General features: G+C 41.3%; 14 protein-coding genes across 24 annotated transcripts in view; 8 read left to right on the forward strand and 6 right to left on the reverse strand.

Annotated features, from left to right (window-relative positions):
• Positions 1–545: 545 nt before the first annotated feature.
• LOC147061031 (catenin delta-1-like) lies at positions 546–17,121 on the reverse strand. Of its 7 annotated transcripts, none has more exons than XM_085901469.1 (22): positions 16,960–17,091; positions 12,390–12,500; positions 10,925–11,088; positions 8,997–9,065; positions 8,769–8,888; positions 8,372–8,631; positions 7,238–7,519; positions 6,880–7,120; positions 6,584–6,806; positions 5,959–6,151; positions 5,759–5,876; positions 5,512–5,668; positions 5,337–5,354; positions 4,798–4,866; positions 4,440–4,567; positions 4,169–4,319; positions 3,888–4,080; positions 3,345–3,547; positions 3,225–3,266; positions 3,074–3,141; positions 2,808–2,907; positions 546–1,961 (listed from the first exon to the last, which is right to left on the reverse strand). In XM_085901469.1, exons 3-21 carry the CDS (start codon positions 11,081–11,083, stop codon positions 2,848–2,850), a joined length of 2,754 nt encoding a protein of 917 aa, XP_085757595.1. In that variant the 5' UTR covers positions 11,084–11,088; positions 12,390–12,500; positions 16,960–17,091; the 3' UTR covers positions 546–1,961; positions 2,808–2,847. The 7 variants fall into 7 exon arrangements, with proteins under 7 accessions (XP_085757595.1, XP_085757578.1, XP_085757586.1 ...); XM_085901452.1 differs by having other exon boundaries at positions 12,384–12,500; XM_085901460.1 differs by lacking the exon at positions 12,390–12,500 and having other exon boundaries at positions 16,960–17,097.
• A 1,607-nt stretch (positions 17,122–18,728) lies between these two features.
• Positions 18,729–24,404, reverse strand: LOC147061032 (uncharacterized). The gene is made up of 4 exons (XM_085906198.1): positions 23,968–24,404; positions 22,377–22,462; positions 22,236–22,311; positions 18,729–20,726 (listed from the first exon to the last, which is right to left on the reverse strand). The coding sequence occupies exons 1-4, from the start codon at positions 24,260–24,262 to the stop codon at positions 19,987–19,989; spliced, it is 1,197 nt and encodes a 398-aa protein (XP_085762324.1). The 5' UTR covers positions 24,263–24,404; the 3' UTR covers positions 18,729–19,986.
• A 96-nt stretch (positions 24,405–24,500) lies between these two features.
• Positions 24,501–28,192, reverse strand: smtnl1 (smoothelin-like 1). 2 transcript variants are annotated; one of them, XM_085906196.1, is made up of 6 exons: positions 28,017–28,192; positions 27,220–27,273; positions 26,001–26,539; positions 25,769–25,883; positions 25,549–25,700; positions 24,501–25,390 (listed from the first exon to the last, which is right to left on the reverse strand). In XM_085906196.1, the coding sequence occupies exons 1-6, from the start codon at positions 28,095–28,097 to the stop codon at positions 25,006–25,008; spliced, it is 1,326 nt and encodes a 441-aa protein (XP_085762322.1). In that variant the 5' UTR covers positions 28,098–28,192; the 3' UTR covers positions 24,501–25,005. The 2 variants fall into 2 exon arrangements, with proteins under 2 accessions (XP_085762322.1, XP_085762323.1); XM_085906197.1 differs by lacking the exon at positions 27,220–27,273.
• A 3,092-nt stretch (positions 28,193–31,284) lies between these two features.
• Positions 31,285–41,653, forward strand: slc43a3b (solute carrier family 43 member 3b). The gene is made up of 13 exons (XM_085905786.1): positions 31,285–31,868; positions 32,515–32,743; positions 32,823–32,952; positions 34,985–35,031; positions 35,127–35,203; positions 35,929–36,021; positions 36,708–36,847; positions 36,987–37,090; positions 38,365–38,508; positions 38,708–38,815; positions 40,054–40,240; positions 41,110–41,233; positions 41,318–41,653. Exons 2-13 carry the CDS (start codon positions 32,557–32,559, stop codon positions 41,444–41,446), a joined length of 1,470 nt encoding a protein of 489 aa, XP_085761912.1. The 5' UTR covers positions 31,285–31,868; positions 32,515–32,556; the 3' UTR covers positions 41,447–41,653.
• A 3,536-nt stretch (positions 41,654–45,189) lies between these two features.
• On the forward strand, positions 45,190–48,971 carry rtn4rl2b (reticulon 4 receptor-like 2b). The gene is made up of 4 exons (XM_085905344.1): positions 45,190–45,247; positions 46,698–46,924; positions 47,010–47,243; positions 47,578–48,971. The coding sequence occupies exons 1-4, from the start codon at positions 45,196–45,198 to the stop codon at positions 48,445–48,447; spliced, it is 1,383 nt and encodes a 460-aa protein (XP_085761470.1). The 5' UTR covers positions 45,190–45,195; the 3' UTR covers positions 48,448–48,971.
• A 4,859-nt stretch (positions 48,972–53,830) lies between these two features.
• Positions 53,831–56,103, forward strand: selenoh (selenoprotein H). The gene is made up of 5 exons (XM_085906207.1): positions 53,831–54,011; positions 54,170–54,287; positions 55,225–55,367; positions 55,535–55,654; positions 55,852–56,103. The coding sequence occupies exons 1-4, from the start codon at positions 53,858–53,860 to the stop codon at positions 55,639–55,641; spliced, it is 522 nt and encodes a 173-aa protein (XP_085762333.1). The 5' UTR covers positions 53,831–53,857; the 3' UTR covers positions 55,642–55,654; positions 55,852–56,103.
• Positions 56,104–56,459: 356 nt separating this feature from the next.
• clp1 (cleavage factor polyribonucleotide kinase subunit 1) lies at positions 56,460–60,277 on the forward strand. 2 transcript variants are annotated; one of them, XM_085906209.1, is made up of 6 exons: positions 56,460–56,572; positions 56,972–57,251; positions 57,346–57,453; positions 57,759–57,878; positions 58,317–58,454; positions 59,146–60,277. In XM_085906209.1, exons 2-6 carry the CDS (start codon positions 56,979–56,981, stop codon positions 59,830–59,832), a joined length of 1,326 nt encoding a protein of 441 aa, XP_085762335.1. In that variant the 5' UTR covers positions 56,460–56,572; positions 56,972–56,978; the 3' UTR covers positions 59,833–60,277. The 2 variants fall into 2 exon arrangements, with proteins under 2 accessions (XP_085762335.1, XP_085762334.1); XM_085906208.1 differs by lacking the exon at positions 56,460–56,572 and adding an exon at positions 56,645–56,813.
• Positions 60,278–60,915: 638 nt separating this feature from the next.
• On the forward strand, positions 60,916–73,085 carry zdhhc5b (zDHHC palmitoyltransferase 5b). The gene is made up of 12 exons (XM_085939965.1): positions 60,916–61,058; positions 63,888–65,206; positions 65,889–66,010; positions 66,095–66,252; positions 66,525–66,697; positions 66,803–66,905; positions 67,008–67,099; positions 67,227–67,359; positions 68,375–68,483; positions 68,580–68,686; positions 69,460–70,391; positions 71,564–73,085. Exons 2-12 carry the CDS (start codon positions 65,058–65,060, stop codon positions 71,667–71,669), a joined length of 2,184 nt encoding a protein of 727 aa, XP_085796091.1. The 5' UTR covers positions 60,916–61,058; positions 63,888–65,057; the 3' UTR covers positions 71,670–73,085.
• Positions 73,086–74,146: 1,061 nt separating this feature from the next.
• On the reverse strand, positions 74,147–76,771 carry tmx2a (thioredoxin-related transmembrane protein 2a). The gene is made up of 8 exons (XM_085939975.1): positions 76,518–76,771; positions 76,337–76,397; positions 75,654–75,767; positions 75,431–75,507; positions 75,230–75,336; positions 75,037–75,102; positions 74,762–74,891; positions 74,147–74,683 (listed from the first exon to the last, which is right to left on the reverse strand). Exons 1-8 carry the CDS (start codon positions 76,704–76,706, stop codon positions 74,510–74,512), a joined length of 918 nt encoding a protein of 305 aa, XP_085796101.1. The 5' UTR covers positions 76,707–76,771; the 3' UTR covers positions 74,147–74,509.
• pmf1 (polyamine modulated factor 1) lies at positions 76,729–79,649 on the forward strand. The gene is made up of 5 exons (XM_085939987.1): positions 76,729–77,097; positions 77,898–78,003; positions 78,673–78,773; positions 78,994–79,189; positions 79,503–79,649. Exons 1-5 carry the CDS (start codon positions 76,889–76,891, stop codon positions 79,575–79,577), a joined length of 687 nt encoding a protein of 228 aa, XP_085796113.1. The 5' UTR covers positions 76,729–76,888; the 3' UTR covers positions 79,578–79,649.
• Positions 79,650–79,724: 75 nt separating this feature from the next.
• Positions 79,725–82,669, forward strand: med19a (mediator complex subunit 19a). The gene is made up of 6 exons (XM_085902953.1): positions 79,725–80,089; positions 80,402–80,524; positions 80,693–80,826; positions 81,068–81,164; positions 81,246–81,343; positions 82,145–82,669. Exons 1-6 carry the CDS (start codon positions 79,870–79,872, stop codon positions 82,208–82,210), a joined length of 738 nt encoding a protein of 245 aa, XP_085759079.1. The 5' UTR covers positions 79,725–79,869; the 3' UTR covers positions 82,211–82,669.
• On the reverse strand, positions 82,644–100,153 carry slc43a1a (solute carrier family 43 member 1a). Its single transcript, XM_085902951.1, has 15 exons — positions 99,737–100,153; positions 94,657–94,817; positions 94,387–94,579; positions 93,761–93,816; positions 92,983–93,059; positions 86,924–87,016; positions 86,643–86,776; positions 86,430–86,557; positions 86,149–86,295; positions 86,033–86,068; positions 85,828–85,963; positions 85,600–85,720; positions 85,450–85,523; positions 85,121–85,244; positions 82,644–84,752 (listed from the first exon to the last, which is right to left on the reverse strand). The coding sequence occupies exons 2-15, from the start codon at positions 94,808–94,810 to the stop codon at positions 84,555–84,557; spliced, it is 1,671 nt and encodes a 556-aa protein (XP_085759077.1). The 5' UTR covers positions 94,811–94,817; positions 99,737–100,153; the 3' UTR covers positions 82,644–84,554.
• An 18,519-nt stretch (positions 100,154–118,672) lies between these two features.
• Positions 118,673–129,079, reverse strand: clcf1 (cardiotrophin-like cytokine factor 1). Of its 2 annotated transcripts, none has more exons than XM_085906412.1 (3): positions 129,064–129,079; positions 120,724–120,878; positions 118,673–119,779 (listed from the first exon to the last, which is right to left on the reverse strand). In XM_085906412.1, the coding sequence occupies exons 1-3, from the start codon at positions 129,077–129,079 to the stop codon at positions 118,673–118,675; spliced, it is 1,278 nt and encodes a 425-aa protein (XP_085762538.1). The 2 variants fall into 2 exon arrangements, with proteins under 2 accessions (XP_085762538.1, XP_085762537.1); XM_085906411.1 differs by lacking the exon at positions 129,064–129,079 and adding an exon at positions 123,247–123,271.
• Positions 129,080–131,086: 2,007 nt separating this feature from the next.
• The window catches only part of ssrp1a (structure specific recognition protein 1a), a 9,698-nt gene continuing 1,710 nt past the window's right edge, over positions 131,087–139,074 (forward strand). The window contains exons 1-16 of one of the 2 annotated variants that reach the window (XM_085906118.1): positions 131,087–131,180; positions 131,797–131,870; positions 132,475–132,660; positions 134,869–134,974; positions 135,094–135,287; positions 135,369–135,469; positions 135,654–135,783; positions 135,898–136,001; positions 136,271–136,399; positions 136,514–136,735; positions 137,093–137,165; positions 137,796–137,928; positions 138,150–138,195; positions 138,276–138,411; positions 138,508–138,675; positions 139,045–139,074. The exon at positions 139,045–139,074 is cut by the window's right edge and continues 68 nt beyond it. In XM_085906118.1, the coding sequence (XP_085762244.1) occupies positions 131,817–131,870; positions 132,475–132,660; positions 134,869–134,974; positions 135,094–135,287; positions 135,369–135,469; positions 135,654–135,783; positions 135,898–136,001; positions 136,271–136,399; positions 136,514–136,735; positions 137,093–137,165; positions 137,796–137,928; positions 138,150–138,195; positions 138,276–138,411; positions 138,508–138,675; positions 139,045–139,074 (1,812 nt within the window). In that variant the 5' untranslated portion in view covers positions 131,087–131,180; positions 131,797–131,816. Of the gene's footprint in view, positions 131,242–131,796; positions 131,871–132,474; positions 132,661–134,868; positions 134,975–135,093; positions 135,288–135,368; positions 135,470–135,653; positions 135,784–135,897; positions 136,002–136,270; positions 136,400–136,513; positions 136,736–137,092; positions 137,166–137,795; positions 137,929–138,149; positions 138,196–138,275; positions 138,412–138,507; positions 138,676–139,044 lie in introns of both variants that reach the window. The other variant, XM_085906116.1, reaches the window with a different exon arrangement.

Genomic DNA, 139,074 nt, shown 5'->3' on the forward strand with positions numbered 1-139,074 from the left:
TATTTTACAACCACTGTACAGTGGCTTGTCAGTGTGGAACAAGAGATCATTAAATTATCCAATTTCATTTCAGTGGTCCAAATTTATTATTTATTTCCTACAAATTATATATCTTACAAATGATCTAACTTTTTTCCACCAAGGGTAGTATTTACCAATTCCCTATTTGTTCTTGCTGTTTTGTTTTGTTTTGAAATAGATGTGAATTAGCTGAAGCCCTGCCTCATTAATATATTCCTTTGCCACCATTTTGCAGCATCTTGGGGGCAGTTGAAGTGAGAAAAGGAGCTAAAAGGAAAGTACTGCTTTTCGACTAGGGGCAAAAGGCAGAGTAGACCCTGAACTGGTCACCAACCAGTCGCAGGGCACACACACAGAGACAAACAACCATCCACACCACAGTTTTGAAAGCAACTCAGGTAGCTCAAAAATTCCATTTACCCCATAATGCTCCTTGCTATCCCCAAGTAACTTGACAAAGTGTCACCGTGCAATCTGAATGGCTGACACATTGAAAATCTACAGCAACTAAACATACGCAAGTATTGTCTAAGAAAAGATCTTTATTTATCAAAACATCAGTATAACCAGTTACATACGTTATTGGGGAAAAAAAAAAAGATCAACATGTCAGAGCCAACCAAGGCAGGTATGAATGGTATATAATAATTTTACATGAATAGGCAACATAACAAATATACTGTGTGGAGAAATGGATGAAAAGTGGGAGGGGAGGGAAGAGTGATCTCAAATAACGCTGTAAAATAAATTGCATAAGGATCTCATCCACCCACTGCAAAAAGAGTGAATGAATCGCAAATAGAGAAAAAAGTAGGAGTACAAAATAGAAACAAATGGATGACTTAAAGAAAATACACATCACACATTAAAATGCAACTCACAAACTGAACAGGCTTGAGTCTCCTCTAAGCAAATACATCTTGGATGTTTCCCTCTTTTTCAAAAAAAAAACACCCAACATGTGAGAGTAACTGCAGGGCAAGTCCAAGCATTTAGTCAATGAAAGACAAAATGGAATCTTAAATTGCAATAATTAAGTATTAGTGGTTTAGCGGTGTTGGTGACCAGTTTCATATCCCACAATCATTAAGTCAAATCTTGGATTAAAAGCAGACAAGAACTGTTGTTTTCTTCCAAAAAAGACAAAAATGTCTGGTAATGCACAAGAAACTCAAGGGAAAGAAAAGAGCAAGTTATCTAAGCTGACACAAGAACAAATGTATTGTTCTGGATCAGGCCGTACAAAAACACACTTGGGAAAAACAAAAAAGGTCCATCAGCGTTTGTCCCCTCCCATACGCACAATCAGAAACGCACTTGTACTGTATGACAGATAAACGCGCACCTTCTCTCTTGTCCACCGAGTGCCCACCGCACCGAGAGGAAGTCATTATAGACAAAAACAACTCGGTTACAAACGATGACGTCCTGACCTCCAAGTGATCCCCATGAAGGGACCATTTAAATAAACCAGCCAACATGAATGCTGTCATCTAATTTTCTCTCTCTATATACAGTATATATCCTACAACGAAGTCTACGCACGAGGCCCTCGTTAGGATGCAGGCATTGGCAGCAAAATAACTTGGACAACAACGTCGATATTAAGAAAACATACAAAAGCAGGACAGTAATGTAATCAAATGATTGTCAACAAAGATGATTGCCTTTACAAATGTATAACTTAACACAAACTAAAATTCTGTTGCTACGGTCAATTGCGAATCATTAAAAGAGGTTTGTATATATTGATGCTGTGACATCTTCGCCTGCAAAACAAACCGTGTTCTTTGGATGCCAGACAGTCTCCCAATCGTATTGGTCCGGTGGGAGAAGGGAGAGAAGACAACAGACAACAAAATCCCTCCCTTCCCGCTCTCCTCAGTAGCAGTGATCAGGCAGGGTCGGCCCAGTCTGGGTAATGCACACGATCAGTTTTTCTGCAACAACAATGAGAATTCAAATTGAATTGGAAAATAATTTGAGGGAACTTTTAAATGTCATATGGTTTCCCTCGTAGCACATAATATTTGCAATTTGGTAATCATAGCTTCCGTTATTCACCCCCAAAACTGCATGGACGCATGTGAACGAAGGTCCTGAGTGTTTATCTTTACAGATTTTTTTCTCTCCCTTGACATGTGTGGTTGTCTCTCACGTTGTGAAATTATAAGACAGGGGGGGGGGGTTAAGTGTTGGTGTCTATATTGATTAATTGAGACTTTTTATTCTCAACCTATTCACCATTATTTGCTGAAAAGTGCTGCTTTGGCACCAGCTTTTGTTGAAGAGCTACTACAGTTGATCAAGGCAGTTGCTCCACCAAAAAGGACAAAAGTAGTCAGATGGAGAGCTCATAAAAGACTGCTTTGTTCAAGTCGCTGAAATAATGTGCCCGGAAAAGCTGCAGGGCTTCAAAATCGTCAGTGCCATTCTCAATATAACATATTTGACCACTCTTAATTAATTTTTCTAACACAAATGTTATACACCTAATTTCTAGTAGGTGGCCCAACCCTTCCTATCTGTTTATGTATGTGACCCTCATTGAAAAAAAATTGGGACACCCCTGCTCTATAGCAACACCACCACACAAAACAGGTAGGGCGTTGAATTTGTGGGGTTAGCTGAGGTCATAAGTGTAAGCAACCCAACAACAGAGAACATAGTGTATACCATGAGGAACATCTCAAGCAGGCTTTTGTTCTGCCAGTAAAGACATCAGAAGAGACCACAGGAACACTAATCAAGAGTTGCATGCAGGATAAGAAGTCAGGAAGACATACCATGCTGTTACATGCAGAGGGATTGGGTGGGATGAGGGGGCTAACCATCATAGGAGTCCAAGAGAGGCAGGGAGCCCTTTCTTCCCCCATATACCCCTCTCTGAGAGACAACCAGAGAAAGTGAAAGAGAGAGAAGGGAGGGAAGCTAGTGTTAGAAAAGGAAGAGTTAATTGTGAGGATGTAAAAAGTGAATGTCAGGCACAGCCAGGGATTCGTGTTGTTGAGTGAGCAGTCCAACAAGTGCATGGTTAGTGTTTCAAAAGTACCGGAAAAGTGTCTGTGGTGTCGTCGAGGGTGTGTCTCCTCTCCCTCTGGTCCAGTGTCGAGTAAGCCTCTGAGAGCCGAAGACAAGCGTGACATTTCATTTTATACACACCTAATATGAATCTTAAAATAAAAACAAAGAACAATTCTTACCGGAGCCGAGATCATTTAATGGAATCATGTTTCGCTTTTCCCCTGTGGGTGGAGAAAACAACACGAAACTCAAATATTGATTCTGAGCAGTTACACACAACGCTCAAGACAAATACACACCTCTGTCCAGCAGTGGTGTGGTACTGTCCCCATAGGTGCCATTGGCCCGAGTGCTCGGGCCGTTGGTGGTGCCGGGGTTCGTGTTGACCTGGAAGTCAGTTTTCTTCCAACCGTCTTTCTCAAGAGGTCGACGCAACTCCTTGTGGGCCCACACGAGCTGCAGCACCTGGCCTGCCCCTCGAACCTCACGGTCGGACCGCTTGCTGCATGACAGACAATCGAATATGTCTAAAACTTTAACTGCCTTGTACTTGAGCCAAACAACTAGTCTGTAATCCAACAGTGCATTTCAGCTTCTGCCAGGTTTTCTGCCAGTACTTAATGTGAGACGAACCATGACTTTAAAAGCAAGTCATGCACTGTAAAAAAAAAAAAAAATATTTACCATGATTTTTGGCATACAGTTACTACCTAGCAATTACGTCTGTGCTTTCAGTTATAACCAACCCCCTGAGAGCAATCACAGCTACAACATGGCCCGCGATGAAAACAAGTTTTACACCCTAGTCATAAATCTAAAAAGTGTCTCTGCTTCTTCCTTACCCGTCTTTGTTTATGAGAACAAGCCTCTCGATGCCCTGCGAAGCTCGAAGGGTCTTAGCTGCCTCCAAACTGTTGCCGAGAACCTCTGTAAGCGTGCTCAGCACGGACACCACCGTCTCCTCCGACAAGGCACGCCCCGACTGGCTCTGGCCACCAGGCAGGTTCGCTACAAGATGGGGCACTGCATGCAAACCTGCAGGGGAAAAAAATGCAAGTCAGCTTGTCACACGCACGCATAGTAGATGGAAAATATCTAGTAAAGGAACATCTTGCAATCTTACCAAGAAGTTCACAGTTTCTGGTGTCAATGGCGAGGTTTCTTAGAGCACCAGACATCGCCCGCACAACGCGGTCGTTGCCGTGAGCGAGCAGCTCCGCCATCATGGGAAGACCCTTCTCCAGACGTACTGTGGCCCGGATGTAACGACCAAACTGATGGGAAACACATTAAAAAAAAAAAAAAAAAGTTTAGAGTAACTGTGTTTCACTTAAGTTATTATACAGGAAAATTCAAAAGCGACAAGCAATTGATGTGTTTGTAGAAGGACTTACAATCCATCGACCTGCGCACAGGTTCTGGATGGCCCCGGCAGCGGCTTCCAACACAGAAGGGTTCTTGCTCTCTCTCAGCAGCGATGTGTAAATTCGAACCACCTCTGGTTGGAACAATAGCTCGTAACCTGTCGCACATTTTTTCCCCAGTTAACTTTATGCGTTAAAACACATTTAACTACCGACTGACGACCTTAAAACTTAGCCAGACTGCCTTGAAACTTAGCAAAGACTGTTTTCTATTTTGTAGGACAATACGTATTAAACAGAAGCATATAATTCACAAGGCTTGAAGCAGGACGTGAGGGAAAAGCTCTTTTTTTTTTCCCGCAAGGCTCAATTTGATCAATAAACACACCTTTAGCAGGCACTGTTCTCTTTGGAATGTCAACTTGATCTGCACTTCCATCATCTCCATCTTTCTTTCCTGTAGTCGCAAAAAAACAAAAGGGTGAAGACAGAACAAGCGAGAAACAAACATGCTTGCTTCACAAAGAAAGAAAGAAAAAAAAGAGCATTAGGTTTCCTTCCTGTGGTGTGAATGTGATCATGCAACGGGCGAGACAAGCACAGTGAGCATGCAGTGGGGTTTGCAAAGCAGTGTTGGAATTTGTTTCTTAGGCCGGACTTACACTGACATAATTCCTATTCTTATATTTTTTGCTCTCAAGTGGCACAATTCGGGAGATATTCATCATGGCAGCATTTAGACGGGAAAAAGGGAATTGTATTCCTTCAGGTCAGCAACATTTAATCAAATTTTAATACACTCAAATAAATTGGACACGTGTGAAAAAGGCACATTTGAACCCACAGTGTAAAACCAGCCTTGTATCGCCAATGAACAGCATTCTGTTAGTTATGATCACATCATCATAACACCAAGGAAAATCTTACCTTTGGAAAACCACTCATCTATCAGGACAGGAGGAAAGCAAGGAGAGCAGAGAGGGAGGGATGGAGGAAGGGAGAAGAAAGAAGACAGGAGAGTAAAAAAGTGCAACAGGGTAACCGCCACCAACAAGCCGGACACACCCCCTTTTACTGGGACATGGGGTGATTTCAGGCTTACCTTTGCCCTTTCGAGAGCCAAAGCAGCCACCCTTGTTGGAGCCATGTGCAGGGCCCTGGTTGATGGGTGCGGGTTCTGAATAGCGTTCACAGCTGGGGATCTCACGATGGACCTGGTAGGACAGATTCCTCAAGAGGCACATGCAGTTCTCGACCAACTGCAGGAAAGACAAAAGTATTTCCATGAAAAGATTTTGTTTAATGGGCCAGTTAAAATGACGCGGCATATTTCTGAACTTGCTAATGACCTTGTTGTCCACATCTTTGCGGTTGATCTGCGACTGCACGACGTACATCACCGAATCCACTAATCCTGTGCACTCTCTCAGCTTCCGCCGTGCCTCGCTGCGCTCTGAACTGACATTTCTGTCGTGCAGAGGAGACACATTTTGAACATATAATTACGTTGGTCTAAATATGTCCCTCGGTTGCGCTTCTGGTTTCATACCGTAGGCAGCCAGCAGTGTTGGTCAAGGCCGTCTCCCACTCCAGATGTCGCGGTTTGCAGCTTTCCTCTCCGCCGTTGCTCACTCGCTCCCAACCCGAGTGGGGCACTATCACTTCGTCTGCCAGAGCGTGCAGGGCGTGGTCCACTATCTCCATCTTGACCGAATCGTGGGATGAGAGGTTCCACAGTGTGCCTGTTGTGAGAGAAACATTCCATTAAACAAACTGTTATCCATGCTTATTCTTCAATGACCAATTACAACTACTATGGTAGAGTAGCTGTATTTGATTATAAATTATACTATACATTCAAGTTATATACCACTTGTATGGACATATACACCCTCGTACGGCATCTGACCCTACAGACAATAAAGTCTTGGGTTTGTAAAGCTATGTTTAGGGAACCCAACCTCAGAAGTGAGACCGGTGTGCGAACCGGTAAACCAATATTCCACCATCATCATTTCAACCACACCATAACCGTAAATATTTTCCAGCAGCTGGCCCAATAAACTGATGTCATCAATCTTGCCTATCATTATTATGGGAATGTTTCTACACATTAATCTATCGAGTACAGTTCCATCTATCGAGAATGGTTCCTTGGGAAAAAAAAAAAATACCTGTGATGGTGTCAGTGAGGTCCTGATCGTGGGTCTTCCTCAATAATCGGATCAGTGCTGGCACTCCATCACAGTTCTTAATTGCAATCTTGTTGTCTGGGTCTCGTCCATATGAAATATTTTTGAGCGCGCCACAGGCTGAGTGGTGCACGTCTTTGCTGGGGTGGTCCAGCAGTGACACTAAGGCCGGGATACCCTTCAGGCGCCGCACCTCCGACTTAACCTGCAAAAACCCAAATTAAATGAGCGAAACAAAACAGAAGATTCAGGATGAAATGACTTCAACTCAGTTTTACCTTGTCGTTTTTGAATGTGAGATGCTGGAGGAAGGCCGCTGCGTTGGTTTTGACGGGATCCAGGCGGTAGTTGAGCATGGCGATCACTTCTGGTAGCTCAGGTTGTCTCCATGAGGCGGGAGGACCTTTTCTCAGTGTGCTTTCTAATGAAGCCATGCTTCCTCGCTCCAGAGACATGGGAACGCCCCAGGCATACGGATCAACTCCTCCCATATCACCATCCAGAGTATCTTCACAACTCCTGCATGGTGCGCAAAGAGGTAAATGCTGTCATACTTCAAGCGATTTGCAAAAGTGAGCGAGCTGCATTGAGAGCCAAAGCTGGGTCAAACTTGTGCATGTGTCTGTTCTGCTTTACCTGAGTCTTCGCCTGTCCATTCCACCAGGGCCAGGACCTAGCCGTGGCATGGTGCCGTAACCTCCGGGGTGCATGGGTGGAGGCCCCATGCCGTACTCGTCATAGCCCACGCTCCGCTGGTCATCTTCCAGACCATAGTGTCCGTGTCCGTATCGCATGTCCATCGCTGAGCCCAGGGCCCTCATTCCTCTGCCCACCTGGGGCTGTGCTGCATAGGGGTCCATCTGCTGGCGGCTTGGGGCCCGATAACCAGAATCCAAAGTTCTGTATCCGTCAACTGGCCTGCAGAAAGAGACAATAACTTCAACATTTTGAAATCCAAGCGCTCGTTTGGACACATTTTTCCCCTCTGTGTTGCAAGAAATTTTCACTTACAAGCGTGCTTCAGATATCTGTGGTAAAAAAACAACAGTAGAGCCACAGTCGCTGTTGCACTTTCAGCTGTTTACTAACTGGGACAAACAGCTAAATACCGCAAAATATAATTATCCAATGAAATACTTCCAAAAACCAACAGTAAGATAAAACTCACACCGAGGCGCTCCTACGCAGACTGAACAGCCAAGGTGGGCTAACCTGGCTACTGATGTCTCTTAATAGGCCACGCCCCTTAAAGGCACACATTCAACACGATAGTGATAACTTTTGCAATATACAGTCAATTAGCAGCGCTTGGACCAAAATCTCTGCAAGCCAAGCTCAAATCGATTCGCATCCTGCCCTTTAGAAAAAACCCGAGTTGATTCTAATTTAAAACAGTTCTATTTGTCTATTAAAAAGTAACGAGAGAGCATCAGAGCGCTTTTTACACACCTGACTATTGACTTGGATGGGTAGGGATATTATTTCTACTACAGCCTTACCCTGTTAAAAACAACATTTACGGTGATGTCCCTTGGTAACTCAAGTTTCCATTAAAGTGGGGGTGAGGGAATATTGACTTCCCATATTTCGTGAGTGACAGATTAAATCTTACATTGACATTAGTGTGCGTCATTGTGACGCAATTGTGACACACATTGACAGAAAAGCAGAACAATGCCCCCCCACACACACACACACACACACACAAATAGTACGCATGTAATAGAATTATTATTAGGGACAAGGAGTGTGCACACGAGGGTCCTGTACCTGTAGCGATCATCCATGTGCGAGCCTCTGCTCAAACTTGTGTATGCCTCTGATGGCGGTCCTCCCCTGTAGTCATCATAAACTCCTACAGGCCCATAGTGGTAGTTTCTGGGCACTGTGGCAGTAGGGTAGTCCCCTCCGACCTGTCTGTACGGACGGTCCAGTGTGGCACTGTAGCCACTCATACCAGACACGGACATGCTGCCGTTGATGGACATGGAGTCATTCGGCAGGACTTGGCGTGACATGGGTTTTTTCATCTGTGACATTTGAGACAATTCGGTTTGAAGATTCTTTTAGACTCAGAAATATTTTATTTATCCCCTTGGAGCAATGTATGCTAGTAAGCGACCAAATTTGATCAACTGTCTTATCTACGTTACATTGTATAACTCACCCCATTGTGGAGCCGTCGTGTGGTTCCTTCTTCAGAAAAGACAGAGTGTGCTTCATGAGAGTCATCCTCTGGTGTGTAGCTGTCATCTAGAGCGCCGTGTGCTGGGTCCACCATTCTGTACTGTAACAAACCAACTCTTAATTATAACCACTAAATACTCGAAAACCTCTTAATTAAACATGCACCCATAAACCAACCAAGGTTTTATACATTTATACCATACTGTACCTGTGTGCCGTTTAAGTAGGAGTCTGTTAATTTCAGTCGCTCAATGTCTGCATCCCCTAAACGCCCGTTCTGGAATTTGACACAAAGAGAATTAAAGATGTGCACAACCACAGACAACTCTACTGAGGCAGCAATAAATGTGAGGCAAAGGCATTTTCCCCCTAGTGTCGTCGCTTATGAAACGCACAACCGTGATAAGGTCCTTCAGCCATGCCTGTGTGTTTATGGTCTGTGAATCACTGCAAGACATGCAGGAGGACATTCTGGAATGCAGCCATTTCTCCTTACACCCTACTTCCTCCTGCAATCAGTTACATAATCGATGTCTGTCATCTTGTATATACCAGAGCCTTTACTAAGGCCAAGTGACCCTCGGTTTCACGTAACACAATTGTCTCCAATACTGTAAGAGCAGATGAATCACCTTGAGATGAGTACAACGGGGATTAAATAGATTCTGTGGCATTTCCTACAGGTTGTGATTATTTCAAAGCATTTCCGATAGAAATGCTTACAGTTGTACTTTAAGTGATGGCAATATCTTTTTCTTAAAATGGAAAGTGGGATTTCATGAGAAGGGTTAACTTCCTCGAAACATAGTGCTTCCCATAATTATCATCTGCTGTACACTGAATTTAAAGTAAAACAATTGTTATTCTCACAGGCAGTTAAATACAGTCAACATGAAGCTACATCCCCCATCGCTACCGTCTTGGCCTTTATCTTTAGGGCCCCCCATCTAATCAAACATGTCCAAGGATTGGCAGAGTCAAAACAGTCTAATGAATGTCAGCGAGTCCAAAGGAAGAATAATATTTACAGATAGAATTTGAACTTTTTGTCCCCACTGCCTCAGATGCCTGCGCTGTCTCTCAGAGCACAGCACAACGTGACCCCAAAGTACAATGACACAAAGTTCAGCACTAGTTGATAACACAGCTCAACAGCAGATTTTGATCAGACATGGCTGTATGGGTCCCTAAACGAAACCAATTTAAAATAGACCATATTTACTTTTTTTTAACCACATCAGTTTTTTGCGATTTTCATCTTTTTTTTTTTGGGGTTATTGAGTTAGCAGTAAAACTTGTGCAGTACAGATTTTACCACTTATAATAATTTATAGTTTCACAAGAACTTTAGCTGTTGCTGAACTTAACCCCTTGATTCATAACGATTGGTAAATAGGATACACATTTTTTTGTTTACATAAGGAAAACATGATGTTTGAGAGAAGAAAAAAAGACAGTTGGAAGTTTACGGTTGTAAAGCGTTGCCCAGTGTAATTCTAAAATATTTGGGTGAAATCTATATAGGAGCATTTATACAACAGCAGAGGCCTTTACAGACCAAATTGGGCACATACAAGGAATTGGAGTAGCCAGCACAAAGAAGGATTTCAAAACAAAATCTATTTGAAATATTCCATTATTGCCGTGGCAAATTTTGTTTTGATTAAAAAAGTTAAGAGATTAAAAAGATGACAAAAATGAAGGTCTGCGTGCATGCGACAGAGATGACAGATGGCTGCATTCCATGCATGGCATGCCGTGACAGGAAGAAGAAAATAACTGAGATTCCATATGAGGGGGTTGACAAAAGGTATGAGTCTGGTGTGTGACAGCAAAGGCATGCTGCAAGTGTGAAATGATGATGATAACATTAGATGCCCTCCTCCTTTTTAAGTTGGATGAGACGTGCGGAATGCATCGTAAATGCAGACTGACGTGACGGCACAATCACAGAGTACAGCACTGGTAAAGGGATGGGAGGATGTTTACTGGATGACTGAGATCAGGAGAAACTGATGCATTAATTATGATTCTAGGAATGGGATGATACTGGTATTCAAATGAGTGTATTAATGTGGTAACATGGAGGTAAAAGGCATCCACACGAGGCTCTAGACTTTTTTTTGTTTTTTTTACCTGTGTGTGAGGGAGGGGGAGACCCAGTGCCGAAGGGCTGGTGGCAGAGAGGCCCACTCTCCTCCTCTCCTCTTCCAACGCCCTGGTCAGCTGTTCAAACTCCACCTCCTGCTCCCTGACCGACTCCAGCAGAGCTGCTGCGCTCTCACACTGCTCCATACACACTACACCACCCCGAAGGGAGAGAGGGGGCGTTACACGTTATATATAAAATCCCAAGGATCCAGGGAATTATTAAGGAGCTAAAATGGTGATTGTATTTCTTTTTTTTGTGTGGGTGTGATGGGGGTGGGGTCATCTTGTCAACAGTTAATATAGGAAAGCAAACAGCTCATATTTGTGTTGAATCAAAATAAAAACATTTGCATTTACTTTTGAAAAGAATGAGCAGCATTTTTGATTATTTTCCAAAATTTTACAGAATTATTTCCAATTGTTAGTCCAGGAAAAATACATTACTGTCCTGTTTCGGGATAAAGGAATGGAAATTTAAACATTTTTTTTTCAGACTCATCAATGAATCAACAAAATAATCAACAGATTAATCAATTATTCAAAGACTCATGAGTAAAGTCCTAGAAAATGCTAAATTACAACTTCAATCATTTGTTGCTGGCATAACTAGATAAAAAATACTTGGGCTGCAGCCATTAAATATCATTTTCATTCAGTTATTCTACAAGTGATTCCATTATCTACTTCATCAGAAAATGTAATTTTGTATTTATTAAACAACAAAATGTGCATGCAGGGTATTATTTTTGTGCCCATTTGGGGTCGCTATCTTCAAGTTCCACACTTTAATATATAGTATGTGATTTTGAGTGTGTGTGGCTTTAAATTGCGGGGAATGACATGATGAGTGAAGCAGCAGTCAGCAAATGAGCTCACTTTAGCAGTCGGGTGTTGACTGGCGAACTGGCTGTTGAGTAAGCAGTCTGCGTGTCAAGTGACTCTGTTTCAATTTTGACCACAGCAGCTCAATCCTCATATTACATGTTTAAGTCATTGTCAAATGCAGGGGTTTTACAGTAGACTTTAACTTGCGGTGATACGTAGCTATACAATAGAAATACTACAAAATTAGCTACCATGGATACTTTGTGTTGGCAATTGCAGACATACTGTTGTGGTATGACTGCACTTTATCTTCTTTTTTGATATGTGAAATGATTCCAAAATTTGGCCATTCTATTTTTTACAAACTCTTTCTGGTTTGCCACCATTGCGGCGACTACACGTAGTGGTACCTGAAGCTACAAAATTATTCTATTTATCCTTTCAGCCCTATAAGATACATTTGTAGCAAATAAATGCATTCAGAACAATTCACTCGAATTGCACAAATTCCCGCAGAGCCCCTGATGCTTTCTCATAGCACACTACTTTGGAATCACTAATACTGCTTCCATAGAAAGGTCAGGTTTTATACTGAGAGTCAGCAAACAGAAATACACACCTTCACCTGTGAACGTGGTTTGACAGAAGAGGTGAGAAATCACACCAAGGCCAGAGTTGAAGCTCTAGTTGGTCATTGGTAGTACTACAATGAAGGCCCAAGCCCAGAAACAGAGAACTGCTCAGAGAGACAGAAAACAAAGAGAGAAGTGTTTCAGTGAAGGATGGGTCCATCAGAAAACGGCAACATAGTGAGAATGCCAAATTATGCGTCAGCGGGGATGTGTTTGCTCTCAAGCAAAGCGTCCTTAGTGTTCAACATCCATCCACCTCGCCCCGCTGTTATCTTGGTTGAGCCCTCACAGAAACAGACACTTTGTTATATAAACGAGCCCAACAAGTGGCCACTCACATTCTCTTATCAGGGAGGGGTACACCCTCAGGTGTCTGGTCAGCTGGCTCCCACAAGGTGAATAAACAACCAGTGCTTAGCAAACACCTGCATGACCGGTTCTCCGGGGTAGAAAGAGTGCGTGTGGAGGGGGGGGGGGGGATTCTTTTCAATAGGTCTGTGTGTAGCCAACATGCACAGAAACATGGGTACTGTAAATGTAAACCATGTGGGCAACAACAAGACAATTACATTTAGGCTGCATATCTCGGCGACTGAGTGTTCAAATAGAATTCTGAGGAGAGGTGACAAATCAGGTTACTGTTACTGACGTAGGATTACGACAGCTTTTTATCTTTTAAGATGAAGCAAACTGAGTGTCTGTTCCTGTATGTCTGTCTGATGGATGGATGACTCAACACATCACACAGACACAGCCGTACTTGAAGGCTGTGCTCAGAGTACGGAAAGCCAGCAAGGTAGGACGGCCTGATGAGAAAACAAGGAGTGTCTAGAGGGTATTTCACAACTCTACAAGGAAATTTGTCAGAACCAAAACCGCTATTTGCGTGTAAAGGTATCGCCGCGGAAAAGTCCTCCCACCTGTTGTGGGGGGAAGAGAAAAGGGGAAAAAAAAAAAAAAAAGACTATCCAGTGCCACACATGCCCATATATGGACACAACTAGGCCTGGGCTGTTTTATACCCTGCAGACAGACAGAGCTGCAAACAAATCAAACGAGAAGCAAGATGGGATGTGGAAAAAGACATGAGAAAGAGCAAGAGCAAACAAGGAGGTGGGTGCGGTGCAAGATAAGTAAAGTTAAAGTTAATTAAAGATAAAAGCTAATCTTGCATTCCTAACATTGTCTTCTGTCAAGTCAGCACAGCAGCCCACCCACTCGTCAACAGGCAAATGACCTTGGCGCGACCAGTGTTCATCACACTCCACCTAACTGCTCGTTTACCAGCCCTGCTCATACACACACAAACGCACACACACATACACACATCTACTCCTGTGGCGCTTGTAAATATGGATGCCAGCGCCGTCCATATCTCAACACGAACCAGAGTAAATAATCATCATTTGCAATGCATGTTACACACTATCTCCCCTTCAGTAATGAGCATAGCTGTCACTCATACAAGATGAATTATAAACTATGATATTTCCTGGCAAGCCCAGTTAGAGTTGTTATTTTGTGTCAAACACGGGACTTGCAGCTGTCCGTCTGAGGAGGGGCCTGCAGAACAACGACAAGTTTGTGTGCAAATACGCCAAGATCGAGACGGGCACAGAGCTGCGGCCATTCTAAACTGTATCCGAGTTGTGTCCGCCGCTCATCCCTCCCATTTGCAGCTGTTTCTTTTGGCCTTGGACGGTAGCGAGTGTAAGTGAACAATGAAAACAATTGCCTCTGTTCTACAGTCACTCCCCCGCTTTTCCCCTTTAACCCACTTCCTGACAAACAGGATGTTGTGGATTCAACATCAGAGGTGAGCGCACAAGAGATGCGAGAGCTGCCGCGACAAGCCAAGAATCGCTCTTCCGTTCCGCGCAGATAGGAATTCCAAGCAGCAGAGCGCATAGCATGAACCCTTCAATGGGAAAGCTCACCCTGTCCATCTACACGCAACGCTATTGTCCTCGTCAAATGCAACCAGTCGGGTGCCAGTTTGTGTCAAAAAAGGATTCACACTTCATTTTACAGAGTGAAAATAAGAAAGCGTGGAAATGTGAGAATGAAAACAAAAATGTCAAGCATGAGCGCTTGCTAGTCGAACATCTGATCACATCACGAGTGTCGGTTTCACCTGACTCTCAACTATCAGTCAGCATGACTCAGTTGGCCCTGCCAGACATTTGCGACCCTACGTACATAGGCAACAATGTGGCATTTGTCGACTTCATGAAACTCAGCAGCAAACGCAGTTGAAAAGGAACTATGCTGAATTTCATCAAAGTGATGCTACTGGCACGAGTTGGAGGAGACTGTGGCTTGTGATGGGATGGGATTGAAGCTTTAGTCCACTAATCCACTTAGCTCCTCACATACATACATATTTACAGACATGCACAGACATGAAGCCCCTTGAGATTAACCTGCACACCGCAAGAGACCACACAATACCAGGCATCAACAATTATAACAAATGCATGTCAAACGTTTCGGCTATCTATTCAAATTTACCATAAAAATAGTCATTACATTTTTACTGGTGGCCATATAAATGCATTTTCCAGTCAGTAATACATTGATCACCATTTTTTTAATGCAAACAACTTATCTTTAGTTGGACCCTTACTGTACCTTGCATCGAGCAGATTAATTTAGGATCTGCTCTATCAATTTCTGCCGCTGCCAATAGCAATCCAGACCTTTCTCTGCATCATCTTGAGAAGTTCACCAACTTGGGTTCTCCACCATCAACGGCACAAGTTGCCTCGACTGCTGATTGTTGGACAGCTTCTAAAATTCTCCTTCACACTGCTGTTCATTGTCAAAATGGTCCGCTATATGCTAGTGGCCAATGAGGATGTAAAGGTGAAGGTTGGGGGAAATCATCTTTGAAGAGACCTTTCCTTCATTCGCGTGATAGCACCAACATTTTTTTTTTTTTAATTCAGTTTAGGTAAAACGCTGAATTTTTAGCATTTCTCAACATATCCCCTCAACCCTTTTGTTTGTCTACTACTTGGGGAACCCCTTCTTGGATGGACAAACAAGTTTTTGTTAAAAAAAAAAAAAGAATCCAAAATATGCTCATATGGGGGCAAATTCCAAGGGGGTTCTGCAAGTCGTGTCAAAACAAATTTCATTAATAAATACAATGACAATGCTTTAATAAAGCATTTTATATTCACAATTTTGTGCTTGATCCACTAAAATTGAGCAACAATAATCTTTTTTTTTTACACATCTTTCTGGGTGAAATGCTTTAGAAATTATAAATAGCTTGAATATTATATAAAGCCCAAAATAGGTATGATGTTAAATATTTCAATTTTTAAAAAATATACATTTTATACTACAAAAACAACCCATAACGTATGTCGATAAATAGGAAATTATCCTCGTATTACGTCATGATCGGACAGTGCGGTTCTGGCAGGGCCTCCACCCGATAATGCGTTCTTGCCTTGCAATGGTATGCGATCTGGACTGGGTATCGGAAGTTACTCAAAATAGAGTTAGACTCGTACACAAAAACACGGGCGCAAAATAAAATTATCAGGACATCCTCATACTTTAAAAAAAAGTTTATGTATTTACTCAGTGAAAAACTGTAACTAAAACAAGTTGTAATTGACAGTTATCCCCAACCAGTATTGCGACCAAAACAAGTTTGCTCAGGACCCACCCAACAGGTTCGCAAACTCAACAGCCCGAAGATGAAAGAGGCCCATCACCCCACAAAAAAAAAAAAAAAAACGGACACCGATGAAGACTTTACAGTTACCTCGCAATGCATCCAGGGTGCTCTTTTATTACCAACGTTGTCGTTGTGATTCAATCGTTTGCTTCCAACGCCGAGATGTGCAAGCGAAGCAAACACGCACGAGATAAAATATCTAGGTCAATGCGCATAAACACACACCACTGTAAAAGGGAACAGAACCCAACTCAGCTGTTAAACTAACAGTCATGTGAGTACCGATTCGCCATTTAAAAAAACCATGTCTGTTCAGCAGTGCATAAAAGAGAAAATAACTGTCAACAGTTTGGCAAAATGCATGAATCATAACAATGAAAAAAAAGACTTTATGAATTACAAACAAAAGGAAGCGCCAGAGATAAACGGCGCTGCTACCGCGATGATAACTGACAAGGTTGGACATCAAATCAGGCCCACTCGGCTCGTTGTAGCCGTGTGACCTGCTTCTGCTGTCGCGCACCGTTAGCATCACAATAACCCACGACGGGGACTCGAGCTAACGTTAGCCTAGCAAGCGCTCGCTATTAACGGTCGATTCGCTCCCTCGCCGTTATGTTTACACGCGCAGTCGTCAATGAAGAAGGGTGTTCGTGTGGCTTTTATGCGGTTAAAACGTAGCGTGTGTACGACAGAAAAGAGGAAAACAGACGCTTGGACGGACGGACGTATTGGTTGCGCGAGGCGTATCGGTGGTCTCTAGATGAACGTGACCACTCCTTTTACAAACGCTGCAGCGCCTCCGTTATTTTGGCGACAAAAACGCCGCTATATTATTTATTTCGCAGCCTTAAAACACATGCGCTTACCTGATCGTGGCAATGTGCTTGGATCCCTTCCAGACTACTCCGTGCAGTGTGTGTTTTGTCTGCTCTCCTTCTCCCCTCCTTTCCTGGCTTCTGGGTCAAGCTTGTTAACAACCAGGGGACATCAGAGAGTTTCTATCAAAGAGGGGGGCGGGGTCAATGTGGCACTTTTACCGTAACTGTAGAAAACACTGCGCATGTAAAATTTGTAATTGCGCGCTGTTTGCTAATAACGGCAAGTTGTTTTAAGCATTCACTGTATCATACAAGTAGTGCACTGTACAAAGAAAGAAAATTTGCTAGTTTTCGTTGTAAAAGGCCCTTTCGAATAAATGCTCCAACAGCTAGCCATAAAGCTCTTTTATGTTTTCAATATCAACAATATCCACATAAAGGTCTGTGTATTCTTGTTGTACATGGCCCTTGGAAATAAATGCTCCAACAAATGCTCCAAATACTTTTTTGATCTTCCTAGTACAGAGTTGTCTATACCTACTCCTCGAGGGCTATTGTCCTTTATGATTCCGATATTTCCCTGCTTCAATACAGAATGCAAATAATTAGGTTCATTATCAGGCTCTTTCAGAATTTACAGATGAGCTGCTCATTTGTTAGAAGGGGTGAAACATCCAAACCATGCAGGATAGTGGCCCTCCAGAACCACAGCTACATGTTGCTTGTAACACAACTGTGCACTTGGCAAATGTGTGCATACATTTATTCATTCTTTCATCTCCCGAACCTCTTTCTTCTTTCCCAGCAGTTTACGGACAGCAGGCGGGCTACACCCTGAATTGGTCGTCAGCCAATCGCAGAGCACACACGGATGAACAACACTTCACACTTACAATCACATCCAGAAAAATTTGGAGTGGTCAATTGGCCTATCATGCATGTTTTGGAATGTGGGAGGAAACCGAAGCACCCGAAAGGAAACCCAGGCTGGCATGGGGAGAACATGCAAACTTCACAGAGGAAGGGATCAAACTCAGAATCAAACTCACAACCTCCGAACTGTGAGGCGGACGTGCATAACAGTCTGCAACCGTGCTGCCTATGTGCATGCTAGTGAGGACACGGAGAAAGAGCGTACCAAATTGTGAACCTAAAGTAAGGCCATGGAAAATCTACTCAAGCGGCTTTCCGTAGTAGCCATGAACAGCATCTTGTTATTCCTCGGATTTTGAATGAGTAATTTGGGATTTAAAGGCTGTCTCAGCAGGAAAAAAGAAAAGAGGGCCGCCTCCCTTCTCTCCTCCCACTTCTCGTCCACATGAACTCATACTGATGTCATTTCAGTGATTGCCCAAGAACAATAGCCTGGGAGGAAGCACGACGCTTGTGGAAATACACGCATGACATTCCACAGCCACGAAAACAGAAAAAAAGTGCCACAAACTTCAACAATACAAGAGCCATCTGCTGTGGTACAATCAAGAGAAATAATCTGCTGCTCATCACAAACCAGTGTGATCATTACAATGAAATTTAATTAGAGTTAATGGTTTGTGTTTGGATTTTTCAGGATTTAAGTTGGTTTTTTTTTTCTTCAAAGATAACGCCCCCACTACTAGAAAGAAAAAAATTCACAGGTTGGAAAGAGGAACACCATGCAAGGAATTTCCCTGTTTCAGGAAGTACTGTACATTGCATCAGTGTGGGCAAACGTTTGGATGAATGACCACGTTTCAATAAAAAAAAAAAAAAAAAAAAAAAAGGGCAGATGGGCCAAGTCTTTGCCCATCATGGAGTTTCAACCACAATATTCTAGATAAGGCTGAAAAGTGTTTATTTATGTTAAACCAGAAGAGCTACAATATGACTACAGAAAAAAAACAGTACAAAAGTACAAAAAGTTCAACAACAGCGGAGGTAGTTAAAACACATAAATAACTCCATGAAACAAACCCCCAATGCTCTTTGTCACCTGTGCCACAAACTGGTCAAACAATTGAACTTTCTTGCTTAAAATTAAAGTTGATAGCATTGATACATTTTAAAACTGCAAAACCAGACTGAACAGAAAGCAAATGTTTCATTCAAATCTTAATTGAGTGTAACAAAATGTATTAAAATGCCATGCAAATGAAAACAAATTACAAAGTAATGGACAATCTAAACAAAGTGCAGAGGTAACAATGACGTTGGAGTGTTTCTGAATTGGACAATTGAGCAATTTAATAATAAACTGTTACTGTGTATTTACACGTTTTCACTTGTGCACAATATTGTAGCAATACAAGATTCAATCATGGTAAGGTAAGTACAGTAGCATCAAAAGGTTGATGCAATCATAAGTTATTGGTTATAAATTAATCATAATATTATTGGCTGTTTTTTGGGGTAATTATCCAGCATAAAAACCTGTTCCTCTGTCGTACATCAGGTTTGTGGTTTATTTGGTAATACTGGTGTTATCATGTCATATTTGGTCTCAGTTCTAATCCACATTTCAAACAAAAGTTACTTTTACAAAACACGAAGTGGAACACAGTGCCGTATTAAAGTACAGTGCCATAAAAAAGCATTAGCGCCTGCTAATTATTTTTTATTTTTTGCATAGATTCTCCATTTTGATGTTTAACCTCATTAAACAAATGTATAGATCGGACAAAGATAACCTTTTAAATGCACTTTGCAGGAGTGGCCGGCTAACTGAAAGTACCTGTAGAGCACAATGATGACTCATCTAGGGGGTCACAAAGTTACCCAAGACAATGTCGAAGGAATTGCTGTACTGCTTTGCTTTGCCTCAGTTAACAAAAGAGTCCATGACTCAACAATAACGAAAAGATGGTGCAAAAAAAACACCAGCCATCGTACAAAAACGTCAATTTTTGAATAGCTTTTAGACAAAAAAGGCCTAATCAAAGTCCAGACTAGAAGTTTTGTATTTTTTTTCTTCCATCATAATTAACAATCACTATTTCGAATCAAATTTTAATTTCAGTGGGTTATCTTTGTGGAAATTAGGAAGGAATCAAATCCTTTTTCACTGCGCTCTAAATAATCATTTTCCACAAATCAAGGTCAGGGCAGTCCGTTCGCGTTGTGTGTCGTCATGTGCCTCCGGAGGTTGCTGGGATTGTTGAAGCTGGCCGTGCAATGCGAGCAGGTGTACGGCTTCTCCCCGGAGTGTGTCCTCAAGTGGATCTTCAAGCTGCCGTTCTGGGTGAAGCGCTTCCCGCAAAGCGTGCAGGCGTACGGCTTCTCTCCGGTGTGTATCCGCATGTGGATGGTCAGCGTGGTCTTGTTGGCGAAGGACTTGCCGCACGTGATGCAGGAAATGTGAGTGGCCCGGTGCGCCATCAGGTCTTTGCGAGCGGGGAAGGACATGCCACACAAGTTGCAATCAAAAGATTTGCCGACTGTGTGAGATGGGAATACGGGATTCATCTGCTGGGGGAACTGGTCCATGTAACTGGGATGTCCTCCGTCACTGTCTGCTGTTCTTAATATGGTCATCTGAGAGGAGAGGATTCTGTCCACCTGGCTATTTCTCAAAGGGGCTCTGTTGTCACTGGCACTTGGGACCACATTCCGGAAACCATCATGGCCGACTGTAAGGTCCTGAGAATGAAAAGCTTGCTGATCAGTGGCAGCAAAGAGGCTTTCAATCTCATCCTGGAGAGGCCCTTCTCCTCGTCCGTGAACGCTAAGGATTCTCAGCTCCTTGTTGCTGCCTGTCAGGGAAGATCCCGAGGGCTCTGTGTTTTGTGCACCGGTGGCAACCTCATTCTGTGCAGAGGGATTTAAGAAGACGTCCTGACCTGAAAATGCAAAATACGTCACGAAACAAGCACAGCCATCCATCGTAGACAAACAAAATATAGGAATTCACTAATATTGTGGAAAAAATGCTAACCCATAAACAGACGTGGGAGAGGAGAAGCGCTTTGACAATAATGAAAATGCGACTAAAATATGGCATGTAAATCGACAATACAAAACACAACCACAATGGCTACCAAGAAGTGTCTGAGTTGTTACCTACATGAACAGGCGGTTATGATGTGACTCACCACCACCACAAAATCTTGCTTTGTCATCCAGTGAAGTGACAATAAAATATCAGAGAGATGGACAGACACGAGGATTTTCCTTAAGTTTCACTTAAGTGTCAACTTGACACCAAATAAGCGATGAATTCAGGGTGTGAGGATTCATTAGAGCCCCCAAACGATGCCTTACTGCTATCTTGTGGCAGCTACAAGAAACCATTAACCACTGGAGGGGAGGGGGGGGTCACTTAGATTTTCCGTTCTTTGCAGCAGATGCAGGCTAAATTTTGACTGACGAGACAACAAACTGCAAATGTTTTCTCCTCTAACCGTAATGTATTAGTCTTATGTTCTGCTACTAATGCACGGCGCCAGCCCATCTTGCATACGAGAGTCAACCGTTCCATTAAGCTCCAATGCATTACTTGCTCACTTGCCAAGCAGACTAAGTTTGTTTGCACTCTGCAATTGAATAGTGGCTGAAACTGCATTTACCCACTGATGAGCATCTTTTTTTTTTTGCCCGATTTAAAATGCAGTACAGCTTGGCAGTATGTCCTCGGTATGGGACCTCTAACACAAGAAGAACTCTTGAGGATTATCAGCATGCAATTTTGTAACTATTTATTCAAATCTTGCAACATATATCTTAGAATGTGTTTTTTTTTAATCTGCATACATTATATAAAATTGAACTACAAAAAAAAGTCAGTTCTATGATGCTGCTGGTTGCCTCTAAATTGCCCTATATTATATGATTTACTAGCATTCCACTCTGTTTTAACAGAGCTTGCAGAGCGATACTGTCACCTAGTGGCATAGGTATTGCTGGCGTGTCTGTCTGTCGACTAAAACTGTGTGCAGATTCATTTTTGCCTATATAAACAGGTGTAGTAAGCTCATTTGTTGGGTGTTGTATCGCTCATGATGTGTGTTGCACAGTACATATTGTGAGTTTGTTAGAGAAAAATAGACAACAGGTCCTTTAAAACACTTCAACATATTTGTGAACAAATAAAACACAAATGTATTCAGTATTAATGGTAAGAAACCCGTAAGGACACCTGCACGTCTCCTGTCTATTATACCTACAGGGAGTGAAAATTAAACAGAGTTGAGAGTGAAAACTGGTACTGTAATTGTAAAAACGTTGAAAGCCTAGATTCATGGTCTAGCCAATCATTGCCAAGTATTTTGTTTATTAAGTGCCGTGTCCCAATACATATCGTAATAAATATGGCTTTGAGCAACGTATGCTTCCACGGACATCCGACTTACTTTCACTTGACTCGCATCCTCCAGCCTCCTCTTCATCTTTAATCAGGATGACATCTGGGATCTCTTGAACTGCATGCTAGCAATAAAGCAAATGCATGTTGAAAACAAAACATTGCATTTGTTGCTAGAAAGAAAATATACCTCTTTTGCATCAGGAGGGGACGTTTCAGTCGCCAGGGGCACAGAGATGGAAGACGTTTGTTGGCTTGCTGGAGGCTTTAGGACAACTACAAATGCAATGCAAAACTGTGTGTGAAATGTAACAGTATGATCAACGTGATGAAATTAAACTATGGAAATATAGACTAAGAAGATATATCTCTGTTACAATAAATGGATTAGGGATATCACAAACAAATCTTGTCAGAAACCATTAGCTTATCGTTTATTCCATTCCATTATTCGAGTAATCGGATGGAATAATTGAGTCATGTCATTATCACGGCATATAAACTATATATAAAACACATTTACTCCAATATTAAATGTGTTACTTGAGAGATCAGTGAAGCAAATCATGTCTGCTATGTTTCCAGTGATTGCACTTACTCGAGTCAGTGAACCAAATCATCCGAGTAAGCCAATTTAAGTCAGTGAACCAAATCACGAGTCCACGGTGTTTTCGATGAGTCCGCTAACTTGAGACCGTGAAGCACAACATCTGAGTCTGCTAACTCGCCTTGTGCATTGTTAGTTAGCCAGAGGACTCACAGGGTCGGGGAAATCATTAACCTGGCTGACTCAGGCACCTAAAAGTTACAGCCAAACACCTTTAGGCAGCATGAACCAACCCAAAACAAGAGTTCAGAACATTGAGCTGAAATAGCACGCAATCCATAAGGACGGACAGAGAGACAGAAGGACAGACTGTCCCGCTGCTTAAGCCAGTACATGTCCAGGCCCGTCTGAAGTTGGACATTCCATATGATATTCTCCCAATCCTCTTTGGATCACCCAAATGCTCTCTCGCAAACTTCAGATGGGCCTGGACATGTACTGGCTTAAGCAGGGGGACACATCTGGCACTCCAGGATTTGAGTCTCTGGCAATGTAGTGTGTTACTGATGGTAGTCTTTGTTACTTTGGTCTCAGCTCTCTGCAGGTCATTCACTAGGTAGCCCCGTGTGGTTTGGAATTTTTGTTCACCGTTCTTGTGATCATTTCGACCCCACGGGGTAAGATCTTGCGTGGAGCCCCAGATCGAGGCCATGATTGACCAAATACTTATTTTCCATTGTAATTTGCAAATAAATTCTTTAAAAATCAGGCAATGTGATTTTCTGGATTTTATTTTGTCTCTCAGAGTTGATGAAAATTACAGTCATCTCTCATCTTGTAAATGGGAGAACTTGCACAATTGGTGGCTGATTAAATACTTTTTTTTTGTCCCACTGTACATGCAATAAATTATTTTACAGAAAATTGTATTTCTTTTATGAGCGATGTACAGTGGCAGAGAACTCAGTTCAACTTACTCCAAACAACATTGGCATTTCCTAGGAAGGGTGTACAAGTGATCATTTGAAAATGAAAACGTTTGCTAAGATTTATAGAAATAAACTACACTGATATTTATGTTTCCATAACCTTTGTAAACTCTGTCACAGAAAAGCGTTGTTAAAAGATCTGTCTAATAATGTTGGTTTCATGTTACCGCACATTAATTTTACAATATTATATTAAATTTAACACACCTACATTATGAGAGTGAAACTTTTTGTGGCTTGCTTACCTGGTGTTTTGCATCGGGCTTTGGTCAGATTTGCTCTGAAAGTTGAGAAGCGGCTGGACGGCCGATTGTTCCTGGTCTGCAAGCGGAGGGAGAAGATCTCGCTCCTCATCGCCTTCATCCTCATCCTCAGGCTCTCATTGTCCCTCAAGCTCTGGTTGAGATGGAGCCGCAGTGACGCTGAGCTCTCCGAGAATAGCTGGCTTATTTCCAGCACAGCCGCTTTCACCAGCACGTCCATGATGGATAAAAGCTGCGACTCGAGATTCAAATTCTCCGTCGGCATGTTTGTTGACATGAGTCAGGTCGCTGCCAGTAGAAAAACAGTCCGAGGGGGGAAAACGTAACGCTACGGCTGTTAGTTAGATTAGCCGTGCTAAAAACAATAGCGCTTCCGGTATGTGACGCTCTTTACCGTAATGCTTTGGATCCAGCCGCCACTTTTTCTTTTTCTTTGTCATTTAACGGCGGACGCGGACTATAGTGCATTACCGCCATCCTTTGGATGCCAATGATCTCTACATATCAGGGGCCGTTATGGACATAATTCATAAGTGAAATCTTAATACAAAACAAATAAATAAATACGCATAATGTACAAATTCTTTGACCTCTAAATTCTATTATTTCAATTTCTAGATTTTAAAAATGCAAATATATATTTTACGCCTCTGTGATGTGATGACATAACATATTTTTCAGAAAAAACCTAAGAATCAAATATTACTCTAAAATATCTTCAATACTTCATTCACACAACTGTGATTATATTCATTCTTCCTTGCCCATCACAGTGTTGTTCATCCATTCCTTCAAGCTCCAACTCTTTGCATCATTAGCATTTAAAAAGATTGATTTTTGGATTTAATTTCTTAGAATACACAATGATTATAATTTAAAGGCGGCTACTTCATGTGCACAGGAATAAAGCATCAACTCATACAAAAATACACACAAGATAGCTTGTATAAGTGTCAAACCAACAACAATCTAAGACTGACAATTTCCTTGAAGAGAAATATTTTTGGTGTTATTTCTTTTCTAGGACTCTGCCTCCAAAAACACCGCTCCATCTCCCTTTGTCTCACAGCTTTTTGGTGCCTCTTCTTCATCTCCAGTTGTTTCTGAACTATTTCTACTTGTCTCCTGGCCACTCCTCAGTGTCCCGTTCTCAGCATGCTTTTTAGCGTCATCCTCTCCCTTCTCATCCTTTCCTTCATCTGCGTTGACTTTCTCCTCTTTCTCTTTCTCTTTCTCCTCTTTCTCCTCTTTCTCTTTCTCCTCTTTCTCTTTCTTCTCTTTCTCTATTTTGGAGAGGCTTTGACACAGGGCCTGGACATAAGTGAACACACACATCGGGTCCGGGTGGTTGCCCATCATGAGCATATCAGACACTTCCAGCAGTGGCCAGCAGTCTGCCAGTGACCTGTGGGTCACATGAAGAGAGAAGGCGTGAGAGAAATCAGTCATGGATGGTTGGGTGGACAGATAGACACAGACAGACAGATGGATGGATAGATGCATGATGGATTGACGGACAGACAGAGTGACCGAAAACTAGACTGAATTTTTGCAGATGCATACTCTGCAGTCTTGAACGCCAGAGTGAAATTCTTTTCTCTTTCGGTGGGTTTCAAGGCATTGTAGTCGAACGCGTCGGGAAAGTAGCGATGGATCAACGCACAGAAAGCCATCCCGTCACACCAAGACGAGGAGAAGTTTTCTATGTTGACACCCTGAAACACGGACACAAGCCTTGTGTGAATAATAAATATTGCATAGCTGTCATTTGACCCGATAGTACCTGATAGTGTTGCGTTTTGCTGCGGCACCACTGCAACATTCTCTGTTTGATGGAACTCCCCGTGGCCGAAGCTGTGGATGACTTCTGAATTTTGAAGTTGGGTGGTATCGGCGTCCTAGACAATCCATAAACAGATACGCGCTGAAGTATATCAAACGTAGCAAAGTGCATCACTAGTGGACGGACGGACAGACAGACAGACAGACAGACTGACAGATCTTTAATGACTCACTCAGGTGCGCCCTGTTGGAACTTAGCGATGATGTCATTCTTTTTGGAAGCTCGACCAGAGCGAGCCGTGGCTCTCGGGCGGGACAGAGCATGAGGTGTTTCTTTTTGGTTTCTTTTGGCCTTTGCTTGTTTTTCTGAATCTTTTAGCCCTTCTTTGGCTTTTGCTTGATCTTCCTTGACATGTTTTTTCTTCTCATCAGCCTTTACTGTTTTTTTAGCAACGCTTTTGTCTTTACTTATATTTTCTTCAACTTTGTCTTTGCTCTCGACCTTCTCTTCGGCTGCATCTCTATTTTTGACCTCCTCTCTATCTTTGCTCTCCTTTTTCTCTTCAGGGTCTTTCTGATCTTCTTGTCCGATGTCCTCAGTGTCACCTTCAACCGATTCTGAAGCAGTTGTCTGCAGTGAGTGTTTGTCCGCAGCCTCCTCAGCCACTTGTGTGGAATCCTCCCTCGCCGCTGCCATTAACCCTTGACCTTCCACAGCGCCCCGCTCCGGAGAGCCGCCTCCTGGGTCGTTGTTTGGCTCTGGTTCATCTGTCTGCAGGGCAAACGGCACAGAGGTTGAGAGTGGTCAGGGCCCTGTTTTTGTTTTTGCTGTCTACATGTGTTTCTTGTGTTTATTTCCAAAGATTAGGTTGTTTAGAAATCATTAAGTATAGCACTGTTGATTCTAGTTTCCTTGGCAGGTCTACAGTTTTTTGTGCGCTAAAATTGAGCTAGCAGACTTTCATGAGGCAAAGCAAAGTTATGTGGTTTGGTTGTATACACAAAGTCTGATTCTCAATGTTTTCTATTTAGTTTCACAGTAAACCTCATCAGAAAGTGGCAATAATCAACGTGAAGCAAGCACGACCTTTTTTTTTTTTTTGAATAATAGTTCCCTATCTGCCAAACTGCTGCTGCTCTGAGCTTTGCCGCTGCCATCTAGTACTCATTTCACAAATCTCTGCTCGTAAATCAAAGGCTAAAGTCACTTGGCTCACACAAAAAAACATTCATAAGTAAAGAAACAAATCTTCATTTGATGCCTAGATAATGTAAGGAAGATGAATTGAGATAGTTATGTTGGCATTTGAGACTCAAGTTTGTCGTAAGTGCAGCTAATATTAGTCAGGACTCTCCTCGGGAGATATGGCAACCCTCAGCAAACAGTCGTGCAACGTGAGATAGGAAAGACCACTCTGGGATTTGTGGAGCATCTCGATTTAGATAGTTTACATGCATCAAGACAGTCAGCGCTTCTTCTGAAGGGGGTGTTGCCTCTGGAACATTCCGAAATTCAAATAAGCACACAGGAATGAGCTCTAAAATTGTAGATTAAATATATACATCTAATTTAGCTTCTTTTTTTGGAGCTCACCTGTTCTTCTTCTTTGTAATCTTTCAAACAACACTGATATGACTTGATCAAACTTAATGTCACAGTAGGAGTGGTAAATCATAAATTACAAAAAATCTAAAATTGAGCATTGACACTTTGCCATACAACTACAGCTGTTGTACTTTATAATATTGAGCAAAGGTTCCCAAATGTTTACATTAAGGGCCACCTAATAAATATCTAGCTGTCCGAGTCCCACTATCATGATCAAAATAAAAAAATAAAATGAAAAAACAAACAAACGCACAAAACACACAAATACAATAGGCGCAGTATTCACCATTCATTCCCAAAACAAAATTTCTTGCAACATTTCCCACATTCATTTAACTTGCAAGGTAAATACAACTGAATTTGTGTTGTGTGGTTCTTTCATGCACCACTAGAGGGCGTACCACGCTAACAAATCGGGAGCTTATTGGTAATTCATACTAGGGCTGGATAATTGAAATGAAAAGTAGCATCTTTGTTTCTTGGTACATGATGAATTTTCATGCAGTTTGAGCACATAGCAAAAAGTGATTGACATATTTTATCCAGTGGCAAATGCCAAAGTTCTTTTCATGCAGTCTTGTCAGCAAGGATGAAGACAACAAGGCTTTTCAAATGTCCGATAGTCCAGAATCACCCATACCTGCTTGTTGTCACTTGAGTCAGCCGGACTAGTCCCCTCCAAAATCTCGGGCGTCTCCTTGTCGACTGCGTCTCCATCCATTACAAGAGAAGTTCAATGGGGTTTCCTGACAAGGTTGTTCAGTCCACTTCAGCGCTGGCTCTCCCACTCTTGCCCACTGTTGTCTGTGAGCTCCATTCACCCGACACCCTCTCCCTCCACTTTGCAAGGATGCCTTTGCTTCTTTATCTGACCTTTTGAACAACACATGTCCCAAAAATAGCATCTTAGTGACATAGGCGAGGTCCAACGTAGCCCGACAGCTGCATCTGCTGTGGAAACTGCGGCAATACACGCATGCACCTGTGCGTGTGTAAACACACACACACACACACATCCCTTTTAACTGTAGGGTGAGGAAGTGTGAATTTGGTGGCTGAAAATAGATATTCAACCTGAAATATGTGTGATGTGTTTTGACAGCCTTGTCTCCAAAGATGAAAATTGAGTTGTTGGTACGTGGGAAAAGATCCAATTTTAAGGAATACAACAATCCATGATTCATGTAAACCTGATCATAATTGAGATTAAGATTATTTGAAATATACTCTAGTAAACCTAACTACACAAGTTTTCAAATGTTAAGTACTAAAATAAAAAAAATAAAAATAAAAAAGTCTAATCACAAGGACAAAATTGCTTCACTGATCAATTTGCAGTGGAATTGTGTTGAGATGCAATTCTTCAGCACTGCAAAAAGACAGACAAGGGGTAGAGGAAGGAGAACAGGATAAACAATGTCTCAACTGTAACGATAGGACCGTTTTGTTTTTTTAATGAGCATTGTGTTAAAAGGGAATCACGTTTGAGTGTGACGTAGTCTGTTAGAAAAAGGTCACCGGGCTGTAACCTGTAACATGGTGAGAGAGGAATAAATAAAGATGTTCAGGTAAGCAAGAACAACTGTTTTAATCTTCTATGATGTACAGTCGGGAACAGAATATAATGGAACATCAACGATGCACTTTTTAATTGCTTTTCTCACTGTGATAGCGTCCACCATAACTGATGTAGCAAGTCCGCCCACAAACAAAAGAAAAAGAAAAGGAACAACTCTCATTCTCCCAAACAGGCTACAAATACACATATATTTGGGAAACAGATCACTGAACACGATATGTAGTTTTAAATTCTGATTATTACTCATTTCTGCAGCATATTACAGTATTTATTATAAGAGTGATGCAAACAAATATTGGTATCTGCAAACATTCTTGCAAATGTGAAAAACACGTTAAAAATCTATTCTAGATCATAATAACTTGAATATCTTGTACTTTAATACATTTATGAATAGCTTTTCGAACACATTTCTGCTTTTGTTGAAATTATGAGTTTACAGCGGCATTATCGTAGAGGTAAGGGATTGACTAGTGTTTCGAAACTACCCGCTTTACTGCAATGGCTCCAGGGATTAAAGGTAATGGCCAAGAATGACCACACGAGGGGGCTATCACACGGTGCAAACGATTGCGCTCCAGCTTCATCCTCCGATGCTTGACGAATGAATGAAACCCATGGAAGGTCATTTGATCTTTTGTAAAACATGTCTTGTACTTGTGGAACATGTCCACACAATCACATTTATTTTTATATTTTTTTGATTTACTAATCAGTGCTCACGCAAACTTTTAAATGTTCAGTTTCCAGCTAGATTGTCTTGTGTCTATTCAATTCGAGTTTTTCCTTCATTGGTTTGACTCATTTCTTGAAACAAAAATGACACTCTCAAAATTACATGGACAAATCCTCAAACCATCTCGCAATTGTTCACCACAGAATGGCATATTTCATTGATTTCATCAACTTGCAAATATGTCTTACCACGCCAAGTGTCTCAGTGCATCTTTGATTATGGTTATGAACAAAAAGCTACAGTTAGTACAATGAGCCCAGATTTAGCATATTTTCCAAAGAGACAGATCTTGCTGGTCTTAATTTTCGTTTCAAGAAATGAGCCAAACCAACAGAGGTAAACACAGTAAGCAAGCAGTAAGAACAATTTTAATGCAGGAATATTTATTTCTTCTTGTTTTTGCCTAAAGTGGTATTTACATTTTTTTAACTATCAGATAGATAGATAGATAGATAGATAGATAGATAGATAGATAGATAGATAGATAGATAGATAGATAGATAGATAGATAGATAGATAGATAGATAGATAGATAGATAGTCTTAAGCAACAAAATTACAATATTTTTTATCCACTGTCATCATTTTCTATACAACATTCTATGAAAAAGGAAGTAATGATTGTGAAAGAGAACCTCGTGTTCGTCTCTATTTTGGCTCTTTTTTCCATCGTATCTTAAGTTCAATAAAATTAGATCATAAGTTGCTGCAACCGTTTGCTGATGTCGGCATTGTTCATGTTTGAGGTTCCTCAATTTCAGATTTGTGCGTGCCAACCCGTACTAAATTGCATTTGATGTGTTGTGATAGGTGGTTGAACTGTGATCATTTGATAAAACATGTTTGAGCAGATGCCTGCAGAGAAACAAACTAGTGTGGGACAAATTCCTAGGCCTGCATAATTTGTTCCTATGGAGAAAGACTGAACCTGTCTTCCTAAGAAATGGGCACTGCCAAATTTGATTCATAAACAATGGCAAATTTCATGATGTAAAAAATGCACAAATTTAAGAAGAGGCATTTAAAATCATGAACAAAATCAAACCATGCAGAATGTTGGCGTGCCTTCTGAATGTGCTCAAATCACGCTTCACCTACTTATCAACTGTCAATCAAATTCCACTTCTTCCACCTGGAAAAAAAATCAATCTTTCACACATTTTGGGCCAAATAACTGGTCATGCAAACAAAGATGCTCATGCCCTTGTTTAGCCGTGCCTCCCCTAAAAGTCAGGAAAATCGCAATTGTGAAAAACACTTTGATATACCGCCACAATTACTGCATCATTTTTAGTCTTTTGTTTTTTTTAATAATAGTAGCGACCAAACTTTTTATTGTTACTAATCTGTTGTTATTGTTGGCAGTCAGACCTCTGCTTGATGTTGAACTTGTGTCAAGAGTGTTAATGTAGATGTTATGGCTAGCTAATTCTTTAACCAGAGAATCAAGCAACACAGTAATCGAAGTTTAAAAAAATAATAAAACTGGGAAGTCCCTCCCATCCATTATCTGTACCGCTTGTCCCGACGGAGGTCATGGGCGTGCTGGATCCTAATCGCAGCAGTCATCGGCCAGTAGGCGGGGGACATCCTGAACTGGTTGCCAGCAAATCGCACGGCACACATCCACACTCACACCTAGGGGCAATTTGGAGTGCTCAATCGGCCTACCTGGCATGTTTTGGGGATTTGGGGGGAAACCGGAGGACTCTGAGAAAGCCCACGCAGGCACGGGGAGAAAATGCAAACTCCACACAGGGAGGTGGAATCGAACCCGTACACTCCTAACTGTGAGGCGGACGTGCTAACCATTTTTTTCTGGTGTGAACTGCAGCAGTGTTGAATGCTCAGAAGAATGCCTTTGTGTCTGTTTCCAATCAGCCTTCAACTTTTGTTTTCAGTCGTTGCGCTCACATGACCTTTAGACTGTCGCAACACGTGTCAATTGCAGCACTTTCATCATCGCTGTAGGAGGACTGTGGACACTTTTCTGTTGTTTCTTTTTTTACAACGACCAAGGTGGCGAGGGTCTTTTATGGCACCAAAAGGAGGGTTTGAGAAAGGAGGAATGAGGAAACCTGAAGGCAAGAGGAAGGAGGAGCTGGCCTATTTAAAACAGAGAGAATGAGTCAGAGATGTGTTGTGAGATCTATCGAGGCACAAGAGAGAGCATTACAGGTCAGTATTTCTTATGTTTTCCATGTATTTTTATCAATACAATGACTTGAAAAGTCAAGTGGATAAATGAACCTTTTGTAGAAGACTCTTGATGTTATATAGAAAACTTTCTCATGTGTGTTTGGCTATGGTGTCTTCTTCAGCACTTTGAATTGAATTTACTCCCACGAGCAGTCATAAAATACAAGGCTCTACTCTGTAGAGTGCCAAATGTCTTGTGAAATATGGTCTGCAGCAGAGATGTTCAGAGAAGCAGCAATGTGCAATGATTGTTGCTGTTTATTGTGAGGTCAGAGCAGTGATGGAGGAAAAATCAGTTCCATCTGGTTCTAATGGACTGAGAGCTCCTGCCAGAGGGCAACGGGTCAAAGTGGTGTTGAACTGAGTGGGTGCTTGTTAATGTGACTGCCAGTCAGTTCTCACATTTTGATATCCTTCAAGTAGGGGAGGGGGAGCCCATGATGCTCCGCACCAACCCTAACCCTAACCCTAACCCTAACCCTAACCCTAACACCTCAATGTAGTGGGTGAAAAAAGATGACGAGGTCAATGAAGTGCAGATAACTGAAAAATCGACATGGGCGCATAAGCAAATTTGTCCTTCATCACTTAATTGCCACCACTGATATTTTGTTATTTTGGGCAGGTGTGAACAAAAGCGTATGTGCGAGTGGCAGAAGCTGGGACCATGCCGGACTGTTGGAATCGCTCGAAGGTGCGACGAGGTCTCACCTTCATCACGGGCCTGGTGGAGTGTCTTTGTTTTGCCGGCATCATATTTGGGTGGGCCTCGCTTGTTTTCGTCCTCAAGAAGGATGGTTACTTCGACTATCTGTGCGTTAACAGCACAGGGATCAATGGCTCGCAGGCCTTAGGTCAGTTTACGCTTCATTTGATCTGGGGCAGAAAAAAAATGTGCAACATCAACATTTTGTTTTACTTGGACTTTTTCAGATTGCAGTGGACAGGACGAGCAGTTATCCCTGGTCTTCACCATTGCATCCTTCATGAATAATCTTGTCACCGTTGCAAGTGGTTTCATTTTCGACCACTTTGGCACGACGGTGGCTCGGCTCTTGGGAATGTGAGTGCATCTTGATATGATGGAGTTCAGTCAGTTTGAGTGTCAATAAATGCAACATCTAATATGCCGTTCAATATGGTAGGGAACAGTTGAATTGACTGAAAAGCCTCACCTGCAGAACAAAGATTTGGGTTATCTTTTGGGATAAATGTTTACAGCTCAAACAAAGACACTTTTGTAAGCGTCTTGACAAAGTAACATCCATATTTTGGCTGAGCTCAGTGGACACGCCCACAGCTTTTGAGATTACAGCTTCATTTTTTTTGCAATTTTCAAGGCTCTTTTTTTTTTGTCGTTCAAGTTTTCAAAGATTGTTTACAATACTATTTGGGGTGCACTGAAAAAATGTGTTGAGCTTACAAAATTTTAAAATATATCTGGATCCAGAGTTTTGCAACCAATTGGCAAAATAAAAAAAAGTGTGTCTAATTTATAAAACATTTATTTTCACTTGACAGGGACTTTAATAGAAAATATATATATATATGATTTCGAAACTTCAAACAAAAGGTGTGTCTAATTTATAAAACATTTATTTTCACTTGACAGGGACTTTAATAGAAAATAAATATGATTTTGAAACTTCAAACAAAAAGTTCCATATCATGGACAATTTAGTTGCACAGTAAACTAGGAGCACGAATGAGCACAGGCTAAAACTAACACTTGGTTGAAGCACCTTTTAATATAAGTCAAAGTCAAAGTCCGCTTTATTGTCAATTTCTTCACGTTAAGACACACAAAGAGATCGAAATTACGTTTCCCACCGTCCCACGGTGACTAGACACAGTACACAACACTTACGATCAAATAGCACAAAGAGTAAAAACGAACAGACAAGAGCAACGAATAAGTAATAAGCAAATAACCCAAATAAATAAACAATAAAGAAATAAATAGACAAATAAGAGCAGCAAAATGGAGCAAGCGTGCCAATAGCAGACAGCCAGATCATAACGCGAAAGAACAGGATGTTATGCAGATGTTAAAAGAAACATTGGGTGTTTGGGGGGGGCGGAGCTATCATTGTTGCATACAGTTGGATTTTAGCTCAGCTCTCAAGCAGATGCATTGAGGTTAGGGCTTGAAATGAAGCCCTTCCATAAACTTGGAAGTGTCATGCTGCCAAAAAACACATGACGTTCATCTGGCGATGCTGTTGGAGTTCGAAGACCTAGTGTGTGTTTTTGTTTTTTTGCGTGTTCACTTTGTATATTCATTTTATCAAGACAAAGGATGGAGGAAGGATGTCAGAGGAGCTTTAATAAGGAATGCTAATGTGTTCACACACCGAACAGAGAATCCAAGGAGCACTGAAAAGGAATTTTTCTTTCTTGTTGTTTTGGTTATCAAGAAATCAAAGCAGTAAAAGAAAATACCTGACCTAAGAATGAAAAATAGGAGAAAAAAGTTTTTGGCTGATAGTGAGTGGGAACTATTTTGTTGCTATGTGAAGCCCTTTGAGACTGCTTGTGATTTAGGGCTATACAAATAAACTTGACTTGACTTGACTTGCGCAAACACAGAGCTGTGGCTCCAGTATGACTCCAACAACCAAAATATACTGGCACACGGAACGTCCATGTGGTTCCACTGAAACAGGGCGGAAAAAAATACACGGGGTCTAGGAATGCAAATAGCTTCTTCCAGTGCTACTGTTTTTGGGGTGCTACAAGAAATTAAAGAAAAACAAAAGCCCCAGGTCATGAGGCAGGTAATTAAATCCAAGTCCAAGTGTCTAGACAACAACATCTTTTTTGGGCGGGGTGACCTCTTTTATCAAAAGTGAAGGTACACTTACTTACATGATTTATGCATGTGTTTATTTTCAATCTGTTGTGGTGTATAAAGGCCAAATCTTGAAATAGTCATTCTTCAAATACTTCTGCAGAAACGGAATGTGCAAATTATTTTCTCATTGTCTGCCAATCTACAGTGTATTATTTCTTTTATGTATTTTGGTGATACTTATCCAAAGTCTTGATTATGGTGTTGGATTGCAAAAAAAATGAATGTATTGTTCTTTTTCCAGAGCTTTTCACACTATCGGTACCTTGATGGTGGCCTTCTCAAATTCTGGTAAAATGAAACACTTTTGTGTCTTTACTTTGAATCCTGGAAGCATGAAAGTGAGGATTCCGGTTTATTTGTCTTTTTTTTTTCATCCCCATCAGCTCTTTCTGTCCTGCTTTTCCCAGCCCTCTCCTTCATAGCTGTTGGTGGCATCATGTTGCTCATGACTAACATGCAGGTAGGTAGTAAGTATTTTCGGCAACCAAGTATTAACCTAGAGGGTTTGATTAAGGCGACAGGCAAATATCTGACATTAGAAAAAATGCCACATAAATCCCACCTGAAATAATGATAAATGATTTTCATTTTACCCTGGGTGGAGAATCATCACACGTGAACAAAATGTGACCTCTTCATTTGACCCCACATTCGTCCCATCACAGTATTAGTTAAGGACAGCAAAAACATTGTCATTGGCAGGAGCGGAGTCAGAACATTCACGTGCACACGTGCTAGTGTATGCATAAATTTGTTCACATTCATACAACTCAAATTGCTTCCGAATGAAGCGACTCGTTTTGTTTCCGGTTTAACTTCACAAACCTGTCTTTCCTGTTGTGTTTTTCAACAAAATTTGCTCCCACATCACATTTTCCCACAGCAAACTATAATTAATTTCTCCCTGGAGCTTATGAGCTCATGGAGGTCCACATAATCACATAATATACTCCTACTGTTGACTTTATGATTGAAAAATCTAAAAAAATAACATTTCTAAGATACCCTCACATACATATGAAGGAGAATTGGGGCCTATGAAACAAAAAAAAACGTATGTAAATGTAGCATGTTGATACCATTTATGTCTGCTTACATTATACCCATGTATATGTTCAAAAATGAAGATAATAAATTGTTAATCTGTAATTTCATGGTGATCAACATATATTTCAAATTCCCAAGGTGGGAAATCTTTTTGGCACCCGTCGTTCAACCATCATCACGCTCTACAACGGGGCCTTTGACTCTTCCTCAGCACTCTTCTTACTTATCAAGGTAAGTCTCAGTGGGGACTTCAAGCTATGTTATTTATCTAAGCAGACCTGGGCAAAAATATGGATCCATTGTCCATCACAACCTCCATGGAGGCAATGTAAAACGTGCCAGACTTATTTTAAAAGATGTGACGTTTTTCTGATCCCAGAATCTATTTTTTTTATAACAAGAGACTGGCAAATGACAAAAGTGGTCCTAAGTTGAGCAACATTTCATAACCTCTATTTATTGGGTGTACGATATCGCCATCACACTGTCAATAATATTACTTCCCACTTATGGTATCTCGCATGATTTAGCAAGTCCTGACCAGAGACAGCTAATGAGTTGGCCATTGGTATAAAAAATTGTTCGAGGTTTGAAAGTTTGAAAATATAATTTTGACAACCATTTATAGTTTTGGTTAGAAAGTGTGTTTCTTGATTAGGACCATTTTATCCAATTTTATTGATTTATTATTTTTATTTATTTTTCTCGTGTACCGTAAAACTAATATGAAACAAAGATGAGGTTATGACCTGTTGGCTTGATCTTCGGCAGGCAAGTGTTCCAGTTTCTCATGTGGCCCCTTTGGAAAATTAATTTTCGAATGCAAAACAAGACCGCTGTCACCTACAAAGTCAAAGTCTGCTTTATTGTCAATTTCTTCAATAGAGTTCCATTAAGGTTGTCTTTTTCCGGTACAGTTGGTATACGAGTCTGGTATCTCTCTCCGTGCCTGTTTCCTGTTCCTGTCCATCTGCAGCGTCCTTCACGTGCTCAGAACTTTCTTCCTGTTTCCCAGAACATTCATTCCATATCCACTACCTGATAACTACACATATGGGTATGAACAGGAATGACTTGTCTGTGTATGCATAAGTGTATGCTTATTTATTCTTACAAGTGTAAATACAGAATATTCATACTATGAATAAGTCATCCAAAAAAAAAAAATTCTATCTCACGTTGTTTTGTGATCTCAGGCTATCCTGCAGCAACCTAAATATTGCCAAGCGTTCTATAAATGTGAGCTCAAGGCAGACCACAGAGTCAGAGGAGTTTTCTGGCAAGGCAGCAGCAAAACCAGGTCAGAGTGCAACTGCAGGTTTACACTTAGGTAACACAGTGACATGCATGTGCAGAATGCAAATTTAACTTTAGCCAAAAAAAAGTTTGAACATTATCATCTTGCACAATGCAGTTATTGTTCAAGCAATATGACTTTCATCCAGTCACCCACAGTTCACGATTGGTTTTCTTTAGTCCATTGTGGCCTTGTTTTTTGTGTTTATAGTTTAATGATGTCTTTTGTTTGCTTAATGTAAATCCCATTCCCTTAAGGCGTTTTTTTTTTTTTTTTGAAAGACTTTGGTTACAGACGTTGACTCCGGTTTCCTCCTATTTGTTCCTCATTGGTTTTGCTGTGGATTTCCTCTTTTTCAAAACATTGATTTAGGTTTTTTGTCTGAATGATGCTCGTCTTTCACAACCTACTCATGTTGTTTTGTACTCGGTCCAGATATGTTGACGCATCTGACTGTGAACAACCAACATCTTATGTAGATGATTTACTTTCTTTAAGATGGAAAATATACCGGATGATTACGTCATTAGTTTGTTAGGAGTGAGGGATTTTACTTTTTTTTTTCTTTCTGATTGGTCTAAAAATGGGACTGTTGCTACTATATTTTTTCCTTCATTTATTTTTGTGCTTCTTTCGTGTTTTCTTACATCCAGAAAGTTGCCATTTAAAATGATTGCATTATTTTTGCCAGAAATTGTTGTCATTTTCAAAACATCTATATCTAAGATATTGTAGAAATCTTATTTCATTTGGCTCATGAGGGAATTATACCACTGAAGTAAATCCTATGATATGTCGGTAACTACATACTATTTGTGAAGCATGTAAAATATGAAGGTATGTCAAGTTGCTTGTTACCCAGTGCGCTTGTTGTAGCCATTAGCTGACAATTTTACAATTGACAATTTTAACCACAATGACTTTAACGAGCAGAAAAAAATAGCATCATTCCAGGAATCAAGCTCCAGGCAAATTTCTTAGTGATAACTAATATTTGTGAATGGTGCTGCTTAGGGTATTGGGTTTTATGGTTTATCCATACAAATGATTTTTAATAATTAGTATGTAAATCCAGCCGACATATTTGGTGATCAAGATCATGTTGTAACTTGTTCCACTGAAATCGGAGGAATGTTTCACCAATGAATTATGAAATACTACCAAGTGAACGACCCGATCTGAATGACATTTGTGTTACAGCTTTGAATAATTGTCCAGTTTAAGTCTGGTGGTGAACTAATGATTTTCAAATCTCTCCAATTTCTTGTCTCTCCCAGAGAAAACTTTACGTGAATGTGTTCTGTCCAGATTATTCATATGGCATGTAATCTGGTTGTCTGTGATCCAATTGAGACATTATCTGTTCATTGGCACCCTTAACCCAACATTGCAGACTCTAACTGATGGAGAGCCTTCACTTGGTAAGATCACACTCACCTTCTTCATTGTGTCGCTTGCAAACACTGCAGTGAAATGCAATTCAAACATGCCGCACCATACCAATTTATACATTTTTTAGTTCATTATCCCAGAAAGACACATAGCCTATGACAAACAGGTACTGTGAAGGTGGCGATAATCACCATCCTAATTTAGCAACTTTCTTCTTTGTGTTGGTAGTCAGCCAGTATATTAACGCATTTGCCTTCACCCAACTGTGTGGAGTCCTGTGTGCACCCTGGAACGGCCTCATCATGGACAGAAACAAACACAAACCCCGGGCGGAAGGTAATGAACCACAGCCACAGTTGACTTTATCAAGAACAGGAAAAAAATTAACAGATGGAAGCATCAGTAAACACCAGACACAGTGACAAATTCATTGTGGGTACAAAGTAGAACCCAGTGAACAAACAAACTGTTAGGCCAAAAAAGAAGTGACATGGGTTGAACTTGGGATTGAATATTAGTAATGCAGTGATTCATTCATTGATTTGAGACCAACTGGATGAACTATTCTAGGAGATATCATCCAAGGTGTTTAAAAGTGTTGACCTGCATTAAAGGAGAAAAACAATAAGGGACCCCTGACAATAATTTCATCTACTCTATTCTGTTCAAAGCAATTGTCCATCCACCATTATATCAGGTGCGAATGGCAATGTTGTCATGTCATGACAGAAATTGATGACAGCAGATTGAAAAGATGGTAAAACCTTGCTTTGTTTGGGGTCACGCTGACAGATACACCACAGAAGGTTTAGCGTTTGTTTTGTTTTTCCTTCTTACTCAGTGACATATTAGTAGCGACAAAGTAAAAAGGTTGGTCATATTTGACAGGGGTCAGTCCTATTTAACTTAAAGCAAAAACCCAGCCTGTATTGAAATAATTGTATTTTTAGGATGATACTGACCATCAGTCCAAATGCACTTCACATACAAACTGTTCAGAAAAAGCTAAAACTATTTGCGCATCTCTAGATATTGAACGGATTTTTTTTTTTTGGTCAATGACACACCACTGACGCCCCTGACAATTTTGTGACAGAAAGTAGATAAGAATTTAGACCATCTAAAAGTAGGTCTAAATTGCGCCGCAGTTCTTTAAATCGATTTGGGACAATCGCTCTCAATCATTATAGAATTCATCAATTTATTGGGCAAATTAGCGTGATTATTATTTTAAAAATATTTATATAGCATCTTCCCTAGTGGTTTGTCAAAATGCAACCACAAAGTTTAATGCACATATTCCTCCATGGGCTTTTTGTCTACCAAATGAAAGAAGCAAACATACAACGTTTAGGTGGACTTTTCAAATTAAGATATCCATTCCTGACAACAAAATTCCCTTTCCGAAAATCATCTATAAATCGGAGGTTCAAGGAATCAGGTGGTTTGGCGTGGGCAGAAATTACGTACTTGTAAAAACCTGACATTGAAGGAGCTGCTGATGTGATAAACGTCAAATTGTACTCAAAACGCTAATTCTTATTTTGTGTGCGTGCGTGTGTGTGTGTGTGTAGGTATGAGTGAACAAGAGGCAGACCTGAATTCCTCAGTTCTATCTCTCTTTCTGACATCATTGATGGCGTTGGTGTTCTCAATTTGTGCTGCCACACCAGTCCTATCACTTCAGTACTTTACCTTCATCATCCAAGTGCTCAATCGCTCCTTCCTATATGGTGGCAACGCAGCGTTCCTCAGTGTGGCGTGAGTAAAACTGCACACAAAGATTTTTTCACTCTCCCTTAATACTTGCACTAAGCAAGAGAATCGTACATATTGTTTTCATCGCTGTTTATATGTTGAGCAGACTTGAGCAGACATTAAATGATCTGTTTCTCTTTTTTTTTTTTTTCATAGGCTATACTTCCCCAATGCAGGCTCGATCTTACTCATTCCCAGTGTTGCAAAAGTTCCTTTTCTACACAAACTAGTTCAAACAAAGTTTATGGTTCCAAAAATGAAAAGTTGATAGTTCTTTTCTTCCCCCAATCAAAAATTCTGATAACTTATCGCTGCTGTTTGACCGGACGGGGCGAGTGAGGTTGTTCGTCGCATAACGTAGGAATTTAGGTAGACTGAAGCGTCATGGCACTTTCTTTGCTCATCCAAGCTCACCTCCCATTTTGATGACATACACCATACGACTGTTTTTGGCCAGTCTCATCAAAAATAAATCAGTTTTCCCCCCGCCTTGTTTACGTTGTGTTTAGCAGGGTTTTATTTTGTAGTCTAAGATGAGAAAACCTGCCGAAAATAAACTGTCCTTTAACACCGTTCATTGGCCCCAGAATGAGCGCGTTCACAAAAGCAAAAATGCACTCTATTAACGCTCCTACCTCGCTGAGCTGCTTCATCTCTACGCTTCTGGCCGAGGCCATTGATAACATTATCCACCGCTTGGCACAATGTGATCTATTTCAAAAGCATAGAAAAATACGGCTTTTCACACTTGCACTTCTAGTATATTTTCTTCTGTATTCATTGTAAATGTCCCTCCCTAGTAGTTTTTCCATTACTCATTGAAATGATAACTTTTGTTTTGTGTTGTGATTTTTTGTTTTTGGTGCGTTCAGTTTCCCATCATGCCACTTTGGGAAGCTGTATGGCCTCATCATGGCTATTTCGGCCATCTTCTCTTTACTGCAGTATGCTTGCTTTGCTCTGGTGAAGTCGGTTCTGCACGGAGATCCTTTATATGTGAGTATAGAATCAGTTGAAAATGCCAAATCTTCAATAAAAGTGCCAATTCCTTCCGACACTTTCATTTCCGTGCGTCTGCAGGTAAACATCGCTCTGACGCTGATTATACTGCTGGCCTTCGTCCACCCTCTGTTTGTCTTTTTGCACTGTCGAAGTCTTGCATCACAGCGAGCCGATAAGCAGCTTACAAGTTCGAGTCAACTTCTCTGACTCTGTGACTGCAACATCAATACTGTACTGTTGGTGCTCATTTGATTTTGAAATGATTCACATGGTTATAATTGTGTTTTGGATGAATGTTTTGTGTGCTGTCAGAAGCACCATAGTTGCTGTGTGTACTAACCTTTTTTTTTTATTTTTTTATAAATGCATATATTACATAAAAAAGAAAAGATGAATACATACGTATATCACATACTGGCAATGTCGTCTCACCTTATATGTCCAGACACTGTAACTGAAAGAAATATAGAAGGCTTCCACCGAATTCTTGACATTTTATGGAGCTGCCAAAAATGTGAACTCCAATTTTTAAGCATAAGCCCAGTCGCGCTCAACAGAGCCATTTATGACTCAGCTCTGCCCCCTACTGCTCACGGTAGTCTATCAAGTCTACAGACCTCATGGTAGACAAAGAAATGACAGCCTATGGAGTTTTATCTACTTCAAGACCTTTGACACGATGAGGGATGAACATCAGGGTGACGTGGTGAATGAAGTTCATAACTAGTGAGGCAAAACTCCTGTGGAGTCCCAGATATCAAAATATGGACCCAAAACTGAAGATTAATTCAATTTGGAGCTTCATTGAAACATGTTACAAATAAGATCCTTTTTTTTTTCCCAGATCTTGCTTTTAGATGATTATTAAAACGAATATTTAGCCTTTCCTTTACAAAAAAATATATATATATCTCTATTCTACTCTACTTTAGAGTGCACTGTGGCACCCACTACTGTCCAGCGTAGCATTTGTGTGGTTTCCCTTTAATTCACCAAAAAATAAAGTTCTCAGATTTTGTGGCTTGCTCTCTTGCACTGACACTTCTAATTCCATCGCTTCAAACCTCATTTGCAAAAAAAAAAAAAAAGAGAGAGAGAGAGACCCATTTATAGATCCAACCATTTTCAACATCGCCTCTACAGTTCAGCGTTGCTTGCTGCACCCTGAGCTTGTTATTGCGTTGCACACATTGAGACAGCTAGGCAACCCTTCGCACTCACTTTCACAGCATCACTGAGAGGGTACTAAATTGTGTCTGCTTCCAGAAACAACACAGACAACTCCACTTACCAAGTCTCTCACTGTGCCCCCGCTGTGCAACATGTCCATTCCGTCACTTGGACTGTAAATGTGTGCACATCTCCCGGAGTAGCCGATTACAGATGGAAACTTGCACAACATAGATGACAGAAATAGAAACAAAGGTAGGCGGAAATGAGAATAGAAATGACACCCTATCACCATATGGTTGCTGCTAGAAACACAAACCTACAAATATGAATGGAACACTCAACATGTTGGCAGGTCCATACCACACGTGAGATGGTCGTTCTTAAAATGGTGATACCAAGTATGACATTCAAAAATATTCTGCCAGGCGGAAGTGCAATGGTACAACCACAACAAATTGACATGTGTCAAATGTAAAGTTATAGTAAAAAAGTAACAAAGGATCTGGTTACTTTTCAAAATATATATATATTTAACCCTCACTTAAATAAATAAATAAATAAATAAATAAATAAATAAATAAACCTTTCATTCGTGTGGTTCACCACGGCGAATTCCATATTTGAAAGCTTTCGCATTCCTCCACTTTGTCATTTGAAGTATGACGCAAGCAATGACTCAACATTTCAAAGTCTGGATGGAGTTTGCAACCAAACCCATATTTGATCAGTTTTATGTATTTCTGCACGACTTCACTCTGCTGCTAAAATTTTCTAACTCAAGACGACATTGTTTATAAAAAAACAAAAACAAGTCCCATACACAAGAGCGGTCCTTTCAAGTTTCCAAAGAAAAGTCAAGTGCAACAACTTCTGTTGGTTTGTCTCCTCACTGGCCTGATATACACTGTGGGCAGAAGTGCACACACTGACCACATACTGCAGAAGGTCTTCAGCTGTGAGATGATTTTGCACGTGTTAGATGTAGCCAAAGACAGAGTCAGTGACACATTAATAGAATCAAGACAGATCTTAAGAACATGCTGTGTTTACACCAGTTCAAATGCCAGTGTGCCTGTGAATCACATTGACACAAGCAGGCGAGTGAGAGAATGCATCATTATGGGAGGAGCGGCTAGTGTGTAGATGCACGTTGCATCCACATGACATGCACATACGGTGAACTCACACACTTCCTCCTCCTCCATGGAATCTGCTCCCTTTACCCCGGGGCCAAGAATATTGTATAAAGTCATTTCACATTGACACTTTCAAAGCTGTTCCACAATCCCTACTTGGGTAACTACTTGCTAAAGTCTGTATGGTGAGATGTACACTATGCATCCTCCAATCACCAAAGCCAAGAGACGTCCCCATTGTGAGCATCCTTTTGACATGAAATTTTCATTTACTAAATGTAATTGCTTGGGAACAGATGGAGTGTGTCATGGCAATGCTCACCTTGACCCATGCGGTGGATGAAGAATCGATTTATGAGTAAACGCCCCAAGCCTTGTTATGGAAACCCACGTCCAGACTGCCCTGTTTTCTAGAAAAATGCAAGTGTTAAAGGTAAAACACTATTGAATTAGTCAACTGCTTTTTTTTTTTTTTTACTTTAATAAATAAACACTAGTATTATTTTTTTAAACAAATGATGTTCATAGGGCTTCCACTTGATCTTCATTTGCTGCTCCTTCTGCTTACTCATCCCCAAACCAATCTTTAATTCACATAAACTGTATTCAAAATAGAGCGTTGTTCCATCACATCCCACACATATGCACACACCCGTGTTCCATTGATGCTTATGAATCTGGTCCTTTGTCATTTTACATTGTTTGAGCATACTTGCAAATATTTTTCAACATATTTGCAAATACGAGTTTGCCTGTCAAAAATATTTACACCACATTGGCAGCTCCACGGTTCTGTACACAGCTGCTGTTACGTCATAAAATATATAATATAGTAAAACATGTATGTCGCAACCACTCGCAGTGTCTCCTTGCATTCATTAGTCGATTTGCAACCTGCTGTTTAAATGCATTCCACCATTTCAAGGCAATTGCGTTTGTCATCTGTTGAATTAATTAATTAATTAATTAATTAATTAATGCTAAATGTGTAATTTATTTATTTATTTATTTATTTATTTATTTATTTATTTATTCGTTTGTTTATTTATTTACTTGTTTGTTTGTTTGTTTGTTTGTTTGCTTACACTCTTATTTCCCTACATTGATGGTCAATTAAACTTCTTATTTCGGGTGTACTGAATACAAATCCTGTTGTGAATCTCCGTGGTAAGGAGTAAAAGTAAAAAATAAAAAAATAAAAAATTGAAAAATACGGGACTTACTTCCCACCACTTTGACCTCCTCAGTGATGCTCTATTGTTTTGTAACGTTGTCCGCGTCTGCTGCTCCCTTTCTTGGTTCTTCCTTCTGCGAGTGCCATCCCTCCCTCCCTCCCTCCCACCTAGGATGCCGACGTAGGATGGCATCCATCCATCCATCCATCCATCCATCCATCCATCCATCCATCCATCCATCCATCCATCCATCCATCCATCCATCCATCCATCCATCCATCCATCACCCCGCCCACGCTACCTGGTGGGCGACGGAACCGCCGCCAAGTATAAAGAAGCAGCGGGGACTCCCGAGTCTCACTCGTTTGTGAAGGCACAGCGACTCAGTCCCCGGAGCCGAACGTCAGCAGAGATAGCAGCAAGCAGGCAGTTCCTCGCCGCGCAGGCTAACTCGCTTTCGGTTTTACTCGCCATGGAGACTCGCTGGACCGTGAGGAGCTCCAGAACAGCCCACAACTTCAAGGGTGAGTTGCCTTGCACTCAACATTTTTGGAATGCTTTCTACCTTTACTTCACTGAAATTAATTCAGATGAAAAATGATAAGTGCTTTGATTTCCAATGATTATTATTTTTTGTACTTGGTCATTTTAAAGATTGGAAACTTTCCATAATAAGTAACAAATTACTAAAACTGAAAGTTGATTCTCTGGGAACTCATACATAGTGGGAAAATACATTATAGCATAATTCTGACTAAACATTTCATCATGGTTTTTTTTTTATATACGCAATATAGAAAATATAATAGATAAATATAAAAAATAAAATTAAAAAGCAGAACCCAGGCTGGAGAGGAGATGCTTGGTGGTGCATTTCAGGGTGCATTTTGTTCGAGTGTGTCTTTTTCTATTAACATCTCAGGGAAATTTATAAGATTTGCCATAATATTTATACAGTGTCATCATACACATTTATTCTTACGTTCCTATCATGGTCACGCTTTATTACAAGAGCTAATTAAAACAATGTACTGAAGAAATAAGGTCTTTTATATTAGCGACCCAAAACTTCTGAGAACTAGTGTATTAGGTTGATGTAGTACATGAGGTGGCAGAAAGGTTTTGTATTGGATCTGATTATGTTATGAAAGTTATTGTCAGTGAGTTCTCTGCAAAATAGTCAAATTCATCTATACCTCCTTACATACTGGTTGTTCATGCAATCATGATAGTGAGCTTAATTTGCCATGCAGTAAATAAGACTAACCAAGATTTCAGATCAGTGTCTTATTCCTCTTGAAATCCCAGTCTCGTGTTCTCCTGAAGGTCTAGCATAGATAACGGTTCAACTTGTTGAGAGGTCAAGGGGTGAGCCACTGGAAAATCTTGCGTACAACAGATGAAAGGGTTGTTCATCATTATTTAATGACTCTTTTTTTTACCACTGTCGTCTTTTTGTTTGTGTGTGCCGTCATTCGAGCTGTGCCGAGACACAGGGAAGTAATTGAAGCCGGAGTGAAATTGATCTGGGTTCAGTTACTTCTTTTTGTGTGCCCTCTGCATGGCAAACTCCCCAACGGAAAGTTTTTTTTTCTAGGACATCCGGATTGTAAGTCCCACTTTTCTAGGACATCGGGATCCATTAACATTTTTATGAATTCATACGTATGTGTTTATATTCCTTAAAAAAAAAAAAAAAAAAAGATTGCTTCGTCTACACATCTCAGAGTTATGTAACTCTGACACTGTAGCCAGGACACCCTTAGTATGTTAAGTGATCCAATTGATATGAACGGTTGAATGATTTCTACCATATCAATTATGCACAAGGCTCAGAGAACAAATCACAAATGAATGCACCAAAAAAGAATCGGTGGCTACAAAAGGCAGCATAGAAAACAGTAGAATGAGGCCAAAAGTTGAAATCAATGCCCCGCTCAACATCTCATGTTTTTATTTTCAATTCTGTCATAGGTGGACTGACTCTGTGGCTGATCTTGTGGCTGGTGGTGGTGAAGCCCAGCAGTGTGGCTGCATGCCCCAGGCTTTGTGTGTGTTACCCAACGCCCATGACAGTCAGCTGCCAGTCTCAGAACCTCACCGCCGTTCCGGTCGGCGTGCCTTATGATTCACAACGGGTGTTCCTGCAAAACAATCGCATCACAGAGCTCCGTGCAGATTCTTTTGGCTTTGAAACGCAGGTAAAAATGTCGGACCGGTGTGTAGTTTCATTGCGCTGTTTGAAGGATACATTTCCAATTTTCTCTCTTCTTCATCCAACACAAGGTGCTTTGGCTCTATGGCAATAACATCACATGGATTGAGGCCGGAGCCTTTAGTAACCTCAGAGTGCTGGAGGAGCTGGACCTGGGCGACAACCCCACACTGAGGCGCCTAGAAGGCGGAGCTTTCAGAGGCTTGGAGAAGCTGCAGAGTCTGCACATGCACCGATGCAAGCTTGCCATGCTACCCCATGACCTCTTTCACAAATTGTACAGTCTGCAGTTTCTCTACTTGCAGGTGAAGATTAGAATCATACATATTGTAGCTATACATTTTAAACACGCAATGAAGGTGTAGGCTAAGGGGGTGCGCTATTAGAAGATATTTGATCAAAATCACATATGTACAGTAGACGCTAATTGTTAGCCTGTGTTGCTATGGAGTTTCCCCATTGCATGTTAGCATTAGTTGTTTTAAATGTACTTGTAATCCTCTTGTTTATATCGAGTTGACACTTCAAATCTCTTTTTGGAAGAATATTTGCTCAGTCCAAGCAAAATCTCTACTCTGAATCAATGATCTAAATCTCAATGACTTATTTTCCTCATTTGATGTTTTAACGTTGTTCCAGGAGAATCAACTCCACTTTCTGCAGGACGAGCTGTTCTCAGATCTGGTCAACCTCACCCACTTATTCCTCCATGGCAACCGCATCCGTGCCCTTTCTGAGAATGTGTTCCGAGGTTTGGTCAATCTGGACCGCCTCCTTCTTCACGACAATCGAATCAGGCAGGTCAACCGTCGCGCTTTTCGCGACCTGGGCCGCCTCTCCATTCTTTACCTGTTCAACAACTCCCTTGCTGAGCTCCCAGGCCAAGCTATGAAAGACACCCTGGGCATTAACTTTCTCCGTCTCAATGACAACCCTTGGTCCTGTGGTTGTGAGGCTCGTACCTTGTGGGAGTGGTTCCGCATGGTCCGCATTGCCTCTTCTGAACTGATATGCTCGTCGCCATCGCATCGTCGCGGGCAAGATCTCCGATTCCTCCGGGAGCTGGACTTTGCCCTCTGCCCAATGCCTGACCCAGGCTCCATGGCCGGAAGCACCACGACCACCTTTAGCACCAAAACCCGCTGGTGGTTCTCCAAGCACAAGCCCGTGTCCTCCTCCAAGTTTCACAGCCGTAAGACCACAGAGGCAGTAAAGGCGCCCCCGGTAGGAAAGTCACATTATTTCCCCAAAACCCAACTCGAGTCGTTTCCTCCCAAGTATGAACTATCAGATGACGAAGTGGCTCTCCCTAAGCTCGACCCGGAAGAGGACTGGGACAACTACGTCAACGAAGATTCTGCTATCCGCTGCTTTGAATCCGATTGCCCAACAGGCTACGGCGATCCGTCTTTTTCTTCCCCGTTCTCATCTTTTGCCACCAATCCAGCTCTCCTCCATCCCCTTTCTTTCTGCATACTTGCTTTCTCCCTTCATTTACTTTTTGGCTGAATCTACCATTCCCTCAACCTTTCCTTCTTCTCTCATTCCTCCGTCCTGCTCTTTCCTACTCACAACAAAAAGCCTGGGCTCTTGATCTCTACTTGCTGCTTGAGCTGAAAGTAGGTGGCGGTACACAACGGCAGGAAACAGGCGAGGGAGTCAAAATCTGCTTTCAAAGCAGATATCAATGTAGGCAATATACGGCTAATCATTATTGTTGATTTGGCTGCTGCTTACTAACACATGAGGCCTTGACAATAACGGTGATCATATGTTGAAGGCTGATCGGTGGAAGGTTAATAGACTACACAACACAATAACTAGGAGTGGCATGCGTTTGGTTTTGCTTCTGCGGCAGCAATCGATGCAGCAATTACATCTCGAGGTTTTTTCTACATGAACAACGAGCAACATCAGTTCTGCTGCTTTTCTTTACCTCACCAATGAGGACCCAATGGCTTGAGCACATGGTCCTGACTTTTGCAAGAAATACATGAAGAAAGATGATAGTTTGCGATACGATTGATGCTGGTATCTGGACACTCAGCAATTATAGAAACCGTCAACAAAAAACGAATGTAACAGCACACAGGTGTGCCACGAAGATCAACTTGATTGAATCAAAATAAATATTGATCTAATAACGTGACAACATTGAAATGAAATACATCATCATACCAGAGATAGTGATTATTAAATGTATTTATGTTTGCACGTCGTTCTAGATGTGTTCTCCTTGTTGAACTTGTCTTGCTCTGACCAACCAATCAGATGGTAGAAAAATGCTTACGTCAAAAAAGGTACGTGGTCGTTGGTCAAGATTGATTCCGAAGGCCGGGGGCAGATTAAGATGTTAAATATGGCGGCACATACCGTAGAAGCTGAAATGTGATTGGACAAAAAAATAAAATAAAAGATGTATTCTGGAAAAAATGCATCAAGAAAATAGACTGCTTGGAATAATTGTCAAATAAAAACAAAAAGCATACAAGCAGATCTGCTGAAAGAAAATGAGGGGCCAGGCACAGGATTTGGAACTATGAGTGACTCTTTCCTCAGAGATTGCTAGTCTTGTGCCATCCCGGAGGTGCCAGCAGCACAGCCGCCCACGCTTGTACATGAAACTTGAAACAACTCGAGGAACTTGAAACACCCATCAGAGGACATAGGCCACGTCAAATATCACACCATTCTCTGCACTGCTGTTGCCTAGTTTTACTTTTCCCTGTTCAGCATTCAATAATGGACTTGAAAACTACATTCAAACAGATGAAATGAATTTTGTTTTTGCATTAGATGATTAGCGATGGCTTTGATTATGATGAGGGTAATTATATGTTGATGCATTTGTTTGGTATCAATACAGTTGGAGCTTTATTGAATTAGACAACTGTGAAGAACAACGCTCATCGAAGCCGTTTGTATACTCAATTTTTATCAAACTGCTTTTGCATTTGATCTGAGAAGTCATCTCATTCTGTGTTTTCCAACAGCCAAGTAATTTTCTTTCTTTTATTTCAAATAAAGAAATTATTAGACATATGTGAGTGGGAGTTCCTTTGTTTCGCTGACTCAAGTAGCCGAGACTGCTCCATAGGTGTTCAATGAACTAAAAAAAAAAACATAACATCATCAACATGCACCAAATACCAACATTAAAATTCATATCAATATTAAAGTCACTTGTGCGAGAGGGACACTGCAAGATTCCAGTCGTGAAGTGAGTCACTGTCCATCGTGTTTGTTGTGCGGGAGTTCATGAATTACGAGCCATTTGTGTGACAGTGTGTTTGTATAAATAACAATACTATTCTCTCTTCACACGTACAGATTGGAACAAATATCATGTGATCCAAAATGTGTGTGCGTGGAAGGGGGGCAGGGGGGAATAGTGTATGTCATATATGTACTTGTAGATGAGATGAGAACTTGTCCGGGAGTTCACACACCCCCTCAACACAATCCTAACTGTTATATTGCTGATTCAAATGTGACAGTGATACATCCACACAAAAGCAAAATGCTGTACATGAACAACCAGCCTTTCACTGGAATGACATTTTGTGGAATTTCTAAAGTTGACTGGCACAAAATTCTGAAATCCAAATAAAAAAGTGACAGTGCAGATGCAAATCTTGACTCGTGCAATCTAAAATTGCACGAACGAGAATGTTCTGGCTGCTTAGTACAAGACTGGGCTAAAGACATAGCCAAATATAAATTGGAACTGCGCAGTACTCGAAGAGATATTTTAAGGATGTACGACAAATACACTATAACTTCTACAAGTGATCTCAATTTGACCTTTAAACTTTTGAATGCATGTGTGCATCGGTTCAACGCCTCACTATTTTCTGCCCAACTTGCTGTTTTCTAGCAATGAGCTGAACAGCAAAATTCAAAACAATACGCTTACAAGGATTTTCTCGTTAACAGCTTTCTGTGACTCTTCCATTTTCTCTGTTGCACCCTGCTAATGACACAGGCTCAGTTTATTGGCCACTTCCCACCAAGAACATCCTGCGATGGTGAGATTCTGTTGATAGGCGTCATCCTGTTCTCATGATTTCAAAACAGGAACAGCATGATGAAAAGGACCGTTTAAATGCCAATTCTTTTTTTTTTTTTTTGCCAAATCTTTCTCGCTCCGTTTATGGATCTTGAGAATTTGGCCCTCAGCTGTGGAAAAAGCACAGAAACATTTTACAGCAAAGTCAAATACTTGGTGATTGTCACCATATGATGAACATGAGCACAAGCATTGGTAAATAACCATGGAAGTCTTTCCATAGCTTGAATTTGTGATTATCCATCATATGGTGTATTTCTCTGATCCCATTTCAGAACACTGTAAGTCATTGCATCGTAACCCTCGCAAAGCTTCCTGTGTGCATCCATTTTTTTTCCATTGTTGTGTGTAGTTTTTGAATGTAAACGCCATTAGCGGAGAGGAAGTCACCTCACTCTGATTATGTGCATGCCCAGCGCCTACTCATTGTCTTCCAAATTGTTTGTGTGCTATTTTCCCACTGGCTTTCCGATCTGGCTCCCTTGTGCGTGCGTTGTATGCTATCAATCATTCTTTTGTCTGGACACCAATTTTCTCTTGCTGTCGCTGTCTCTCGCTTACGCACATGCAGATGCTTCAAACGTGCGTCGGCCTTTATGAGTTGGTGTGTCATTGACGTATTTTGGTGACGTTCACTTTTGCACATGTCATATTTGGATTAGACAAACTGACACGTTTGTACATAGGTGTTTACGGCTCAGTAGAATAGAATAGAATAGAATAGAATAGAATAGAATAGAATAGAATGGAACAGCCAGAGACCAACTTTTATAAGTGCTCAACGACAGCCTGTATTGACCAGTTCTTTTTGTCAGGCTCATAGTAACCTGAGTCTTTGAGTCAGTAACTGATGCTGGGTGTCAATCCACCAACAGCGTGGAGAGTAAAATAATGAGGTTGTCCAATGAGACCCGATATCAGAGCTACTGTGTATCAGAAACAGTCATAACACAGTCAAATTAAGAGAGAGAGAGAGAGAGAGAGAGAGAGAGAGAGAGAGACTGAGAGAGAGCGAGAACGACAGAGAAAGTGAGGTGGATAGAGAGACAAACAGACAAATAGACAGACAAACAGGCAGACAGACAGACAGACAGACAGACAGATTTACTCACTCATTAATACCAATTAATGGCCACAAGAGGACACCAGCGACTGCTATCGATGCTTGGTATCGGCAACCTTTGTGAGACCTCAATACCTTGAAATACGTACCTGAAATACATCCCTGTATCTGCCCGATACCAAAACCTGGTATCAGGATCCATTATCCAAAACCCTAATCAGTGTTATAAATTGTGTCCCAACTTTGAAAGCCTAATCTTAGACTAGACACCTAATTTGAAATAAATAGATAGACAGATATAAAGATAACAAATGGCATAAGTAATGAGTGACATTTGTGCAGTGATGTCACTGGGTGACAGCTAGGAGCACCATCACCTGGCTTGGACTTGAGGAAACATGACTACATAAACTCATAACAACTGCCATGCAAAAAAAACTTGACACTGAGCCAAGAGTAAAAGTGTGAATGTGGAATTGTTTGTCAAGAAAATATAAAAGATGAACATCATGAGCACGCATGAGTCACACACGGCCTCACACTAGGCGATTTGACAGCCTTTGTTTTTTGGCACGGTCACGCCTTCTGATGTCGTCAAACATATATATGTACACAGTTTCTATAAATGTCAACTGCGATTATTTTGGTCACCCCCATATGGTAGTGGTTTTGGATTTGACGAACAGCACATAATTGAGCACATCCGATCTGCTACTTGGCTGATTTTCTTGCATATTCATCTGCCGTTTGGATATCATACTTCAGCTGTTAAACACAATAGAAGATTTAGGGATGACTAAAAGTAACAAAAAGACACCAGCCTTGTGTTCATCTGTGCTACGGCTATTTTCATGCACAGATTTTCAGATGCAAGTGACAGAATGGTGACTTAGCAGAATGACACAACTTAAATCAGAGCTATTGTGATATCATATCGAAATGATCACCAAAATATTAAATGAAATGGTGAGCAAATAGAATGAGGTGGTGGAGCCCCATTGTCACAATTTGTTTTAGAACAATTCAAACAATAGTTGATTTTCTTTTTTCTATTTGGAGCCTGAACTAATACAATTGTGGCACATTTGAATTTTTTAATGCATGAAGATGGTGTTTTTTTTTAGCAGGAGCTGTGAAATAAATCCAAGTCCAGAAAGCTAAAACAGTGCTTCTGAAGAAGAAGCAAAATCTTGGGAGCTCGTTTAATTGCCGCCCTCAGGTTTTTTAGATGCTTGATTGGATTTAAGTCTGGGCTCTGACTGGGCCACTCAAGAACCTTTCTTTCTTTCTTTCTTTCTTTCTTTCTTTCTTTCTTTCTTTCTTTCTTTCTTTCTTTCTTTCTTTCTTTCTTTCTTTCTTTCTTTCTTTCTTTCTTTCTTTCTTTCTTTCTTTCTTTCTTTCTTTCTTTCTTTCTTTCTTCCTTCCTTCCTTCCTTCCTTCCTTCCTTCCTTCCTTCCTTCCTTCCTTCCTTCCTTCCTTCCTTCCTTCCTTCCTTCCTTCCTTCCTTATTTATTTATTTATTTATTTATTTATTGTAGAATGAATGTATTTGATTTTGGGATTAGGCAGTAACAACAAATTGTACTATAGGTGAAACGTTGTGAATACTTTAAGGACGCACTCTCGTTCCAAAACTGCATTTCTGCTTTATGCAACAGCTGCAGTGAACAATAAAGTTTTCAGGCCAGATTTCAATGTATGGCAATAAAAAGAGATCCTTGGAAAAGTGTGTCTCCCAATTTCCCTTTTTTAACTGTCATAAACGTTGACAATCTGTGGTGTACAGTATGAATTCGATAGATTTTTTTCTTCTCAGCTCGGGTGCTGCGTTCGTTCTCAAAAGCTTTCGTATTGGTTTCATCCACACCCCCATCACCTTATATGTTCGTACAGTCCGCTTAACCCGCCAAAGTTTCATAACAACAATGGCGTCTGGAGCAGGTTGGTCACATGTATTTTGTTTGTTTCAAACAACCCTACTCTAGTCTATGTCATTACAAATACCTTTTTATTATTTCAGAATTTTCATTTACCAAACCACAAATCGCTGGTTTCAGCAGTACTATCTACGTTTTGTTGTATGTTATTCAATTATCCAGGCCGCCGTGGGAGTAAGCGCAAAATAGAGGACGAGGAAAAGAAGGAAAAACCTGCCAAGACGCCAAAGGAAGAAGTACCTGAGCTCCAAGACCAAAGAAGAGTGGTCATTGAACACTGGTAAACATACAATAAAATCCCACCCACATCGGTTGGAGGGGCTGATTGGAGGCGGCATGGTTCAGTGGTAGTCTCTCCCACCTCAGAGGATGATGGTTCGTTTCCCAGCCATTTGTGGCCATATGGAAGTGTCCTTAAGCAAGACACTGAACCCCCATTTGCTCCTGATGGTATGTAGGTGGATGAGGAAGCAGTGTGAAGCTCTTTGATTACCCAAGGTTAGAAAAGCACTGTACAAGTGACCACCTATGATGAATCAGATGTTAGCATATGTACCTTTCCGAGCAGCTCCAACTCTACAATAAGAGATGCCTTAATATGGTCACCATGGTAACCCTTAATGGTGCATCAGTCAACAGATGATAACTAATATAAAGTGCATGAGTGGTACAGGCAGCATAGGCCAACATTAGGCACCACAGAACAAAATACAAGTTCATGAAAATGTAACTACACAACAATAAATTACTGCTCGCTTGATGAATATTGTGAAGAGCTGGCTATGTGCATGGTCTGTGTTTTGCTCATTTATTGCTTGTGCATGGGTAACCTGAGTTAATCGAATTGCTGTAGCATGTTGACATGTATCAAACGTATGTCGTACACTCATGATATAGAGAGAGATCCTTTCTGGCCCGGTGGTTCTAGACCTCTGGTTGAAGATATGTCGAAGTGCACACAATGAAACTGCCAAATTGTGACTTGAAAGTGTTAGATTTGAATGAAATCTAATCCATGTTCAAGAATGGTTGTTCGTTTTTGAACATTTATTTGAAATGAAACAAAATTTCATCATAATTACAAGACACGATGGCATTATCACATACTTGGTATTGGCAAGTCCTCAAATTTAAGTATTTGTACTCAAACTCTTACCAACTTGCTGAGCAGACCTAACATTTAATATCCTTGCGATGATCTGTTAATTTTTTTGCAGTAAGAGCTGACGAGTGTATGGGCGTAATGCCGAGGGGATAAAAGCTGCCCTTTTGGCTGCACGCCCTGAACTGACTGTGGTCCTCAACCCTGAGAAGCCTCGCAGGAACAGCTTTGAGGTCACGCTCATAGATGGAGACAAAGGTGAGCTGAAGGAACGGGCTTAATTGTGCTATATAGTTTTATACTTGCATTAAAATATTGCTTGTTTTTTCAATTATTTATTTGGGATAGGAATTACTTTATCAACATTACGTTTCCTTTTGTAAAGTTGGTTTGAGATGAGAACATCTTTCCTTTGTGTCTCATAGAAACATCTCTATGGACCGGAATAAAAAAGGGGCCACCTCGTAAGCTCAAATTTCCAGAGCCTGATGTTGTAGTTTCTGCTTTACAGGAGGCTGCCATTACTGACTAGATGCAAAGTGAAGGTTTGTCATTTTCATTTCATTACTGTCAATCTAAGCGTAAAACGAAGATAATTTTATGTGCTTTTGTAAAAATATCATCACTTTGATTGCAACATCTAGAGCAGTGACGTTTTTAGGGCTGTTGTTGGAAAACACAGACTTTCAGTTCCCTATGATAATACTGTCATCCTCAAAGACCCCTCTTTTCTTTTGTACAGGTAATTGTTCATGAATGTGTCTTGTGGAAACAGAATGACGGGGAAGTGACCAAACTGGATGCTCAGTCTCTCTTTCCTCTGATGAACCAGGTTTTTACAATTCACAAACGTATATGAACACTTGGCGACATCTACTGGAGCTTTTTAGAGCAAATGCTTCTGTTACAAAACACTGTTGCGCAATTTGTCTGTTCAAGTTCGACATTTGTGGTATTTTGATGTTTTTGAAATAAAAATTTAATTGTGTGTGTGTATTTTCATGGGATTATTTGTTTTCTGTACTTGTTACGAGGCAGTGTATGGGACGAACCCAAGGTAGTCACAAGACTATTTTACTATATTACTGTAATTCTCTATACATCATTAAAAGTGAAGAAAAGCGCCGTGGTATATCGGGCCACCGATTGTATCTATAAAATTCACACAAATGTGCAGAGCTTACAAAGCACAACAGAGTAGAAAGGTTATCCCAAAACCCCCAAAACCAATATATTTTGATAAAAAAAAAAAAAGAAAAGTAAACAATAGATGTAGGAAAACTGAAGAGAAATATTTTGAGTGCAATTTAAAATAGCAGTCAGGACGTACAGTCACGAAAACAACAAAAAAACACTTCTACCCTCTCCTCCTATTGGTTGCTAATAGTGACATCATAAGGACGCGACTTTAACACTGCTACGCAAAAATTGTTAGACGCCAGAAAACATTCACAAATACACATGTAAGTATGGTATAAATGTATATAAGTGGCTTTATTCTAATCTTTAAATTTTTGTTGACGTATAGGGTTGAAATAATGGGCAAAATCTGTTGTTTAGTGTCCTTTATATTTGGGTTTCGCTTAACAATTGCTTGTTAACAACTGCTTAGGACTTACATTTAATTACAAACTCCGTACGAGAACAAATAATATTTTAACTGACTTCAACGGAAATCATGCAAGGAAACTTATCAATGCAAAGGTTCTATTCCATATCTGTATTGTTCTTCAGTCAATAACGTTTGGTCAGGCTCGCCATCTTTTATAATACATTTTTCAAGTAGAATTCAAATCCAAACAATGTGTGTAAGTAAATGGTCTGTATGGCTATGTTAACACGTATTTTCCTTTTGATACAAGCATCATCATGGCAACAGAAGGGGTAGAAAAGCCAAGTGATGATCCATTGCAACCAGGTAAAGTTGGCACCAGATTTGACCTGGAGAAGGAGACTGAACTTCGTTTTGAGGTGGAGGCCGGGGAGGCTGCAGAGCAGGTTGAGTTGGAACTCCTCACAGGAATGGCAGAAGTGTTTGGCTCGGAATTGAACCGGAACAAGAAGTACACTTTTGGAGCTGGTGCCAAGATCGCAGTATTCACGTGGCAAGGCTGCAGTGTGAACCTATACGGGAAGCCAGAGGTCAGTCACCACGGTGCTTGTCCTGCTTGGCATTTAATGCTTGTGTAGCCTTTCATCATGCTCAGTAATCAGCTTCTTTCCCTCACTACCCCAGGTGGCTTACATTTCCAAAGATACTCCAATGCTGCTCTACCTGAACACTCATGCCGCGCTGGAACAGATGAGAAAACAGGCAGAGCGGGACAATGAAAGAGGGCCAAGGGTACGTTTGCATGTCATACCAAGAACACAGCCGTAGGAGTGCTTTGTATTATAAAATATGGAATACATTGATGACTTGCGTCACAAGTGATTCCACTTGTGAATATTTTACGATACTAGCCGTTGCTCCAGCATTGTGTTTAACTCTTTTTTTTATGAAGTACGACATGTTTTTGTTAAATACGTCTTAATTTCAATATAGAGTGCTATTTACATATTAAATAGCACTTTTTTTAGGTGCCTTGGAGGGATTATTGTTATATAGATTAATATCAATGGGGTAAATGATTGTTTCTTTTTTCATAGGTGATGGTGGTTGGACCTACGGACGTGGGCAAGTCGACGGTGTGTCGACTCTTACTGAGCTACGCTGTGAGAGTGGGCAGGAGGCCCACGCTGGTGGAACTGGATGTCGGCCAGAGCGGGGTATGATGAATAAGCATGCACAATACTGTAATTACTTGAAACATGATATGTTTAAACTGTTGCACCTTCCGCACACACCCGTCATGCATGAAAGGAAGAAGCACTGTTTATTTTTAAATTTCAGATTCATTGGCTATAAAAAAAAAATAAAAAAAAACAATACAGTGGACCCTCCAAGTCAAATACATCTTGTTCTTGGATCGTTGTCAATATTTGTGATGCTAATTTTCTATTGAAAATAGCTTGAAATTGAAATAATTTGTTCATGATATAATAATTATATCATCTGCCGGACTTTTTGAGGAGGACTAATATACATAAATAGTGACATCCCTAGTGAGTGGGTTCAGAAAATGGATGGGTTGAACATCTCCCCGGTGAAATATATTTGGTATTCATGAAATGTCTTTGATTTGAAGTACTTCACTTTTTCTCAAGGTGTCAGTCCCAGGGACAGTGTCGGCTCTGTGCATCGAGCGTCCGGCAGATGTGGAGGAAGGCTTCTCAGTCCAGGCTCCCTTGGTCTACCACTTTGGCTCAACTTCTCCAGGGACCAACATCAAACTTTACAATAAGGTGACAACCAGACCAAACATTGGAATGTTAAATGAAAGCAAAATTCACATTTGCTGTAGCTAGCGTGGTTATCAAAAGTCTGCAAACCTCATTTCAAATGCCACTTTGGAGAATGACATGCAAAATGATAAATTATTTCTGAACTTTAGCCACCATGAATGTAACCTGTACAACTCACTTGACTTTTTAAAATCATTTTGAGGGAAGTAAAAATCAATAACTCGGATAATGTTGTTGCACAAGTGTTCACATCTGCCTATAAGTGAGATGTGGCTGCAATCAGATTAACCAGTTAGATTAAGATTTATATTAGATGTGAGCCAACGCACACCTATTAGCACTTAGAGTGCCTCTGATTAACCATATCTACATTTCAAATGTTTTCATAGGCTTTTCTTGATTTTTATTTTTATTTTTTGCTTCCCAACGGAAGCCGGAAAGTTTTGAGCCAACACAAGATTATGTGCACGTTTATGGAACTCCATCAAAATCACTTTTATGTAATCTTTCAAAATATTTAAGAAAATAAAATGTATCAACTTGTACTGTTCGTAATGTTAAAAAACGTTTTTAAATATATCTTGGTATCTTCATATCATAAAAAGCTGGAACAGGGAGGTGTCAACATTTTTATTTCCAGTGTACATATTTGATGACCCCAATGACCTGAAATATTTTTGTGTCCCACAAGCTGACATCCTGCCTAGCTGAGGTGTTTTTGCAGCGCTGTGAAGTGAACAGGAAGGCCAGCGTGGGTGGCTGTATCATCAACACATGTGGCTGGGTGAAGGGTTCTGGATACCAGGCTTTGGTCCACTGTGCCTCCGCCTTCGAGGTAGACGTGGTGCTGGTGCTGGACCACGAGAGGCTGTACAACGAACTAAAACGAGATCTTCCGCACTTTGTTTGCGTCGTGCTCCTGCCCAAATCGGGGGGAGTGGTGGAGCGCTCCAAAGAGTGTCGACGCGACGTTCGGGATGAAAAAATCCGGGAATACTTCTACGGCTTCCGCGGAGTGTCCTTCTACCCTTTCTCTTACGAAGTGCGTTTTTCTGATGTCCGCATCTATAAAATTGGGGCACCTTCCATACCGGACTCATGCCTGCCCCTGGGAATGTCTCAGGATGACACTCAACTGAAGCTGGTTCCTGTGACACCAGGAAGAGATCTCACCTATCACGTGCTGAGTGTGAGCAGTGCAGAAGATGGAGAGGAGGGGGTAAAAAAGGGAATTGTGGAGAGTCCTGTGTGTGGCTTTATTGTCGTAACCAATGTAGACACACAAGCGCAGGTGATGAAAGTGTTGTCCCCGGCACCCAGACCACTGCCCAGGCACACACTTCTCATCATGGACATACGTTTCATGGACACCAAATAAGATGACGTGACTTTGTTTATTTTGCTTTGTTGGTCTTGATGACCCCCAAATAATGGCATACTTAAAGAATTGACTCTGTAGTGTCTCTTTTATAAGCCAGATTGTATTGTGCTATTTTTGATCAGGAATATTTTATAGATTGTCGTCAGTTGTTTTTTATTGTCTCATTACAAATACAAACCTTATCTGTCTTGTCAAAAATATATTCGGCAAGAATAAAAACGGGTATCAGGCATCAGTGTATTTTTTTGGAAGAAGCGGTGCACACCCTGGATGAGTTGCCAGTCATGTTTCTGAAATGTGGGAGAAAGTCAAGATAACCTGAAGAAGACGTACACGAGCACAGGCAAATTCCGCAGAAGAACTTCAAATGTGCAAGGGAGATTGATTCAGATTGTTATGAGAATGTCATTAAAAATAACTTGTTTGTTTTCAGACTAAATAAAGGCACAATAAAATACAAATAATACGCCTGATGATTTTTGTACGTAAAAACGTTGGAAAGTATAGTCTGAACTCATGACAGCTCATTTGTTTGTTCAGCACTTGACACCTTACTTTGCAAGTCATATTTAACATTCTTGACTTTTCCCCTTCATGTTTCACCCTGTACATTAAAAATGGGTTTCCAAGTGTTTTCTTTTCTATAGTATTTTTTGCTATAATAACCTAGGCTCTATGATGGCCGTTTTTGTCCACCTCACTTCCTGTGTTTTAACTAGCTGTATTCAACGTAAATATAATTGAACTTCATGAAGTTCTTCTTCTCATTATTATTATTATATGCTCAATCCTGCTCTGTTTTATGTATACTTTTTTTATGTATTGCATGCAATGAGGGCCAGAGTGGGGTTGGTATTGTTGTTTGTTTAGAACCACTACCTTTTGAGATACTTTTGTCTATGTTGAATATCAATTTCTGTTAGCATTATGATGATGTAGAAGTCATAAAAATCTAAATAAAAAGTAGATGAATTGTTTCGATATTTAAATTTCGACGTCAATAAAAAAAAAGTGCACAATGATGTTTCCGAACAGTTTCGTAAGACCACGCCCCCGGCTTCTGGTTGGCTACTCGCCCCACCTGGAGGACCAGCATACAATGCTCTTTTTCCGGGATTCCGTTGTCGGCCTAGGCGAGCTAAGCGATATGCTATCGGCTAACTGAGGTTGGACCGAAACTACTCTCATCAGTAAGCAAGACCACTCACCATTTGGTTGTTTAGGTACGTGTGGCTTTCTTTTCTCAATACCAGCAATAAAAGCTGTTAAATATTTGATGAACGGTGGCAGCCAAAGAGGCGTTGTCGAGAGTGTGAAGGTTTCATTGCTCGTCGGCTAACTCCGTTAGCGTTTGCTCTCGCCAAAACTTTCGAGGCAAGGTAAAACGCAACGAATCATTGAGCGGGGGACTGCGTGTAAAAGCCGTTGTTTTTGTCATTTGGGATCACACATCAAGTCGTTGGATATTGCGGTAATTTGATGTGGTTATTTGCGTTGCTTGATGATGATGATGATGCCGAACACTGCCCTGGCCTGTTCAACACCAGCTCTCTATTAGGACAGATCATTGAATCATGGCGCTAGTTATGATCTATCAAATAGTGTATATTTATGTCGGACTGATCACAGCACAGGGTTGTTTGGCAATCTTTAAGCATGAAACCGATTGCATTTTACATGACGAGACGCCTGGTGACGTGACTGTTAGCTTCAGCTGTGAATTGTTGCGGTAACATGACGGGCGACGCGGAGATTTTAGGATTAACATCCATTATAGTGCAGGGATGGTGGGATTTGGTGTGGGGCAGATGAGATGATTAACAACAGACAGACACCGTGTCACAGTGTCAGTACGACAGCTCCGCGTTTGTCCCAACTCGGTTGTTTGGAAGAGGGGCGTGTCCAAGCGATCAGATTACGCTTGCTCCTCTCCAGATCCGTTTTCATTGGGTTTTTTTCACACCGCACGAACGAGTTTTTCATCTTGCGACCGTGGGGACGTCCACACAAACGACGACATTCCTAATGAGGGTAACATTTAAAGCCAATACCGGAAAAGGATTGATGGAAGGACAAACGGTTGACAAGCGATCCCATTCACTAACACTGATTTTTTGTTTTAACATGAAGGGATTGTGGATCAAAAAGTTAATGCATCTTGAATGGCAGTAACTAGGGGATCTTAATGCATAGTACTTGTGCGGGGTAAAAAAAAAAAAAGGGTTAGTACTAGTGTATTTCTTTGACTGTGTCTTAACATTTTAATAACGACTCAATGTGGTAAGGAAGTGATGGTGAAATCGATAGTGACTCATCTTTCCGAAGTTAATCTTCCTGTGAAGTGCTTGTCAAAGTTTTGCTTCGTTAGGTGTCGCAAAGTGAATGGATTACATGTAATGTGATACGTAATTTGCCGTTGAGTACTGTAGAATGTGTTTGTAGTGTGTATGACTTATCAAGGAAGTTGTCTGCAGCGAAATGTGGTCGAACATCCAATGTCAAAAGTATTTGTGTTTCCGTGAGGCTGGTTGACTTCCAAAACTATTCACCAGACAGGTACATCAAATGTTGTATTGATTTAGCTAGAATGAATTACACTGCACTTATGTTGGCAACTGCTTGGTAGAATTCATTTGTGTGGATACATTGGTAATGCTTAGACTGTATCTACCAGCCAGTTCGTTTTCCTGTCACAATAAGGTCAAGTTCTGGGTCTATCATTTTCATCACACTTAGCTTTGTCAGCACTGTATTTTTGTTTGGTGGCATCATAAATAAAACACAACAAAGCCAAATAAGAAGCCACACACTTGCTACGGTCTGTCTTTCAGATCAGACCTGGGCAAAGTAACCCCCCCCCCCCCCCCCCCACACACACACACACACACACACACACTCTGCCCAACTCCCAATGTATGACGTTCCCTCACAGTGACCCTGAAGTCCAAGTAGAATGTATACTAATAGAAGCCGTGCTTTTATTTTGAAAGTTGTGTTTATTTGCACACATGTACAAGCAAGGTCGCAAGTAAGGGCAATGAAATGTTTTGACCTACTACTATAATGTTAGCACCACACTTATTTACTGCATGGCGAATGGAAGGGGGCCAAGCACATTTGGCCTGATAATACTGTAAAAGTGTGAATCTCCAATTTCATGTAGTGTACATTTTGGCTGTATTATTAGTAATCATTGTATCATTACACATCACTGTCAATAATATGATACTCTACCTCCCACATGACTATATACAGTATTTTGAAGTCCTGACAGGGAACGGCTTGTATGGGTTGGAGCTTGGTGCACGGAATTGTTAGATTTTTTTAAATGGTAAATATTTAACTTCAATGCCAGCTTGTAATTTTGTCTGAAATATGTATTTCCTAATTTATACCTTTGCATACCATATCTACATGCATAGCAATTTATTAAAACAAGACCGTATGATTTTTCTAAACACTATGAAATTTGTCAGTAATGCATGGAATGTAATTTGATTGACACTGACATCTAAAAGCACCACCTTGACTGTACAATGATTGTTCACATGTGGAAACACAAGCACATAGGGAACCATGACCACAGGTCATCTGCGCTATGGCGTTTCTCACATAGTGAAGATGAGTTTATATGCTATAGTAAAATGGGTTTATGGATTTGATCAAACCGGTTCTAAGAAAAACAATCCAATTTCAATCCTTTTGGTCTTGATCAGACTTGTATTTTAGCATTGGCACCAAGTTGTGAGCCCTGCGATATTTGCAACTTGTCTGTGACTCACTTTTGGATCCAGACTCACGAGTTGACAATTAGTTTTACCCAGTGAGAGGAATCACAATTTTAGCTGACATTATGAATGGTGATGATGGTTTGAACACCCAAATTTCCTTTGACTTGTGTTGTTTTTCCGGGAAATTGTATTAACTACATTCTAGTAAAAGCACAAGTCTTTAAAGGCCTCTTTTGTTTAACCGACATCATGTTACTGTGCAAGACAAACATCGAGATAAATAACCATTCATATTCACAGTGACTTTTTCTTTTTAAACAGCGACTTCCTTCAATCTGCCATCACAAGGTGTGGAGGAATAACATCACGAGGACAATCTATAAGGACAAACATGCATTAGACTATGTAGCTGCCATGTTGCAGATGGCCGTGTTTCAAAGCTGCACAATGGGAGAGATGGTCAACGTGCAGAGAACGTGGAGGTGGGAGAGGTTTCTACATCCAGGCCTGGTTTCTACATCCAGTGACGCTCCAGTGACGTGCTCAGGGCCTCTTTTTGGAAAGAGTTGATTTCTTTGTGGTTTTTTTTTTGTGTGTTTTTTTGGTGTGTTTCTTCTTCTTTTGCCACATTGACACACACAAACTGACGGCAGTGCTCTCAAAGAATCCGGCATGGACTTGGCTGGAACTTAGACTACAATAGCATTTTAGCAACTTTCCAAAGTCACCTTTGGACTTGGATTTTGACTTTTCTTCAATTCTATATCGCTGCTGACAGTTGGACAGTGTGGAACTGTCCCGCCTGCAACCCTCAGCCATCCTCAGCTTCCCCCTCCCAACCAGTGCCTAAATAAGCCCCCTCGGGACAATCACACAAGTCATCAGCAGCTACTGTGCTCAATACTTTGCCTGTTTTCCTCCATGTGCATCTGCTCTCCGCCTGCTGGCCCTTCATCCGCTAAATCTTTAATTTTCTGTTCCCTTACTTTGAGAATCTCTTTTTCATTCCCCCCCCCCCAAGCCAGATAATCAGAATTCGAGCACAACGATTGCAATTCATTTGAAAACGTCTAAGTCTGTGCTTTTCTACGCACAAGCAACTAAGACTTAATTACCTTCTTCACCCATTGAAGCCATACAAAAATATTTATGAATTTCCTATACATATTTTTGTATCACATTGCTCCTGCTTTTTTATGCCTAAATTATAGTCCTGCATAGAAACATTTATATTTACAAACTATCTACATGTAAGTGGAACTGTGTATTGCTGTATGATTTAAAAGCATCTATATTTGAGCCAGTGTTATAGTGCTGTGAAGTGTTGCTGACTGTTTTCCGTTCATTTATGCTGCTTTGCTTAGGGTCAACCCATGGCCTCTCCCAAACAAACGCCATATTTGTCATATTAACTAGTAGAGCCGCCTTTCAAATAGGTAGACTGTAGAAATCTACCTCTCACCTGGTCTTCCTCCCATTGCTCCATCTCTGATGCCGGGCTTCAGCAGTGGGGGTGTCGGGGGAGGAGTGGCTGGCCAGGTTTCCGCTCCTCCCCGCCCCTTTAGACCCAGCCGATATGTCCCGGTGTCTGCAGCCACCACCTTCCTGGTCGGATCCACCACCCTCTTCTTCTGCTTCACGTGAGTCTCTTGCTGTCCACATACTGTAAATTAGACTATACACGGTGCGATGTATCCCAGGGCTGCTCGATTATGGGTCGAAATCATAATCACGATTATTCTGTTTAATGTAAAAATTATGATTATTTACACAATGATGTTTTTGAAATTGGAAAAGCATTTATGGTACATGTTTGGAACAGTATTTATTGAACATATTGAGTTGCGCAGGCACGTCTCAGAATGGAAACCTCAAATAATCGTTTGTCCTCCATCATTTGAATTTTGCGTTGTGTTTGTATTCTGTTTGCAGCATGTTGTGCACAGTCTTTCATATTTGGAGCCACAAATTGTTGGTAGAACTGTTTAACCTTTTATGGATTCAAATCCCTTTCGCTGCAAGCTGTGTACAGACAGAAAGGAAAAATGGGTTTTGGGAGTGTTATCTCAGTCTGTCTGTCTGTCGAGAGAGGTTCCGCATTTTGAATCTCACTTCAGGCCCCTGTCGTCCTCTCAAGACTCACCCCCCCCCCCCCCCCGTGTACTTGAGTGGGTTTTATGTGGGTAGAGAAGTCTAGGAAGTCCACAAATCAAGAATTTAAATTCTTTCCAAATCCTTATGGACCTGTGTGGAGATAGATGACTGATACATTGTGCTATTTAGTTAAAGTGACAATGTGTTTTTCCTGCTCTTACCTCGTAGCTGTCCATGGTTGTACGACTATTTCTCCGCCGTCATTCCTGTTTATATTGCCGTGATCTTCCTCTTCACGCTGGCCAACTTCTGCATGGCTACGTTCATGGATCCGGGAGTCTTTCCTCGAGGTGAACCCAAATTGCATTTTTTTTTCAGATGTGTATAAGGAATAGTTGTAAACATCTTAGCTTTTGTCATCACCCCCTCTGTAGCGGAGGAAGATGAGGACAAAGAGGATGATTTCCGCGCTCCGCTCTACAAGACAGTGGAAATCAAAGGCATCCAAGTGCGCATGAAGTGGTGCTCCACCTGTCGCTTCTACCGACCCCCGCGATGCTCCCATTGTTCGGTCTGCGACAATTGTGTAGAGGTATGTGCACAACACAAGACTCACATTGGATCACTTGCTTATTCTAAAAGTCCACCTAATTTGTATGTTGCTCATATTTGCCGTTTGGAGTGCATCAAAAACGGAGTGCTAGTGCCCACACTTGGTCGCGTTAACGACGAGGGATAATTGTGATAAGGCATTTATTTTCATCTTTAATATGAACCACTCAATGTACATTTAGATAAGGTTGACTTGTGGATGGACCATATCCTGGAGTCCTGGTTCTATTAAATTCTCCTCTGCTCCATCAGGACTTTGACCACCACTGTCCATGGGTGAACAACTGTATCGGTCGGCGCAACTATCGCTACTTCTTCCTCTTCCTGCTGTCACTCACCACCCACATTGTGGATGTTTTTGGCTTTGGCCTCGTTTATGTGCTGCACCACCGCCAGCAACTCGACACACCACATGCCGCAGTCACGTATCCTTAACTTTGTGTCCAAAATGTAAATGACAGCACTCTTTTCTCGTGTTTGCTTTTGTTGGGGTTCAGTTTGATACGTCTCCTTAGCTTCTGCCCCACCAGTATGGCTGTGATGTGTGTTGCTGGTCTGTTTTTTGTCCCAGTTGCTGGCCTGACTGGGTTTCATATTGTGCTTGTGGCTAGAGGTCGGACCACAAATGAGCAGGTATGTACGAGTTGGCACGATTTATCTGTCATTTTAAGAATTGCGGATATAACACCTAATGAATGTTACATTATTCCTCCTCCCATCTCCCGCGCTCTTTAGGTGACAGGAAAGTTTCGTGGAGGTGTTAACCCCTTCACCAACGGCTGTGTTAGGAATATTTCACATGTGCTTTGCAGCTCACTGGCACCCAGGTCAGTCTTACTTTTGAAATTCTCTGGATTGTCCCTCTTTTTCTTTCCTTCCTCTCTCATTTTTCGATTGAGTTGAAATTGGAATAAATGACGAGTGTCATCTGGCATTGGCGTTTCTTTTGTTCAGATATACGGGTCGTTCCCGCAAGCCTCAGACAGTCGAACTACAGCCCCCTTTCCTCAGGCCGTCTCTCACGGAAGCACAGCTCGAAGCCAAGGTCCTGGACAATGGTATCCAGAATGATCGACACAGCACAAGAGTGAGTACGGTGAACACCCGCAGACTATTCTATACATCAAAAATATGCAATGGTCTGGTCTTAGGACTTGAGTTTTTCCAAGATACGAGCGGTCGCTTGGCAGATTTATTCTACTGTGACTTGTGAACAAAAGTGATATGGCCAAACATCTGTTTGACAATCAGTTTCCTCCAAGTCTTGAAAAAGTAGCCAAATGGTTGCAGCCTGTTTGTTAAACACAATGCCACTATTCTCTTCTATCAATAGCAGAAGGTGGAGATACAAATAAATTTTAACTTCTGTCATTTAGTGGAAGAGCATTGTTTGTCTCTCACTATACATCGCCAGCGTGATCAGATTTTGTAGTAGATGAAAAAGTTTGAGATGTCTGTTTTTGTTTTTACTTGGTTTATTTGATTGGGACCGATACAAAAACGGGCAAATTGTATCATTGGAGTGTATTGTGTGAATTGTATTGTTGCTAATAGCAAAAGTTAATTGGCAGTGCTCGTTTTTTTGTTGGCGCTCCTTGAATGAAATTTGTGTATAGTTAAAAACAATTTAAAAAAATTGAATAATTAAATGTCATGAGGTAAGTTCTATACCGTCATACCATGTGTGTGAAGTGTAAGTGTGTGCCCCAGTGCGTAAAGGCATGTTATTTAGGTCAGTTGCTAGCTAACGTGATTGGTGAGCAAATGCAATTTGTCTCTGTCAAATAATTGCCATTTATATAACATTGGTTCTTGATTGTATACATGCTAGATGCGTAGAGGTGATGATTTATGATCCTTTTATGATCCTCTTTATATGGTATTAAGTGATTTGCCGCTCTGCTCTGGCATCTATACGCAGTTACAAACCCATGTCGGAATGGTGGGCACAATCATTTTGCTATTTGGAGCAGGGCTCGGTCCCTATCACATGCCCAAGAGCCGTGGTTCAATGTTTTTTATGCAATCAGGAAATAGGTCAAATACGGTTTTGGGTGAGTACCTCCAGTTTAATTTCCAACATGGTTGTTGGCCCCTTTCAGTCAAAGAGCAGTTTGGATCAAATGGAGAGCCAGTCGGCAGACACGGAGCCTCCACCTCCCCCGAAGCCAGAGCTTCGTTACCCCGGGCTGCCTCGTGGTGACGCTGAGGGTAAGACGCGCTTGCACGCACACACCTAGATATCGTAAACCAAGTCGAGATCGTTTTCTTTCCTAATGACACACTCTCCGTGTTTCTCAATTGTAGAAAGCAGCTTGTTGACAGAAGGTGTGCCCACACAGCCCATGTACAAGTATCGACCTGCGTACAACAGCCCAGGAAGGAACCACAGTGCCCACACACATACCGGCAAGGTACTCTTTTAAGAGTAAACTAGGGCTACTGTGAAGTTTTAAATACCAACATAAGCTCTAAAAGTGTTCAATCGGAGCCTGGGATTTAGCTTAGACAAGAAGTTAAAGCTGAACTGGGGGAAAAAAAAAACCCTCTCTCATTAGGACTCGCATTCCTTTGCATTTATCTTCTACTTAGGATGTATTCCCAAATGCTTTGGAAACTATGACTCCCTCCTCTCGCTGATGTCCTTTGTGGTTAACACCAAGCCCCTCTTTTTTGTTGTTGTGTTTACTTGAAATTGATCATTCAGTGGCCATCGGTTGATCAGTAAGTCCTCAGCAAGTGTCATGTGTGTTTTCCCCTTTGCCAGTCTGTGTGTTGAAGTGGATCTTGCCCTTCCCCCTAAAGTGCATCGACTGGAATGTGTAGTCAACGTACTGTGTATTTCCATCGCTGTCTTTGACATGCAACGTCAGTGCCTGTTCGAACCAGTCAATGTTTCCAATGCAGTAGTGTGATGATGATGGAGTAGAGCACAGATTAAGCATCCAACCAACCACCCACCCCCCTCCTTTGTCCACCACCACTCTTTTCTTCCTGTTGGAATCTGTCGGATGAACTGTGTTTCTATGCTGCCTCTGCAAATTTTCCTGTGGTAACGTGGGGATTTGGTCTTTCTTCATCCTCTCCTCACTCATCGTCCTCATCACGTTCCCTCCCCCTCCCTCTCTCCTGTGTACACCTTCCCCTACTGTCTGTATATCTGTCTCTCCTTCTCTGCTCTCCTCAGGTGATCCGCGGGGAGAGTCTCGACTCTCCGTCTCCCTCTATCCTTCACTCCAGCCGCCACCCCAGTTATCGTTCGGAACCGAGCAGCCTGGACGGGACCACGGTGGTGGTGGGTGGTGCGGGAGGGTTCAGAGGGGGAGGGGACAGGGGTGAGCGCCCCGGAGGATTAGGCAGGACTGTCGGTGGCGTGTCGGGGGGTATGTCAGGTTATTCCCTGACCGGGCGCTCTCACACGTCATACCCATCCTCTCTGGTTCTGTCCACTGGGGGCTCCCACTCCTCCAGCCTGCGCTCAGCGCACATGGCACACAATCCTCTGGCCACCCTCCAGTCAGAAGGCACTACAGACACCAGCTACAAAAGTCTGGCGAACCAGACCCCTCGAAATGGCAGTCTGTCCTACGACAGCCTGCTCACTCCCTCCGATAGCCCTGAGTTTGAGTCTGCCGCCCACGAGCTGTCGCCGCAGAAGCCCCGTGCTCTGTTCCCTTCCTCGACGGGGGCTGCGGTCAGAGGCCAGCCGGAAGCTCTGCCCCCGAGTTCTCAGCTGCAGGGCTATACGTCACCTTTCCTCTCAGCTCAGCTCAGCCAGCAGAGGGAGGGCCATCTGCTGCAGGGCTCCGCCACTTTCTCCTCCCCTCACAGAGCCTACCTGCGTGCCGTCAGCCCGCCCCCTTTCTCCGGGCCTCCCGAGACGCTGCACCTGCTACAGCATAACCACGACTCCTCCTCTTCCAGAGTTCCCCGTAACAGTGTGTCCTCCTCCTCCTCCCCGGGGGCTCGCTCGCCAGAGCCTCCCATCTCCCCGCCGCCTCGTGGCCTCTCCCTGGGCAAGTCCCAGTCTTACACTGGAGAGGCAGGGCCTCAGCACAAGCTTCGGGCCACCGTGGCGCTGGGAGGGGGAGGAGTCGGAGGAGGGCATCAGGCTCCACAGTGAGTAACGCTACGTCGTCTTCGCCACGCTTAGCCTGCTCCTCTTCCTTTTCCCTTTCTTCCTAATCTTCCTCTTCTTCCTCCCTACTTTGTGTCAGCCATCCTCTTCCTCCCTGATCTGTGTGAGTCTTCCTTAACCTCCTTTTAGTTTTCAGACAGACAGTGTAAGGAGCATGCCGGCATGCGGACGTTTTCAACCAGTAGCTATTTTCTTTTGTTGTCCCATTCAAACCCTGTAGGTTTTTGAAGTTTAATAGGAGAGAGACCTTAAGCTGTGTTCGGAATCACTCTGTGTCTACTATATGTGGTTCTCCTCAAACATTTTGCACCACGTTCGACCTCCAAAAACACCAAATGCTTCAGGTACCACCAACATTGAAATTCAGGCCAAAATCTAGATGACAAAAAAACAACGGTGGTGTTTTGTGAAGTTTAAATAGAACTGATCTGCGTTGAGCAAAAATATTGGAGTTGCCCAAAAACCGAAGCCAACTACTTCAACGCATAGTTTGAATGTTTAAGTCTGTATTTCTTCGTGTATCATATTTTGAAAATTACTGCACGGTTTAGTGTTGTGTAAATCAAGTCCACCATTTTGTAGTGCTATTTGAGGTGCCTGCCAAGTAAATCCATTGTATCTTGACAAATACTAAAAAAACAAAACAAAACAATGGTAACCAGAAAAGTAAAATACAGTAGAAAAAAACATCTGCCGCCAACGAACGAGGGCAGTTATCATGCAAATATTGTGTAAAGTGCGTCATTTGTATTAATTTAGTTGATTATACTCAACTTAAAACTAATGCTATTGTAATTTCTCAATTTGTGTCAAATTATTTATGGAAGATCCACTAGTATTTATGTCACATATGTAATTATTCTTCATTTGGCTTTAACTATATTGTCTGTGATACAGAGACCCCCATATAGTGTGTATGGAAATGAGTAAGGAATGAGTGAATGATTCCGAACGCAGCCTTGTTTTTTTTTTTTTTTATATATATATATATATATATATATATATATATATATATATATATATATATATATATATATATATATATATATATATATATATATATATATATATATATACACACACACATACACACACTTGATGCTAGCACCTCTCACCTTCATTTGTCTTCCTTTCCCAATTGCTTTCCAATCAGATTGTCCTCTCGCACAATCTTGGCCAATCACACCACATCTAAACCAGGGGGCGGAGTGAAGAAGGTGACCGGCGTCGGAGGGACCACTTACGAGATATCGGTTTGAGTGACATGCACTCTTATTCCACTGAGGAGGAGAAAAAGATAAGTCACTGGACAAGTTCCACTTGTCTCTTTTCTGAGCTGGATGTTCTTGTCACGACTGCAGAGCCAAAAGCACCGTTGCGTGCGCAGCCGTCTGCCCGCTATCGACCGGCCTTTCCTTTTCAATCTGAACAAAGAGCGTTTGGAGGCCGTTTCCTCAAGGACAGAACTGGCACAGATACGGTTTGACGTGGTAACATTAGGACACGGTATTTTTGACCCCCCGAGAGTGTCCCACTGAATTCTAAGATGGATTTACGAGTGTTGACCAATGAGGACTGTCTTGCTTATGGACCACACATCCTGTCGAGTAAAAAGCCTTGAGAGCATCCAACCTATAAAACACACAGTATCATTTTAGTTTTATAAGTCTTTGTTTTTAAATATGCTTTTGTATAAACATGTAAGATCTTACAGATTATTCATGGGTCCCGTCATCAGGTGGTGAAGGTGACTTATCGACGAGGGTGGCAAATGTATGTGTCTAATTGTTTATTTTGAATTACAAATGTGTTGCCTGTTTATAATTGACGGCTGCATCAGCCACTCGTGAGCTCTTGCCGGAATTGTCGTGATCCAAAGAGTCGACTTGGGGACGTGGCAAACAATTGAGCTTTATTTTCAAAAGCCACTGAAAAAATGTGGAGTGCAACGCATCTTCGTTGAATGTACCTGTGTAATGTTTTTGTGCTTGAGGCGTTATGCAAAATCCGTTTTGTAGCTTTAAGATCCTCGTCTGTCTTGTTTCCGATGCTAGCCGAACTGTTTTAGTCTTATCCATGGATGACCAGCCAGTTAGGGGCAGTGAGGGGGTGGGTTTATTTATTTCACCAAACAGGAAAAACAAAACGTAGTTGTAAGCAAAACATGTCAAACCAGTCGCTTTGAGTTGTTTTCAAGGCTTGGATACGTTTTAAAGAACGAAATGTACTAGGGATGCACTGAAAATGTGTTGAAAACGGCCCAAAAATAAAGCTGATTTTAGATTTTGGTCCAAAAAAAAAACAAAACATTGCAGACATGGTATCGCTCCTAGTGTTCGTACAAGATTTGCTTTTGCGCTTACATTCTCTTGTTGTGTCTGAGTGCTATTTTCTCTCAGTCCATTTTGGTTCAGCGTAGTAAATTGCCTGAGTTAATTTGATTTAGGAATAAGGTGATGTGGGGGGTGGACACACAAAGTTAGCAGTGCGACACATTGCCTTGGTCTGCCACCAAGGACTGCCTCTGGTGGCCATGTGTGCATGGCTCTGAATTTCTGAATTCAGTTTCCAGTTGAGAGTTTCCTCATATTCAGTTTCGGCCACAAATTTACATTTCGGTGCATCACTAGAATATACAGTACAGGACTGGTTTGGATTTTTTTTTTTTTTTTTTTCTTCCTTTAGAACATTTATAGGGAAGTAAAGCACATTTTTTATTTCTTTATTTTTATTTTTAACCTTTTCCTGACATTGTGTATAGCCGGTCTGATTATTATTATTATTTTTAAATATATATATAATAATTCACACTCAGGCGTTGTCTACTAGGTACAAGTGACTTGAAAACCCACAGCTAGAGGTGTTGTATAATTTGAAATTGTCCAATTCCTACTATTTAAGCCTCTGAACAGTCACTATTCTGATTTCTGCAGTGGTTATTCATTCATTCATCCTCACAGGGTTTTGGTTAATCAAAATAAGACATTTGTTTTTAAATTTGGAAAACAATGATCGAACCAGGAACTGAATCAGTTTTTAAAAAATGTGGTCAATACTTCAATCCCACTCGTTTGATTTTGCTTAATTGTTTAGTTTTTACCAAACAATTCAAAATAAACAAATGGTAGTAAACTGGGGGAAAAAAACCACACACACTTTGATGCAAAAATTAAAATGTATCCAATTAAATGATGGAATAATTGACTATTGATTAAAAAAATATTTGACTGTCACAGCTGACTGAGGAAAAAAGATTTGCTCAAATTGGGCATTACAATCAATAATTTTTTTTTGTTTTACCCAATCAAGGACTTGGTTGAATTCAGCATGTGCACTTTTTTCAACCCAAAAGGAGACTTTGAATTGTGGCAGGCTGTCTTTTCATCATGCACGTGATTCTTGTTCATGCCGATTGTTTCCCTGGCGCGCAAACGTAACTTCTTTTGTAGCCCTCCCCAGTTCACAATTGAGTCAACATTAATGGCACAAGTTGCTAAAAAATAATTTAGCGAAGCTAAATGACTTTCCTTCCGCTCTGGCCAAGGATGACGCCCGCTGAACAATTCAAATTTGTGCAAGTATGTTGACAAGACTTATTGTGAGAGTAAATCGCTCATGTGGGATTGGAACGAGCTTCTCAACTATCTAATACGTTTAAGACTTTTCCAAAATGGCCTTATCCAGATTTTTTTGAAGATGTCTTCTGAGAATAAAAAGGTCAAATTGATGAAACACATTGTGTGATGAAACTTAACTATGAATATTTTAATGTTTTTAAAAGATGGGACATTAGTAAACACAAGTTGCACAACTGTACACAGTAGCGAGATGTTACGCAGCCAACAAACATTAAATACAAAACAAAAAGGTTATTTAAATAAGTTGACAAAATTTCCCTTGATCATTTCATCACATCTTGCATGTTCACAATTAGGCTATCCACGTCAAAAACAGACCAGTGCACGGACGCACTCTTTTCACAATTTCTAAAGCGGTCTACATTATTAGCGCTTTTTCCCGTTTAAAAAAATACTGGAAGGCAGGTCATCATTAGAAAAACAAAACGTACAGTAGATTGGTGAACCACACTTCTCAGTGTTCACTTGTCTTTCTTGCTCTCTGAGCTTTTCTCCTTTTCTCCAGTTACTAAATCAGGCTCGGCCCCCTCTTGTTGGGAGTTACGCTGATCTTCTTCCTTCAAACCACGACTCTTGTTCAGCTTCTTGGACTTCTGGAAGCGCTCATTGAGATCAAACTCTCTGATGATGTTCTCCTAACAATTGAGAGAAGAATATTAGTGGGGGCAGATTTATGAGTTGCGATACTATCGTGGATCTCAAGGCACCCAAACCTCATTGAAAGTCCACGAAATAGCTCTGCCTTTACTGTCCACTGCTGGACGCCTCATAACTTCTTGGCCACCTTGGAATAGCACAAGTGAAGGTAGCTGCTTGGACAGAGGGGATGTGCTCACTTTGTACCTGGTCAAGAGGTAGTTGCGTTATGAATGCATTTCAATGAAAGATCCATGGATGGGATGGTAAAAGCGTGCTTTACATTCGATGTGAACAAAATTATTCGGACATTAGATCAAAAAGATGTGAAAATAGAGTAGCTAAAAATTACCTTTGTGAAACCTCTCCGTAACGCCCAATATCCACCTTTCCAAACCTCAGCCCAGTGCAGTTGTACCTGAAGATATAGCAGACCACACAAACCCCTCAAAGCAGATTCAAGTCAAGCGTGCATTAAGTTGTGCAGCACGGAAATCAGTTTTGTTTTCTAATTCGGATTAAAAGAGTGAAAACGCATCTCTTACTTGAGCGAAAGGTCGGCATAGACCGGAGCAAAGGACTGGCAGTCAGAAGACCAGTTGGCGTAGAATTCAACAATCCAGGTGACACGAGTGTCTTTCTGTAGCTCATCCTGCAAGTGGGTGAGGACATTCATACTCTCAACAAATTGAAGTGATCCATAACATTCCCAGAACTCTTCATGTGACTCATCCAAATAAACTCACATCAATGGTCTTGTCACTGAAGTACTTGATGTACTCGGGGCCCACGTATAGAGGTGGCTTGCATGTCATGACAAATGCTGGGAAGACATGCAGGGAGACAGACTGACTTTTTTTTTTTTTTTACCTATTAGGTTTATAGTTGTAGTAAATACATTTTTGTGCTTCCTGATTGACAATGATGAATGGAGAATATTCCCGAGATGATTGTGATGATGCTACTGACCGACACACAGCGCGAGGTAGAGGATGCCAAGGCGAATGTCTAGCCGGAAAAAGAGGATTGTGTTGGCCACTTTGCTGAACAGGAACAAGTTTCCAATGTGCTGCTCCAAGGTAACTACAAGACAGAAGGAAAAAAAAAAAAAACAGTCGATACAAGGTCAAAAGAGAACCTTCAAGGGTAATGTTTACACAACAATGGGCGGGCTTGTTTGTAGTGGAGCACGTCCTGCATGTGGGAAGGTGACAACTGAAACGCTCACACATTAAATCACACATTGGTTAAAGAGTTACAAAAATAGGCCACAATTGACCTGTGTGAGAGTCTACAGTTTAGCATGCAATTGTTCCATTTGGGTAAATTCTGGTGCAAATATGACCTTTAAGGAATACATAAAATAGCTCATTAAGAGTTTAAAAAGAAACATTAATTTATTCACTAATTGTATTTATTTTTTATCTGTGGTTTCAGTGCTCAATAAATACAGTTGAGCTATAGCTTCCAAAATATTAGATACTATACTGATCAGTTGTTGCACTGTTTAGAATACTTTGGCATGTATAACCAATTATTTCCTCATGCATTCACTTTTATTCATGACATGTACCTAATGAATTGTCTGGTGGGGGTTGACAAACCAGTGTGTGTGTGTGTGTGTGTGTGGGGGGGGGGGGGGCTACACTTACTTGCTCGTCTGTTTTTCATCATCACTATGGCACTGAGGAACATGAGAATCTCCACTTCCCTCTATTTATAAAAAAAAAAAAGGGACAAACGAGAATGTACGCTGTAACAAGACTCCTCTATATTTATTCTCTGCTTGCCTGCGTTATACGACCCGACCCGGCCTGGCCCTTCGGTGCTCACCCAGTCAAAGTCGCAGGAGTTGCCGTCCTCACGCTGCGTCGCCAGGTGCTCGCACAAACCAGGAGCCTTTCGAACAACCAAGAATGCAATCGTCATGAAGAAGGAGGTGATGTAATACGGTTTCAGCAGCCATTTGTAAATCTGGGGCAGGTGGTACAAGAAAGCGCAGACTCCAGTGATTAAACCCATTTCGGCCGAAGGGAGCTATCCAGCTGATCAAAGTCAGTCAACTGGAGGAAGTGACGCACCATTGCTTCCGCATTGGCCCGCATGCGCACAGCAAAGCAAACTCGCATATTTTGGGGCTCGTGGCGTCCCGTAGTTTGGGCGCGGAATGCAAAATGTAAACAGAAAAAACCCGACGACACAAAATGGACAACGAGGAACAAGCGGAAAAAGTTTCAAATAACAATTCTGCAACCGAACATCGCACTGATGAATCCACGGAGGTTTCATTGCAGGCTGTAAAAGCAGAAGCAGCTTGTGATCCATCCCAAAATTATGAACCTCAAGGCATCAGGCTGAAGTTGTACAACAAAGTCATTGAGAAAAGCCTCGAAAAATTCATGCACTTCGCTGGGTGAGCTACTATTATGTGATTTGGATTAATACAACGCTTTGCATTCGGATTTTGTGTTATTGTCCAATTCGTGTCAATTAACGTCGAGTGCAAATAAACACTATAGACTCTGCTGGTCTAAACTAAATTTCCGACATGGTATCCAGAATCTGTGGCCGATGCGATTCAACTCATTAAGACTGCTTCTTTAACCAATAACCAGTCATTTTTCACATGACATGCCAGAGCGCTCAACCCGCCAACTTCAACTTGCAAACTCATTCCACACATTAATGCATAGGTGTCCATAGGTGATCTTGGGAGCCCAAGATCAGGGGATGCTTTGAGAATAATTGTCAATTGATTGTCTATGTGAAGCCCTTTGAGACTGCTTGTGATTTAGGGCTATACAAATAAACTTGACTTGACTTGACTTGTGTCAAACTTGAGGCCCGGAGGCCAGATACGGCCCGCCAAGACAAATTGTGCATCGACTTCATGGGTCAATACTAAAACTTCAGATTGTCCTCACTATATAAAAAAAGTAAAATTGCTCAAAATTGTTATTAGCATTCATTTTTTTAAAATATTTAAAGTTTTTACTACTCAGATTTTAAAGCTGATTATTCATCAGTTTGATGTGTAGCCTATACTGTTTACAATATAAGGTTTTGACAGTCATAATGGCCCTCTGAAGGAAACTATGACGATGATGTAATATTATGAATAATACGTAACTTGCTGGAATTATAACAAGCAATCCACATCATCGTTCACCATAAAAAGACTATTTTAACACTTAATTTTTTTTTTTTACACAGCTCCGACCGGTTTTCCATCATGTTCCAACAGTTCTATAAGATGAACCATCAGAAGATGGAAAAAATTTACAAGCAGTTTGTTGATGAGTTGCAGAGAACTATAAAGGTCAGTGTAAATATGTCACATTCATTACACAGTCTTTATTTTTATTGCACTTTCACAATAGTTGTTGCCGCATCAAAGCGCTTTACAAAAACAAAATAACAACACATCACATAAAACATTGGCAATACAAACATAACTATCACTCCATATGCCTTGTAATTTGAAGCGGTTATATATGAGGAGAGGAGAAGAGAAATTCAGTGATTATGTACACAAATACAAACCCTCACTGTCACAAAAAAAATAGGACCGAATAATATTGTACTTTATAAAGTCATGGAGCATTAGGATATTTATAGAGATTGCAAAGAATTAGTTTGCGCATCATGATTTAATGTGGCAATCTAATTCATTGTGCTTCTCTTTCTGGAGTGCCTGTCTTGGCACTATAATACCGCACAGTCTTGCAGATGCAAACAAAGAAGAATAAACTCTTCTTCTACTAATACAACAATTGTGTTTTGATGTTGGTCATGATGGTGGTATTTGAGCACTAAGTATTTTTGGGGGTGGTAGTTGGGGTTAAAAAAAAAAAAAATTAGAACCACTGTTTTACAAAAAGATATCGTATTGGTGAATTTCCAAATGGCGATCTGCAAATCTGTGAAGGACTAATTATGGTGTATTGTTTGGACACATAATTATTTGAGTGTTTCTTTCCATGTAAAGGATGATATCAGCAGACTGAACGAAGAAGCGAGACTTGAATCCAAACTCAATGAGCTGGACAAACTGGAAAGTGCCGCTAAAACTAACCCAGACCCTGCATGGTTGGTACACAAATACAGAGACTCGTTTTTCTCTTGTTTGTTGGAATTGTCTTGTGGTTTGTTTTTTTTCCAGGCAGAAAGGAGACTTTCTTCAACATTTGTTGCCCACTTATTACTTTTTCTTGGTTCAATGTAGTACGTCGTTTACCATAGACTGTTGCCTAACAATGTTGTAAAAATTCAAATCATTCTGTACAACACTATCCACCTATCCTCTTAGGCGCCCGTCGGGGGTTCCGGAACAAGACTTCAGCAGCTTTATAATTCCCTTGTATCAGAAGCAGGAGGCTTATTTGCAACGGGAGCTCCAAAAGATCCAAGCTGAGAATGCTGCCCTTGCACAAAAGGTTCAGGCTGGCAGGGAGAGAATTGCTCAGACTGAACATCTGATTTCAACATCTGTTGCAGAGTGGGAGGTGAGAATGAAAAGTGGCAAATGTTTCTTACGGGATCACCTGCGATCAATTGCACAAGCTTGCTCTGCACTTTTCACACTTGCAGCTTGTCAACATTTCACAAGTGGCCAAGCGTTCTAATAATAATATATATAATAATATTTTTAGAGGCGTAAGTGGGCATAAGAGATGTCTATATACATTTTGCATGTCTTTATACATTTGTTTTCTAACATTAAGTGAAGTTGTACTTTTTTTTTAATGACTTTTGTTTACATTAAGCATTTCAGATTGTTTTATTCCCCAACCTTTCTGTGTATTTCTGTATTGACAGGCATCAGCCACCGAAATTGGAAGCCTGGCATCTTCATTATGCCCTGCGGATGTGTTTGATCTTCATAATAGTTAGAGTTAACTGATATAACAGTATATATTTTTTCCATGATGTTTTTTTTTTTGCTCATTGAAATAAAATTGGTGAAATGCATGCGCTATGTGTAATTTCTGAATCCGTAATTGTATAACGGCATGCGCACACTGACCAGGTATTACGGTATCTTGCCACTTTACTCATGGCATTACGTGAGAACGTCACCAAGAAATAGTATTCAATGGGGAAGCATCACATCACAGTATTCTTTAAACACATACTTGCGTAACCCGTTTACGTCTAGATATTTACAATTGTAACAGTGGCAAGTATGACGGAAATGTTCTCAACTTTATTTGGACAAAATGAAACTCAGGGACCACCCGGTTCGTCTACCCTCGGATTCGGACCTGGGAAACCTCCGCCGCCTCTCCCGCAAAATCAAGTCTCTGTAGCAGGGCAGATGGCACCACAGCTCGGGGATGAGGGGCCTCCTCTTCGGAAGTCTGGTGCCATGAATGAACCATTCTATTTATTACGAGAACTACCCGGTACTGTATCGTTGTACGAGCTTTTCTTGATTTGAATTGTGTTCTGCGTTTGTGGACGTCATGGAAATACTCGACACATTATCGGAAGTAGTTTGTAAACAATGCTAACGCAGCTAACGTCAGTCATGCTGATCGCTTCTTGGGAGCAACTTTCACATTTACGCCACGACTTTCGCTGCAACACATTTAAAGCTTCATTTCTCATGTGTGCATTTATGTTTTAACATAGCTGCTTGTGTCGCCGAACGCTAATAGTGATATAATGTAAAATAAACTATGTATGTATGGTAATGTGGCCAACTTTATGTTTAGTTGGGAACGAGTTAACTGGGAACACCAACCTCATCACGCACTACAACCTGGAACACGCCTACAATAAGTTCTGCGGGAAGAAGGTCAAGGAGAAGCTCAGCAACTTTCTCCCAGAGTTACCAGGTGAGTCATGGACGTGTGATACAAATACTATTTCAAAGATTGTTATATTCAGCTTTCATCCCTTCTTAGGGTTTGTTGCCACCTCGTCTATTTAGATCCAAAGTGTCCGTTTTTTGTGGCAACCCTGTTGAATGCTCGCTCAGCCGTCTGTCTTCCTATTTGTCGCAGGTATGATCGACTGTCCCGGGAATCAAGATGGGAGCTCATTGAGATCCCTGATCGATAAGCCACCAGTGTCTGGAAACTCCTTCAGTCCGCTCACCGGCGCTTTGCTAACAGGCTTCAGACTACACACTGGGCCGGTAAAGACCTACCCTATCCATTTTCCTCTATGTTCACCCTGAGTCTCTGTTTTTTTCAGGTTTTCTCCAAAGACTGGCTTTTTCCTACATTCTTAACAACATGCCTGTTAGTTAGGCTCGTTGAAAATTTAAAATCACCCATAGAATTGAATTGTTAGTATGAGAGATTGGCTAGTTATGAGTATGTGTGTCTTAATGCTTTAAAAATGACTGCACATGTTAATTTGTGTTTGTTTTTCAGCTCCCAGAGCAGTACCGGCTGATGCACATACAGCCACCAAAGAAGAAGAGTAAGCACAAGCACAAACACCATCGCCCGCAAGACCCATTACCACAAGGTAGGACGTCCACCTAACAGACAAACTCACACACATCAGCGTTTGCAAAATGCCCTCTCACCCGCATCCTTTTCAACGCAGCGGAAACACCGTCAGATACCGACCCTAAAAAGAAGAAGAAAAAGAGGGATGATGATCCAGATCGCAAGAAAAAGAAGAAAGATAAGAAAAAGAAGAAGGTAAGGGACATGATTGGAAACATTAAGAAGACACTTGTAATACATATGCAAGATGACCCATGGAGTGGTTTGTCATTGCATTTGAGTTACTTGAAATCCTACAAAGCTTTTCCCTTATTACATTTTTTCTTTATTATTATTTTTATTGCATTGTTTTGGTTTTGTTATTATTATATTTATTATTTTTATTATGCAATTTTTGCAATAGCTGTTTTTTCAAAAACTTTTCATTCAAGTTTCTTATACAAAATAGAAAAAAAAAGCAAAGCAAAAGGCACTTTCCAGATACTCACGGGGGGGGGGTTTAGACACTCGCCATTAGCACTAGTTTGTGGGGTTGGGAGCAAGGTTGCATTTAATGGCATGTAAAATAATAATAATAATAATATTTTTTGGTTGACATCAGTTCCTTTTTTGTTTTAACCTCATATTTCTCTAATGTTTACTTCAAATAAAGTTCTTTGGCCATTAGACTCAGTTAATTTATTAGATGTAAAAAAAAAACAGGTAAGGTGTTATTTCATTCAAGCATGAGTTTATACAATAAAGCCCCCCCCCCCCCACATGAAAAAAACAACACCACACAATCATTTTTTTCTTAGTCATGTCACTTTAAGAAAATACCATAACGTCAAACATAACCAAGCATACACTTGAAAAACTGAAGTTACTGCATCCCAGTCATTGTTTGATGGCATTAAACCTTCAAATCATATCTTTGTTGCTCCCACAAACCTCGAGTGTTTTCAATGATATTAGCGATATTAATAGAGTTGGTTCTCTGTTCCCGTATTTCTGCAGAACCGCCACAGCCCTGATCATACTGGCCTGCCTGGCTCGCAACCCAACAGCAACAGCCTCAGATAGGCTCTAGTCCGTGTGTATGCGTGCGTGCGTGCGTATGTGTGTGTCACCCGTACTATTCAAAGTATGCGATTGTGAAAGAGCAGATTGGCTCGCTGGAAACTAGAAATGTTTGTGTGGTGCGTTCAGGAGCAGTGGGCACAACAACACTTTGGACTCTTTTTGACGGCAAGCTGTGTCCCTTTTTGACATTATTGTGATAATGTTTCACCCTATTTCCAACACAAACGTTTGTTACAATGTTTAATGCTTGCTTCGGGATATGCCTCATCGCTTAGATTTCTCAACCGTACGGCCAGGCACATATAGTTAGGTTCGCAAGGATTCATAATCAAGATGAATTCACTTGAATGCGGAATTTGGTCAGGGTATGTTTTTGCGCATACCTGTGCATATGGTTGACGTTGCTGTGAATTTCTAGGCTTAAATCCATTGTAAATAAATGCTCTTTTACACAAAGTCTTACTTCATCCATGTATTTATTTATCAAATTCACAAGCTGGTTAAAATGATTCTTGTATCTAGTATTAATTACTTCAAGCAGGATTACATTAGCCGATGTGCGTGATTGATGATATACAAAGTAAAGAAAAATATCAGAGGTGTTGATCAGAAAAGCAAAAGCAGCCCTTCTTGACTTAGCAGATAAAAACAAGCTTTGTAATCCTCTCAGTTATGCTGGTGATATCTATTTTGACTTTCTGAAAGTTCACAGGAATGATCCATCAACACCACTGACACTTTCAAAGTTACGACATGCACATGTGTATTTTACTTCTTGGTTGTCGTCCAGTCTTTCCGCATACAGTTGCTGCAACTTTTGACGATGCAGCTTACGGTCCCAAATACATTGGATTTAGTTTGGCACAAGTTTTTGTTTTCAAGTCAGCGTTGCCATGGAGCCAAATGTCAGGGAAAGGCACCCAAGTCTAGACAAACTTGCATAAAGGAAAGAAAATGCGTACAGTAAATGCATCACATCTAAAAGCAGCCGTCAAACCAACATGTAAGGACACTGAAATGCATCATCAAAACAAATTATCTTTTACAAAGTGATTGCATAAGCCCAAACTCTACCGTTGCATAGTACAATGACTTGCAGACTTGAGTGCCCCCTCATCGATCTGAACATTACACAAAACTTAATTGAAGCACAGCAAGCATCTTCTGGCCAAGTCACTGCAACACATATTGGACACATATATGGTAAAGAAAGTAGAATATGTCATTTAGTCAAACACTCAAAACTATGTACAGAAAGTTCATTGTTTTGGCCGGATTGTTACTCGCGAATCAACACGTCATGACGAGAAAAGCTACATGGAGCAAAGCGTATGCAGGCAATCAGCTTGGCAGGCTACAAAACATTTGCTGGTCAAACAAATGCTTCCCTTTTGAATTCTACTGCATCTATAGTATGAAAATACACTGAATACATATTTTATACACACACCGTCTCATTTCTGTGCATAAAGCAGTACAAAGTGCCGAAACAAAACAACATGAACACACAATGCGTACTTGAATTGAATAATCAGTCTAGGATTCCTAGGGTTAAATCAGCTCCACTTGGAGTTATATGAAAGGAGACAACTTCACTGATTAAATGATTCTGTTTTGGGGAATTCATATTTTCTACTGATGGATAAAAACAAAAAGTTGGTAGACAGATGGTGCAGTCGGCTGCAGAGAGACAGTGAAACGGAGGAGGTAGATATGACGTCTCTACAAGCTTCGCTGCAGTCTTTCAAGATTGATCACGTTTCCTACCTGTGGGACATTTATCAATTGAATCTCTGGAGACAGCAATGATCATTAATAAGAACAATAAGAATAATAATTCACTAAAAACTTACTTCAGCACATTCCTTGAACAATACTGACAAATACGACTGTTTTCCAAGCTGCTCTTTGGTGTTAGTGAGGATTGCGATGATTTGTCTGAAAATTTGATTCAAGTGTTCAAGTACCAGAATGTCCGCAGCGTAACGCGGAGGCCACACCGGGGCGGACGTGTGCGTTGCTGAGTAGAGTAGATGTATGGCTTTGGATTGCACTCATTTGGCTCTGTGACAACATGAACCCCGATAAATAACACCAACAAATGTCGGTGGCGCAGTTCGCGGTCACGTGGCGCCACAGCGTGGACGAGGCTTACACTGTCATCAGTCAATGCGAAGCGGGAAGGGGGGGCGTGCGAGCCAAGGGAGCCGGGGGGTGGGGCGGTGGTTTCCTATGTCAATCTATACGGTTTTCAGACCCAAAAAAAACATTGGACATATTGCTGCTTATTTTGCAGGCACATACAAAAATAAATCCTATAATTCCTCAAATCCTCGCTCCTGTTTTAAGCCTCGACAGCCGCTTGGCCGTTGCTCTGGTGCTTGTAACCGTTGGCCTCCGCCATGTTGAGCGCTTGCATCTCCTGGCCGGTGGCCCTCTTGTCTCGGGCTTCTTTCTCCCTGATCAGGGATCTGCGATGGAAAAACAGGTACCCGGGCAACAGGAAGCCGGCCAATGAGAGGATCAGGAGGCCCACGTTGATCTGATTGGATCACGGAAATGTTTCTGTTAGCGCACTGATTCGCAACCTTTATTGAGCCACCATTGGAAAAACAAATTCCCACAGCAGATGTAAAAAAAAAAAAAAAATGTGCAAGTTTGCAATGAAACCTCTGACTGTCACTATACATTGCTAGCATAGATAGAATGAAGACAGATCAAAGTCAATTTAGAATTGGCGTATTGACTTTTTAACGCCACAAGGAACTGCGTTTTGTCAGTTCAACAGAAATAACTAACTAACTTTTTTTTTTTTTAGATCTTTCACACCCTTGGATGTGCTGAAATGTGCTCAAATATGCTATGAATGCTTATTGGTTCTAAATGATGTGAAATGGTGGCTGTCCTCACCCAATGGGGGTTTCCTTCAAGGGGCCCAACCATGGCGATGAAGAGTGGCTGCTGGAGCAGGGCGACCACAGCGCTGATCATAGACTGGAGGCCAGTCAGTGTGCCGAAGTGGTTGGATGGGTAGCTATGATGGGAGAAACAGTGGATGGTTACCGAAAGCTGAAAACAAAAGGAAGTATGGTATGAGGACTTGGATTGGATCATTTCAAGCTATGGCAACATTTCTGCCTTCACCAAGAGAAAAAGGAAATCGTAGCTTTATCGTCACAATGCCAGATTTGTTTTGACCCATTCATTTACACAATCCTGGCTGGAGAAAGTACACTCACACTGCAGCATAGAGACCTCCGCAGCAGGAATGGATGAAGCCTCGGACCATTGTGTGAAGGATGAAGGTCAGGATCTAACAGACGGACGAACAAAGACGTGAACATTGACGGCTGACTCCCGACATGCAACTTGTATTTATTTCCAGCCACCTGTAGCGGCAGGCAGTCGATGAGGGAGCAGCAGCCGAAAATGATGAGCAGCAGGTTGGTGAGGATGAAGGCCCTCATGACGTTGGTCAGCTTCTGGATAGTGCGGTCTCGCTTGGGCCCGCTGGGGGACATGGGGCAGGCGTTTCATGACAGTCGATCCATTTGGCACTTTTTTTGACCTACTTATACTCTCGTTTTTTTGTAAGTGTAAGGCTGAAGATCCACTACCTCTTTTCACTTCCCGGTGCGAGGGGTTTGTCCTCTTCGCATTCCTTCATCTTCCAGTCCATGATGTAACCAATCAGAGGACACGTGACGAGGCACAGCAGCTGCAGGGTGCCGAAGATGGATGAGTAGAAGCTGACTGAAAGAGAGCGTAGGGTCAAAACCAGGCATATTTATGTGGCGTGGCTGAAATCGAGCCACTGCTCACCTTTCTCTGCACTCTCAATCACCAAATCTTCGGATGCTGTAACGTGGGGGGGAAAAAAAAAGCCCACTCATGTTAACTTGTCTTCTGGGACTGCGAGGAAGCAAGGTGACACTCACGGTGTTCTTCGCCACGTGTCACCATGAACTCTAGCATCTTGTTCATGGCGCCCATGAAGAAGATGATTCTCAGTTGGGACATCCCCATTGTGACCAGACTCCACAGGAAGATGGGTGAGAAAACAGAGCGACGGAATGGAACGGTACCTTGAGAGAGGAGATGGACACTTTTTCATTGAAAGAGCAAATCAAGTTCATTCTTATTGAACAATCAAATGAGATCCAAAACACAGATGTGGAATTTCTCCACGGCGAATTCGGAGAGCGTGTTTTTGACCTACTGGGCCCAACGTTGCCTCCATTGGGAAGTTTCTCCGCTGAGTGTTGGATTTCACCATTTTTTTCTCTCAGTCTCTCTTCAACAACCTTCTGGTCAGTTGACGGTGACACTCGCAGTGTGAGGATCTTACTGTGGCCCACCAAAACAATAGAAAAGAATGTTGAGATCAAGTCATATTTGGAACTTGACATCATGTAAGACACCTCACACTAACCTGTAATCGACTTCTTCTGGCGTCGGGAAACCTTCCGTGGGCCAGTTGAGGAAGCAGTTAACAAAGACAAACCCGGCGAGGCCAGCCCAGGACCACATGATCACCTTAAAGGACACGCCTGCATCATAAATGAGCTGGAGGGCAGAGAAAAAAATATTGAAATCATCACAATCAGTCGAAATTATTCCTTCAAAAAAAAATCTTGGTTTCTCAAAACATGAACTTTCCCTTAAAGACTCTTTGATACTATTGCATTTAATGTCAGTATATTAGAAACTTACCTTGACTCCAGGGAAGGTAACGGCAGATGAGGCATACGAGCCAATCATAAGCGACATGATGGTGGAGCTCAGGGCACCAAACATATTTGGCAGCTGGTAACGCAAGCAAGAAAAAGGACAAATCAACCAAATGTTGGGTCCTGTATATTATAAATCAATGTCGTGTATATTATAACCCCAAAACAGACCCCCCCCCTCTCTCTCTCTCTCTGTCTCTCATTTCGGCCAGCAGGGGGCAGGCATCTTCTGTTCGGCCAACATCTTTGGGTGTCTGAGAGCCAGACAGTACAATCCCTTTCCATGTGCACTCAATGACACAGTGACGATGTCACTCATTTTCACACGAGTGCATTCGCAAGCAGCAGACTTCTGACCCGACTGGGTGTCGACCTCGTACTCGAACAGACTCAGTTCATTTTGCACTTTCTAAAGGCTGGCACCAGGCACGAAGACATCACACATCAGGTTGACCCGTTTACAGTAATAAGCAGCTTAGCCCGCGACACAATGCTCCTATTGTGCCACTGGCACACTCAGTGTACTTTAATTACAAGTTTTCAGTGGGCCAATGACGATTATGAGATCACATGTGGCGGATTGAAACTATGCTGCCCTACAAGCTCAATTTTCTCTCCAACTAATTACCTCCATGAAAAACCAAACTGGCTGGGTTTTCCCTATTCTTGATTTCATCAGAGTCTCTGTCTTCGAAAACTGGGGTCTCGCAGTGTTAATTATGATTTAAAAGAGTCGCTTTACAATACTATTCTCCGCAATCGTGCATCCAGTTGAAGCACGAATACTCACGAGGATCATGGGTGAGCTAGAGCCATCGTGCCAGTTTTTTTGGGCATTGGTTTTATGAGCAGATGCCTTTCTTGATAGAGTCCCAACTTTTTATTCATGCAGTGTTGGTACTGATACAATGTTCTGCTATTCTACCAGCTTGCTCCAACAAAGCAAGAAGCATTTCCTAGCAGTCTCCCATTTAAGTATGAAACAAGCCTGACCCTAACTTAGTTTCAACTAGCAATGCAGCGATACCATTTTGAGACTCGATAATGTTATCAGCATTCGCTCCTTCCTCCGATCCAAGAAAACGATTGATTCTCACTGGCAAAACATCTGACTCTTCACTTTTTCATTTAGTAGTTGTTTAACTTTACAAAAAAGACAAAAATTGGCAGATTTTTTTTTGCTGATCTAAAAAAATGTTTGAATGTCTTATAATGTGTGAATGTGGGGGGGAGACAGATTTTTACCGATCTGAAAAGGTCTAATATTACAGTCAGGCCCTACTTAATACCGATCAGAGCAAAAGCATATACGGAGAGTCACAAAACCTTCCAGGAACTTAACGGTGCTAAAAAGCCTACAGATGTGAAAATGTCAACGTTTATGTTCTTGGCTGCTGTCCGACGATGACCTTTAGGGCAAGAGTTAGAGCTGACACAATGATGCTGATGGTGGTGGGTAAACAGGAAATTTAAAGCTTTCCTGAGGATGTCGGAAGGGCACAAAACACCCGTCCCAATTCATGGCTTCTGGGAATGGACATAGTTCAAGGCCATACGCACTTTTGATTTATCGACGGTAGGCGAGAGGGCCCACAGCACACAGGGGAGTTTGTGTCTTTTCCTGATGTTCAAGCAAAGTTATTCCAGACATGTGAGCTTTAACAGCCTACTGATGTCTGCAGCAAGACAAAATGTGTCTTCACGCTTCCAATAAATTCGTGTCGGGCGATGTTAAGTGACACACTGAGGCCCCCGGGGAAGAGAAGTCAGACAAAGATGGCTGCTCATTTGTCACCTCCAATCATTTCAGGCTCTGCTCCCGTTGGCTCAATCACCTGAGGCATGTACGCCCCTTACTGTGACTTTAATCGCCACTAATCACTCCACAGAGTGGGCCAAACTTCAGGTTTGATTATGCAACACTGGATTCTAAGGGGAAGTAGAGTTCAGTGGAAAAAAAAGGGTTCTTAAATTAGTAATCATGAAGGATGAAAGGAGTGTAATTGAGTCAGGACCATAAAGCAGAGGCTCCCCTTAAGGCTAAAGAATTGTCATTTGGATTAAAAATGATTGTAGATGTGGATCGAAAGCTTTTTGTTCATGTCGATTTGGCATAGAGTAATCCTAGATTAAGAATTTGACAGATTGTGCTGCAACCAGGAGAGATGCTGTTGATTGATGCACGACGTTAAGTGCAGCAGTGAGCTTCATTTTAAATTGGGCAATGTTTCGCGAACTTTGTCTCTCCTTACATACCTCATGTAAAATTTTCCGACACTTTTAATATAATCTCCAATTTTTCACAGTCAGACTGGTGTATTTAATGTTTGTGTTACATATTTAGTTTCATTCGTAACACTGCAGATTAAGAATAAAAATGCAATGTTTCTACTGCTTCCTTCTCATCCAGTGTACTGTTTCATCTTCTACTGTACATGTGCAGACTTGAATCAGGATAACTGTACGGATAGGATAACGTGGTGGCGCAGTTAGGAGCAAATTATAGTATTCGTCCATTAATTCTGAAATTTCGCATCTAAGTCAAAACACGGAAGAAGACCAAAGTTGATTAAAAATCTGCTTCAAAAATCTCCAAAATACTCGTTTACTCATTTTTAATACCAGGCTTCTAATTAAATGGCAGATATGTAGAAAGAAATAAAAAATGGCCCAAAAAAAAAAGTGGAACAAAAATCCGTATCTTAATCAGTTTCTCGGCTAAAAATAAAGTACCGTAGTGTGAATTGTTTTGATTTGATAGCTGCAGCCCTTCTCCCAGAGCTCCTGGGGGAACACCAAACGACAGCTGAATAATTCTGACCATACAGGAAAACTATCACTGGTACCTCGCCCTCCTCCAGCTTCTCCACACGTGTCCAAAAAAGCTGAGTTGCTTTCTCATAACAACATGAGTGCTTTTAACTTCCTTTGGAGTTGACCCTGAGTGACTTTACAGAGGCTCCTCCATGCTTCCCTGCAGTGTTTTGTTTTTCATATTTGCTGAGCGCCACGCTGGGAATAGTGACAGCTCTCGTAATACATTGAAAGAACATGATTTTTTTTTTTCCACTGTTGTGTGATCCAACAGGCCCCTGGAGGGAATTCCACGGCTATTAAGATTGCGCATGAGAAGCCTGCCTTCATTCCAGCCGTGTCGATGAGAAGCATAAAAGCCAAACCAAAAGTGCGATGATTGTTAAAGAAGGGGAGGCACACCTGAAAGGTATGCTCAAAGGTGTGTGTGCGCTTGTGGGAATGGTTTGGCGGGAAGGTGACGTCTCTCAGTGACGTGAGCCCTGACCTTGTTTGAACTTTTACAAAGAAGTCTGTGGGCACTTAACAAATATTTGATTTACTTCTTTAACTTATTAGACAGAAGTACAAGGTCATGTTTAAAATAGATATGAGAATGTTCCATTAACAAAATTGAAACAATGCCTCTTTTAGGCAATATTACCCATGCACCTAAGAAAGGATGATTTGTTGATTTTATTGATTAATTCAAATGTCAGGATTTGTTTATTTTGAATATTTTTTTTGTTGCTCGTAAAGTTCTAAGTGCATTCCACCCACTGCTTAAAAAAAAAAAAAAAATTGCAAACAGTCAGCGTTGCCAAGTTAGTGTGATTATTTTTAGCAATTTTTCCAACTGTTCTAGAGACTAATTTAATTTAATTATTGCTAAGTTGATTATGGAAAAACAGGTTTTTGGTTTCCGAAGAATTGAAGCCAATACCAGAGGGAAAAATAATAAAGAGTAAAAATGTATTTCATTAACACTGACCTTTTCATTTTGCGATGGGGAGAAATTTGATTAAAATAGGAAATCAAGTTTTTGTAAAAAAACCAAAAAAAAAAGGATATTTTATTATACCCTTTTTTTTCTTCGCGTAATCTGTATTTTAGCACCACCAATATCAAAGCGGTACAGTGACTATAATCATTAGTAATTCATTTCATTTTGTTGAAAATATGTCCAACAAAGGAATTACAATCGATTTTAAGATAAATTATTTTTATTCTCAACAATTAGAGATCTTATATAGAGCAGGGCAATATTATATCGAATGGGGGGGGTATCGGGGTGTACATTTGGAATATTTGAACTTCACTGCTAATATTAGTCACTTGTGATACCTGCAACAACATTTTAACATTTTATACAGTGACACAATGAAGCTGATAGCAAAAGCGAACCAAAGAAACAGTTTGTTGACAGCAGTGAGAAGGAACTTCCCTGCCAACGGGAACTGAAAGGTCTCGTTCAAGTCAAGCAAACATTTGCGCGAGATGCCTCTAATTAGGATGTGACGTGAGCCTCCAACTTCTCCAAACAACAATAACAGCACTGTGGATGTCATTCAGTTCCAGACAGTGGGGAGGGGAAGACTCAATCAAAGATGGAACATGGACAACTCTTTACCGTATGTGTGCGTGGTCCAAATGACAATCATTTCGACAGAAATCAAACCACATGTCTTTAGTCTAGTACGGTGACGGGGAAATTCGGTTGCTTTTGCCCGAACTCATTTACTTGGTCAGCCTGCGTTTGCGGCATTGGCGTTAGTCTGTCATGTAAATGGAATGGAATGAACTTTCAGTCAAGCCTCCACGATAAAGATTGTAGTCAACCGTCTGGTATGCGTTCTATAGATAACCTTTATTTCAAGACATAATTATCATTTGGCATGACTGTTATAACTATTAATTAGCAACTCATTAAATTTTGTTCACTACGCCGCCTCTCGCCCAAAGTCTAGGATAGCTTCTAGCTCACCCGTAATCTTAATGAGGACAAGTGCAGTAGAAAATGGGTGGACATGCAATTCCAGTGCCTGTGCTCACCACAATTGATTTGTATGAAATAAAGTGTCTTCATTGTAAATAGTTCCCGACTCGAGTAGCCAGATGTCCGTTGAAGTCTAATGTCATCTCCGCTTTGAATCTCTTAATTTGTTTAGCATCCATTTTATGTGTACCAAATCACGTGGACACATTAAACATCCACATGTGTGAAGACACAATTGATTTGTTGCACATAACAGAGAGAAAAAGGGGGAAGGGTAGAAGTCACGGGGCTAAGAGCGGAGAAAGTGTGGCCTTGACTGTTTGAAATAGAGGTGAGTGGGCCGAGAGCTGGCGGACAGAGGGTGTGTGGCTGAGCGAGGGCTCCTATTGGTGGAGCCGGGGGGATGGAAACGTACGCTGCTGCGGGGACAGGACGAACCAAAATACTTGCCAGGCGCAGCGACAATAAAATGTGCTTGAGGACTGTCCTTAGCAGCTGACACATCACACGCTAAAACACGTGTTTGATGTAAATGTAAACACAACACAGAGTGTTGCCTCAGCTGAGGCAAACAGAGGCTGTGGCCACGCTAGCTACCAAAAACTTATCTGATAAAAGAACACCAGGCCACTTTCCTCAGTGCGGCTCTTATACAACGTAGACACTTGAGGATCTGGCGGATTGAACGCAAGCAGCTGACAAAAAGTTGATTCTGACCCTACTTCAGCCTCACGAGGAAAATCGGCATGAGCTTGACTCGGATCACGCGCCATTGAAAGCACAACATGATTCTTATTTGTATTATGTTTGCGGCCTTCCCCTTTAGGACACTTGACTTGTACTGTGACACCTCTAAACATAACACGATTTAGAATGCAGTGTATGCGGGCCACTGAGGAAGCAACAGTTGGAGCAGCTATCACAAAAAGGGCAAATATATTTTGTTGACAGGTGAAAGATTGTTTATCATTCACCAATGTGACCTCAAACCTGGGCAAGTTCATTGAAAGCTCGACGCTAACTATTGCCATCATAAAACTGCGATCAACTCTAAAGACAGTGCTTATCAATATTGTGGTCAACTGGATGTTTTATTTGCCCGGTGACAAAGTTTGTAACTGAATTTATTTGTATCTCAAATAAGTTTTCCGCATTGAAATTAATTGAAAAGATATTCATCCGTTCCAGACCCTCAAAAATAGTTGTTTGCCTATTTAATTTTTTTCTGTTGATTTGTGGGCTCTGTATCTTACCGTGAGTGAGGTGAAGGTCAAGCAGATGCCCCCAAAGCCGTTCATGGACAGAGCCAGAAAGATGAGTGCCGAAAGCGCTGCAAGTTAAGAGTTAAAGGCCAAAACTGTCATTGCGTTTGTTACCAGATGCCGCTGGGATGACCACAGAAGTCTCCCATTTCACTGTGTGTAGTATGCGTGTAATTACGTGCAACTCGAGTCGCACACTTTTATGCCAAAATACATGTAACACCATGACTAGTCTCATAGTAAGCTGCTTTCCATGCAGAGGGGGAATACTGCGGATTCAAAAACGTCACCCCCCCGCATCATGTCATAGTTTCAAAAAGATACCAAATATGTGTGGTTTTAGTTCGCACCAAGATGTTTTCCTATTATGGGTGAGGCAAACAATTCCAAACAGTAATTATTTATCTTTGTGATGACCAAGTTTCTGATACAACTCTTTTGGTTAGGTCTCAATAGAATCGGCAGTGTCCGGGTAAGTTTTGTTCTTGTTCCAAGGTCGGTATATTTAAAAGCAGCTGCGGCCGATGGTGGTGACAACTTTGGCTAGCTTGTGATGACATTGCGCGCATCTTTTTGTTATGTTCTCGCCAGGCGTCACATTAGTGATCAGCATGTGATCACTTTATGTTCCGTTTGGTACTTTTGCACCCTTTGAATCCCGACACATTTGTGACAGCAGCGTGTGACCGAGCTGAACGTTTCCACAGCTGATGTCTTCATATCTACTGTGTGTGTGTTTGTTTGGGTAGTTGCGTGTTGGTGTACTCACTAGGTGGGTCGTAGGCAGATATGGCCATCATGATGCAAGACAAACCGAAACACGAGCTGTAACCAGAGAAAGTACATTGAAACCTCCAACACGTGACATCATCTCATTTCCAAATGCGTGCCAGAGACATCTTACCAGGCTATGCTGGCTCACACAAATGATGAAACTTGGCCAGCACACACGTGAATAATACGGGAACGTGGAAGATAGTTGGAGTTGTTTTTGTTTGGCTTGACGTTTAATAATGGCATTTGCAAGTCATTTTTTTTCCATTTGATTTCTCTAGTTTTCCGATTCTGTTTGAATTTCCTCATTCATTTGTCTCTCTTAAGCATTCCACCCAAGTCTTGACACACTGCCCCACCTATATTCACTGAATCACAAAAGACTAAAGTCCCTCCTCCCACTTTGGGAATGCCATCGGTCTGCTTTTTACGACTGCAGTAAGGTGTGAAGAAACAGGACTTTTACTTGGTGTTTCATTCATCCCACTTTCTGCTGATTCAGGGATGAAACATGCAGAAATATTTCAATGATTGTATCAATGTGACCCAAGATTCTGCAGAAATAGTTGGGGCAGTTTTTTGGGGCAATTCCACCTAAAGTGATGACTTTTAGTGCATTACCTGCCCGTCAGGCGAATGGGGCGCGGTCCAAACTTGTCCATCAGGATCCCGAGGGGCAATGTGGTGGCACTGAGCAGGAAAGAGCCAATGGTGAAGCCCAGATTCAACATCTCTTCTTGGTCCACACAGCTGAGCCACTGTTCCACCTCACCATCGGATGAGTTGCCCAAAGACACCACCAACGAATCGTTCTCTGTGAATTGAAACGCACGTTCACAAATGACAACAACATGTAGAGCCCCCACTGTACAGTATACATACGATGCCCACCTGAGCAAAGGTGTGAGTAGAAGCCCTCTCGCTTCAACATAATGAGCAGTGAGCCCCAGCCCAATAACACGGCCGAGCACAGTAGATTCTCCATCACCGCTGTCACTGCCATCCACCAGCGCCTCCTGTAGGCCTGGAGGAGAGAGGGTGCCATTGTTGCTCTGCGAAAGAAGACCAAAAAAAAAACAATTTAAACTTAAACATGAAACATGGGATTTTCGACAAAAGGCAGTCACACAGAGTAACATTTCTTTTGTTTACATTTTCACAATGACCAAGGCATGCTGCAACGCCAGCCGCCAGCCAACAGTTAACTTGCCCACTAATATACATGGGCCTTGTAATAATAACGAAGTAACTTGCAATTTCAATTCATACTGATTTTAGAAACAAATCTCTGATAACAGGTTCTTTAAATGTTTTTCCTATTCCGTCATTTAACTACAAGAGAGAATGGCTTGAGGAATGAAGAGGAGCAGTTTTGTTTTCCTTTATTTCTAAAAACAAGTTATTCACATTATAAAAGCTGAGAATTTCCAGATGCTTATATAAAGCATGAGTCACTCATTCTTGTCTTATAAGTGCTTATTAAACCTTTTGGTGTATGTTATTCACATATTTCTTTTTGTCATATTCATTTAGTTTTAAATTGACCGGTTGGTGAAAAATCATGGCATTTACCTTTCACAGAATTGTGTATCTGATATTAACATGTTAACAGTTTGACATTGCAATGTTTTTATATGCCATATAATGTCATGGATTTAGCATGAAATGTTCCATTACAAATGAAAAATGCCATCATTTATTATTCCACCAGTACTTTATGAAGAATGGCATTTTCTTTCTCTTTCTCTTTTCTTAATGAGGCCCCCCACGTGGTTTGACACCCGCTTACAATGCAGGGAAATCAAAAGTGTGACGTTTGGATGTGACAGCGCCTCAGCGAAGACAAGTGACGTCTATCTGGTATCACCTTACCGCACCACGAGGTGGGCCAGAATTGAGAGGTGTTGAACATGGACACACATAAATATAAACACGCACCCTGTGACAGATGACGTCACGGAGCAAACAATATCAGGTGGCTGGAGAGAACACGCACATTTCAGGTCAATCCAACCTGGAACATGACTGAGCAATACAGTCATGACCACCCTGACATACAGACTTTCACTCTGTCATTGACACAAGGGTGGAAAACATTTCAAGAGGAAACACCAGTCCAAATATAACCGTCTGTTTCATTTGGTTTTGAAAACATGGATGAAAAACACAGAGAAGGAATTTTTGGAATGCAAGAGATTGTGATTTTCTTAGGAACCATACTCCAGCACTCTCTGTTACGTCACCATGTTTAAAGCAATCATTGCTTATAAGTACACAGTGATTCTTAAACTTGCAAGAGCCCTGATTTAAGAGTTTAGGAACCGGATTGTGTCTCGGGTCATTGATTCCCTGGCAAACGCTAATAGTACGGATTGGCCTGCGTGTGCCACCAATGACCAAATATGTGATCATGAGGCGAGCGTGTAATGTGATTACTCACAGTCCAGCAGGCTGTGATTGTCCTGAAAAGAGGGGAAGCTTTGGTCAATGACACCCCCATCCTCCGACTGTGACCCCCACCCACATACATTCAGTTAATCTGTAGACATGAATGGCCGATTATGAGATAATGCAGGTGTGACTAAGAAGTCATTGAGGCAAATCCCAGATTAAGAATTGATTCATAGAGAATCACTCCTCTTTTCATCACTGTGTCCCCCACACTTTGTCACACTCAAACACTCCTTATTTAAGATGTCCTTTAATGACAACAGTTAAGGTTATTGATGAATTATTGACTAATTGATGTGGTGTCCCTCTGATTCTTCTGATTGTGATGATCAATAATGAGTCATCACCGATGCACACAAAAATACATAAATATACACAGTTTTGTTCATATAGGTGTCACGAGGTTCTAAGGTGTGTGTTGATGTGGGGGTGAAATTTTGCCGGTCTGTCATTTGTCCTGGGCACCCTTGCGTTATCGTCAGTTCGCCCTTATTTATTAAACGATAATGGGCCGTCATCGCTTCTGTCCGTCATTCCATCACGCCGTCATCGCTTCTGTCAGTCATTCCGTCACGCCGTCCAAAAAAAAGCTCATCAGCATTACTGTCGATAATAATAGATTCCTGTTTTGCAGATCTTTATAAGATGAACATCAACATCACAGCATTCCGCCCAAGTCAAGAACCATACCGGAGGCTTGCACGTTGATAACACAGTGCACGAGCCAAAGTAACAAGCAAGGAAGGAGAACACCGAGTCAAGCCACAGTTATTTAAAGGTACTGCGAAATTCACGGGCAGCTGCGCGCGTCTCGATGCTCCTGAAGTTGGCAGGACTTGAGAGATAACAAGAATAAAGCAGCTGCGGTTGCTATGTCGTCCATTGTTGCTTAGGAAATCAAGAAAGTGGTCTTTTTACCGTCTTTAAAATAGTGGCACACCACGCCACTTATTTCACAGCTCGGGTAAACGCGACTGGCTGGGCAAGTTTAGTCAGTGAAATAACTCTGTTAGTGACAGACTGAGGAGTTATCCTCTTCCGCCCGTCCTTTTTTTTTTTTTTTTTTACTTTCTCATCTCTCGTCCTTTGTCCACAAAATGGGCGTCCATCGATGATGGACATTGGGACAGGATGCCCACTTCTGCATATCAAGATGCTGATTAGACAGCATGATTGTTACACGTGTGCTCCATGATAAAAGCCCACTCTACAATGAGGAGGTTGAGGGAAAAATTGTGAGCAGCTTTTGCAAAAGAAGTTGTTGCATTGTCTGGGGAAAATGGTGACCACATCAGATATTGACTAGTTTTCTGAGCTTCCCCCCACATCCCGCTACAGTAAGAAATGCTCACTAACACAAATGTAAACAGATTTGTGAAGAGCATTGCTAGACATTCAATCTTAGTGCTTTAAGTTCAACTCAGTGAAAATAGCTGCAACAACAAAACTGTTGCATTTATGTAACTTTCATTGTAATATGTTGTGTATCAATTGGGCTGACATTATCCATACATTTGGATTGGAGCTGTACTGGGAAGAAGCATATGAACATGTGATGCGTTTAGGATCAACACAGCTCAAAACAGCAAAAGGTTGACAAATAGTTGACACAGCACTGTGAAGTGAGCGCGAGCGGAGGGAACACGCCATATTAGGAAACAGCTTCCTGAAATACAGGAGCTGAATGATGATGCAATGTTACATGGATACGTGCATCCTCTTCCAATAGGAAAATGAATAACTTTTTCAAAATATTTTTAAATCACTTTTAATATTTGAAAAATATAAATTCATTACCCCAGTGGGGACAAAGCGGTTCAGAAAATGGATGGATGGATGGATGGAAATTCATTAGGTTATAACAATTTATTTTCTTTAGGTACACGTTAATCGTACCTAAAAAAAAAAAAGTCTAATGATAATGTAAAGAATATTGCTTGACATAAAGACAATTTGTTCAATCATTTTGCATTTAGAGACATACGTATAATGAACTAATAACTGCTGTGGGGTAGAAACTCACAAAAACACATTTTGATCCCCTTGTGCTGTTACCAGTAGTGCGTCTGCGGCATATATGTTGGCGATTGATAATAGAAGATGGATTCACACGCAACTGATCGCAGTCGTCGTTAATCCTGCCCGGGTTCATGGTCCGCCATTTTGCTGCTGTCCATAATTATTTTTCCATCCCATAAGACCAAGGGATCTGAATCAATCAAAACAGGTTATAGGTGTCCCTGCCACCCATCCAAAAAAATATTGACAATAATTATAATTTGCCACAAGATAGCGGCAACACTACATTTGTCTGAATGCAGCCCTTCAACTCACTTCAACATAGTTCCCTACTGAGCATCATGATGTTGGTACAAACTTTTTGAAGTGCTTCTTAGTGTAAAAGGTTTTATTTACTATTACTGTTATTTACGTACTATTCTTCCATCATTACGCAATAATAACACATGTCATTCTCGGGACCTTTGAAGTCCTTTCGTTGATGCTCCCATTCGGATTTCTCGACGGGGACGTTTCTGACCTCGACCACTCATGTTTGTGTACCACTGCGGGAGACCCAAAACTGCAGAGACAACTCTGGATCCTCGCGAGTTTCCGAGAAAATAAACGTAGCCCGACGGGCGTTCTAAGTCTCGGACACGACGGATCCCCGATGCTGAACAGACAGCTGTTTCTCCTCGGGTCCGATTACCGAGTGTTGCGAAGCCGCCCTAGGTCTGCTGCCACGTTCACGTGCCGGCCCCTGGTTCGTAATTTATACGAAACGCGAAACAACCCTGGCAGTGTTCACTTTCTTGTTTCCTCCCAAAATACACACGAAAACCACTCGTCATGAGTTAATTCAAGAAGAAAGCATCAAATGTAAACTGCAAAGTTAATTCAGTTCGGTACTTGGCACGAATAAGGAAATGAATGCGTCTGGCACATTTACATGGATTTAAAGGAGATCAAGATTAAGTTTGTGGAGCATCATGGACAGTTCACGTTTAGCCAGTTCGTAGAACGTTGTTCCCCAATCTTCATTTCAGAATACCACATTTGCGCAGAGTCAGTGAAGGCAACATTTTCTTATCTCCGAGACAAACGCGTCTGCGACCACCTTTTTGGTCATAAGGTTGTTACTTAGAGATATTCATCAAGAAACCAATATGCGTGGAAGCTACAACAAGTGTTTAGTAGTAATGTTTACAATTTGTTACCACAACGAATGCAGATGTTGAAAATACTACATACAGTGAATGGAGTTTTGTATCCCCCTTCCCTCATGGTCACTTCCTAAACAAGCAACTTGATCCTTTTTTGGTTTTCTTTCCTTTTCTCAAACTCAAGTTAGATCAGACCCCTCTCTATAATAAGTATGATGTATTTAACAATTGAAAGATAGAACAAAAGTGCTGGAATAAACGCCACGTGTGGTGAAATGCAGCCGGTTGGTCCACTTGCGTTCATGGCGGCACTGTGCCATCTCAAAAGAGGAAAAAAAATTAAAAGAAATACTTACTGTTGGTTTGTGGATTGCCCCTCAGGAAAAAGTTGGAGAAGGGTTAGAATAAAACTATAAAACTTTTATTACTTCCTTTAAATAATTAAATAATACACGTATTTATAAAGTATGCTGGACGTTTACAGCAAGTAATAAAAAAAAAGTTAAATTAAAAAAAAAATCCTCCTTCTCTGCCCCTTTCCTTTTTCTGTTTTAATTCCAGTGAGTCCACGTTTCTTTTGTCTGGTTGTTTTAATTTCAAGCGCCCCCTCTTTTGCCTAATTTGACTTGTAATCCCCTCCCTCTCTCCGAGGTTTCACGGCTGTAGCGCTGTTGAAGGGGTGGAGAGAAGTCACCACCCTTCAGCCGTCATTCCACTTTTTTCCTTTCCTTTTTTTTTTTACAGTCCTCGAGGCAAATGTCAGCAAAGTGAGCTGAAAAGCAGCCATTCATCTAAGACACCAGGCTGACTGTTCAGTCTAGTTGTGGATCGAACGCTTTATGACAACAATGATCAGTCCACGCTCAAGTCATGGATACAGAACTGTGGTTTCATGAAACTTCAAATGATCCATTTTTAGGTTAACTGGCCATGCCAAAATGAACTTTATTTTATTCCTAACTACTTTGAGTGTCTCAGTTTCATGTTTTTTTTTAAACCAACAAAAAGGTCAAAGCGACATGCAAAACGAGGTGTGCATTTGAGGTGTGGGATTTATTCACTCAAGTTTATAACACACCAGGCGACTACTTGAGAATTGTTTATAACATGTTTTGTGTAGCTCCACTTTTATTAAAAATGCTTGCAGAATGATGAGCTAAAAACCTCTTTGAAAAAGCTAAACGATCCCTCTTCCTTCACCTCCTTTAATAATAATAATAATAATAATAATAATAATAATAATGGATTTTTTTTATAACGCACTTTACATTTGAAGGCAAAGCCTATCCTTCAGTATAATGCGGTTTATTTATTTATTTATTTATTTATTTATTTATTTATTTATTTATTTGTTTGTTTGTTTGTTTGTTTATTTATTTATTTATTTATTTATTTATTTATTTTTGTTAATGATATTTTATATTGGACAGTTTACATTACACAGATGCGTAACACGTGAAATGTAACTCAATTGAAAAGTCTTTCCATTGGAACTGCACCCTCTAGATTTCTCTTCACTACTGTATCGTAACTCCAAATAAATAGTATGCGTTTTCTCACCCCACAGAGAACCTTGTTAGAATTCTCTTGTGGGGTCAAGTTAGCCAATTTAGATGGCAGTCCTAGTAAAAATTGCCCAAGATCTTTACAACTTCATTTTATTACTCGGTTATGTTGCGACACATGACCATTTAATACAGACTTATTGGAATCCATTTGGCTCAAGATTTAAAGTGTTGTTAGTGTAGGTGGTGTGGTTTAGTGGTGATCTCCCAACCCAGCGGTTGGGGGTTTGGATCCTCTGGCATTGTGACCATGTTGAAGAATGCTTGAGCAAGATGCTGAATCCCCAGTAGATGCTGTTGCTACGTCATCAGTAGGTGAATAAGGAAGCAGTGTGAAGTGAAGAACAGGTGGAAGCACTCTCTTTGAATCTATTATTTAAAAAAGTGGATTGAACAGATTACAGTCCTTATCATACTCAGCTAGAACATTTCCTCACTAACATTATTTCGATTTGGAGAGTTCCAACTGAGAATGTTATCAGAAAATTATGAAATCAGACCCTTCTTTTTAATCGAATGAATAATAGATTACTACAAAGATCTGACAAGCAACCTATGTGTCATTGATGCACAACAAACGCCCAGTTGCAGCCCCACCTTTAGTCACATATTCTGTCGAAGTCCCGTTTCACACTTTTCATTGAACCGATGCTACTTTGTGTGTCACTGTGTTTTATTTTCAGCGCTTAACTTATTCAGTTCCTGAGTAATACCCACACAAACATTTTGGGTGAATTTGACTTCATTGTCATCGCCAGGATGTGTACATTTATTTAGTACATGATTCAATAATTATGCCGATTTGTCATGTCGTAAATGATTCATGTTTCTCCAGTATCCCTGATATTTTAGGCCTTTTTAACTGTCACGAAACATCACCCAGGGTCAGAGAGGTTATGGCTTTGAAAGTGCGCTCCATCAGCTCCTCCGTTACTTTAATCACATGCTATTACTGTCCTGGACTCACCGCTGAGATGGAAGCCTAATTCTCATGAAATCTTCTTAGCAATTCCTGCTTTGGAACTCGGAACCTTGCTGGGCTCTGCTGGGAAGTGTCCACGCTGCAATTTTTCAACGTATAGTCATTTGCCCAAGTTCGAGTCATGTCATGTTTTTTCTAGTTCTAGGGTCGACATAGGAACTCAGGGGCCCCAAATTCTTAATGAAATAATCCCGTTGGAATTTGTGTGAGCCCTCTCCAGCTGTGGACACCTGAAAATATCCCTTTTGACCCCACCTGCATTTTACAGCCTCCAATTGAGTCAGGACAAGTCGACACAGTTTACACTCAAGCTGTCTATGAAAGTAAATGGGTCAGTCACACACATGCTGAAAACCAAAGTTTTCAGTGGGTACTTGTAAAGCAACTAAGCAATAACTATTTGTGATGATCATGATTTTAGTGTTTACCAACCTTTTTGATACTGAGAATTTGCACAAATGAACTTTTATTTTGGTTTGAATTTTTCATATGTGAACACATTGATCATTGTATAATTTATGACAATAATCATCCAAGATTATTTAACAAGTCATAAAACAGCAACAGTATGCAATTTCTTGCCCCTATAAAACTCAAAGTGTTTACATTCTCAGATGGGATTCAGTGGTCCCATCACTAGTGAGTGATCTTTAGAACAGGCCTGAGTGCTACTCATGGTCTTTGGGGACCTTTGCAATAATGCTTAAATCTCAACATGTCTTACACTCTCACATTTAGGTAAACCTCACCTAGTGAGCATTCATTTAGTATGCCTTGACAGGTGACATCTGTTTTTTGGTCCGTTTTAATGCTTCTTGTTCCCCATACCCAACTGGGGCCTGAGGCGACCACCTCCCTAGAGTTGTCCTCCTATAACGCTACATTTCACTGAATGGACTCTCATGCTCATAACCAAAATCAGAATTATTTGTCATCAACTGACATTATATCATTCCATTATCTAATAAACATTACCCACTTGGCATCCATTTTATTTGTCCTCAAATAAAAATGGGGATTTTTTCTTAGCACAATAAATATATCTACGGAAGGAAAGTTGGAATTCAAACATAACATTCATGTATTCAATACTACATACAAAAATATCAATTGGCTAAACTAAATTGTACTTAAAATGGTTGGGCCAGCATGAGTAAAAATGCAATGAAAATGTCAAAAAAAGAAGAAACAAATAATCATAGAAGTTCAATAATAATATTACATAGAAGTATCCATCTATCTATCTTGAACACTTCTTCCTTTTCAGAGTCATGGTAGGTGATGGAGCCTATTCCCAGCTGACATCAGGCGAAAGACATTCACCCTGGACTGGTCACCAGCCAGTCACAGGGCACATAAGGAGACAAACAACCAATCGATCCCACACTGCCCACACACAAGTCAGGCGTGTGTGCCCCTATACCATCCATCCATCCATGCATGCATCCATGCATCCATGCATGCATCCATGCATCCATGCATGCATCCATGCATCCATGCATGCATCCATCCATCCATCCATCCATCCATCCATCCATCCATCCATCCATCCATCCATCCATCCATCCATCCATCCATCCATCCATCCGTTTTATTTATTTATTTATTTATTTATTTATTTATTTATTTATTTATTTGTTTATTTATTTATTGCGTGTGATTTGTCATGCTGACAATCATTTGGGTGGAGTTTGCAGCACGTTCTAAGTTGCAAGCTGCCGTCCTGTGGCGTCATCTGCTGCCAAAAAAGCTACAGTGCACCGTTGGGCACTTGGCTGAAACACAATACTGTCGCTCTGGGGTTGTTAGCTTTTGCCATGAGCCCAGAGAGAAACTTTTTCCACCTTTTAACTAGAAAAACAAAAATATCACATGCAGTATTTCATACAAATAGCTAGAAATGTCACGACTTGTCCCCCGTTGCTTTATTGTGTCTGTGTTACCATGGTTTCTGTTGGCGTTGCCCCTCCCCTCCTCAATGAATGTAATCACAGTCACCTGCCTCTTGTTACCTGTCTCCTATTTAAGTCCTGTCTGCGTGTCATTCTGTCGGATCGTTAATGTTGTTTTTGTCTCACGTCTTTGTCGGTCTGTTCCGTTTCTGTTATCCAGTCTGTCGGTCAGTCCTGTTGTTGGTTTAGTTAGGAAGTTATGTTAGTTTGCCGGTTCTGTTGGTTTGTCTGCTCATCCTCCCTTCCAATTCGCTTTTCCATCAATTAACCCTGGTCCAAGCTGCATTTGGTCGCCCTGCTCCATTCCGATCCTGACACGCTAATTCTGTAAAAATTGGTGTTCTGCTCTTAAGCAGAAATGCCCACCTCCCTCAAAATCTCTGTTCCAGTTCACCCTCATGGTGTGACGTGGGCTTGATCACTTTCACCCCAAACTCATCCCACCATTTTGATGGACTTTCCTTTTTCCATCCGGGCATGGTCACGCTAGAACCGAAAAGGGCATTTACCCAAAAAGCAGTTAGCAAATTTACAAATAACATTTGCAAGCGAATGGAGTTCATTTACTCACAGCATGTGTTCACTCTTCTCTGAGAACATGCCGTGAGTGATCTCAGTGGGTGTGCTTGTTCTATAACAACAGATTGATTGTAAACACTTGGGCTGGATTTTATTGTGCAGAGTTGTTTCCTGTTTTGGTTGCTACCTATCATCACAAACACCCTGCGGCTAATAGAGTCAGCAGATGTTCTTACTGGCTTATGATGGAGCACATTGTTCCATTAATGTATAGCTCCTGCCTATGACGCTCGGGAGAGCTATTTAATGTAACATTAATCATTGTGGTTGTAGTTAGCAATGCTGTCCAACTGTTAGAAGGGTTGAGGATGGTAAGTGTGAGATAGCTTTGTAAATTAGTTTTTCAAGATGTCTTCCACTATACTGTACATTAAGGCCTTAGATGCTTTTTGGCATCCTCTGTGACATTCATCATTCTATTTGTTGAGCTGTCTTGGAATGGTGCCAAATCCTTCATCCTTCATCTTCTCAATGGAGGCTTCGGAATCCTGATTGAAACCTGCACAGGCACAGATGATGAAACAGTTGTTGGGATTTGTGGACTTTGCTCACGAAGCTCTTTGGCACGGTGTAAGCTCAGTTGGAAGATTCAGAGCGGTCACGATTCAAAGCTTTTGCATGTGAATGGACAGGCTTGAGCGAAATCTCTGACCTTGGCTGCGTGTCCAGACTGACAGGCGGCAACTCTGTCCCTCCGGAGGAAAGCGGGGATTGATCAGAACATGACGTATAGTCCATCTCTGTCAGATGTGTGAGGTCTGGTCCCAATTACCCCATAAGGCTTCCAACTTCCTAATTCACCATGTTACGCTGTGCTTCTACACGGCCCACAGCAACTCCCATTTCAAGTCACACATGTTGTCACTTGTCGTTATTTCAACAAATTGTCTCATAAATTCTGAGGGGAATTTGAACCACACCCAACAAATGTGATAAAAAAAACACTTGTGACCTCTCCTTATTTTGTTTATTTTTAACACAAAGTAGTGCGTGTAACCAGTCACTGCTAGTCCAAAGAAATGTGACTCGTGTCAAGTTAAAAATGTCGCATTAGTACCATACACAAAATTCTCTTGATATTCTTTAACGTTATCATTTGTGGAACTTCATTTGAGTGATTGTAATGCTGCCATCTCTCATCGTCCCTTTACACCCAATGTGGCGCAGCAGATAACTTTGCGGCCCATGGCATAAAGAATAAATAAATAAAAAACACACACACACGCGCGCGCGCATGTGTGTTTTCAATTGACCTGAATCCCCTTCAGCAGCAACTCTGCAATGCTGCCGTTTGACACAGTTCAAGAAATTCCATCTTAATAGACGCAATTATCATTCTTGAATCTGTTTCGACTTAAACGAGATCCAATCAGTGCGCACGCACACGCGTGCGCACGCACGCACGCAAGAACAAAAAGCCAAAGCCAATGTGGTCTTCATTTTCCACGTTGTGCGGCGTGGCAGGGGACTGGACGAGTCTCAGGGTACCTGAACCATACAAACATAATATCTATTCACATAAGCAGAAGATAAACAAGCACATCATTCTTTCCATTGTAAAAACTACACACAAGTGTTTTAAAAGGAGTCCGTGAAAATCAGTTGCCACTTTTCACCACAGCAAGGCAGTAGAGGCCCATAAAAGTTGATTCCTTTTCCCAGCAAAGTTTTCTTCTTTAAGTAACAGATGTGTGAGGTGAAATAGAACAGCCTCCACTGGTGTGATTCAGCCCATGGAAAGATACCTAATGTTCCTGATGTGCAAAAGTCTGTCTCTTTTCACTGCGTCCCTTTCGTTCCAGTTTGTTGTTAAATACCATTGCGTTTCGCTCGCATTAACTTTTACTTGGAATATTCGCTACGACAAAGTCAGCCAAGACAGAAGTTGCCAACACCCCTCGGCCCCCATTTTATTTTTTTACAGGGCAAATAATAGTAAAATTTTATAGGCTACTGAACCGGCATAATAATAATAATAATAATAATAATAATAATAATAATAATAATAATAAAGTGAACATGAGTGGTGATATAACAAATATGAGCCCAGTAACAGAAATATTTTTTCCCCCAATGCTTTCTTTTTCTCTCCCGTTGAGATTGTAAAAACTATGATTATGTGCACACATTCTCACCGTCTGTTGCAAAATCTTTTGCACAACAAGGACCAAGTGACACATGTGGTCGCCATTTTTCTTTATCGTTATAATTGTTCTACAACAAAGTGTTGACAAGCGGTCCAGGCCTCCCTGAGACTTTCTTTTTAAGAAGCACTGAGTTCATAGACACAGCTTTTGTTTGCCTCATCCATCAGTCTGTGTGGATTCTTATTTGCTGCTGGAATCCTTTGCATTTAACTTTGAGATTGACTTTTAATCAAATGCAGCTCAAGTACAAACCCCAGTGGAGGGTGCAGCGCACCATGTGATCTATGAACGGTATCCATCATTTCTGTCTCGTGCATTTGTCTCTCTCATAGAAATAAGCCTGTAAACCAAAGCTTTTTGAAAGCTGTACTCAAATGGATATCCACAGTAGCAAACGACACTTGCAGGCAGCTTTCGGAAAATGTTATATTTAGTCATCAGTTTATGAATGGGCTTGTAGTTTTCAATCGTGTTAATGAAAATGATTTTTTTTTTTTTAAATGAATGCCTGATTGCTGTGATCAGAGGCAGACTTGTCATGAGAAAAACACCTTCAATTGCCTAATTAACTATCACTGAAAGCCCAAAGTTCATTTTTCTTTATGAAACAATTATGGTTGAAGTTCCATCTACAGTATATTGTACATTCAGACTTGATCAGGAACAAACTTGTTGGCTGATTGTTAGGAAAGCAAAATGGAGTCATCTGAAGCTTTTCACCGAATGCGCGTAACGGACTACTGCAAGAGCCAGACGCTTTTGCCAATTGCAGCAGCAATGCCGTCACTGTCAGCAGAGGACGACGCAATGGCTACGAAGTGATACGACAGATGCTATTCACTGCATAAATGTGAGAAGAAATAAAGTGGGCAAAATTAATCAAATAATCAATCATGTTATCAATTTTTGTTAAAGAGTTTATTCACTTGTCAGATCATCCTCAAGAAGGAGGGACTTTTTAGTTCATGAAGGCCATTAATATTGAAAATCTCAACATGGATGACTGGGTTTGCTTTTAGGTCCCTAGATGATGAAATGAGACCAAGCTCTTGGCGAATTTCATCCGGTTGGACAGTTGTAGCTGGGAATTTTCCCCCTTTATTCTTATGCATATGATTCCAATAGGGACCCAAACCACAAATCTTAAGTCACAGTTACAGGGGCACACCTAGATTTTATTGTGATGTCTTTAAAGTCACAACATGGCTTGGTGTGGTGTAATCCAACAACGGGCCGGAAAAAGATTGAGAAATATGTGTGTGTGTGTGTGTGTGTGTGTGTGTATGGGGGGGGCAGCAACAGCAAAAAAAATCCCTACCATGTTAATCTATTTTCATAACCTGCATTGAAGCCATCTGTGGTCAGAGTTTCATTAAAGTATGCTTTTAACTTCATGCACGATCTTATCACGCATCTTCCTTTTCGTCTCTTGTTTGCCCTCCTAATCTTCTTTCCACTGTATCCCACAGTCTTTCACGCTCACCTTTTTGCCTCGCTCCACAATGTGACGCAACACCATAAAAGGCAGAAAAAAGGAGTGGGGGGGGGGTCAGAGCACCTGTTCAGGCCTCCATGGCCGCTAGGGGGCGGTAACAGTCACTAGACCCGAGCAAGGGTTACCAACGTGATGCCCTCAAGCATTTTCCAAAAATAGCTCGCGTTTTTTCCAAGAAAGTTATATAAGTGAACATTCAAAAAGGTAATAAATGGAAGTGGCTTATAGAAATAAAATGTTGCATGTTGGTATTTGTCTGTTTTTGAATTATTGTGCAAAATCATTCGCATGATTGTTTTCACATAATGAATATTACTGATTATTAATAACTGGGGCTAACACTAACGAAGCCTATGGATTGTCCCATCAATTACTCAGGTAATCGCCCCACACCCAGTTTCGATACAGAAATTTGTATCAACCAATTTTTTGTGATCAATCAGCCAAGTTAGATGATTATCTCCCCAAAAGAATAGAAGGAAAAAAGAAAGAAAAAAATGGAACCAAAATGTTTCGATTAGGGTAGTTTAGTTTGAGAAGATACACATTTTTAAATTGATACATAATTTGAGGACCTAATTATTAAAGTTTTTTAATCTGTTCAGTTACATCCTTATGCAAGTATTTTTTTTTAATCTGTTTAGACTTACACAAGTATTTATTATATATGTTTTGTGTTTTATTCGCCTTACAGTACGCGACTTAAGATATTGAAATCCTTATGCTACTAATCCATGCTCCTTATGCTTCTTACCCAAGGGCCCCCAAATTTTATTTTCGACGGAGACCTGGGCCTGCTCTGGGAAAGGTCCAGTACCGGAGGCCTGAGACATGTGGTGTTCCCGCCACCGCCTCCTTCCATTCATCTTTTGTTTGCCCTTCCACTCCCAAGCCTCCATCCACAGTTTGTGTTACAGCGGTATCTCGGCCCCTTTGTCTTTACCCGGCTCATCCATCATGTCCTGTCGCCGCCGGTTGTCACCCAGTCTTGTAATTATCTCATATTTATCCAAAATATGCTTTTCCTATTCTCAATGGACTCCGAGGCGACTCGTGAGCCTCAATGTCATAATTCAAGCCAGCGCGCCCACCCTCATTGTGGGATGTCATTGATTCTACTTTGTCAAAGTTCTTGTCAAACTTCAGAATAGAATATGCTGATTACTCACTTGCTCTCATGAACCGCAGTGCAAACATACAATTTCAGTTTGAAGGAGTCGCAGCGGGAGTCAAACCGGTGACCGCAACTCGGCCGGTGCCGTCGCTGCAGAGCCGACCGGGATCGTGCAGAGGAGCGGTAGGCGTGCTAATCACTCAGTGCCCTGAAGGTCCAAATGGGCCTTGAAAGCATAACTCAGGCCACATTAAACTGCACTCTCACATCTTCTTTCAATTGCGACTGAAATACATCCCGGCACATCATCCCTGCTGGCATGCCTGCAGGCCGCTGAATCCAAAGCAAATCATGTGAAAGCAACTTTACTTGAAATTTGATTTGAAATTCTTTGACCTTTTAGCATAGCACTGAGGTACAGTCTGAATTTACAGAATGATGCGTCACCAGTCACAGCGATATGATTCGACATGTACAGAACGAAATGTTTCATACCTGCTGCATCAAATTTGGCATTAAAGAGAATTGTCATTGGTTGGCTTGGTGTTGGCTTGGAAGGGAAACAAGAAAGTGTCAAAAGGAGTTGTTCTAGGAGATATACTATTCATAAAAAAAATATTCCATTTTTTTTTATACCTTGATATTTGTGTTATTTTCAATAGCTGATTCCAAATTTGTCTGAATGGATGGATGGAACAAATCATTGACCCGAGCTCCTGGATCCGTGGACTTGTCAACTATCATCTGGTGTGGTTGTCATTTGTTGCCGAAAAATAAATGAGGACATTTTGCTACTTTCTTTTACGTCATTAAGGTGCCTTTAGACTTTAAATGATATACTCGATGTCTTCTAAATTTAACACATCACCGAGAACAGTGTTGCTGCTAAATTAAAATGAAAAAAATGTCATTCAATACACAAAATATAGCTTCAAAATTGTGAGAAATTGTGCCGATCCCTCCACTCTTAAATGCTGTGGGCATATCCACTGAAATCACACCCTGCTCAAATGTCACTCAAACGGCACTTCAATAACCTGGAAAATTCATGCTACTTTGTTTAGCATCTTCCTTATGCTGTTTGAGTAAATATATTTCAGTCTCTGGTGACTGAAATACATCCATTTAAGTCCTAGTAGGGCTTTTCCACGACAATAAGGCGCTCTAAAGCTGCCAAACCAACTGTAAGGCCCGGTCCACACGATGGCTGTCAAATCAGATGTAAAAAAAAAAAAAAGATTAAAAAAACAAAACAAAAACACACCCTCTTTATTTTCAGTCTTTGTCTGCGCGACATGTGCACATTCACAGGGAATGGGAAAAAAAAAGTTTGAATTTTGAAGCGGAAAATAAATAAACAGCCTTTCGTGGCTTATGCTCTCAGATGATTAAAGTCGTGACATTAACACAATATACATGCACTCACTGAAAACAATCTGTTTTCTTTTAGCCCCTGTTTAGCTGTGTGCGCTGCTCATGTGTTCCAGTTTACAATGTTCCTGAGCAATCAACAAATGAAACAAATAAGCTTCAAATGAGATCCTGCGGTGACATTGAAGAAAGCGTCTCCATCTCCCTGGAACTTCCCCATTCCTTCCTTCTGTGTGCCTAAACCACAATAGTTGTGGGAAATCACTGCCAGCTGTCTTTGCTTTTGATTTGATTCGAGAATGTGTCAATCAAGTCGGGGCACGTAACAGCAAATCACATTCCCGTCAATTTTTATTATCTCGCCTTTCCGACTCTTTGATGAGGATTCGTGTTGACTGTCATGCGCACACGAGCAGGGCGGCAAAGTGACCTGTGCATGTCATCTCTGCTCTGTCGACCAAACTACATGGAACATTGTGACATTTATTGAAAACAACTTGTGCTGGTACAGCTTGAACATTCCTGCTTGTTCTTTTGATAAGTGCAGAGGAATAGGAATAAACCTTTTATTTGGGTAGTGAGGGGCTGCTTTTAGTTTAGGATTGAGCCCGCTACAGAATCTTGTCAACAGATACATTTTTGTGGGAACCAGACTCAAGGAATATGTTCCCACGATAATTAAGAACAAATTGTACCAAAAAATCGCAGCACTACACTGTTTGAATTGGACTATTTTCCGCAAAAGGAGCAAGAAGAGTATAATAATAATAATAATAATAATAATAATAATAATAATAATACCTGACGTATAAGGAAGGTCTTTAAAGTCTGAATTGAATGTGTTTACGCTACCGTTCACAAGTTTGGGGTCACTTAGAAATGTCCGTATTTTTAAAATAATATCACTATAACATAACATATAACATCAAACTAACCAGGAATACACTCCATACATTGTTGATGTGGTAAATGACTATTCTAGCTCCAAACGTCTAGTTTTTAATGCAATATTTACATACTAGATGTATAAATGCCCATTTCCAGCAACCATCCCTCCTGTGGTCCATTGTGTTTGCTAATTGTGTTAGAAGGCGAATGGAGGATTTGAAAACCCTTGAAAATCCTTGTGTTATTTTCATGGAAAACACAAAATTGTCTGGATGACCCCTAACTTTTGAACAGTAGTGTATGTGTCCAAGCGTGCTGGTTCAACTACAACAATTCAATCGGTGTTTCTAGAGGCCGACCAAACAAGTGTGTGTGGCCACCGTAAATGTCGGTGTCTGCTTCGTCTATCTTCTCCAGTATTTGTGTGTCACATAGACAGTTTAAAAGCTTTTTATTTACCTTTCGCACCATTCTTCCTGTGTGTATGCAGCGTGAAGGAGAGACCGCAATGTATGTCATGTTGGCGCAGCTCGACAGCTGGCCCGCAACAAGCTTTTTTTTTTCAACACTGACAAAGCGTGAAGCGTCAAACGTGTACCGTCGACCACGTATTAAACGCTCCATTGACTCAGTGGAAGCCTCGAGGGAAGACACCATTAATCATACACAAATAAGTGTGGTGGAGGAATAGGTATAATTGCAGTAAAACGATCAAAACAAATTTGTAGAGCAATTTATTACACGACAACTTCTATGATGTAAGGCTGTTTTGTAAAAGGTGTTGAAGTGACTGCAAATTTGGGAGCATATCAGGATGTTGTTTTTTTCTCCTTTAGTGGACGTCTCTGCTTTTTATGTTTGCTTGTCATTCATCAGCGCAATCACATTTAATCAAACCCGTACGTACGGCCATCTTCCAAGTGTCAGCCGGCCCAGTTCACTTGCAGTTTCCTGTTTTCAAAACAGTTTTTTCTTGTCTCTTTTCATCTTGTCTTCCACAAAAGCAGAGGCACACGAGCAAGAGGAAGGTGACAGCAAAGCACAATAAAGTGCATTGAACACGTCAAATAATTTCTAAAAAGTAAAAGTACATGTGAAGGAGAGAGAATTATGAGGTCAGATTTACTGTACTGTATTTTGGAGCCACTAGAGTGATTTTAGAACTGAAAGAGTTTGGATGATTCATGTTTTTGTGGTAGACGTTAGAAATATTGAACAAGTTTAACATCGATTTTGTAGCTGTTCAGCTCCCGAACACATCAAAACTTTGGTTAAATTTGTGTTCGCCAACCTTAACCCTAAATGAACCCAAACTCCTCAACCCCAACAAAAGCCATAACCCCAAGAACCACATATACCTTATTATAGTCTTTTTTCCAGCTATGTGCAGAAATTTGAGCTGCAAGCACTAAATGATGGCAGAGAACTGCATTAGCATTTCCAGATGAATTGCACTTTGTGATTTCCCCAACTCACATAAGTTGGGCATAAAGTTCACGAACTTAATTTGAACACACAATTCAAATTAAATACAAAGGCTAACAAAATTGGCATCAACGTTATGGTTGTCACTTTTCTCGGAATTCAACCTGTTCGAAATGACATAATTGTTGTCTTGTCTGGAAGTGAGGCTGGTGTCTCGCAATGTGATGCAAGATGAAGTGACCAAATACAGTAGTTAGGTGTGTGGAGTAGGTTAAAAGTTGAAAGTATTGTTGCTGCTTCTCAGCATCAGATAAGGCTTCTCTTGTCATGGCTTGAGAGTCCTTCGTCTTTCAGTTTCACACACAACGCCATTCAAGTGTCAGATGAAGCAATCCCCCCCCCCCCCTAATTGCCTTTGAAAACATGTTCAAAGAGCAACCAGGAGTAACGACAGGTTGTCTTCGTGTTTAGTGCACTGGAGGTCTCAGACTGTGACATGAAAGGTTTAGCTTCCCCAACACCCAGCGAACAATGGATGGACGCGTAAATCAACTTGATCCCAGCCCCCCTGAGCCCGGGAGCGGCAGGCACCCCTCCCTCTAAAAATGCACCCCCTAAACCTCGGTGAGAAGCTTCAGCCCAACCCTGCGCCCTCCAGTGAAGAAAGCGTAGGCGGGATGTTCCAGCTCGTGGCAGCTGGAGGGAGAGGCCAGGTGGGGCAGGTACGGTGGCTCGGGTGAGGTCACCAAACTGACAGCTCGCAGGATTAGTGCGTGTTAAAATAAAGACCGAGACGGATGGAAGGAGGTGGGGGAAAAAAAAAAAAAAGCTCAGATGGGGGATATAAATGCGCTAAAAAGACAAAGAAGATGTGCTGGATCACGAGCTGTGTAGTGCTGCCAAAGCCCGAGAAAAAAAGGGGGAGACAGACACACAGAGACAGCATGGAGGAATGCGGTAAATCCCCGAGCGACCCGACAATCCTCTGGAGAAGGAAAAGAGGAATTTTTATGTGCTGCAGGTGAGCAGAACAGATAGGGAGAGAAAGGACAAGAAAGAGAGAAGGCGCCGGACAGATGGAAAAAGAGGGAGAAACACGGGGGTGGCCGAGGGAATTGAAAGGAAGCGTGAAAAGCTTTTTTGATTGTAGCAGACCATAAGGGGACACGTGGGGTGAAAACGGAGGGGGAGAAAAAAAAAATGACACCAAATGAGACAAAATGGGGAATTATTCAGTTTGATGGGATGCTACGGGGGACATGGGGGAAGGAAGACACACACATGGAAAAACATTTGCCAGCAGACCTTCAAAAGCGTATCGAAAGAAGGAAGCACTCTGCAGCGTTTTGCTGTTTTCTTATTCACCGTTTGCCTTTGTTCGACCACTTTGATTTGGATGTACTGTACATTGAGGGTTGCATCAGACAATTCCGATTAGGTGCTCTCATTTCGAACAGGATGAGATATTCTCCAACAAGAATTGGGCGACATTAAGGGAATATGAACTAGATGGCAATATGGCGTAATTGAACGGATCAGAAAATACCATGAATATGAAGTATTTTTGTCATCTCGAACTGGCACCTCAGTTCAATTGGAAAGAATTAGAAACAGTTCCAAATAGCAGTCTGTATTGGCCGAAACCTTCTGGCTTTTGCTAGAAAACCCAAAAAATGTAAGGAAAAGCTTAGTAACACATATGAACTGTATTCGGAGTTAACCAGAGGCACTTTAAATGGTGGCAGGTGTGTGCTGGCTCCAATTTAGGAGGGATTTTTTTTTTTTCGTGTATGTGAGAGATTGTTCGAGGTTTATTTGTTGAGTGGGAGAGTTTTTTTTTTTTTACGTCAGAGATGTTTTGATGCTTTTGCCTATGAGATTTTGGGTGCATGTGAGAAGTAACATTTAGAGTATGGGTAAATGCGTGAGGTTGCTGTGTTTGTGAGGATTTTTTATTTTGTGTGCATCTGAGCGATAACTGTATTTTGGTTGTTATTGTTATTTAATGGTACTGCATACTCATTCATCGTGGTGAGGCAATTAAAAGCCAGTAGGCTTTGCATGAAGGAGCTCAGAAGTATAACTAATGATTCACACACATGCTCACGCACACATAGACAGGAGCGTACAAAGCTGTCTTTGTGACTCGTGGCAGCCGCTCATTCATTGTTAACTCAATGTAAAAAACACGCAGCGTATGTCTTGAACGTGTTTTCATGTACGTGTCATGTCCCAGTCAGCCTGCCCCCCCACATCCCCAACTTTCACTCATGAGTAATGCGTGATAATGTGTCAGCGGTGACACCATGCATAGAAGTCACTTCCTGCTCAGCTAATACTGCCTTGACACGTTTCCGTTGTCTTGTGGAAATGTTTCCTGAAACAGTCCTCTGTGTGAGTTCAGAATTTGACATTCATAAATGATGTGCTACCCTGATAAAGATTTTTGTTACATTTTCTCAATTTTATTTAGTCAAGTAGTAATTAAATCATTTGGATTGAGATGCATTTTCAAAATAGGCTACATGAATCTGGATCCAAATCATTTTATTATTTCAACACATAGTGGTTTGGTAAATGTGATCGTCACGCTCATAAATGGATAAACAATATTTATGTGTTCTGCGTTCACTGTGTGTCACCGGCATACTGTAGATAGATGAACTAAGATAGATATAATTGTAATTTGCAGTTCATCATTTTTGTACAAATGCACCCTATTTTGCAATCACAGCTATGTCATTGTCATATTAAAAGATTCATGGCTAAAAATGACAATAAACTTTCTCTATCCAACTAATCAGAGGATGAAAAAAATGCTGATACAAATTAGCTGATCGTATAAGAAATTTGAAATCTGATTTGTGACACAAACGGTCGCATTGGGAGCAGTACTGACTCTGAAGGTCTTGGTCAGATTAGATTAAGAAGGACTGAAAACTGATTGTACAAAAAAAATAAAAAAAACATCCAAAAGCATGTACTAGAAGCAGTAGTACTGCATAAAGAAACACAATTAAATATATTTTTTTACGCCAAGTAAAATCAGGACCCTCCTTCTTCTGACTGATATATGTAATGCTCCATGATTTTCCCACGGGACACTTTCAAAGAAACGAGTGGAGGTGTTACTGTGCGATGGAAAAGCAGCACTGGGGTCCACGCACACACATTTCACTGTGTGTGTCGGGGATGGCGTGCAGTTGTTTTGCAGGTGTGAACCTTGGAGGTGATAGTTGGGATATCCTCATTGATCCCTTCATATCCAGCCTGGGGCAAAGGGGAAGGAGCCAGCGAGAACATGGGAAAAATGCTCAGGTAAGAGCAATAAAAGTAACAAAAGAGCCAAAGGAGGAGGGGAAGCAAGGCAAGTGAGAAAAAAGCCCGAACAAAACTTGTGTGAGACCACGGTGGGATTATCAGGAGTGTGTTTGTACCTGCGCTGATGTTAATCGCTGCTGTCACTGCTAAGGGGATGTTTAGCAGGAAGAGGAGCTTCGTGAGATTGGGTGGAGGGAGGCAATCATGTGGTGGGAGATGAAAGAGGAAAAGATAGAGGAAAGAATTTTTTGGGTTTTGTTTCCACACAACAGCTCAACTCCCCATCACCTGAAAACAAATGTACAATTGGTTCCCCAATAACCAATAACAGCCCATTGTATACAAAAGCTAGTATTTATTCTTTCTTTCGAGTTTTCGATACAGTATTTTCCACACAGGATAAAAATAAATAAACATCTTTTTTTTTTTAATAAATACAATAATGTACTGTTAAAATGTCTTAGGCCACCACTAGTGTTATAATATGCAGCAGTGATTTTGACATACAACACAATAGTGGGAAATGCAACTTAAAGTCAAGCCAATTCAATTCATAGTTATTTGCATTTGCATTGCTTTTTTGAAATGAATTTTCTTATTCATGCTTATTTCATGAAAGAAAAGTCAGCATTGTCCATTACATTATTAGCAATGGCGTACACTTTACTTCGAGCCATATGTTTTGTTTTTTTCCAGTCATTTCTGATTGTAACCTAATAATAAGACTGAACAAATAATTGTTTGGATTATGATAGCATTAGTAAAACAACAAATCTAGCGATGGCCCAAGACTTTCATCTCAACCTTTAACCACATCTTAAAGGCCCATTGTAAGATTCATAAATTCTTTGGAGGGGGGGAAAAATGAAGACACGTACGTTTTTTTTAAAAAGCCATAAATAATCACTTTCACATGTGAGTTGCAAACATACACAGAAGAGAGAGAGTGCTTCCATGCCAGCTCCCGAGGGCAAAGTCTATGGATGTCCGTTTTGGATCAAGCCATGCCTTCTGCCTTCTGTCTCCAAAACCCAACATCTGTCCATCTTATTTCCAGTAGATGAGAGTGCATCCTGTTCCTCTTGTAAACTGTCCTCTACGCAAGCACTGAGGAGGTCCAAAGCAACATACACACATGCACGACACTCTCTTGTGCAGATGCAGTCAGAGAGGATTTATGGCTGAGAAGAGAGGTTATCAAGAACCGCATCAAAGATACCTGCAATAAAGATTTATGGTGGAGCATCGAGTTTCTCCTGCTCACATATTAAGTATAACCTCCATCAGGCTGCATCATGTTTTAGTGTTTCAGTTTTCTGGATCACTAAGCCCTAAATGTTACAGCCAATCAGAATTTCTCATTTGATAAGTGTAAAATGATCCAAGAAATAACTTGGAGGTATGTTTTTCACTGTGTTCGGTCCTTGGTGGAACCTGTTCTCTGAATCTTTTTGTTGCATTTTGCCCAAACAGTGGAATCTGTAGGAAGCCGACATATTTGGAACATTACAATTTTACAGAAGCATGTTAGTAGACTTTCTATAAAGGTGGCAGTTTCCAATATTTTGTCTGAAAAAAATAACATTCCATGATGGATTGTGCTTGACCTCAGAGGTTTTGCTATGTGTGTGTGTGTGTGTGTGTGTGTGTGTGTGTGTGTGTGTGTGTGTGTGTGTGTGTGTGTGTGTGTGTGTGTGTGTGTGTGTGTGTGTGTGTGCTACCACCACTGTCTGACTGAAGTGTAAAGCGCTCTTGTACAGTTACTGTAAGTGACCAGCTGACTTGTGCTTACTCAGCATTAGATTCCCCCTCTGGCTATTCTTTCCAGCGCTTGTCCACTGACTCATCTCATTTTTCTCTCCTCTCGTGCCCCTTCGTCTGCGACTTGTTCACCCCTCCGGCGCTTTCCTCCTCCTCCTCCTCCTCTTCCGCCAAACTCCTTTTGTCTACTCTCCATTCATAACATTTCTGATGAATGTTTGCTGATTCACACCAGTTGTGTCACTGAATCTGTTTTTGCTCAATGGCTGCACTGTCACTCAGCTGACTCTTGTGTGTGTGTGTGTGTGTGTGTGTGTGTGTGTGTGTGTGTGTGTGTGTGTGTGTGTGTGTGTGTCTGTGTGTGTGGCACACTCTGGACTTTTTGCCAGTCAATTACAAGGCACAGGGACAAGACAGCCATTCATACCTAAATGGGAGTCTTCAATAAACGTATTGGAATGCGAGAAGAGGCAAAGGCAGATCGGAGCCGCTCTATCTCAGAACCGAGGCGAATGTGCTGCCCACATGAATAAGAATAATAAAAGAAAATGAACAAAATAAAATAAAGAATCTATTCATTGATTGCTAATTTCACTGACAGTCGAATGGGGTCAATGCCTAGCCCCTAGTGCAAATACTGTCAAGGTTCACACTGCACATTGTGTGAGTTGGATGTGTCTTGCTGCATCTTCTCAGCTTCTCAACCTTCTCTTAAGGCGGTTAAAGTCCTTCGCCGAACGCCACAACCAGCTCTGCAGCTCGCGCAGTATCCAAAAGTCTTCCACCTTCCTGGCAAAGTCGCTCATGGTCGGCCGCACAGAGAGGAGCACAGCCGACGATGACGAGGAGGCGGAGAGGAGCGAGGGGCCTCCGTGTAAAGACAGCGTTGACGGCGTGGGGACCAGCCCGTGCTCCTCGCCTGGCCCCAGCTGGTAGAGAAGGGAGAAGGTGGATGGAGGGGGGTGCAGCGTGGGAGGGAGGAGGGAGCGAGGACGGCGTTGATGATGCGATGAGGAGAAGTCCACGATGAAGCTCTTCTCTCCATCCACAATGGCGCCGTCCTCCTTCCTGAGCGTGTCCGTGTGAAGGAAGTCCAGGTTGTAGCTGTATCCCTCGCCGGCCGGGTTGACGACGGCGGAACCGGACCGCCTCTCTGCCTCCTCGCCGACGCTCAACAAGCTCCTCCCCCATCTTCTTGCGTCTACCGCTCGATGCTCTTCTTCCCAGTCCCACTTCCAGACGGTCGGTTCTTCCCTCCTCCCTCTCCTCTTCTCTCCTCTTGCCTTCTGCCTCGATTCACCCCTCCTTCCTCCCTCTGCCGCCTCCTGCCGCCTCCTCGCTTTCCCTCGCTTCACATCCACACCGAGGCCGCCCTCCCTCTCCCCTCGGCCCCGTCTCCCCGTCCTCATCCTGGATCTGGACCTGTACGAGCTGCTGCTGATCAGAGGTGCCGGGCGGTCTCCCCCTGTCCTCCTCTGAAGCTCACCGAACTTCTTTTCGGGAAGGGCATAGCCCAGAGTGTTCATCAGCGCCGATATGGAGCCCAACAGGCCGTCCAGGCCCATGCAAAAGTGCAGTAGGGAAGTCTTGAGTGAGGGACAGAGGGTGGAGCGGGCCAGCTCCCTCACAGCCGCCAACAGGACTGAGTAGGCCCTCTGGTTCTGAGCCAGACGGGCTTGGTTCTCCAGACCTTGCCACAACTCCAGGCGGGTGGCGGCGCTGGGCAAGGAAAGAGCTGTACTATTGGGCCTCGGCGGCGAAAAGTCTTTGTCGTTGAACGGGGGGCCGAGGTATGTCAACTATGGGGCGACACATAAACAAGTTGAATTTTAAGAATTTCAGATCTTGTCAAGCACATTAAGCAGAACCAAACAGATGTGCAGGCATGTTCTGATGAAGACCCACGAGAGGGTCGCCAAAAACAAAATGCTTCCATTGTCTGAGAAACACATATGTGCAGTCAATGTTTGAAATGACACTAAGCCAACCTTGACATATCTGCCTAAACTATTAGAAATAATATAAACTGACATAGAAATGGCACAATGGTATTCTAGGTCAATAAATCTCTTTTCAACTCAAATAATTCCCACGAGTAATTCTCCAGAAGTAACATTGCTCTGCAGTACTCATGTGGTAAAAAGATTAAAGATGAAATGCGATTATCTGTGTTGCAGTTCTTCCCGTGCGTGTTACCAAAATAGACCCTGACCAAATCAATTTATAAGGAGATACATTTTCAGCTCAATCCAGATTTTCTTATGGATCCAAGAGGTAAATTACAACTTCATTTGATAATATTTCACTTTTCTTCTCAAATATAACTGTGTATCCTGGATTACATCAGAGTAAAACCTCATTTGATGTTATGGGTTCGACATGCATATACTATATTACACATTTTGTTGAAATTACAGTTGAAAGAGAGGCACTATGCTATTTCAACATCGACCATAAAGCATAAAAATTGAGGAGGGGGATTTTTCATTTGAGCATTTATGAAGGAACACACTGAAAATGACCAATATACAAATAATAGTTACAAAATGGCAATCTGACTTGTGTTGAGCGATTTAAATTATTATACTTTTTGTAATTTTACCTCCATAATGCTAAAAATTGGTCAATTGAAAAAGAATCGATTTAAAAAGAGGGTTGAATTATTTTGAGGGCTTCTAGACAGGAAGTAGGCAGCACACAACAAACAAACACGACGAAATCAAACAAAATCAACAAAACTCACGTAGACATCTTTGATTTCCTTGAGCTGATATTCCAGAAATTTGGTGAGCTCGTATGTGCTCTCTATTGAACTTCTCTCACTGGCCAGGCTGTGGGAAGAACTCATGGTGGCGACTGTGGCAGCAGCCAATAAGAACACAAGGTGGATTTGATGAACTGCAAAGGCAGCACACACAAATATGAATCAAAAGTATTCCAGCTGTAATACTTTTAATAGCTTTCAGAGGTTTTCATAATCACAACATAGCTCCAGAAATGACACCCGGCGATGAGTTCCAAACCTAAGTTGCTATTCCGTCATAGTTTTTTTTTTTTTTTTTTTTCTCTCTTACAATATTCCAGTGTACTTCTTTGTCTCTATGGCGATGGCCTTGTCTGTTTACACACTGCCAGCACACTCATCTAACACTGCCAATAAAGCTTTTTCCGTTTCCACTCTTATTTTGGGCTCTCTGGCTATCAGAGGTTTACACTGGCTTCAAATAAAACCTCACTTAATAGCCAGGGATGGTTAGATGAGTGACTTCCATGTTCTCATACAAACGCACGCACACTTGTATGTTTAAAAAAAAAAAAAGTCTTTCAACCAAATGTTTTTTGCATTAGTTATATTTTCGGTGGTCATTTGCAGTTTGCAGAACTTTTGTGGAGGTTATGTTACATTTAAGATATGTGAGGGCATGTTGGAAAGGAGAGACACATTTTTTGGGTTTTTTTCTGGGACCACAATTAAAAACTGAGAACCCTCGCAACGAGCTGCTGCAGGCCACTACTTACGGCCAGACGCTCACACTGAACTCACCTGTCCAGTCACTGATGTCACCCATTGATTTGATTATGTTTTGGAGCCTTTTCATATACTACAGTGCTATTTTTCTTTTTGAACGGGACACGATGGATGAAAGGCATTTCATAATTCATTTTAATGGGAAAAATAGCTTTGATTATATCAGTAAAGTAAATTGAGTTATGAGCTTGGTCTCAAGAACAAATAAAACTTGTCTGTCAAGGTACCGCTGAGTAATGTCATTCGGTGCTTTCAACTCTAGTTTCAAACAGAGAAGATTGGAGCTGAAAGGTACTTTTCAGCAAGATGTTCGTCAGCCTCTCATTTTCTGGTTTCACTCATGCAACATATTTTTTTTTTTTTTGCAAACTGCCAGTCTCACACCGCATGACACCCAGACAGCAGGCGGTGATTCATGTGTGTAATTATGGTCGAAACATGCCGCTGTTTAACAGGTGTGAATTATGGATTGCACAACGATTTTAGCGACTCTGACAGTTTTTGTATGACTGACACACCTCGGGCCTCTCGTTTGCGTCACCCCACTTTGTTCCGCCCAGTTACGGCTCCTTGCTTATGTCGTCAGTAGACAATTTAACCTGATTAGCCACCTATAGTCCCCATTTTGGCCCTTTTCTTTTTTTTTTTACCCTCCAAGCTTTCGTGTGCCTGTCATGGAACAAGTCAAGAATGAAAAATACAAGATTAGAGAGCAACTTGAAGTGACCTGAAAAATACAAAGGTGGGCATGGAAAAATCCGTCCGTCCATTCTGACCGAATTCCCATTTTGCGGGTGAAGGATGAAGAAAGAGAAAATTTAAAAAAGGACGGACTGAGCGTAGACAGAAGTGGGTTCTGATTTGTTCTTGTAATTGTCGCTAGCCTGGATCAGTGACGACTAAATTCTCGGACCCTTTTGGCACAATAACATGGAAGTATGTCAAAGATAGGGGTTTCTGTTCCCGCTTTGTCTTGCGTGTCTAATCCGTACATTCAGACGGAATGTGAATGCTAAAAAGACAAAAAAGTTTGTTTCTTTGTGCATTAGGTGGGAAAAGAAGACTCAAGTGAAGTAAAGTGAGTTTTCTAAAATCCTATTTATGAAAGATTGTAGTGACAAAAATACAAATGTTGTCTTGTGCCCGACACCAAAAAGCATACAGGTTTTTTAAGAAACTCACTTGAAAATTATACAACAGCCAAGTCCTGACTTTTTTTATTGCAATTGTCTATTCTATTCTATTCTATTCTATTCTTTTTAATGTTAAGATTTCATTGACAGAGGGGTATTAATTTAACAATATTCACTGTGTCACTTAATTATAGAGTATGGGGAGCACAAACAATTTCCACCACATAATTGTTTTGTCATTAATTTGATCTATATTTATGTTTCGCTGACAAAGTAATTGAGGGGAACAATCTGGCAAGAATATATGAATGAAAGTCAATGTTTAATTTTTTGAGGGATGTTTCAAACATCCAATCCAATACGTACAAGAGACACTATCAAACAGATTCTAACTTCATTTGTGAGTGAGCAAAATTGATACCGAAATCATTGGCTCAAAAAACTCTTTATTTTTTTATTTTTTACTTTTACTCTTTTGAGACATCTTACTGAAACCCTAACCCTAACCCTTAATCAAACTGAGTAACGGATGTCTTGTAATTTGTCTGATGAACAACTGCACGTGGCAACATTTCTAATTAGGGCTGATGACTTGTAACACGACGCGTTGAACCTCCGGTCGCCCACATCAAAGCGTTTCCATGAAGTATTTTTGAAGTATTTTGGAAAACTCTTCCGTAGTCCCGGGCCGCTCCCACACACATGCGCACGCACACATGCACAAACGCATACTTGCACACACACACACACACACACACACACACACACACACACACACACACACACACACACACACACACACACACACACACACACACACACACACACACACACCTTAAAATAAGACACTGAGAACAAACCCCATCAGCCGTAAGAACCCGTTCATCCCAAAGAAGCCTATCACCTGCCAGGACCAATAAGCATCTTTGTGCCACATGTGAACATTAGAAGACCATCAGGTCATGCAGAGCTTCCTCCTGTGGAACATCTAATGGCATCCCATCACAAGGGAACAAAATTGTACAAAAATCATTTACACAGCAGAAAAATTGTTCCCACACAGAGAAAAGTACACAAATTGCCCAAAAGGTTCCATGATGGTCATGGTGAATTGACATTCTGATATTTTTTTATTTTAGGAGGCATCCTCCTCCATCGTGCCTAAATGGTTTTTGTAGGTGCAGCATGACTAGCATCTCGTAAAACCCACCTCCATGTTGTTGTTATGTAATGTTATAATGAGTGACTTCATTAGAGCTGGCATTTGGCCAGACTTCAAGGTGAGTGCCGCAGGCTTGAAGCTGCATGCATGTACCTGGTGCGGAGTAGAAGCACCTTTTTTTCAGCATGTGGTTGGAACCTGAACATTCTCGCTGGAGCAAATGCATTACAGCAACACAAGCGCGTCCCCGCATTGTCCGAACATTACCTGCCTATCGCGGTGGTCTTTCATCATGTGAAAAAAAAAAAACCAAGTAGTCTACACTACGTTTGTCTCAAGTGATAAGCCTAATAGTGAGATTTCATCCCTAAAAAGTCAATTCAATTCATTTTTTAAGCCACTGCAATATTGGATTTGCACATTCTGAACCTTCAGAATGTGCTTAAATATAGGAAAATAAAAAATGATCATGATCCAATTCATAAAAATTGTACGTGAAGAAATGTTTTATTTTGTAAAATAAATACTTCTGCAAAACTCAACTCAAATGTACAATGGTGCCTTGAGGTACAAGTGACCCGTCTCGCGTTTTTTTCCGAAACAAAGGCCGTGGATTGTTCAGCGGATTTTTTTCTTTGAATTTGATATACAAGCGCTCAGCTTAAACTCACTCAACAACAAGCGGCAGTTTAGCGGATAGTAAATAATTCTTCATGAGGCCACAAGCAGTTTATTGCCACTCTCAGCTGAAATTTACTGCATGTCAATCTAAACATAAAACAAAAAGAATTACAGTTTAATTGAGAGGAATGCTATCAAAGAATGCAAAACGCCCAAACGGCTGCGGGTTTGCATGTCAGCGTTGTTGTTGAGTGGCATTTTCACACATTTTTTCGAGTTAAAGATAAAAAAAAAAAATTCAGACTTTCCCCATTTTACGGAATGCGGGATGGGAGTTGGCAGGAACATGAAGTCAGGGAGACAAGGAAAAATACTAAAAGCCCTCTAAGGATTATGAGGCAGCTCATCCTTATTGAATCACCACTCTATATTAAATATAAAGCACAAGCCGACTTTGTAGCTGGACAAAATGTGCAAAAACACACAAACAGAAACATAATGGACAACAAAGTCTTTCAGCCTTTTCAAAATGTTCTTATGTCACTGAGTTCTGTGTAAAAGGACAACATGGTAACCCGCTAGTTTTTGACCCAGCGTGAGTAAGCATTGATTCCCTCACTGATGGCAGACATTAAATTATTTTTTCCAGATTTTTTTGTGTTCCATTATCCAAGTGAAAGAAACCATTAGTGAAAGAGAGGCCGCGTTTGAAGTCGCGATTGTGCAAATGCTGAGACAAACAATCAAACCGACTAATGCGAGCGCGCATCATCATGGATTATCTGTTGTCTTTTATCATCTTTGCTCTCATTTGAAGCACCCCCATTGAAGCACACATGTTCAGATCCATTTCAAACTGAAATGTGTTGCTCCTTATTGAAAGCTGTGATTTTCTCTCATCTCTTCTGACAAAAGACTTTTTCTTTTCCGCAGATGACGTCAAGCCTCCACTGAAAGGTAATACAGTAAATTAAGTACTATTATAATTCCTCAGTTCATTTCTTTATTTTTACATTCACATGAACGTATCTTCTGGGGGTATTTTAATATTTATTTTAAGTTCTCAAATTTTATTGATTTCAGATTTAGTTTTTTTATAAAGGTCATATAAGATAATATAAAACCTTAATTTGAATGTAAATGATTGTGTGTGAGTGTGTATTAGAATTTGGCACACGTGATTAAAATGCTTGAGCTATACCGATAACTTGCTGTGACGCTTCTCTTGCTTTCACTGGCCTTCTCTTCTCTATGACTCGATTTGCACATGCATTTCAATTAAGACTGTAAGGCAGAGTCACCCCCTTGCAGGTGGACGGCCAAGAGGATAAGAGTCGGAAACCTGGAAGTGGGGGTTAGACCTTCTTCCGAAATCTCGCAGAGAAGGTTCCGCAGCTGTTTCTCGATCTTTCTGGCATACATAAAATAGTTCTACTGAGACGGCAGCCTACTGGTAATGACTATTAGCATCGTGAGTATTAAAGAGAAAGAACTGGGAAAATATAACGTGCTTGTTTTTAAGTTTTGCATTAAGTTGTGGATTCATCTTAAAAATGTATTTTGTATATTTGTATTGTTTGCTGTTTTAATTGTATATTGTTATTATTTGTATGTGTTTAAAGGACGCCCTTGAAAATGGGATGATGCATCTCAAGGGAACTATCCTGTATAGCAATGAAAAAAAATCAAACAAAATACTTCAATCATCCCAAGAGAGGAAATTCAGGTGCACACAGCCAATTGTCCCAAAAATATTTAGATATAAATTGATAGAATTAAAATGCATCAGAAACAATTATCTACATAACATTTTTATTGATAAAGTGGCATGTGATCTTTTTTTTTCCAGCAGATAAAATCAGATGCAAAAATATATTTTTTCAAATGTAACGCGGTTTGATTCAAACGCAAACAGAAGAACGATATCTCAAGTTCACGACGCGTGTGAGTTTGCTCTGTGTTTAACCTTGGCAGTCACACTTTATCTGAAACATACCTGTGAGAAAACAACCTCACTGCTTTGTCAGAGTTCGCACTATATTCAAAACACAAAGTCGATTCCGGCCAATCCCATGAGGACTTGAGGTCAAATTTGATATGGCATAGGTTAGTTGTCATGGTTGCAATAATACCAGAACTTGTCTGAAGTCAATTCGTGACACATGTTATTGTTGTTGTTGTTGTTTTAAAGGCTAATTTAACATCACACGTGAAGCCATTGGAAGGGTTAGTACGGGTGACAGTCGTGGGTCGGGGTCAGTGCGGTGTGTGTGTGTATGTGCATATGTGTGTGTGTGTGTGTGTGTGTACAGTTAGAGGCCAGATTTATGAGCAGCCTGTAGCCAATCAAACGCGCATTCCTTCACTAACTCAACACACACAAACGAGCAGGCGTAGACACACACATATGCATCCAAGGCAGCGCACACGCAGGCTGAAGAATCCGTATAACCAAATCAGTGTGTCGTCACGTACATTTCACAGGTCCACTCTCCCACACCGGATTCACTAGCAGCCTGTCAAACATGAGCATCTGTGTTGATTTCCACTTTTGACTGCACCACCCCTAATCTACTTTGATAGTCACTTTTATTCACACAGCCTGTCAATTTCTGCCTTTCCCCGCTCTGGATTTTCTTCCAAAATCTCAGTGAAAAGTGAAACTTGGCTAAGGCTTCGGCTTAATTGCCTTCACTCTGTTTTCCTTTCACTAATTGGCTCCACTTGTTGCTTCCATCCTCATCTTTCATTGCTTGCTTCCTCTTTTTCAGAACCCCCCCCCATCCACTCCCCCCCTACTTTAGATCACGGGTGGGGAAACTTTTTCATACCAGTTTTTATAACGTTTTCTATTTAGTGGGGGGAAACGATGTAGCCGTCAAGTATATTTTCATCAAACGCATTTGTGGAATACATGTTTTTGGACTTGTCATAACAGCCCCTCCGAGGTTAATTCATATTTACAATAGTACAATAGTTCAACCCCCCCCCCCCCCCCCCCACACACACACACACACCGCTTTGTTTGTGAAAATATGTAAAAACGACTTAGTAAGTAATCAAAGACATTTTAAATCTTCAAGTTTTAACTTTAGGATTGAAAGATAATTCTTTTTCATGTTGTTTTAATAATGTGACTACAATGTTTTGGAAGACACGCAACTGGGAAAAGTTAGTCGTTTTTTTTCCTGTTTGTGCCCTTTTGATGCATTCTAAAGGAAACAATGAATCTATTAACTGAGAACATAATCTGCAAGAATGTTTCCCTTTGACGCTTTTATTACCAATTGCGTTAAAGACAGTTTAATGTGTCATACAGCTATCAAATTGAGAATGTTAGCTCAAATTCTTCTGCAATAAATTCCTGAAATAGATCCAAATGATCCACTTGTGCATGTGACAGCTACTTAACATTTGTAGGATACTGTATGTTGACTTGCAGTAGTGTTGCAGGACAGACAGAGGGAGGAGGAGAGGATCTGAAAGGGGGGCTGCGGTAAGTTTTTTTTCTACGCCGAGGGGCCATGTTAATTTGGCAAAAATGTAAACAGCATGTGTAACTGTTCAAAGCGTGACCGACTCATTTTATATGATCCCCCCCCTTTCTTCCCGCTGCTCTCGCTTCCCCTGTGGGTGCTGTGGACTTGTTTCAGTGGGGAGTCTGCTTGGAATTAACCCTTCCGTTACTGCTTGATATCGTGCAGGCCAATCAAATAGCATCGCGTGTGTGTGTGTGTGTGTGTGTGTTCACTCAAACTCATCCACTCAACCATCACAATAATACATTTTGTGTTTATGCCTGTATTGTTTGTTTAAGCGCCGGAGGACAGACTTCTTTGTAAAAGGGATTGAAAATATGTGTGTGTGTGCGTGCCTGCATGCGTGCATGCGAGTGTGTGTGTGTTTGTGTCTATGTGTGCGTTTGCGTGTGTGTGTGTGAGTGGCGTGTGTGACTAACATGAATCATGAACTTTCACATATCAGTGACAGCTAACGAGACAAGCGCTTAAAGCCTGCTGTGACCCCTAAACCTTTGGGTTTGTTTAACTATGTATCATTTTAATGATTATTCACAAGCACTGGAAACACACGTTCTCCTTCTTCTGCGTAAAATGAAGACTATGGCTAAGAATTAGGCGTGTTGGTATTTTATTTCATTTCTTGAAATTTCTCCATTTCAATATAGAATTTACTTTTTAAACACGTTGAGAATATGTTCATTAAATGTTCCTTTTTTCCTTTCTTTCCTTTTTGAGTCATTTCTGGTGAGTAGTTAAATTGGGATAATGGTCAGAAAAATGGGAGGGAAAAAAATCACAGATGTCCATGACTATCATAATTTCCTTTGTCACTTTCACAATAAAAAAAAAATATCAGTTATGTCTGTTATATTCTAAGTCATCCAGTTCATGTTAAACCCAAAAATGTAATTGAGGCAACTGTGTTGATTTTTCTTTTTTAAAATTTGTTTTAAAAACGACTTTGGCAATTATGTTGGAATGCAGCAAAATGAACACCTTTATACCTTTTAATATAAAATATGAGTTCTTAATGTAGAGACGACAGGTGTGAAATAAGAAGAAAATACATGTTTCCAAATAAATAGCAGAATGGTTCCAGTTCCGTAGGCCTACTTACCTGTGCAATATGTCATTTTTCTTTCTCGAAATCCTTTATTTCCATGCAGTACTCAGAAGTTCATCAATCAGCTGAGGAGCCCTTGAAGATGTTCTCTCGCTTTGGTTTTTTTTCCTCTGAAGCAAAGGTTGCGAACGGCAGAGGTCCAAAGCAGATCTTTAAATGCTCCGAAGTAGAAGCTTGTCAGGATGGAGCATATGCTCGGACTTCTGTGATCCGTGTGACACTCTCCGAGGCGACGAAGGCTTTTTGTATCCTCCTTCTCTTCCCTCCTCCTTGTTCTCCTCCTTTCCTCCCCCTTTTCATCCCCGATTCCCGACTTTTTTTCTCCTTTTCTTCTTTTTATCCCGACGGCTGATTCACCGGCTTGACGCATCACTGCTCGCCCCGGAACCACGGGACTTGTCTCAACTCATCTCCGTCTTCATGCACGCACGCGTCATCAGCCTTTACGCACGCTGACTTGAGGTTGTTTGATGTCTCCGTGCTCCAGCATCCTCCACTTTAAAAAAAAAATCTGTTTTCAAATATTTTGTTGTATTAATCCAATAAAAAGGTTGACAAGTGTTCGAGTTGCGAATTCAAGTTCATTCTTGTCTGAATGAACCCAATCTATCAATTTTCTTCTTCTGTCTGTATTGGCCATAATATAGCTGTAGATGCTGAAGTGGGAAAAAATGAAATGACGTGACATCAATCTATCATTAAAAGGCACATTTAATGAAAAACATAAGACATAATGAAATACATGCACAAACAGCAGAGAAAATAAATGACAACGCATAATTATTCTCCAACAGTGTTTTCCCATCGATCCAAAGCACATATATCTTCTCAAAGAAAACCACGAAACAAAATGTGACGAAAAGTAGACATTGATAGATGACCAAATTATTTGTATAAATAATACCTTTCAGACCAGTTAAGTGGAATTTGATAATCGATGAGCAGCTCACAGCTCAATTTTTTAAAAATAAGTACATTAAATTGATTTTTAAAAGGCTGCAACACCACAATGCAGGAATAAATTGATTCGATTATTTTTTTTAAATGTCGAAATGTCCTCATTTTGTCTGTTTTTTTTTTTTTTTAATAAAACAGTTATAATGATTTTAACAACTGTCATACAGGAGTGATTTTGATCGTATAGGTCTGATTCGTCTTGAATTCTCAATGAACTGCAAAGTGTGTCCCCGACGAGGCCTCAAATACTCCCATCCCATCCCATGCAGTTAACTCAAGGATATATATTCCCAAAGAGTCCTCAAGCGCCGGCCGCTCGGTTTGGATTGCAGAACGTAGATGGACAAACTATGTGCACTGATTATAATCATGCTGGAAAACAAGCCAGCCCCCGTGCAGACCTCCCAAAAAGAAACACACTAAATGTGTCAGAGAGTTTATGTAAATATGGGAAGGAAACAACTTGGGAAGATGCATTTCTTTGACATAACGAGAATTAAATGATAGAATAAGTACTATTGGAGCTGCATGGAACGTGTCAACTCTGCCTTGGTTTTTCTAGGTTTCCGTTCGCATTTTTTATGTGCTGTTTGAATTTCTTTCCTCTATTTAATTTATGAATGGCACAAATATTAACAGTATATTGAGGGGAATCACTCATTAAAATCTGTTTTATTTCATCCCCCAAGTTGTAATTGATTCTTGGATCTGCACATATCGTTGTATCTGTCAAACGACTTCAAATCTTGATCATCATTATAATTTCGTGAATTCCTTTAAATAAAACGTGCCTCCAATTTTATTGGGGGGAAAAAAACGTGAAGCGTTTTCCACTTGAACATGGCAGTCTATTTACATTAGATGGGTTTAGCGACATCTAAAGGTAGAAAGTAATCACTGCATCACTGGGCCATAGAGCGCCTAAAAACAAAAACAAAACAATTTACGTTAACAAAGTAACTGGCCGAATTTGGAAATTCACAGTGAAAAAATGGCATTTGCATCAGAATTTAATAAATATATTTAGATTTTAGAGCGTGCGTTTCGTCGCAATACCGGAAGTAGTCCCGAAGATCGTAAAGTGCTTCCTGTGACGTGGGGTTAGCGCCCGTGCTACACGCGGGAAACAGGCGAACCTCCTCATCATATTGACAGTAGGGCTTTAAAGTTTTCCCACTGTGTTAATGGTTATCTGTAGGCAAGCCTTTAATATCTGTAAGTAACAAGACGTGTTTTATCTGTCCCTTTATTCCGTTTCCATTCGCAATTTAATTCAGCATGCCATCACTTTGTTTCCTTACACTGGCATTGCTTGCTCGCAGCGCTCGTTGTGAAGTGTGTGGTGTCTAAACGGGGCGGTGCTTGATCCCGTTTGCTTGAACTCACATAATGGCTGCAGGCTTTCTGACTGCAACGCAATGCAATATCGTCAAAGAAGCGCACCTCGTGTAATTCAAGTTAGCTCAGACAGCGAGCGACATTACCAAACGTCGTAGCCATAACTTCAACGTGTTCCGTGTACTTTATCCAATGGAACACTACATGATGTTTAGAAACAGTGCTGACGTGAAACTATTCATGAAGTAGGATGAAGCAGTGGTTGAGATTTGGATACTTGAGCAACATTGCAAGTTTACAGAATCATTCCTCCTGAGTGTGTGCACATGACGTGATCTCCCCCCCCTTAGTACTTCCTGCTCTTATCTACATAATGTTCTTTACCGTGCACATGAAAACAAGTTCATTTATATTCCATTTGTGTATCTGCAGAGCATCAGCCTGTAGTCAAGATGGCAGACACACTGGAGTTCAACGACATCTATCAGGAAGTCAAAGGCTCCTGGGTATGTGCCCTATCAAAAATTCTCTTGTAAATGGACAATGTTCTGTGTGACCCTAAAATAAACCTTATTTGAAGTATGAGACATGCTGGCAATGAGGTCTTAAAATGTTCGACTGTGGGATGTTATCCTCTTTGATGGATTCATACATTAGTTGCAAAGTAATTGTTCTTTCCAAGAGCATTGAGTATATACAAGATGGACAGTTGTTTTAACAAAGAAAATGTTTTTGTCAAAAAGTCTGCTGGATATCTACAAATTCACTCAAATCTAACTTTGTGTTCTTTTTTTACATGCTCCGGCTTAAAGGCCTGTCTAGTATAAAGTAGTACATTGGTGTCAAGGAACTATGGATGGTGCATATTGACTGAGACAAGTTTGCTTGTCAGAGAGGAGCTTATTTTAGCTCATTTTAAAATGAACATATTGTTAAATATTTACCTCACTAACATGTATGTATTGTGTATGTATTCATGTTATTTTATCCAAACAACATGTCTAAACTGTACATTTTCTGCACGCTTAAGTTTGAACAAGTCTTCCAAAGCCAGGTAAACACAAGTTAATACTTTTTCACAAGAGCCTGTGCATTTTTCTTTCTCTGCAGAATGACGGCCGGCTGCGCTTCAGCAAGCAAAATGTGGTGTACAAGAGCAGCAAGACGGGAAGGGTGGACAGCATCCCGGCAGATGAACTTAGCCAGGCTCAATGGCGACGTGTGTGTTTAGGTCACGGAATCAAGCTGAGCACCAGAGCGGGACACACCTACAAATACGACGGCTTCAGGGACACGGTGAGTGTATGACACGTGCACATCACTTCCACGAGCTCTGCGTCCACATTTCGAGGAGTGATCTGGCAGTTGTTTTTGTTTTCATGCTTGGCATAGTTTCCTCTCTGGAAGCCTATAGTGAAATGTTGGAATAAATATTACCTTACTTTGACAACAGACCTAGGCGTGCTTTTTCACATTCTTAAATTGACAATGAAGAAATTGCGCAAACAAATTATTATGTAGTTACATGTGATGGTGCATATTTGATTGATGAATGTGCTGAAGTTGAATTAGAAAAAAAAAAAAAGTGAATTGAAATTGCAATATCTGTCAGACAAATCAGAAAAATCGCCTTTTAATCTTTTCCTGAAATCATCCGGCCCTTTCAACCGAGTACCAACTTTAAGTACCAGCACTACTTTTACACATTTCTATAGTTAGCGAATAGTTCTCCTCAGAAAGGGTGCTTGCTTTAAGCTCTTTATTAGTCACTCGTGGAAAATACGGGCAGTATTTGTTGAAAATGCAACACCTTGGTAGACTGTAGCATACTTTATTCAGTCTGAAGCTCCACAAACTAACAATTTCAACTGTTTTTTTTTTTGTTTTTTTTTATCAGTCGTTTTGGTATCATGACGGCAGAAATCAGGAGTGAAATTTTGACTGGCGGGACAATGTAAAAAAAAGAAAAAGAAAAAAAAAAGAAACTCAATGAGAATCCGACCTAGAATTCAAGTTACGAGGCAGCAGCGCTAACCAAAGCGCCACTGTGCTGCCCCCATGTGAACGAGTTGTTGAAAAGTCTGCATGTGTGTGTGTGTATGTGTGTGTGTCAGGCCCTAATAGGATTAATGAGCGAGCGCGGCATTCGCACATGTGCTGCATAAACAGTGTAATCATGGGCTCATGTAAGTCAGTGTTTATATCAGTTCACTGAAACAATTTGGCTAAGACTGCTGTGGAGGAGAAGGGTTTTTTTTTTTTTTTTATCTTCTTGTGTGTTTTTCTTTTCCCTCTCGCTCGCTGCCGTGCGTGCACAGAGATTGTCAGGATGCCAGGAAACGAGTGGAAAGAAGGCTCTGGTATAACCCGAGGTGGTGTGAGCAGCATCTCCTGGGGTTAATCAGACGACTTTTCGGAGATAAATCCTCACGTCGCCAAGCACCGGAGCGTGATGTCATTGTTTAGTATCCCTCCGACAGTGTCAGTAATTGGTCAATGACTGCAGGTTTAGCCCCTCTGGCTGTGTGGACACGGTAACCTTAGCGAGATGTTGAACGTGTGCCTGCGAGCAGCTCTGTTGTGGACCAAGCTCGCCTTTTAAAGAATACATTTTTTCCAACATAACATAACCAAGGCACTGAAATTACTCGAGGACTCGTGTCGTAACATCATCGGAATGGTGGTTTATATACAAACCCAAGGATTCATATATAAATGGAAGGACTACTGGTAGATGTTCCAAATTTGTGGAGTCCTATCTAATCTTATTACGATTAGTAATTAACCTAACTAACCTGTAGCAGTGCGTGAATGTAGTTTGTTTGAAGAGCAGAATAGAATTAGGAGACACCATGGCTACTCTGTGTGGTGTTTGTTGAAAGTCTTGCGTTTATTAGGACAACAACCGCAGTGGCGTACAATGGAAGAAAACGGTCCACATTGAGCTCAACGAGAAACACCCGCCACTAAAACACGTGCTCTTTTTTTAAACAATGTCACAAATGGACTGATGAGGAGCCTCTCACACACAAACACGCACACACACACGTATATATACACACACACTGATTATGCGGGCTCTAATTAGCAGTATCAAGCACGCAGACAGGGAGATATCCAGGTGTGTAAACTCCCTTCCCCACAGAGTCTCATTCTGTTCTTCCGTGCGTGCCACAATCACTTCCACATGTGACGAGGACAGTGCCTGGATGTGTGTGTGTGTTGTGTGGTTGTAAGCGAGCCCGCAATCTAAATAAACTCTGTCTGTCAGCGGCAATGTTGAGAGGAGGAGGACAAAGTAGTTCGATGGATTATGTTCACCTCCTGTGGTCCTGGGAGGCCCGAACAATAGGCGTGGTTTGAACAGCGTCAATTTAATTAGCCCCCCGAGCCCTTCTGCACTTTTTACTCATTGGTGAGGAAATGTTTTGCTAAGCTTTGACCCATGCATCACTTCAGGGTTTTCCGAACTACAAATTCTTTGTGTTTGTCTCCCCGCATCAGGACTTTGAGAAGATCTCAGAGTTCTTCAAAGCAAACTACAACATGGAGCTAACAGAGAAGGACATGTGTGTGAAGGGGTGGAACTGGGGAACGGCCAAGTTTTCGGGTAAAAACACAACACGCCAATCGGCAATCGTTATTCAATTCAGTTCAGTTTGCGTGTATGTGCACACCTCAAAAGAATTTTCTCAAGAGAATCAGTTCCGATCAAATCTTCCACTGCAGGGCCGTTGTTATCGTTCGACGTGAATGACACGACAGCCTTCGAGGTCCCTCTAGCCAACGTGTCACAGTGCGCCACGGGCAAGAATGAAGTCACCCTGGAATTCCACCAGAACGACGACGCCGAGGTCGCGCTCATGGAGGTCCGCTTCTACGTCCCGCCCGGTCAGGCGGACGAGCGGCAGGACCCTGTGGAGGTGAGAGGGCGTTTCCCTCGCCGCTTCCTCATTGAAGCCATTTTGCCACTGCGCTGAAAGCGAATGTTTTCCTCTTTCCAGGCCTTTGCCCAGAATGTCTTATCAAAGGCGGATGTGATCCAGGCCACGGGAGATGCTGTGTGTATTTTCAAAGAGCTGCAGTGTCTTACACCCAGAGGAAGGTAAAATCACCCACTAGCCCAAAGCGGCATTCAGATCAGCGGTGGGTGGGCAAAGTAAAGCCAGCGCTGTTCTGGAATCTACAAATGACACGACTCCTCCGTCTGTCACTTTCAAAAATCAAATGTTTTTTCCCACCCTTGGCGCTTCGCAACTCTATTAAACACGCTATGTGTATGTGGCCAGATATGACATTCGCATCTACCCAAGTTTCCTTCACCTCCATGGTAAGACGTTTGACTACAAGATTCCCTACACCACCGTCCTTCGTCTATTCCTGCTGCCACACAAGGACCAGAGGCAGATGTTCTTTGTGGTTTGTGGACTTTTTTTTTTGCTTTCAAATTCTTTGTATATTTACATCGCTTTTTTTTTTTTTGTGTGTGACGATGATGCATCTTCCCTTCCCGCCTCTTGTCATTTGGTGTAGATTAGTCTGGATCCTCCCATCAAGCAGGGCCAGACACGATACCACTTCCTGATTCTGCTCTTCTCCAAAGAGGAAAACATCAGCCTCTCCCTTACCATGAGCGAGTGAGTTTATGTGCTGCAAGTACACTCACGAGACACTTGATGTACAGGAACTGCACGGTATCTCCGGAAACTGCAATTACCATAATGCACAATTAACACTGCAGGTCATTCAATTGTGCAGTAGTGTTTCCATGAAGTCAATCAAATGTGTCCTCATGATACCCTTTTTGGCCCTGCAGTTCACACGGCCGTTCTAAATAGTTTTTCCCACTGGGGGGAAGCAAAGTTCTATTGGTTGACAGTATTTTTTTTTTTGTTCTTTTCATCAGGGATGACGTGGAGCGCCGCTTTGAGGGCAAACTGAGCAAGAACATGTCAGGGTCTCTCTATGAGCTGGTCAGCAGGGTGATGAAGGCTCTGGTCAACAGAAAGATCACAGTGCCCGGGAACTTTCAGGGGTATGCTCCTAATGCCTCATCATGCCAAAATCATTTCTTTGTAATGTTATTTATTTTATTTTTTTTGATGACCCCCCCACGTAAGTAATCTTACCTCTGCCACTTCCTGCCCAGCCACTCTGGTGCTCAGTGCATCACTTGCTCCTACAAGGCAACCTCGGGTCTCCTCTATCCCTTGGAGAGGGGCTTCATCTACGTTCACAAGCCCCCCGTACACCTGCGCTTTGAGGAGATCTCCTGCGTCAACTTCGCCCGAGGCACCACCACGACTCGTTCCTTTGATTTTGAGATTGAGACCAAGCAAGGAAACCAGTACACCTTCAGCAACATTGAGAGGTGACGCCATGGTGTTATTCATACTGAGTCATTTCACCGCTCAAGAATAGACCACATCTTCAATAACAAACCTACTCACCAGAAGTCGGAGGTACTGGGTTTTTTGGTTGAAATTTCAGGATGACCCCATCATCCACTCCATTGTAATACTCGGACATTGAACGTGTAGACATGTACATTCAAAAGTTCAATTCAAGCGTGCTTGTAAAAGTACGAATTTTTAAATCACCTTAAATCCAAATATCCTCAACATGGTGAGAGCATTGTCATTGAGAACCCTCATTTCCTGATATTCCTTACGTTTTTTTTTCATTCACCATCCTCACATTGGCGAACATCTTCCATCTCCCCCTCCAGGGAAGAGTACGGCAAGCTGTTTGACTTTGTCAACGCCAAGAAGCTCAACATCAAGAACAGAGGTTTCAAAGAGGTAGTAACACAGTCGCCCTATCTCATACAAGACACCCTTATGTCAATCCTAATCCCACTTAATGAAACTTGTCGCCCTCCCTTCTCCTTGTACTCGTGCTCGTGTAGAAAAAGGTGCGTATGTTCGTCCCGTGGTTGCCGTGATTATATGCTTGCATGGCGTGCTGCCCGAAAAGCCAGCCCCGTGTTGTTAATTTACATTGTGGTTGGGTGTGTTGCAAACATTTCTTTTGGATTGGGAGAAATTCAACGAGTGATTCTTGGCTAACATTGGACGGGTGCGGGCGCGTGGCATATAACTAATATGTGGGTGGGGGTTTGCATTGTGCAGATTTGTGGCCTGGGTTTGGTTGGGTTGGTGTGGCAATAACACAAACACAAGTGTGGTTGGAGACAGCCCCAAAAACACACACACACACACACACACATTTCAAGTTTTGATGCACAAACAATGCTGGCTGGAAAATCAATGGGGGCTTTTTTTGCTGAAGAATGCTATAGTGACAGAATTGATCTCATTGACTGAAAACTCTTCTCTCTTTTGAACTTGAGCGCTTCCGTGGGGACGGTGGCTTGTGTAGGCAGGCTCTTTTAAAAGCATTTGTTTCCTAACCAGGTACTTTCTTTCCAGGGAATGAAGGGGAACATCGACGAGTACAGCGACTCTGACGAGGACAAACACGACGCCTACTTGGAGCGCATGAAGGCCGAGGGCAAGATCAGAGAGGAGGGCAACGACAGCGATGATTCCGACAGCGGCAGCGGTGAGTTGACGAGTACATGTTTAGAGCAGGAGCGGCAAATTTGTTCACGGGCTTGGTGAGAGCCAGTTCTATTTAAATTGTAATGATTTATTTGTGTGTGCAGGATAACTTTTTATAGATTGTTTTGAGCAGAAGTCAATAAATATTCCCACCGGCCACTTTATGACACGGATGTTGACACTTTGTGTTTAGAATACTAAGTTTGCCTTTTCTTTCTTTAGATGAGTCTTTCAACCCTGGTGAGGAGGATGACGACATCGCAGAGGAGTAAGGAAAACCTCGACTCCTGGAAACACTTTTTGCTCTTTTCACCGTGAAGACATAACGTTTTTCCCCTCCGCCCTCAGGTACGACAGCAAGGCGTCGGCCAGTGACAGCAGCGACGAAGGCGACGGGAGTGAAGATGACAATCCAAAGAAGAAGCAAAAAGTTGAAAAGCCCAAAGTGGTGAGGGAGAAAAAGGAAAGGAAGCCACGCAAAGAGGTGAGAAGCAAGAAGATGGAATCCTGCAAAATGTGATGGCGCTGACCCTTTTGAACAGCAGTTTCATGATTTTTTTTTTTTCTCAAACCACCACAGAGGAAGCAGAAGGACAAAGGTGGCCCCAAGCGGCCGATGAGTGCCTACATGCTGTGGCTCAAATCTAGCCGTGAGAAAATCAAATCGGACAACCCCGGAATCTCTGTCACAGAGATCTCCAAGAAGGCTGGTGAATTGTGGAGGCAGCTGGGCAAAGACGAGAAAGAGGTGAGGGATGAGGAGGACCACGGATACGCTGACTGCACTGTGATTTTGGTTTAGTTTGGTCAAATCATAAAACAAAACCATTTTCTCGCTCAGGCTTGAAAAGTTGAAGCTAAAATGATCCTGGTAAACACGATTTTTCTTGCGCGTCACCCACCTCGTCAGGCGTATTTTCACGCCATTCGCGCTCAGTCACAGATACGTTCGTAGAACGCGAGGATGCGTGCTCCCACGTGTTTGGCAATGTGTTTAATAATGCCAAACCAATTCCTATCCATTGTAGAATAATTCAAAAATATTCAATAGCTGCCACCCTATTCTGCTTGACATCACATTCTGTCGTGTTCTGCGTCAATGTTCTCCCTTCTTCAGGAGTGGGAAACCAAGGCAGGAGAAGCCAAG

The sequence above is a fragment of the Syngnathus leptorhynchus genome, chromosome 2 (genome assembly GCF_054491065.1).
Source record: "Syngnathus leptorhynchus isolate UIUO chromosome 2, UIUO_Slep, whole genome shotgun sequence".
Taxonomy (NCBI): domain Eukaryota; kingdom Metazoa; phylum Chordata; class Actinopteri; order Syngnathiformes; family Syngnathidae; genus Syngnathus; species Syngnathus leptorhynchus.

What these genes read in the sequence shown, in the direction of transcription:
- LOC147061031 (XM_085901460.1), bottom strand. Translation starts at nt 11,083, where the DNA reads ATGGAGCAGTGTGAGAGCGCAGCAGCTCTGCTGGAGTCGGTCAGGGAG. An exon ending in CCTACTTAAACGGCACACAG is followed by an intron (nt 8,889 to 8,996) that starts GTACAGTATGGT and finishes GGTTTGTTACAG; the next exon opens with TACAGAATGGTGGACCCAGC. An exon ending in CCTCACTGACACCATCACAG is followed by an intron (nt 6,152 to 6,583) that starts GTATTTTTTTTT and finishes CTCTCACAACAG; the next exon opens with GCACACTGTGGAACCTCTCA.
- LOC147061032 (XM_085906198.1), bottom strand. Translation starts at nt 24,262, where the DNA reads ATGTCAACAAACATGCCGACGGAGAATTTGAATCTCGAGTCGCAGCTT. An exon ending in AGCCCGATGCAAAACACCAG is followed by an intron (nt 22,463 to 23,967) that starts GTAAGCAAGCCA and finishes TTGCATTTGTAG; the next exon opens with TTGTCCTAAAGCCTCCAGCA. An exon ending in CCCCTCCTGATGCAAAAGAG is followed by an intron (nt 22,312 to 22,376) that starts GTATATTTTCTT and finishes CTTTATTGCTAG; the next exon opens with CATGCAGTTCAAGAGATCCC.
- smtnl1 (XM_085906196.1), bottom strand. Translation starts at nt 28,097, where the DNA reads ATGGATGGAGACGCAGTCGACAAGGAGACGCCCGAGATTTTGGAGGGG. An exon ending in ACTCAAGTGACAACAAGCAG is followed by an intron (nt 27,274 to 28,016) that starts GTATGGGTGATT and finishes TTTGAATTTCGG; the next exon opens with AATGTTCCAGAGGCAACACC. An exon ending in GCAAAACGCAACACTATCAG is followed by an intron (nt 25,701 to 25,768) that starts GTACTATCGGGT and finishes TCCGTGTTTCAG; the next exon opens with GGTGTCAACATAGAAAACTT.
- slc43a3b (XM_085905786.1), top strand. Translation starts at nt 32,557, where the DNA reads ATGCCGGACTGTTGGAATCGCTCGAAGGTGCGACGAGGTCTCACCTTC. An exon ending in GTGGCTCGGCTCTTGGGAAT is followed by an intron (nt 32,953 to 34,984) that starts GTGAGTGCATCT and finishes TTCTTTTTCCAG; the next exon opens with AGCTTTTCACACTATCGGTA. An exon ending in CCTGATAACTACACATATGG is followed by an intron (nt 36,848 to 36,986) that starts GTATGAACAGGA and finishes TTGTGATCTCAG; the next exon opens with GCTATCCTGCAGCAACCTAA.
- rtn4rl2b (XM_085905344.1), top strand. Translation starts at nt 45,196, where the DNA reads ATGGAGACTCGCTGGACCGTGAGGAGCTCCAGAACAGCCCACAACTTC. An exon ending in AACAGCCCACAACTTCAAGG is followed by an intron (nt 45,248 to 46,697) that starts GTGAGTTGCCTT and finishes ATTCTGTCATAG; the next exon opens with GTGGACTGACTCTGTGGCTG. An exon ending in TGCAGTTTCTCTACTTGCAG is followed by an intron (nt 47,244 to 47,577) that starts GTGAAGATTAGA and finishes ACGTTGTTCCAG; the next exon opens with GAGAATCAACTCCACTTTCT.
- clp1 (XM_085906208.1), top strand. Translation starts at nt 56,788, where the DNA reads ATGCAAGGAAACTTATCAATGCAAAG. An exon ending in ACAATGAAAGAGGGCCAAGG is followed by an intron (nt 57,454 to 57,758) that starts GTACGTTTGCAT and finishes CTTTTTTCATAG; the next exon opens with GTGATGGTGGTTGGACCTAC. An exon ending in ACATCAAACTTTACAATAAG is followed by an intron (nt 58,455 to 59,145) that starts GTGACAACCAGA and finishes GTGTCCCACAAG; the next exon opens with CTGACATCCTGCCTAGCTGA.
- zdhhc5b (XM_085939965.1), top strand. Translation starts at nt 65,058, where the DNA reads ATGCCGGGCTTCAGCAGTGGGGGTGTCGGGGGAGGAGTGGCTGGCCAG. An exon ending in TCTGCGACAATTGTGTAGAG is followed by an intron (nt 66,253 to 66,524) that starts GTATGTGCACAA and finishes CTGCTCCATCAG; the next exon opens with GACTTTGACCACCACTGTCC. An exon ending in GCCTCGTGGTGACGCTGAGG is followed by an intron (nt 68,484 to 68,579) that starts GTAAGACGCGCT and finishes TCTCAATTGTAG; the next exon opens with AAAGCAGCTTGTTGACAGAA.
- tmx2a (XM_085939975.1), bottom strand. Translation starts at nt 76,706, where the DNA reads ATGGGTTTAATCACTGGAGTCTGCGCTTTCTTGTACCACCTGCCCCAG. An exon ending in ACTCCTGCGACTTTGACTGG is followed by an intron (nt 76,398 to 76,517) that starts GTGAGCACCGAA and finishes TTTTATAAATAG; the next exon opens with AGGGAAGTGGAGATTCTCAT. An exon ending in TCAGTGACAAGACCATTGAT is followed by an intron (nt 75,337 to 75,430) that starts GTGAGTTTATTT and finishes ACCCACTTGCAG; the next exon opens with GATGAGCTACAGAAAGACAC.
- pmf1 (XM_085939987.1), top strand. Translation starts at nt 76,889, where the DNA reads ATGGACAACGAGGAACAAGCGGAAAAAGTTTCAAATAACAATTCTGCA. An exon ending in AAATTCATGCACTTCGCTGG is followed by an intron (nt 77,098 to 77,897) that starts GTGAGCTACTAT and finishes TTTTTTACACAG; the next exon opens with CTCCGACCGGTTTTCCATCA. An exon ending in ACTAACCCAGACCCTGCATG is followed by an intron (nt 78,774 to 78,993) that starts GTTGGTACACAA and finishes CTATCCTCTTAG; the next exon opens with GCGCCCGTCGGGGGTTCCGG.
- med19a (XM_085902953.1), top strand. Translation starts at nt 79,870, where the DNA reads ATGACGGAAATGTTCTCAACTTTATTTGGACAAAATGAAACTCAGGGA. An exon ending in TTTATTACGAGAACTACCCG is followed by an intron (nt 80,090 to 80,401) that starts GTACTGTATCGT and finishes CTTTATGTTTAG; the next exon opens with TTGGGAACGAGTTAACTGGG. An exon ending in CTTTCTCCCAGAGTTACCAG is followed by an intron (nt 80,525 to 80,692) that starts GTGAGTCATGGA and finishes TATTTGTCGCAG; the next exon opens with GTATGATCGACTGTCCCGGG.
- slc43a1a (XM_085902951.1), bottom strand. Translation starts at nt 94,810, where the DNA reads ATGGCACCCTCTCTCCTCCAGGCCTACAGGAGGCGCTGGTGGATGGCA. An exon ending in TGGAGGCAACGTTGGGCCCA is followed by an intron (nt 86,296 to 86,429) that starts GTAGGTCAAAAA and finishes TCCTCTCTCAAG; the next exon opens with GTACCGTTCCATTCCGTCGC. An exon ending in GGAGGTCTCTATGCTGCAGT is followed by an intron (nt 85,245 to 85,449) that starts GTGAGTGTACTT and finishes CTCCCATCATAG; the next exon opens with CTACCCATCCAACCACTTCG.
- clcf1 (XM_085906411.1), bottom strand. Translation starts at nt 123,271, where the DNA reads ATGTGGGCGACCGGAGGTTCAACGC. An exon ending in GGCGACCGGAGGTTCAACGC is followed by an intron (nt 120,879 to 123,246) that starts GTCGTGTTACAA and finishes CTGCCTTTGCAG; the next exon opens with TTCATCAAATCCACCTTGTG. An exon ending in AGGAAATCAAAGATGTCTAC is followed by an intron (nt 119,780 to 120,723) that starts GTGAGTTTTGTT and finishes GTCGCCCCATAG; the next exon opens with TTGACATACCTCGGCCCCCC.